Source organism: Melozone crissalis, unplaced genomic scaffold (genome assembly GCF_028551555.1).
Source record: "Melozone crissalis strain CALT ecotype California unplaced genomic scaffold, PUWL_Pcris_2 ptg000114l_1, whole genome shotgun sequence".
Classification (NCBI taxonomy): Eukaryota; Metazoa; Chordata; class Aves; order Passeriformes; family Passerellidae; genus Melozone; species Melozone crissalis.
This window is the reverse complement of record NW_026535891.1, coordinates 2,274,538-2,417,646: the sequence shown is the minus strand read 5'-3', so window position 1 is coordinate 2,417,646 and position 143,109 is coordinate 2,274,538. Positions and strand designations below refer to the sequence as shown.

The 143,109-nt window shown below is 55.5% G+C and overlaps 2 pseudogenes; one reads left to right on the top strand and one right to left on the bottom strand.

Moving 5' to 3' along the window:
- Window positions 1-3,264: 3,264 nt before the first annotated feature.
- On the top strand, window positions 3,265-22,308 carry LOC128948108 (Fc receptor-like protein 2; annotated as a pseudogene).
- A 23,697-nt stretch (window positions 22,309-46,005) lies between these two features.
- On the bottom strand, window positions 46,006-120,398 carry LOC128948168 (Fc receptor-like protein 3; annotated as a pseudogene).
- Between the last annotated feature and the right edge of the window lie 22,711 nt (window positions 120,399-143,109).

Genomic DNA, 143,109 nt, shown 5'->3' with positions numbered 1-143,109 from the left:
AATAGGGCAAGAGCCAACCTGGCAGCCCTACAGGACAGAGGGACAAATTAAAGCCACCTCTCCCAGGAAATAATTGGATTGACCAAGAGGAAATTCCCAATCCTTCCACCTCCCATAGGGATACTAGGACTGGGAGACCACAAGCAAACCCCCTTCATTAAGCATCATTAACCCCAGGGCTTAATTATTTCACACACCATCCCCCAGTCCTCACCTGGGACCAACCACTGAACCCCAAAATTCCAGCACCGAGCTCCAAACCTCTCTCTCCTGCCAAACCCAGCTTTTTAAATGTTCCCCAAAACGCTCAAAAATGAGGGGAAATTTCATCCCTGTGCCCACAAAACCCTTCCCCCCTCAGCCTGGGAACGCTGCTCCCCCAGTTGGCACATCCAGGTACATCCAGAATTCTCCCCACTCCCAGCACTTCTCCTGCATGGAAAAATCAAAGAATTTGGGTCAGCTGGGACAGAACCAAATCCCAGCTGGGATTTCTGCAGGATTCACCAGTCACAGACAGGTCCTGACAGCTCCTCACACCCCTTGGACTTCCAGAGCTGGCAGCAAAACATTCCTGCAGCTCAGAAATCCCTGGAATTAATCAGTAATTGGACTTCAATGACCCGGAGTGAAGTGCGACAGTGGGAGGATCTGGAGGGGTCCCTGAAAACCAAATCCCACGCTGGGGTTTGAGGGATTTCAACCACAAAGTTCAAGGACTTTTTAGGGGGAAAGGAAGATGAGTTTCCACACAGCAGGAATATTCCCATGGGAAGGTGTTTTCTGGGGCAAAGTTACAATTTTGGGTGTTAAAAAGCAGCAGCTGGAAAACACAAGAGCCAGGAATGGGAAGGAAGCATCTACAGGTTGGAATCCAAGGGGTTTATCCCTAAAAATGCTCCTTTGCCCTCCCCAGGATGGTTCTCACACTGAAATCTGAGGGATTTATCCCTAAAAACGCCCTCTGCCCTTCCTAGGAGTCTCTACATTGAAATCCAAGGGGTTTATCCCTAAAAATTCCCTCCCAACCTCCTCAGGAGGGTCCCCACAATGAAATCCAAGGGTTCTCCTATAAGCCCCCCACCCAAAACCCCCAGCGAGGGTTGTGGGGCTCAGTCTGGGCTCAGCGCCCCCATAAGAACACCCCAAATTCCCCTCAAAGGCTGAGGGCTCATGACACCCTCAGCAAGGCACCCTCAGCCCCCTCAAGACCCCCCTTTTGGACCCCCTAAACCTCACCAAGGGATCTTCTGCCCCCTTGGTGCCTCCTCAGGACTCCCAGATCTCCTTCAAGGGCCGGGGGTCTCAACCCCTTCTCATGACATCCTCACCAGGGAACCCTCAGCCCCCTCACGACCCCCCAGATTCCTACCAAGGGTTGAGGGCTCCCCCTCCTCCCCAGTCACACCCTCACCAGGAGACCCTCAGAGCTCCCAACACCCCCAAACCTCACCAAAGGGCACTCAGTCCCCTCAGGATTCCCCCAAACCCCCAGCAAGGGCTGGGGTCCCAGTCCCTCCTCATCACATGATCCTCAGGCCTCTCACAACCCCCCAAAACCTCCCAATGGCCAGGGGTCCCAATCCCCCTTATGACCCCCTCACCCAAGGCCCCGCAGAGCCCCTCAGCACCCCAACACCGCACCAAGGGCTCGATGTCCCCTCAGCCCGGACCCCTCAGAGCCCCTTCATGACCCACTTAGGACCCCCATTCCCGCTCCCCCGGGACTGCCCCTGTGTGTGGGGCATGTTCCCAGGCCCGGCTGCCGGGGGGCTGTGGCTGGGTGGCACCCCGTACTCACACCTCCAGGATGCTGGGTTCCTCTTGCACACCCCAGCACGATCGGCGGCCCCTCCGCCCAGCACAGCGCTGACGCGCTGCAGCGGCACGTACAGCTCACCGTTGATGCTGCGTGAAATAAACAGGGAGGGCAGGAGAATTTTTCTACTTTTAATGCCTTTATTAAAAGTGATCAGCTCAAGGTTGGGAGGCTCGACAGGTCTGCGGCTTCTCCGTCATTGCTCCCAGGGGGACTCAGAGGAGGAAAAATGTGCAACTTTGTCTCCTAGGGGGCAGAGCTGGGGGTTCTGTCTGCTTGAGAGCAGTGGGGCTATATCCTGTGTTTTTCTCAACTTTCAGGTTTTGCTGTCTCGGGGTCCTGGCTCCACCTGAGGTCTGTTCAGGGCGAGGGGCAAGCAACAAAAGTTCTCAGCATCTCTGCTGGCTCAATACTTTGTTCCTCACGTCCAGACATCACTCTGATCTCTTAATTCTGTGTTGGCTCATTGTTTTGGGGGTCTTTTTGGTAAGTTTGATGCAGTGGCTTCCCATGGCATGCTAGTTCTGAAGTTATTTTGCATGCCCTCTGATGCCCCCTACCGTGTCCCCTCCTCTCACTGTCTGGGGAGAAGGGCTATCGACTTAGCCACAGGCAGGGCCTCACCGATACAAAAGGAGGAGTTAACGAAAATGACCGATGATTACAATAACAAACAGGTAGAACTCCACCTTGGCAGCAACTGGTCCAACCTGTTCACTTTGCAACCTTTTTACAAAAAAAATGGGTAGCCTTTTTTTACTCATAACACTGCGCAACTGCCTGCCTTCGCTCACTTGCCCGCGGACATTAAAGCCGTAACCCAGCTTGGACTTGACCACGTGGATGATGCGGGGCCCGCCCGGGTGTCCTTCCCCGGCCCTGTTCCGCACCCTCGGCTGTGCTTCAACCCTCCTCGTCCGCCCTCTTGGCATCCGCGCACACCACATGTCATGAGAGCGGGCCTGCGACCACTGTAGGGACCCGCTCCTCCCGTCCGCACCGCGGGGAGCAATGGGAAATGAAGTCCGCAGAGTTGCTGAGTGCCATTAGTGCCCCGTGGGCCACGGGGGGTGATGGGAAATGTAGTCAAAGAGACGGAGAGACGGGAAGAGTGCAGGGCATGCACTGTGGGCATGGGAATGGGGGTTGTTGCCATGGGAACGGGGCTGTTGTCATGGGAAGGGGGTGTTGCCATGGGAACGGGGAGAGATGGGCGTGGGAAGGGGGTCTACAGGTGCCATGGGCCTGGGGGGCTGTTACCATGGGAATGGGGGGGTGTAGACATGGGAATGGGAGGGGCTTTTGCCATGGTAATGAGGGGGCTGTGGGCGTGGGAACCAGGAGGGGTGTGTTGCCATGGGATTGGGGGGGCTGAGGGCATGGGAACAGGGAGCCATTGACATGAGAACGGGTGATGGTTGCCATTGAGATAGGATGCTGTTGCTATGAGAACGGGTGTGCGTTGCCATGGAAACAGAGGGTGCGGTTTCCCTGGGAACTGGCAGGGGGAGCTGTGTGTGGCAGTGCTGTGCGGTGACTCCCAAAAATCCTGCAAATCCAAGAAGGATCTGCTCAACAACCTGACTAGGACCCTGCGTTTTGGGTCCAATAAGAGGGACAAAGGTCCTATGCCCTCTGGCATCAGGGGCAGGAAGGGGGAGCTCTTGGGTGTACTGGAGCACTGGGAGCACTGGAATGGGGAGCTCTGGGCAGCCCTACATGGTTCGCCCCCCATTAGTGGGCAACCCCAAAGCACAGGAGCACAGGATCCGAGGGGGGACACAGGGGATGCCCTGGGGCAGGGACCCCAGAGCCCCCAGTGCCCCCAGTGCCATAGCACGCTCTCGTCATCACAGGGGTCCCCCTGTCCCTTGTGGAGTCCTGACAGCTCCTCGTTGGTCCCTTCTGGATCCTGAGGTGGGACAGGGCCGGGGGACACCCATGGGGACCGTGAGGCTGACACCAATTCTGGAAACCTGGGTGGGAGTGACACCTGTGGGTGATGTTTCCCAGAGTAACCTACTCCACGCACCCCCTGCCCACTCAGTGCCCACAACGTGGGTGTTGAGAACAGCCCCCTCCTCCACAGGGGGCCCTGTGGGGATAGTGGGGGATCTGGGTGGTTTCTGGGGAGGGGGAAGGGGGAGTCGCAGCCTGAGCCCCCCACTCACCTGTCCTGGAGCTTCCTGGTTACTGCAAGGAAAAGGGGAGGGGGTGACTGTGGGGACCCTGGGACCCCAGAACCTTCCTGAGACCTCAGCAGCTCCAACCACCCACGGGACCCCCAAATCCCCACTGCAGCCCCAATTCCTAGAGGACTCTGGACTCCCCCAAGACTATCTGAGCACCCCTGAAGCCCCCCAAAACTTTTACACCACTGAAGGCTCCCCAACCCCCTGTGGTACCCCACACCCCCTGAGTCCCCAGAACTGCAAGCCTGGCAGGGAGGGGCACCCCCCAAACACCCCAGGACCCAAAAAGATCCCCCAACATCCTTGCACATCCTAGTGCCACCACAATTTTCCTCAAGACCTAGCTGGGATGGCCCTGAAGTCCAACCAAGACCCTCCAAATTCCCCCCAGATCCCCCAGGACGCCCAGCCGAGGCCGCTACGGGCTCAGTGTCCCCCAGCTCAGGGAACCTGGGTGCTGCCGATCTCTGACTCCACTCTGGGGGCTTCTCCTCACTCCAGGACTCCCTATCCCCCCCCATTGTCACCCACCCCGGCGGTGCCACCAGTGACAGCCCCCGATGACAGCCAGGAGCCGGAACAGGAGAGTCCTGCTGACATTCACAGCCACTGTTGGGGGCAGAGTGGGACACATCGGGGTCACCCTGAACCATGGGGGTCATGAACATCCTGGTGACCCTGTGTGACACCACCTGTGACCCAGGGTGAGCCGGGTGTCGTCTGCAGGGCCAGCTCTGGGCTGAGTGCCCGGAACACGTGTTGCCCGTCCTGTCCCAGCTGGTTGGTGGCCACACACTGGTAGGTGCCCAAATGTCCCACATCAATGTTCCTGAGCCCCAGGAGGGGACCCCGGGCCATCTCCTGCCCATTGTGCAGTCAGGTGAAGGTGACAGGGGCTGACCCCACCTGCACTGAGCAGCGCAGGCTCAAGTTGTCACCTGCGCACACCTGGTGTGACAGGGGAATGAGGGTGATGGTGGCATTGGCCACGGGCACTGTGGGGACACAGACTGGGTTGGCACCTGGTGAGCTGAGAAGGGGGTGCCGTGGGTTGGGTCACCCCCAGCTTAAGCGTCTCACTCACCCAGGACAGTGACATTCAGGGGGTCACTCTTGGCCACGCTCTGCCTGTCACTGACCCAGCACCAGTACTGACCGCTGTCATTGTCCCCAGTGTGGTGCAGCTCCAGGTGGGGGCCAGTACCCAGCAGTTCCCTGTCACAGACATTTTTTCATAAAACCCTCACTTTTAGGATTATCCCTTCTGGGAAGCTGAGGCCCCAGAAGGAGAATGTAAACAATTGTTAACGGCTGCTTGAAATGTAGCAGGTTCCCCCTGTGATTGGCTCATGTTCCATGTTTACAATTGGGGGCCAATCACAGGAGCAAGCTCGGGGACAGATGCCCTGGACACAGAACTTTGTTATTCATTCTTTCCTACTCTATTCTTAGCTTAGCAAGCCTCTGCTTCTCTCTATTCTTATTATTATAGTTATAATGTATTATATATCCATAAATCCAGCCTTCTGATCATGAACCAAGATTCTCGTCCATCTCTGTCACCCTGAGGAGACCCTCATCAGGTCCCTGTAATAGTTTCCCTGAGCCCTCCCGGTGCCAGGAGAAGTACAGGGGACCTGTCCCCATGGCCACCGCACAGCTCAGCACCAGGCAGTCCCCGAGTGCCACCAGTCCTCCAGGGGGCTGCGCTGACAGGGACACCCCCGAGGGCGGGACCCCTGCGGGAGTGGGGAACAGCAGAGGACTATGAGCGACCCAGGGCAGTCAGGGAGGGGCAGGAGGATCCCAGTGAGGGAGAGGGGGCACAGAGATGGGGGGGGATTGGAAACAGGGGGATTGGGGGTTCAGGGAGGGGACACCTGGAGAGGGAGGGAGGTGACACCAGGGAGGGTATGGGGACCCAGGGAGAGGATGGTGGGAGTTGAGGAATGTGCAGCGACTTCAGAGAGGGGTGGGGGGAAGCAAGAAGGAGTGAAGGGACCCGGAGAGGAATAGGGAGACATGGGCGAGGAATGGGGCACCTGGGGAGGGACCTGGGGCAGGAATGGCAGGCCATGGAAAAGGTGTCAGGGAAGGATGGGGGTACCCATGTAGGGCTGGGGGATCAGGGGAAAGACCCGAGAAAAGATGAGGTGAGCCAGGGATGGATCTGGGAAAGGTTGGGGCCTCAGGGCAGGTGTCACGGGGAGCTGGGAGTCCCTATGCAGTGCTGGGGCCCAAGGAGGCTGTGGGGGCTCCCCGTGCCCATCCCCACACTCACTGTGCACTGTGATGCGGAGCCGGGTGCTGCTCTTCTGCACGGCCCGCCCCCCCCTCGGACTGCACCTGGCAGCTGTAATTCCCTGAGTGAGAGACCCCCACGGCGGGCACCAGCAGCTACAGGGACCCTATGGGCCCCCCACCATTTGCCCGTCCTGTTAGAACCCGTGCAGGACAGGGGCTCGGGGCCGCAGGGGGCTGGGGGTGCTGAGGCAGCTTAGATTCAGGGAGGACCCCATGGTGGGCTCCGGGGAACCCTCCAGAACTGGCACAGAGAAGAGCTCTGGGAAGGAGAGGGGACATGAGGACTGTGAGTCTGAATCTGCTGGGAAGTGTCTTTAGGGGCGTCAGGAGATTGGAGTTCCAGCCATGCAGGTGCTCACCTTGCAGTGTCACTGTCACTTGTGCTTAATGTGCCCACATTGACATTTCGGTGTCCACCCAGCCCCTGCAGGTGTAGTGGCCACTGTGGTGCAGCTGCAGAGGGGACAGGGACAGCTCGGCCCTATAGCGGGACCTCCCCACCTCCTTGTCCCCATGGCAGAATTGCATTCCAGTGACCGGCATGTCCCGCCAGCACCGGCAGCGCAGTGTCACCATGTCCCCCTCCAGCAGCTCGCACACCAACACCTGCAGCACCAACCGGGCTGCGGGACACGGGGGTCTTGTCACACCAGGGCCCCATTTTCATAAGGGTCCCCCCATTGGGTCACACCCAGGGCACCAGAGGTCCCCAATTCCAACATGGGGTTCTCCACACGGGGATGCTCTGGGATGTCCACAGAGCAGGGGACGGACTTTGGCCACACAGGAGATGGTCCATGGAGTATAGACCACCCAGAGACCTCAGGGTCCCCGTGAATGCCGGGCTGGGGATACCCAAAACCCCTCACCATCTGAGACTGTCATGGGAGGGCTGAGCCCAGTGCCTGGTCTGTCACACATGTAGGTGCCTTCCATGGTGACAGAGAAGTGGTAACGTCCCTCCTGCCACCAGTGTTGCCCATCCTTGTACCAGGTACTGTCACCAGCTGTCCCTGAGCCCTGGCAGGTCAGTCTCACCTGGTCCCACAGCACTGCCGGCCTCCAGGGGGGCTCCACCAGGAGCTGGGTGGTCTGGACACCTGTGGGTGACAGCAGACACCAGCCTGACAAGGCCAGTGTGGGGCTGGGGACAGCAGGCTGGGGCCATGGCATCCTCCGAGGACTCACCAGCAAAGCCGAGGGTCTGGGCTGGAAGGGAGAAGGGGCAGGGCTCAGTGGGGGTGGCACTGTGGGGACAGAGGCACAGGGGGAACAGGGCATGATGCCTTCCCCAAACTGTCCCCATGGGGACAGCAGTTCCTGTGGGAAAGTGTGTGATGGTGGTCCCCAAAACATATTTGGTGAAGCAGGGAGACATGTCTCTGTCACAGCCACCCGTGCACCACATCCATGTGGCACAGACACCTTGGGACCATGTACACTGAAGCCACCCTGGGCTGAGGCAGAACATGGGGACACTGTGGACACCCCGAGCATGAAGACACCACGAACACAGCCCATGCTGGCCCAGGTCACCCCCACCAGCTCATGATCCCATCCCCATGATCCCATCCCCATGGCCACATCCTCACTGTTCTTGTCCCCTTCTGTCCCTGAATACCAGTTCCCTTGTCCCTATGCCCAGAGCTCCCTGAGCCCAAAGGTGCCAGTCCCCACATTCCTGTCCCCACATCCCCATCCCCAAATTCCTACATCAGTCCGTTCCACCAAGGTCTGCTGTGGCTTACAAGGAGTGGCACTGCCGGCATTGGGGACCTCAGGGGACCCCACAGTCCCCCTGTGCCCTGTCCCCTCCCCATCCCCAGTGTGTCAGGCCCGAGCCCGGGGCACTCACCCCACAGGAGCAGCGCCACCTTCCCAGCCATCCCGGTGTCCCCAGCCATGTGCACTGGCTGTCACTTGCTGCGGGGGGTGGCTGTCCCCTGGGTGGTGGCTCTATGGCCAAAGGGGAAGGAAGCGAGACCAGGTCTCATTCTCATGTGTAGGTGGCCCTTGGTGGGGGCAGGGTGGGGACAGGATGGGGGCAGGGTGGGGAACTTGTGGGACATGGTGGGGACATGGTGTTGCCAGAATTTGGGGTCTGAGGCCATGCAGGGAGACAGGGATGGGTGTTCAGGGGAATGGGATGCCCAGGTATTTGGGGTCCCAGGGAAATGGGGGTACCAGGGTTTGGGTGGACTCAGACTTGGGGATGAGGGTCCCAAAACAACGTGGCCTCCTGGGATTTGTAATCATGAGATAGGGGCCATGGCATGAAGGTGCCAGGGAAAAAGGGGTCCCTGTGAGATTGGGGGCCCTGGGTGAATGAAGGCCCCCAAGGGAAGGGGTGTCCCATGGTCTGGAACTACTGGGAAGGTGTTCCTTGGGGTTGGAGATACTGGGGAATTGCAGTCCAGGGATAGGGGTCTCAGGGAAGGTGGGACAGAAGGAAATGGGGTCCCAAGGTTTAAGTTCCCAGGGTAATGGGGGTGTCACGGATGGGCAGTGGCTGAGGGGACAGAGGGGTCACAGCTCCTTCCCTGAGTGCCTCAGATTTTGGGGTGACATGGGGCGCCACAAAATCACTTCCGGGGTGCTCATTTCCTGGCCAGGCATTGCATGGGGATCCTGAGTATCTCTGCCTCTGTGTCCTCCCCTGCCCTTGACATTTTCCTCTCTTTATTTCTCTTTTTTCCTTATTCTCCTTACTTTTTGCCATATCACCTCACCCCCAGTTCCTGGCTCAGCAATCCTGGGGTGCATCTGAGCAGGGAAGGGGTTGGGGGGACCCAGGGGAGGGGGAAAATGGGGAATGGTGGGTGCAGGAAAGGGTGGGGAGGCTGTGGGGGATGAAGATGTCGGGCTGTGCTCTCTTAACACTTTCACTTTCTTTGTCCTGGACAAGAAGGAAGAGGCCGTTTGTGCTGAGAGTCAGATGGGAAAATGGGGGTGGTTCTCTCCTGGGGGGCACATCCAGGGGTGGGTCCTGGGAGGATCCTGTCCCAGGGGGTGACACATCCTGGCATGGGGGGTGTCCTGTCCCAGGTGTGGCAGTTCCAGAAATGTCCCTGCACATTCCTGGCCGGGTGCCTGTCCCAGGAGTGGCTCATCCTGGGGATCCCTGTCAATGCAAGGCTGGGGCCCAGCCATGGCCCAGCCCCACTGCACAGGGATGGCCATTGCCCAGCTCTGCTCTGGCCAGCCCCAGGTGGCAGCCAGCACGTGAGGGTCCCCCCTGCCCCCTTGGCTTTGATTCTGGCAGCTTTAGAGCTGCTGCAGAGGTGAGAATTCTGTGGGTGGAAAAGGCCTGCCTGTGGTTTGCTCAGCCCTACAAGAAGCACAAAACCCAAAGGGAGCCCAAGCAGTAGCTCTGCAAGGGCCTTTGATGGTTTTCAGAGCAGGGCTGGCTGGAAACCTCCCTGCAGGAGCAGCTGTGGGGAAACCAGCCTGGAAATGTAGCAATTAGATCATTTTGTCCCTTTGCGCAAGGGACTGAGAGAACCCAAGAACTACTGCAAAGACAACAACAATTGGGCTCCCTTTGGGTTTTGTGCTTCTTGCAGGGCTCACCAAACCACAGCAAGACCTTTTTCCCCCACAGAATTCTCACCTCTGCAGCAGCTCTAAAGCTGCCAGAATCAAAGCCAAGGGGGCAGAGAGGGACCCTCAGGTGCTGGCTGCCACCTGGGGCTGGCCAGAGCAGGACTGAGCCATGGCTGGGCTCCACCCTTGCATTGACAGGGGTCCCCAGGTTGTGCCACCCCTGGGACAGGCACCAGGCCAGGAATGTGCAGGGAAGTTTCCACAACTGCCACACCCAGGACAGGACCCACATACCAGGATGTGTCACACCCTGGTGAAGGATCCCCCCAGAACAGGACCCCCCTGGATGCGCCACACCAGGACACAAGCCCCCCATTTTCCCATCTGACTCTCAGCACAAACAGCCTCTTCCTTCTTGTCTAGGAAAAAGAAAGTGTTGAGGGGGCACAGCCCAACACCTCCATCCCCCACAGCCTCCCTACCCTTCCCTGCACCCCCCACTCTCCTGGCTCCCCCAACCCATTCCCTGCTCAGGTGCTCCCCAGGATTGCTGAGCCAGGAACTGGGGGTGAGGGGACATGGTACAAAAGTGAGGACAATAAGGAAATAAGAGAAATAAAGAGAGGAAAATGTCAAGGGCAGGGAAGGACACAGAAGCAGAGGTACCCAGGACCCACATGTGATGTCTGCGCTGGAAAGGAACACCCCAGGGGTCAGTGCTGGGCCCTGTGTCATCCCAAAATCTGAGGCACCCAGGGAAGGAGCTGAGATCCCTGTGCCCATGCAGAAATTGCTCATCCCTGACAATCCCCCATTCCCCTGGAAACCAACCATGGGAGCCCCATTCCTTAAGTCCCACCTTGCCTGGGACCCCTATCCCAGTACGGACATTCCCCAGGATCTCCATGGCCCAGGACAACATTCCAAAGGAACCATCTCCACTTCTTTCCATTCCCTGAAATCCTCTTTCCCCCAGGACCTTGGGGAAGGTCCTATACCAGGCCCCCATTCCCACGGGACTCTCATTCCTCCAGTGTCCCCATCCCATGGCCCCAAATCCCTGGAGCCCACGTTCCCCCAGGACTCCCCTTCCTGAGTCCTCCCAGTTCTGGGAACCCCCATTCCCTTACCCACCCCCCATCCCCATTGATTCCCCCTCCTCAGGACCCCCATTCCCCTGGACACTCATCCCCATGTCCCCAAATCCACCAAGCCCCCCACACCTGGGAACACATATTGCACCTTGTCCCACCCAGCCTTGTCCCCAGCCTGTCCCCAGCTTGTGGCCACCCTGCCCCCACCAAGGGCCACCTACATGTGGGGACGGACGTGACCTCGCTTCCTTCCCCTTCATCCAAAGAGCCGCCAGCCAGGGGAGCGGTGGCCACAGCAGTGAGTGACAGCCAGTGCACATGGCTGGGGACACTGGGATGGCCGGGAAGGTGGCGCTGCTCCTGTGGGGTGAGTGCCCCGGGCATGGGCCTGACACCCCTGGGATGGGGAGGGGAGGGGGCACAGAGGGCCTGCAGGGTTCCCTGAGGTCCCCAATGCCAGCAGGGTATGGAGGCAGTGTGACCAGAGTTGTGGGGTGGCTTTGGGGACAGGAACACAGGAAAGGAACAGGGGAACTCGGATGTCAGGACAGGGGGATGGAATGTGGGGATAAGGATGTGGCAGTAGGAACCTTGGGGCTGGGGCAGCTGTGGGACCTGGGACAGAGGGACGCAGGGACAGGGACAACATGGCCGGCAACATGTGTTTGGGCCATGGGGACAGGTGCCATCAGAAATGGACAATGGGCACAGGGCCATAGGGATGTGGGTATGGGGCTGGCAGGAGTGACCTGTGCCAGCAAGGGGCCCCATGCCTGAGCATGAGTGGCTGCTGTGTGCCTGTCCTTGAGACATCTGTGCCACACCAGTACCCCCACAAAGACTGTTTGGCAACAGCCCCTAAACCCCATGCCTCTGTGCCTCTGTCCCTGCAGTGCCACCCCCACCCAGCCCTTTCCCTCCTCCCTTCCAGCCCAGACCCTCGGCTTCACTGGTGAGTCCTCGGGGAATGCCATGGCCCCACCCTGCTGTCCCCAGCCCCACACTGGCCCTGGCAGACTGGTGTCCCCTGTCACCCTCAGGTGCCCAGACCACCCAGCTCTACATGGAGCCACCCTGGAGGCCGGTGGTGCTGTGGGACTGGGTGACACTGACCTGCCAGGGCTTGGGGACTGCTGGTGCCACCATCTGGTACAAGGATGGGCAGCACTGGCGGCAGGAGAGACGCGACCACTTCATTTTCACTGAGACTGGTACCTACACATGTGACAGACCCGGCACTGGGCTCAGTTCCACTGTGAGAGTCTCAGACGGTAAGGGGGATTTGGGTGTCCCAAGCCTGGCACACACAGGGACCCTGAGGGCTCTGCGTGGTCTGTGCTCTATGGGTCACCTCCTGTGTGACCTGAGCCTGTCCCCTGCTCTGGGGACATCCCAGAGCATCACAGTGTAGAGGGACCCCCGTGTTGGAATTGGGCACCCCTGGTGCCCTGGGTGTGACCAAATGGGGGATCATTGGGTGTCATTGGGTGTGACAGGACCCCTCTGTCCCCCAGACCGGCTGGTGCTGCACAGGCCAGCATGGGCACTGCTGGAGGGGAACAGGGTGACACTGTGCTGCCGGGGCCGGTGGAACTGCACGGTCACCTCGGTGTCATTCTACCCCAAGGGGAAGAAACTGGGGGGACTCCGTGATAGTACCAAGCTATCCTTGGCCCCTCTGCAGCTGAGCCAAAGCGGCAAGTACAGCTGCAGGAGTTGGGTGGGATCCTGGGGGCAGCAGGAGTCACTGTGGGTGACAGTGACAGTACAAGGTGAGCATCCCAGAGCATGTCAGTGTGGGGGAACCTGTGCTGGAATTGGGGACCCCTTGTACACTGGGTGTGACCCAATGGGGAGATCCCCATGAAAACGGGACCCTAGAGTGACAGGATCCCTGTGTCCTGCAGTCCGGTTAGAGTTGCGGGTGCTGGCACAGGAGCTGCTGGATGGGGACACGGTGACAGTGCGATGCTGACGCTGGTGGGACATGCCGGTCACCAAGGTGCAATTCTACCATGGGGACAAGGAGGTGGAGGGGTCCCGTAGCGGGACCGAGCTGTTGTTGTCCCCTCTGCAGCTGCACCACAGTGGAAACTACAGCTGCAGGGGCTTGGTGGATTCTGAAGTGTCACCGTGAGCATAGTCATTGCCAGGGACAGTGACAGTGCACAGTGAGCATGCCCATGGCTGGAACTCCAAAATCCTGACCTCCCCAAAGCCGCTTCCCAGCACACTCAGAGTCACAGTCCTCACCTCCCCTCTCCTTCCCTGAGCTCTTCTCGGTGCCAGTGCTGGTGGTTCCCCGCAAGCCCATTCAGGGGTCCCCCCTGACTCTCAGCTGCCTCAGCACCCCCAGACCCCTGCGGCCCTAGCCCCCCTCCTGCACGTGTTCTACCAAGACGGACAGGTGGTGAGAGGCCCACAGGGGTCCCCGCAGCTGCTGGTGCCCACCGTGGGGGTCTCCCACTCAGGGAATTACAGTGCCAGGTGCACTCCAAAGAGGGGGGCTGTGCAGAAGTGCAGCGTCCAGCTCCGTGTCATGGTGAGCAGTAAGTGCGAATGGGCACGGGGACCCCACAGAGACGCCCCAAGTCCCCTGGTTGGGGACCTCCAGGTCCCCCTGACACCTTTCTTGTGTCCTCCCACCTCTCTTCTGTGTCCCGCACCCCTCCATGATTTTACCCCATGTCTGACATCCCCCATCACACCCATCCCCCCATCCCTATCCCCTCACACTGGCTGCCAGCTCCTCCCTGTGGCCTCAGCCTTGTCTCTGGCCCCACAGTTCCCATGGCCAATGCCACCATCACTCCCGGTCCCCTGTCATACCAGGTGCGTGCAGATGACAACGTGACCCTGCGCTGCTTGGTGCAGGTGGGCTCAGCCCCTGTCACCTTCACCTGGCTGCACAATGGGCAGCAGGTGGCGCAGGGTCCCCTCCTGGAGCTCAGGGACATCGACGTGGGGCACTCAGGCACCTACCAGTGCATGGCCACCAACCAGCTGGGACAGGACGGGCACCGCGTGTTCCAGGCACTCAGCCCTGTGCTGGCAATGGAGGTGACACCTGGCTCACCCTGGGTAATAGGTGTGGTCACAAAGGGTCACCAGGGAGTGCAGGACTCCTGGGGTGATGGGTGATCTTGATGTGTCCTTTCCTGTTTTTTCCAGTGGTGACATGGGTCAGTGGGGCCCTTTGTTCCTGCTCCTGCTCGTGGGTGTCATTGTTGCCTGGAACCGGTGGCACCGTCAGGGTGGGTGACAATATGGGGACAGGGGTCCCAGGGAGCTGTAGAGGCCCCAAGTGTTGGGGAGTGATAGGGCAGCACCCACAGCCTCAGAATTGTGACTTGACTGGTGGGCCTGAAGAATTTGGGGTGGTGCTGGAGGGTTCTGCAGGTATGTTGGGGCTTCTTTCAAAGATCCTGGGTGTGTTTGGGGGTCTCTGTAACTTCTGGGCTTTTGGTTATTGAGGCTGAGTTCATCAGAGGCACTGAGTTCTGGGGGGGGCGGCTCCAAAGATGCTTGGTGGTCCTGAGAGGAATTGAGGGTCCAATGGGAGTTCAGGAATGCTTAGAAGGGGCAGGGCCCTGGGACCCCACATTCACCTCTCCCCTCTTTCTTTTGCAGCCGCCAGGAAGCAGCAGGAAAGGTGAGTGGGGGACTCAAACCACACTCTCTCCTTTTACCCCATCCCCCAAGACCTCCCATTCCCTTTCCCGCACCCCCTTTATTCCCTCAGGGCTCCCCCGGATCCCCCAGCCCCCCCAGAGGTGGGGAGGTGCTGTACAGCCACGTCATGGTCACCAAGAGGGCAGGGGATGAGTATAGGGGGGACACACACAGAGGGACACGTCACCCACGAGGGTCACCCCACCCAGATCCCACAGCCTCTGTCTCTCGCAGAGTCCCACCGTGCCACCAGCCTCCAGGATCCCCAGGTGACCTACGCGGAGCTGCAGGGACCCCAGGGGCAACCACGGGAACTCGGTGACATCTACGGGAATGTGCTGTGACACTGTGGGGAACTGGGGGCACTGGGGGTCCCAAACCATGGGCACCCACTCGTGTGTTTGCTACCACTAAAAACTGCCCCTCCTCTCCCCAGAGAGGCACAAAGATCCCAAATGGCTGAGAGAAGAAACAATTTATTTTAACAGCAATGAGAGAGAATAAAACCAACAGCAACAGCAACAAGGTTCAGACTCCAAATTGTCACACAAGGAACGATTTCCAGGGAAAGCCACAAAAAGGAACAAACCCCAAACACTCCCCCAGGCACGTTTCCTCCACCAGAGGAACCTGGCAGGGTCCTGGACCTTCCTTGTTCTGATGGCCCAAGCAGCCTTCAGCAGGCTCTGGATTCTCTTCTCCCCTGTCCCAAACATCTCCTCTGCCGTGTTCCCCACACGAGGATGTCACAAAGGCCCTGTGGGGGTTCTGGAGCATCCCCTTTTCCAGGACAGTAGGGTTCAGGCCATGGCACAGGGTGGGGTGTCAGAGACAGGAAATTTTGATTCCTGGAGACATTTTGGAACAGCTGTGTGTGGCAGGGGTAGGTCAGGCCTTGCTTTTGGCGAGACAGGGCCCCGTCTCGCCATCAGTCTGTCAGCCATGGCACACTGCAGACAGTGTGATGCTCTGCCAAACCCAGGTCTGGTGTGGCCGAGTGGCCAGAAGTGCAATCCGGGGTGAGGGCCCTTGGTGGCCCGACTGGCTTAAAAGGCAGAGCATGAGGTGCCAAATCCCTGACCCTGTCTCCTCATGGGGTGTCTGTCGCATCCACGCCGGATCCAGGAGTTGGCTACTGATTTAAACGAGGAATATCTGCCAAGGTATGTGGGAATAGTCCTGGAATGAAAAGAAGACCCATCTCTAAACTTTTTCTAATTTCAAAGATTATGGAGATACCAGACCAAAGTGTTGGAGAATGAATAACAGCTTTTAACTGGGAAATTTACAAATAAGTATAGAACAACAACACAAACCCAGAACGTGTTTGTTGTTGTGGCAGTTATAACCATGGCCAGCAGGGGGCACTGCAGGGAGCACTCCCGGCCAGCAGGGGGCGCTGCAGGGAGTACTCCTGGCCAGCAGGGGGCGCCCCGGCCCAGCTCCATCCCCTCAGGGGCCATGGCGGCCTCGGACGGGAGGCAGGAGGGGAAATCGCTCCTTTTGCAAACTCACGGCCACCAATCAGTCTCGGCACCACCACCGGCAGCAGGCAGAAGCCGCCAAGGCAGCAGGTTGGATCCCAGTGCCCACTGGCAGCATAGCAGTGTCCCGGGGCCAGGAACACGCCCTGCACAACACCTGTGACTGCTCTCCATGAATCAGAATGGAAGGAAGGCAGCACCTGACCCCAGGCAGGTCTCGGGTCCACAGCAGCACCTGTGGTGGCTTTACACCACAATTCCTGCAAATCCTCAGCCTTTCCCTCAGATGAGGAGGGCAGGGATGGAGCAGCTTTGGGGACACCTGGAATCCACACAGAGTCACTCCCCACAGTCCCACCACGGCCACGGGTAGAGCCACTGAGCAATACTTTCACAGTTTTCTCTCTATTTTTGTGGACAAAGTTGGAATCCAAGCATTCTTTCCATGAGGTTCCTCAAGGCTGCAGATTTTGTTCAAGAAGGAGGTTCCCAGGAAGGTTGTTGCCATATTGTTGTGCGATTTGCAGTAATTTTGAGGTTCTCTCATTCCCTTACCGAGAGCAAGAAATGATCAATTGCTGCATTTCCAGGCTGGTTCTCCCACAGCTGCCCCTGCAGGAAGGGTTTCCAGCAAGCCCTGCTCTGAAAACCATCAAAGGCCCTTGCAGAGCCACTGCTTGAGCTCTCTTTGGGTTTTGTGTGCTTCTTGCAGAGCTGAGCAAACCACAGGCAGCCCTTTTCCGCCCACACAGAATTCTCACCTCTGCAGCAGCTCTAAAGCTGCCAGAATCAAAGCCAAGGGGGAAATGGGGACCCTCAGGTGCTGGCTGCCACCTGGGGCTGGCCAGAGCAGGGCTGGGCAATGGCCATCCCTGTGCAGTGGGGCTGAGCCATGGCTGGGCCCCACCCTTGGATGGCCACTGGCTTCAAGGAGCAGGAGTTTGGGAGCTCCTTCCTGCTCAGGGTTCCATTCCCCAGCTGCTCTTGCTGGCTCAGAGCCAGCACAGGACGAGCAAGAATGACGAAGTCTGGACTTCTCTGAAGCTGCCAAGCTCCAGGACAGGACCCTCTTCCCCAGCATGTGTCCCCCCTGGGTCAGGATCCCCCCTGGGACAGGAGCCTCCTGGATGTGCCCCCTAAGGACAGAACCCTTCCACCCCATGTGAGAAAGGTGTCAAATGGCCTTTTCCTTCTTCTGCGGGAGACAGAAACTGAAAGTGTTGGGGGGTAAAAGCTGCACTCCCCCATCCCCCACAGCCTCCCCAGCCCTTCCTGCAGACCCCTCACCCCTGCTTTCCCCACCCTGGGCTTCCCCCACCCCGGGCTTTCCCCAACACATTCCCTGCTCAGGAACTACACAGGATCCTCAAGGCACAAACTGGCGGGTTGTGAAATTGAGGGGTATAATGATGGAAATGGAATAAAGAGAGGGAAAAATCACTGGAGGCTGGGGGACACAGACCCAGAGCAGCTCAGAATCTGTCGGGGGTGAAACCCTGGACACCGGCACCATGTGGGGGTGGTGCTCGCTCTGGATCACCCCAAAATCTGAAGCACCCCAGGGAAGGAGCTGCAACCCATGGGCTCACCCAGCCACTGCCCATCCCTGGCACCCCCATTACCCCGGGAACGGAAACATGGGACCTCCATTCCTTATGTCCCACTCTCTCTGCAGCCCCCATCCCAACACTGACATTCCCTAGGATCTCCATGGCCCAGCACCCCATTCCCAAGAAACCCCTTCCCATTCACCCCATCCCCTGAAATCTTCCTAGGACCCACCATTCTCCCATCCAATGAACTCAAATCCTTGGAGCCCACATTCCCCTGGGACTCCCATCCCGCAGTCCCCCCAGGTATGGAGACGCCCATTCCCGTGGCACCCCCATTGCCGGATATTCCCCCTCCTCAGGACCCCATTTACCGGTGACCCCATTCCTGCCTCCCCAAAACCACCAAGTTCCCAACTCCTGGGAACCCCATGACCCATTTTGTGCCACCCACCCGTGTCCACAGCCTGTCCCCACCCTGCCCCCACCAAGGGCCACCTACGCATGAGGTCGAGACGTGACCTCGTTTCCTTCCCCTTCATCCGAAGAGCCGCCAGCCAGGGGAGCGGTGGCCACAGCAGCAAGTGACAGCCAGTGCATATGTTTGGGGACACCAGGATGGCCGGGAAGGTGGCGCTGCTCCTGTGGGGTGAGTGTCCCAGGCACGGGCCTGACACCCTGGGGATGGGGAGGGAAGGGGGCACAGGGGGACTGTGGGGTCCCCTGAGGTCCCCAATGACAGCAGAGCCAGTCCATGTTACCCACAGTGGACCTGGATGTGACTGGGGATGTAGAGTGGCTTTGGGGACAGGAAGAAGGGGCAGGAATTTGGGGATGGGGATGTGGGGACAGGAATGTGGGGACTGGCACCTTTGGGCTCAGGCAGCTCCAGGGATAGGGACAAGGGAACTGGGATGCAGGGACAGAAGGTGACAAGAACGCTGAGGATGTGGCCATGGGGATGGGATCATGGGGATGGGATCATGAGCTGGTGGGAGTGACCTGGGCCAGCATGGGCTGTGTCCGTGGTGTCTTCATGCCCACGGTGTCCACAGTGTCCCCATGTTCTGCCTAAGCCCGGGGTGGCCTCAGGGTCCCTGTTCCCAAGGTGTCTGTGCCACAGGGATTTGTTGCACGGGTGGCTGTGACACAGACATGTCCCCCTGCCTGTCCAGACTTCTGGGGACCACCCACACACTTTCCCACAAGAGCATCTGTCCCCACGGGGACAGTTCGGGGACAGCCACCACACCCTGTACCCCATGTGCCTTTGTCCCCATGGTGACACCCCCACTGAGCCCTGCCCCTTCTCCCTTCCAGCCCAGACCCTCGGCCTTGCTGGTGAGTCCTCAGGGGATGCCATGTCCCCACCTCGCTGTCCCCAGCCCCACACTGGCCCTGGCAGGCTGGTTTTCCCTGTCACCCACAGGTGCCCAGACCACCCAGCTCCTGGTGGAGCCCTCCTGGAGGCCGGTGGTGCTCTGGGACCGGGTGACACTGATCTGCCAGGGCTCGGGGACTGCCGGTGCCACCACCTGGTACAAGGACAGGCAGCGTTGGTGGCAGGAGGGACAGGACCTCCTCAGTGTCACCGAGAGTGGCACCTACCACTGTGACAGACCTGGCACTGGGCGCAGCCCCCCCTTGACAGTCTTAGATGGTGAGGGGAGACCTTTAATAATCATGGGGGCCCCAGAGCGGTAAGGGTGGGCTCCACTCCGTAGGTGGCCTCACACCCCTCATGTGACAAGAGCCTGTGCCCTGCAAACAGGGACATCCCAGTGCATCCCAGAGCACCCCAGAGCACCCACATGTCCCTGGTGCTATGGGCACCCACCTCAGAACACTCTCATCAGTGAGATGTGACCTTCCTGTCCCACAGACCCACTGGTGCTGCAGGTGTCAGCGCAGGCACTGCTGGAGGGGGACACCTTGACACTGCGCTGCCGGTGCCGGCAGGACAACCATCTCACCAGGGTGCGATTTTACCGGGAGGAGAAGGATCTCAGGGGGTCCCTCAGGGGGACCAAGCTGTCCCTTTCACCTCTGCAGCTGCACCACAGCGGCCGCTACAGATGTGAGGGCTTGGTGGGGTCCTGGCACTCACGGTCAGCAACAGTGACAGTGACAGTGCATGGTGAGCACCACACAGCTGGAACTCCAATATCTTGAAAACCCCAAAGCCACTTCCCAGTGCACTCAGACGCACAGTCCTCACCTCTCCTCTCCTTCCCAGAGCTCTTCTCGGTGCCAGTACTGAAGGGTCCCCGCGAGCTCACTGAGGGGTCCCCCCTGAATCTCAGCTGCCTCAGCACCCCCAACACCCTGCGGCCCCGAGCCCCCCTCCTGCACGTGTTCTACCGGGATGGGCAGGTGGTGGGGGGCCCGCAGGGGTCCCCGCAGCTGCTGGTGCCGGCTGTGAGGGTCTCCCACTCGGGGAATTATGGCTGTGAGGTGCACTCCCAGGGGGGGTCCGTGCAGAAGAGCAGCAACCGGCTCCTCGTCACGGTGCGCAGTGAGTGTGGGGATGGGCACGGGGAGCCCCCACAGATGCCTCCGGTCCCCCACACTGCCTGGCACCCCCCAGACCTCCCTGACACCTGCTCTGGGGCACTCAACCTTTTCCAGATGCCCCCCTGCCCCCCCATCCTTTCTCGGGTCTCTCCCCAGGACCCCCAGCCCCTACATGGGTACCCTCAACGTTCCCTGGTGCATTTTCTGTGTCCTGCCATTGCTGCTCCGGGTTGCTCCTAAGGTCCCCCCATTCCTGGCTCATGTTTCCCTCCATCCTTCATTGGGTCCCCTCCCCATCCCTGGGTCCCTCCACCCCTCTCTGAGGTCTCTGCACATTGCCCAAGTCTCACCATCCCCTCCCAGGGTCCCCATACCCTTCCTGGTGTTGCTCACCTCCATCTCCAGGTGTTCCCTCCCTGACCCCCTTATCATCTCTCGGGGTTCCTTTCTAAGCCCCCCCGCCCCAATCTCTGCACCCCCTCTCCCTCACTGGAATTCCCCTGCCCCTCCTTGACACCCCCCCGGGTCCTTCACTGTCCCCTGCTTTCCCACTCTCTCGCAGGGGTCCCGCCCTCGGGGGTGTCCCTGTCAGCGCAGCCCCCTGGGGGACAGGTGGCACTCGGGGACAGCCTGGTGCTGAGCTGTGCGGTGGCCGAAGGGACAGGTCCCCTGTCCTTCTCCTGGCACCGAGAGGGCTCAGGGGCACTGCTGGGAACCGGCCCCCGCCTGGAGGTGCAACACATTGGGGACAATGACAGCGGCCAGTACCGCTGCTGGGTCAGCGACGGGAACAGCATGGCCGAGAGTGACTCCTTGAATGTCACTGTCCTGGGTGAGCGGGACCCTCGGATTGGGGGTGACCCCACCCACGGCACCCCCCTACCATCTCACCAGGTGCCAGCCCTGTCTCTGTCTCCACAGTGCCCGTAGCCAATGCCACCATCACTCCCGGTCCCCTGTCATACCAGGTGCGTGCAGGTGACAACATGACCCTGCGCTGCTTGGTGCAGGTGGGCTCAGCCCCTGTCACCTTCAGCTGGCTGCACAATGGGCAGGAGGTAGCCTGGGGTCCCCTCCTGGAGCTCAGGGACATCGATGTGAGACATTCAGGCACCTACCAGTGCGTGGCCACCAACCAGCTGGGACAGGATGGGCGCCGCGTGTTCCGGGCTCTCAGCCCTGAGCTGGCCCTGGAGGTGACACCTGGCTCATCCTGGGTCACAGGTGGGGTGACACAGGTGGGGTCACCAGGCAGTGCAGGACACCTGGGGTGTTACTGATCCTGATGTGTCCCCCTCTGTTTCTTGCAGTGGCCTCAGGGTTCGGTGGGGCCCTTTTCTTCCTGCTCCTGCTCGTGGGTGTCATTGTGACCTGCCACTGGTGGCACCGTGTGGGTGGGTGACAATGGGGGGGATGGGGGTTCCAGGGTGCTGTAGAGGCCCACAGAATTGGAGAAACCATAGGGAAATACCCACCACAATTGTGACTTTGTCTAGGGGTCCTGTAGGGTTTTGGGAGGTGGTGGATGGTCCTGCAGGGATGTTGGTGATTCTTTCCAAGGCCCTGGGGGTTTTTGGGGGAGTCTCTGTCCCTCCTGGGATTTGGGTTCTTGAGTGTGAGTTGTCTGGAGACACTGGGAAGGCTCATGGATTCTGGGGGTCTTCAGGGAGGTCTTGAAGGGGTTTAGGAATCCTGAGAGGGGTCAGGGCCCTGGGACGCCACAGTCACCCCTCCCCTGCTTCCATTGCAGTTGCCAGGAAGAACCAGGAAAGGTAGGTGGGGGCTCAAACCACACTGTCCCCTTTTACCCTAACTCCCAAGACCTCCCATTCCCTCCCCCACAACCCCTTTATTCCCTCAGGGCCCCCCCGGATTCCCCGGCCCCCCCAGAGGAGGGGGAGGGGCTGTACACCCACATTGTGGTCACCAAGAAGGCAGGGGGTGAGTACGGGGGGGACACACACAGAGGGACACGTCACCCACAAGGGTCACCCCACCCAGATCCCACAGCCTGTGTCTCTCGCAGCGTCCCCCCGTGCCATCACCCTCCAGGATCCCCAGGTGACCTACGCGGAGCTGCGGGGACCCCAGGGGCGACGGCGGGAACCCGGTGACATCTACGGGAATGTGCTGTGACACTGGGAGAAAGTGGGGGGCACTGGGGGTCCCCACCCATGGGCACCCACTCGTGTCTGTGCTGCCACTAAAACTGCCCCTCTGCCTCCCTGTGGGGGCACAAAGATCCCAAATGGCTGAGAGAAGAACAATTTCCTGAAACAGCAACCAGAGAGAATAAAACCAACAGCAACAGCAACAAGATTCAGACTCCAAATTGTCACACAAGGAATGGTTTCGAAGGAAAGCCACCAAAAAGGAACAAACCCCAGATATTTTCCCAGCATGTTTCCTCCACCAGAGGAACCTGGCAGGGCCCTGGACCTTCCTTGCTCTGACGGCCAAAGTGGCCTTTAGGAGGCTCTGGATTCTCTTCTCCCCTGTCCCAAATCCCTCCTCTGCCCTGTTCCCCACACCAGGATGACGCAAAGTCCCTGTGGGGATCCGAGAGCCTCCCACTTTTCCAGGACAGTCAGGATCAGGCCACAGCACAGGGTGAGGTGTCAGAGACAGGAAAAGCTTCATGTCTGGAGGCATTTTCGAACACGTATGTGTGACAGGGATGGGTCAGGACTTGCTTTTGGTGAGATAGGGCTCCCTCTGTCCATCACTCTGTCAGCCGTGGCACACTGGGGACAGTGTGACACTCTGCCAAAGCCAGCTCCTGAATGGCTGGGTGACCAGAAGTGCCAACTGGGGAGAGAGCCCTTGTTGGCCCAATTGGCTTAAAAGGCAGAGCATGAGGTGGGCAAGTGCCTGACCGTGTCTCCTCTTCGGATGTCTGTCCCATCCATGCTGGAACCCGGGAAGTGGCAACTCATTTAAATGAGAAATATCTGCCAAGGAAAGTAGGAACCTTCCTGGAATAAGAAGACCCATCCCTAAAACTCTTTTTAAATTTCAAAGATTATGGGGATACCAGGTAACAGTGTAGGAAAAGGAATATCAGCTCTTTACAGGGAAATTTATAAACCAGAATCGAACAAACAACACAAACCCAGAACTTTCCCTCCTGCTCAGCGCTGTTGGTTTTTGTGGCAGTTATAACCATGGCCAGCAGGGAGCACTATAACCGGGGGGCTCTGCAGCGAGCACTCCCAGCCAGCAGGTGGTGCCTCGGTCCAGCTCCATCCCCTCAGGGGCCATGGCGGCCTCGGACGGGAGGGAGGAGGGAAAATCGCTCCTTTTGCAAACTCACGGGCACCAATCGCTCCTGGCACCACCACCAGCAGCGGGCAGAAGCCGCCAAGGCAGCAGGTTGGATCCCAGTGCCCACTGGCAGCATAGCAGTGTCCCGGGGCCAGGCACACGCCCTGCACAACACCCACGACTGCTCTCCATGATCCAGAATGGAAGGAAGGCAGCGCCTGACCCCAGGCAGGTCTCGGGTCCACAGCAGCACCTCTGGTGGCTTTACACCACAATTCCTGCAAATCCTCAGCCTTTCACTCATGTGAGGAGGGCAGGGATGGAGCAGCTTCGGGGCCACCTGGAATCCACACAGGATCCCTCCCCACAGCCCCACCACTGGCGTGGGGCAGAGCCCCTGCCCAGTATTTCCACACTTTTCCCTTTTATCGGGCGGGCACATCCCAAACCCAAACATTTTTTCCATGAGGTTCCAGAAGGCTGCAGGTATTCTTCAAGAAGGAGGGTCCAGGTCAGGATGTTGAGCACATTGTTGTGGATTGCGTAGTAGTTTTGTGGTTCTCTCTGTCCCTTACAAAGAGGAACAAATGATCAATTGCCATATTTCCGGGCTGGTTCCCTCACAGCTGCCCCTCCCGGGGGAGGGTTTCCAGCCAGCCCTGCTCTGAAAACCATCAAAGGCCCTTGCAGAGCCACTGCTTGGGCTCCCTTTGAAGTTTGTGCTTCTTGCAGGGCTGTGCAAACCATAGGCAGGCCTTTTTCCCCCACAGAATTCTCACCTCTGCTGCAGGAGCTTCACAGACCCAGAACCCCTCAGAATCTGTTTTGGGTGACCCGCAGGCTGCCGGCGCCTTGTGGGGGCTGTGCTGGGCTCTGGATCACTCAAAATCTGAGGTTCCCAGGGAAAGAGCTGAGACCCATGGGCCCATCCAGGCACTGCCCATCCCTGGCACTTCCATTCCCCTGGAAATCAAATCATGGGTACCCCATTTCTTATGTCTCCCCCTCTCTGGAACCCGTATCCCAGTACTGGTATTCCCCAGGATCTCCATGGCCAGGGACACCTCATTCCCAAGGAACCCTCTGCTGTTCATCCCATCCCTAAAATTCCTTTCCCACAGGACCTTGATTTTCACAGGACCCCCATTCCCACAGGATCCCCCATTCCCCCAGCATCCCCATCCCATGACCCGAAATCCCTAGAGCCTACATTCCTCTGGCACTCCCATCCCTGAGACCCCTCAGCTGTGGGGACCCCCATTCGCAGTGACTCCCCCTCCTCAGCACCCCCATTCCCAGGGACCCCATCCCTGGGACCCCCCATTCCGTTGGACACCCATCCCCACATCCACAAACCCCCTGAGCCCCCCCACTCCTGGGAACCCCATGTCCCACTGTGTCCCACCCAGCCTTGTCCCCATCCTGTCCCCACCCTGCCCACAGCCTGTCCCCAGCTTGTGGCCACCCTGATCCCACCAGGTGCCACCTACGCATGAGGGTGAGACCTGACCTCACTTCCTTCCCCTTTGGCCAAAGAGCCATCACCCAGGGGACAGCCACCCCTGGCAGTGAGTGACAGCCAGTCCACATGTCTGGGGACATCGGGATGGCCAGGAAGGTGGCGCTGCTCCTGTGGGGTGAATGCCAGGGGCAAGGGCCTGACATCCCGGGCATGGGGAGGGGAGGGGGCACAGGGGGGCTGTGGGGTCCCCTGAGGTCCCCAATGCCAGCAGGGCATGGAGCCCAGTGTGACCAGAGTTTTGAGGTAGCTTTAGGGACAGAAACAGGAGACAGGAATGTGGGGACAGGGACAGGGGGATGAAGATGTGGGGACAAGGATGTGGCAGAAGGAACCTTGGGGCTGAGGTAGCTGTGGGGACAGGGACAGGAACACAGGAATGCAGGGACAGGGACAAGGGGACAAACACCATGTTGATGGGCCATGGGGACAGGTGCCATCAGAAATGGACCATGGGCACAGGGCCATTGGGATGTGATTGTGGGGCTGGCAGGGGTGACCTGTGCCAGCACAGCGTCTCCATGCCTGAGCAAGGGTTGGCTGCTGTGTCCCTGTCCTCAAGACATCTGTGCCACACCAGTGCCCCCACTGAGACCTTTTGGGAACAGCCCCACACTCCATGCCCCCGTGCTGCTGTCCCTGGAGTGTCACCCTCACCCAGCCTTGTCCCTTCTCCCTTCCAGCCCAGACCCTCGGCCTCACTGGTGAGTCCTCAGGGGATGCTATGGCCCCACTCTGCTGTCCCAAGCCCCACGCTGGCCCAGGCAGGCTGGTGTCCCCTGTCACCCACAGGTGCCCAGACCACCCAGATCCTGGTGGAGCCCCCCTGGACACCACCGGTGCTGTGGGTGACACTGACCTGCCAGGGTTCGGGGACTGCCGGTGCCACCGCCTGGTACAAGGATGGGCAGCGCTTGTGGCAGGAGAGCCAGGAGCATGTCACTGTCACCGAGAGTTGCACCTACTGGTGTGACAGACCCGGCACCGGGCGTAGCCCCCTGGTGATAGTCTTACAACGTAAGGGGGTTTTGGGTGTCCCCAGCCTGGCACCCACTGGGACCCTGAGGGCTCTGGGTGGGCTCCGCTCCATGGGTCACCTCCTGTGTGACCAGAGCCTGTCCCCTGCTCTGGGGACAGCCCAGAGCATCCCAGAGTGGGGGCAACCGTGTGGTAACTGGGGACCCCTGGTGTGCTGGCTGTGACACAATGGGGGGGTCCCAGTGCCATCGGGTGTGAAAGGTCCCCTCTGTCCCCCAGCCTGGTTGGTGCTGCAGGTGCTGGGGCGGGCGCTGCTGGAGGGGGACATGGTGACCCTGCGTTGCCGGGGCTGGAGGAACAGAACGGTCCACTCAGTGTTCTTCTACCGAGAGGGGAAGGAACTGGGGAGGCTCCGCTATGGCACCGAGCTGTCCCTGCCCACTCTGCAGCTGAACCACAGTGGCAGCTACAGCTGCAAGGGCCGGGTGAAATTCGGGACATCAGAGAAGTCGTGGCAGTCAGTGCCGGTGAGAGTGACAGTCCATGGTGAGCACTCCACAGCCCCTACCCCAACACCCCCACAGCCCCTCCCCAGGGATTCAGGCTCACAAATCCCCCTCCCCTCTCCTTCCCAGAGCTCTTCTCGGTGCCGGTGCTGGAGGGTCCCCCCAAGCTCACCGTGGGGTCCTCCCTTACTCTCAGCTGCCTCAGCACCCCCAGCCCACTGCGGCCCCGAGCCCCCCTCCTGCACCTGTTCTACCGGGACGGGCAGGTGGTGGGGGGCCCGCAGGGGTCCCCGCAGCTGCTGGTGCCCGCCATGGGGGTCTTTCACTCGGGGAATTTCAGCTGCCAGGTGCAATCCGAGGGTGGGGCCGTGCGGAACAGCAGTGCCCGGCTCCACATCACAGTGCACAGTGTGTGTGGAGATGGGAACGGGAAGCCCCCAGAGCCTCCTCGTGTCCCCTGCCTGGAGACGCCCAGTCCTTCCTGACACCTGACCTGTGGCACCTAAGATTCCCATATCCCTCCCCGGCTCCCCTGCTCCTTTCTCTGGTCCCTCCCCGGATCCCACATGTGTACCCCCATCCTTCCCTGGCAAATTTTCCGTGTCCTGCCATTGCTGATCCGGGTCCCTCATCAGGTCCCTCCATTCTTGGCTTGTGTCCACCCATAGCTCACTGGGTCCCCAGATCCCTCCCTGCATCCCTCCACCCCTCTCTGAGGTCCCCACACATTCCCCAGGTCCCACCATCCGCTCCCTGTGTCCCCATACCCTCCCTGGTGTCGCCCCCCTCCCTCTTTAGGTGTCCCTTCCCTGAACCCCCATCCGCCTGTTTGCAATCCCCCCCCCATCTCTGAACAACCTTTTCTTCACTGGGATCCTCCTGCCCCTGCCCGACCACCCAGGTCCCTCACTGTCCTCTGCTGTGCCGCCCTCCTGCAGGGGTCCCACCCTCGGGGATGTCCCTGTCAGTGCAGCCCCCCGGAAGATAGGTGGCACTAAGGGACAGCCTGGTGCTGAGCTGTGTGGTGGCCGAAGGGACAGGTCCCCTGTCCTTCTGGCACCGGGAGGGCTCGGGGGCACTGCTGGGGACCACACTCCGCCTGGAGCTGCACCAGGTTGGGGACAATGACAGCGGCCAGTACCAGTGCCAGGTCAGTGACAGGAACAGCATGGTCGAGAGTGACCCCCTGAATGTCACCGTCATGGGTGAGCGGGACCCTCGGGCTGGGGTTGACCCCACCCACGGCACCCCCATACCATCTCACCAGGTGCCAGCACCATCTCTGTCCCCACAGTGCCCGTAGCCAATGCCACCGTCACTCCCGGTCCCCTGTCACACCAGGTGCGTGACCCTGCACTGCTCAGGGCAGGTGGGCTCAGCCCCTGTCACCTTCACCTGGCTGCACAATGGGCAGGAGGTGGCCCGGGGTCCCCTCCTGGAGCTCAGGGACATCGATGTGGGACATTCGGGCACCTACCAGAACGTGGCCACCAACCAGGATGGGCACTGCATGTTCCGGGCACTCAGCCCTGAGCTGGCCCTGGAGGTGACACCTGGCTCACCCTGGGTCACAGGTGGGGTCACACAGGGTTGCTGGGGGTTTCAGGGTCCCTGCAGTTCAGGGTGACCCCAATGTGTCCCCTCTGTCCCCAGCCGTGGCTGTGAATGTCGGCAGGACCGTCCTGTTCCTGCTCCTGCTCCTGGCTGTCATCGGGGGCTGTCACTGGTGCCACCACCGGGGTGGGTGACAATGGAGGTGGACGAGGTCCTACAGGAACTGGGGGGAAGCCCCACACAGTGGGGGCGCCGTTGGGGCATCACCCAAAGCCCCTGAGCTGGAGGAAGTTGAGCCCCCAGTGACCTTTGCTTGGGGTGCTCACAGCTTTGGAGGCCTTTTGGAAGGTCCTGGGCTGTCCGAGGAAGGGCCTTGAGGAATATTGGGTTGACACTGGGATCTTTTGGGGGCTTTTTGGGAGGTATTGGAGAGTTGTGGAGGGATGTTGAGAGCTCCTCAGGGATCCTGAAGCAGTTTGGGGTCTTCCCTGCATTCCATTCTTGGGGTTCCTTGAGGCTTGAGGGGTGCTCAGGGGCTGTGTGAAGAATCAGGGTCCTGAGGTGGTTCAAGGGTCCTGGAGAGGGGTTTGGAGTACCTGGGTGCCTCAGGTGTTCTGGGGCTCCTCAGGGGTACTTTGGGGTGCAGGGGCCTGGGAGTCCAGTAGAAATCAGTGTCTGGTGGGGGCTCAGGGCTCCAGTGAGCATTTAAAGGTCCCAGGTGGGGTTGGGGCCCAGGACACCTTATGATCACCTCATCCTCTTTTTCTTGCAGCTCTCAGGAAATCCCAGGACAGGTCAGTGGGGAGTTCCAGCCATGACTCTGCCTGACCCCCTCCCCAGACACACCTCAGACCCCCCCTTATCCCCACAGGGCTCCCCAGAACACCCTTATCCCCTGCAGGTGGGGGAGGGGCTGGACATGAGGGGGCAGGAGGTTAGTATGGGGGATGGGTGGGGACATGGACATGTCACCCATGAGTGTCACCCCAAGCCAGGTGTCTCTTACTGCCCCCCCCAAGGACCCCCAGGGGACCCACGCAGATCTGCCAGGACCACATGGGCGACTGCAGGACACCAGTGACATCCATGGGAACGTGCTGTGACACAGAGGGACACTGGGAGTCCTCATCCCATGGCTCCAATGGTGGCCCATCCTGCCTGGGGTGATGACCACGAGTCAGGGGGGGCTGCACAGGGCACCCAGTGCTCCCCTTTCCCCCTCCCAGTGCTCCCTGTACACCCATGGCTCCCCAGGCTCCTCCCAGTGCCAGAGGACACAGGACCCATTTCCTTCTTATTTAGTCCAAAATGCAGCTGCTTGGTTAAACTGGCAGAGATGGTGTTTGTTCAGCTTTCTTGGGCTTTAGGAATGGGATTCTCCAGTTCTGGGTTCCCACTAAAAAACAGGCGCTACTGCCCCTTTCCCTACCGCTCCCCATGGAGGCACAAAGATTCCAAAAGTCTGAGAGAAGAAAAATTTCCTGAATGAAAGAACAAAACCAACAGCAACAGCATCAAGGTTCAGAGTCCAAATTGTCACACAAGGAATAATTTCCAGGGAAAGCCACCAACAAACAATCCCTGAACACTTCCCCCTGTTGCCTTCTGATATAAGGCAAGGCGACCTGGTTTCGAGGAACAGCACGGCGACCCAAACTCTCCAGGGTCGCTCGGGCCAAAGAGCACGCAGACACCAATGTGGTAGATGGTCAAAGGCCTTTATTATCTCATCTCGTGGGGTTTTATAGTCTAAGGGGTCTCTCTACGTCAGAGGGGCTCTGTAGTAACATCTATGGTTAGTAAGGAGTGGAAAGTTACCAGGAGTGGAAAGTTACTAGCATTACTATCGTTAGGGGGGCTACATTCCTAGTTACATTCCTAGGGTGATCTCTTATCTCAGGGGATTAGGGGGAAAGGAGTCCTACACTTTCCGTCACATTGCATGATCTTCCGATCGCCTGTCCCTATCTACCACATCTCTCCCCCCCCTTTCCCACAAATGAATGAGGTAGTTATATACATAGGCACTGAAATGAGGTATAAGGTTGTAATTCGACAAGGGAAAGGGGTTTGGTAAACCTGAGTAAGTTTTTGCCAAGCAAGTTTAGAAAATCTTGTGACTGGCAGTGTTCCCTGGTTGAATTCACAGCATTTGTTGCCAGCCTATGAACAGGATGTTGGCCCGTTCTAGGCGGGTCTGAACGACCGAGACTAGCTTGTTCAGCAGGCATGGTTCGAAGGTAACAGCTAAAAGCAGCATTGCAAATGGACCTATTAGGGTAGAAATTAGGGTGGTTAGCCATGGTGATTGATTGAACCAGGACTCGAACCAACCCTGTTGGGCTTCCCTGTCTTTCTGTCTCTGAGCCAGTCTGTTTCGGAGTTCCGTCATGGAGTCTCTAACGACTCCCGTGTGGTCCGTGTAGAAGCAGCACTCCTCTTTCAAGGCGGCACACAGGCCTCCTTGCTGCATGAACAGGAGGTCCAGTCCTTGCCTGTTCTGCAAGACCACTTCTGAGACTGAGGAGACTGACTTCTCTAGAAAGGAAATGGATTTCTCGATCCTTTGCAGGTCCTCATCGATGGTCGCTTGCAGCTGTGACAGTCCTTGGTGCTGGGTCGCTAAGGCTGAGACACCCGTTGCCATTCCTGCTGCTCCTAGACCGAGCAGCATTGCGATAGTTACACCTGTTATTATTTCTCTTTTGTGGAGCCGGCTGGGTTCCTCGAAAAGGTGATACACTTCTTCATCTGAGTGGTACAGGACCCTAGGAACAATCAGAACTCGTACACAGAAGTCGTCAGAGTCATCGAATTTGGCAAGGAACACACACGGACTCACTCCAGATCCCTGGCAAACCTACATCCCAGGTGCGGATGGGACTACCCACTTATTGTTTTTCCTGTTGGGCTTGACTACTTTGGTGCAGAGGTTGCCTTTCCACCTAGCTAGGGTTGCATTGCCAAAGCATCTGCCCCGGCCTGTGACTTGACTCAGGGTGATTCCTTTGCGGGGGATATCCCATCTGCACTGGTGAGGGGCATCGGCTGTGGAGTAGCTGAAGGGAGTGTTTAAAGCAACTCCTTCGTAAAAGGGGGGTTTAACATCGTAAGAAAGCCAGGAGGATTCGGTTAGGTTAGGGTTGGATTCGTTCAGGGATAGAAAGGTAGCTTCTAACATACAAAGGATTGGGTCTGAGTCCGACCCGGCTGAGCGGCCTATCTGAAAGGCTTCCGCATGGCCAGTCGGGATATTGGGGACCTTTGTGGGCAAGGCTTTGGGGTAGGTCGTGTGCGCTTTCTGTGCGCTTTTAATCACTTTGTTGGGTCCGACCGCTCGGGGTGCCGACAGTTGGAGCCTGATAATTTGCACACTCACCCTCTCTTTCTACCCTTGAAGGACTACTGTCCACGTTCTGCCTACGGCCCAACTAGGGTGATCTGGCTGTAAAACCGTCATGCTGTAGTCAGTGCATTTCCGAATTTTAGGGATTTTATGGCAGTTTCTATGGAAACTTCCCTGGAGGAAGACGGGTGTTTTGCAGCTGGTGGGTGCCCAGGTGAACTGTAAGAATTTGTCGGGCTCTTGTGGCTCCCACCCAGGCCCTGACGGTCTGGCATCTGTAACTATGGTTTCACAGCCCCAGTGCCCACAATATCCCCACCCTGGGTGATTGCAGTAGCGTTTCCCAGGGTTTGAAGCCGGGCACCAGTAGGATAGGTACATGTGTGTGGCGTGCGGGGAACAGGGGTCTACCTTTGGTCGTCCTGGAAACAGGTCGGTAATGTGGAGCACGAAGGATGGGGTGTTTGGTGTGGTGATTTCTTTGAGCACCTTGTCGCTACTAAGGTGTCGCATGACCCACCTGAATGGCTGATGGGGGTAGTGGTCTGGGCTGGCTTGCCCTCTGGCGACAAGCCCCAACAGCAAAATCGCACAGAAACACCCTTGATGCTTGGGTGTCACCCGTATGGGTTTCTCGGGCACTGCCTGGCAGCTTGGTGGTCTGTCACTTCCTCTGGAACGGGGATGTACGCTTCACGAGGACACCCCACGAGCATGTCCTGTAAACAGAAACTCACAACTCTCGTCAGTCTCAATCTGCTCGTTGTGAAGGTCAGGCTTGATTGACTTAAGTGGACACCACCTGATTTTGCCGTCCTTTTTGACAGCTGCGTACCCTCGCCCCGTGAGCATCAGCCTCCAGCCCCATTCCCATTCGCCTAGCTCATTTCTAATTACAACCTGCGGGCCCTCCTGTAGCGCTCAGGTGGCCCAGTGTTTTTGAACGGGACTGTTTGTTTCATATCCCCTAGGGAATTGATTCAATGCCAGCAAAGCAGTTGCCAGTATACGCGCCTGATCTCCTGGGGGAATGGAATTGGCAAAGCCCTCTGCTTTCGCCAACACTTCTAGCCTGGTTTTCAGGATTTGATTTCCTCGCTCAACTATGGCCTGCCCGGTACTGCTATACGGGATACCTTGCACTAATGTGATGCCCCATTTTGCGGCGAATTCTTGCACTGGTTTGGAGGTGAAATTGGAACCGTTATCAGTTTTGATCTGCTTGGGGATACCAAGCCAAGCCATGGCTGTCAGCCAGTGCTGAATTGTGGCCTTGGAGTTAGTTTTGGGGTGCTGTGTGGCTATGATCGTTCAGCTATAAGTGTCCACTGTCACTGCAAGCCATGGTCGGGGCTTCAGCAGTTGACACAAGGTGAAGTCCGACTGCCAGATCTCTGAAGGCTTGAGACCTCTCGGGTTGACCCCACAGGTCCATAGGGGTGACTTCTGGCAATGAGGGCAGGTGGCTACCACATGTTTTGCATCCACTGTCGAATTTCGCATCTCTTCGCCAGTGCTTTGGCTCCAATGTGGAGCGACTTGTGCAGTTGACGAGCATCCTGCAACGTCCATACGCCTTTTGCTGCGGCGTCCGCTTTGTCATTGCTGATCTGGAAGTAACCTTTGGCTGGGTTGTGGCTGTTGATGTGAATGACTGACACAGTGCCCTGTAGCGAGGAGAGTGCTTCTTCCAGCATTAGGGCCTCTGCAGATGCTGACACACCTGGTCCTGCCATGGCTAGGCAGAGCCTTGCAACGAATATAGAGTCCGTTACTATGTTGAGATGTTCTTCTTAGAAGAGTCCGCACGCCAAGACCACTGTTGCTGCCTCCAGTTGTTGCACTGACAGTGTAGGGTCACATGCTTTGACGCAATGCCATTGTTCTCTTGCCTGCCACACTGCTGTTGCAGTTGAAGTCGTGGAGGAAGCATCTGTGAAGACCGTTGGTCCTGGCTGTGGTCGGTCCTTGACCTTTGGCGGCATGTCCATGTTGACAATGGTCAGCAGCTGAGTCCAGGGTGGTCTGGAGGCGTAGGAGATTTCTCCTCCGAAGCCGGTGAGAGCAAGGGCTAGGTGCTCCAATATTGTGGCTGACTCCGTGGTTGGCTGCTTGCGGAAAGGAAGGTGGATGCTTGTCGGCTCGGTTCCTAGGTGTTTCAAGGCCAGTTTCCTGCCTTTCATGATGAGGTTAGTGATGCATTCGATTCCCGGGGAAAATGCATGAGCGGGTCTTCCGAGGACCACCCATTGGATTGGTCAGGACTTTTCGGAAGGTCCTTGGGCCAGTGCTCCCACTCCCCCCTTCGGTGTAAAGTGGACATATAGGTCCAGCAGCATGGCTGGGTTCCACCTGGCAAGTGTGCCAGTGGACATCTGGCTTTCGATGAAGTCGAGGGAGCTCGTTGCTTGCGGCGTCAGCTCCTTGGGTTCCCAGGGGTGCTTTCCTTTCAGGAGGTCATATAAAGGGTCCATGACCTCGGGAGGAATTAGGACGATGTTGCGAAGCCACGCAGCGATCCCACCAGGTGTTGCACGTCTGGTCCCTTTTTTGTGTGAAGTGTTATAGCCACCAGCTGGGTGCTTTTCCATGCCCGGGACTGCCCTCCCACCCCGTTCACTGGAGGGACTTCTTTGAATTGCCAATGTATGGGCCAATATGCCTGGGGAAAAATCGTGCAGTCTGATCCCGTGTCCGCCCAAAACTGAAACCCTATGACGTGGGGATCCTGACTGCCATAAAGGCGGCATGTCCCCCACACCATCAGGGGCTCCTTCCCTATTTTCATGGCCAGGGCCACCCAGGGGTCCCGCTCTGGGGCGTCCCCTGCTGGCCCTGTGGCACCGGCGCGGCTTGTGGCGGTGGGGGGTGCTAAAGTACTGCTGGCGGTGCTGCGCAACTCTGCCATTGTGCTGCTGGCGGGGGTGTGAAACTGACTGCTCCCTGTGGGGGCATGGGGTATGAGGGTCCCCTGCCCCACTGGGGGTTGCTGTAGCTGGGCCGCTGGGTGTTCCAGGTGGGAGAAGGCTGGATACGGCCCGGCTGCCCCCTCCCTCTCCTGTTTCCCTGAGGCCTGGATCTGCATTCCTTAGCTAAATGCCCCTTTCTTCCACATGCCCAGCATGGTCCCCTAAGTCCCCCCTGGTGTGGTGGAGCAGCTGCTGGTGGGCGTCTTGGCTGGGGGCAGTTTACTGCCAAGTGGCCTGCCTGGCCACCCTTAAGGCATGCCATTACACTGGTTATTGCAGTGTGAACTGCTGCTTGGATGGGAGCTAGATGTTCTTCCTTTGCAACGTGTCTGATCATGGCAGCTATATTAGACCCCTGCGGCAGTGATCTTAAAATGTCCTTGGTGGCTGAGTTGCATTGCTGGCGTAGGCATTCTGCCAGCACAGGACCCTTCACCTCTGAGGGTAATGCAGAGGAATCTAATGCTGCCTGAAGACGGTCCACGAACTGAGTGAAGCTCTCACTCTCACTCTGTTTTATAGATGACCATAGGGAGGGTTTGGCTATTACTTTGGAAGCAACACGGATGGCTTCTCGGGCAGCACGGGTTGTTGTCATGACCTCATGGGCCCGCAAGCCCTCAGCCTGCGCCTTGGGGGGTGATCATAGTGGGGTCTGTTCCCATTAACCTCTGTATGCTGGAGCCGTGCAGTGGATGGTCAGCTCCCGTTATCTGGGCTAGCTGCTTTATGCAGTTGTCCTCCCACTCTTGTTTAAAAACGATCATCCCTGCCCCATCGAAAATCATCCTGCACGTCAGCTTAATATCAAAGGGAAGCATGTCGTCCCCTCCAAAAACGCCGTCAATGAGTGTGGAAACCATGGCAGAATTCATTCCCTTGTCCGCAATCGCTTTGATAATTGCCTGCACGTCTTTCGGATTTACTGGGGAATAGGTCCTTTGGTTTCCACCTGCCCCTGCCACACGGACCGGGAACACCAGTGTGGCAGACGGAGCCCACTCCGCGCACGCTATTTTTATTTTCCGCCCGTCTGTAAGTGGGGTTCAATCTTTCTCTGATAACCCCTTCACCCACGCGGGAGCGCTGTGACTAGTGACCTTACATGCCGCTGCTCTCTTTCTGTTAAAACTAGAATCCGAGTCGGAATCCTCCAATCCCCTCTCGAGCTCAGAGCTCGAGTCCAAGTCCCAGCCAGAAATGGACTGGCCGGAGGTTTCCAGGCTGCTCTGCCGTTTTCTCGGGCTCCGACCCCGCCTCTTCCTGCGGGGGTCGGGCCGTTCCCTCCCCCTGGGGTCCCCCCGCCTCCTGCTGGGGGAGGTCCTTTCCCTATAAGGACCTAATTTGAATAGAGTGCTCTGATTGATCTTACGCCCCTCCGCGGGGGCCGCCCCTTCTCCCCACTCGCCTGCGCATGCGTTGTTAAGCAGGCTGACTGCATTTCGGCCCTCTGCGTCTTCCTTTCTACCCTGAACACGCGGTTCGGTGCCATTTTCAAATGCATGGGGGGGGGGGGGGGGGGCGTTTTTATCGATCGCTATAGGGTCCAACAATCCGGCCGCGTTCCGCGCCTCCTCCGCGAGCCCCTGCCCAAACGCCCACGCGTGTTCCCCCCCCTCCGATGGTGAGTCTGCTCGCTGAGGGGGTTCTACGTTCATGCCTCCGCGCGCTCGCCCGGGTCAAAATTCTCCGCGGTTTGCGTTGCCGCGCCCACCCCGAGCTGCGGCGCGGCTAATAAACAGGTTCACGCAGCTTTCCAGGTTTCTTGCTCTTGTCGAGCTTTTTGCAGAGCCTGGATATTTCTGCCCCATGATTTAAGGGCTTTCCCTGAGCCTGAGGACATAGCTTCCTCGGCCAGAGCTTTTGTACAATTATCCCAAACCCCCGAATGGAGGATATCTATCGGGCTTTCTATAGCCCCAAGCTTAATCAGTCTCAGCAATGCAAGACTTAAATCTTTAAGCTTACACTCAGTACCCCATTGCGCATGCATCTGACTTACACCTTCGCTATGGCCTCCATCGTCCACGCTGGTTCGGGGCCGTCGCCCCCACTGCAGATGGACCCACTGCTGCAGCCGCCGTCCTCTGTCCAGGCGAATTCCCGTTTCATGACCTTCTTCCTGGGTGTCGGCACCAGTTGTTGCCTTCTGATATAAGGCAAGGCAACCTGGTTTCGAGGAACAGCACGGCGACCCAAAATCTCCAGGGTCGCTCGGGCCAAAGAGCACGCAGACACCAATGTGGTAGATGGTCAAAGGCCTTTATTATCTCATCTCGTGGGGTTTTATAGTCTAAGGGGTCTCTCTACGTCAGAGGGGCTCTGTAGTAACATCTATGGTTAGTAAGGAGTGGAAAGTTACCAGGAGTGGAAAGTTACTAGCATTACTATCGTTAGGGGGGCTACATTCCTAGTTACATTCCTAGGGTGATCTCTTATCTCAGGGGATTAGGGAAAAAGGAGTCCTGCGCTTTCCGTCACATTGCATGATCTTCCGATCGCCTGTCCCTATCTATCACACCCCCCCATCACGTTTCCTCCACCAGAGGAATCTGGCAGAGCCCTGGACCTTCCTTGCTCTGATAGCGAAAGTGGCCTTCAGGAGGCTCTGGATTCTCTTGTTCCCTGTCCCAAACCCCTCCTCTGCCATGTTCCCCACAGGAGGATCTCACAAAGGCCCTGAGGATGTTCCTGAGCCTCCCCATTTGCCCAGGGCAGTTGGAATCAGGCCATGGCACAGGGTGGGGTGTCAGAGACAGGAAAAGTTTGAAGTCTGGAGACATTTTGGAACACCTCTGTGTGGCAGGGGTGGGTCAGGACTTGCTTTTGGTGAGACAGGGCCCTGTCTGTCCATCATCTGTCAGCCATGGCACAATGGGGAAAGTGTGACACTTTGACAAAGCCAGCTCCTGAGTAGCCAGGTGCCCAGAAGTGCCAGCTGGGGAGAGGGCCCTGGGTGGCTCAACTGGCTTAAAAGGCAGAGCATGAGGTGGCCATGTCCCTGACCCTATCTGCTCATGGGGTGTCTGTCCCCTCCACGCTGGAACCCAGAAGTTGGCAACTCATACAAATGAGAAATATCTGTCAAGGAAACTGGGAAAAGTTCCTGGAATGGAAAGAAACCCATCTCAGAAACTTTCTTTAATTTCAAAGATGATCTGGCTTCCAGGCCAAAGTGTAGGAAAAGGAATACCTGCTCTTCTCGGGGAAATTTATAAACCAGAACAGAACAAACAACACAAACCCAGAACTTTCCCTCCCACTCAGCGCTGTTGCTTTTTGTGGCAGTTATAACCGCGGCCAGAAGGGGGTGCTGCAGGGAGCACTCCCGGCTAGCAGGGGGCACCCCGGTCCAGCTCCATCCCCTCAGGGGCCATGGTGGCCTCGGACGGGAAGCAGGAGGGGAAATAGCTACTTTTGCAAACTCATGGGCACCAATCGCTCCTGGCACAACCACCGGCAGCGGGCAGAAGCCGCCAAGGCAGCAAGTTGGATCCCAGTGCCCACTGGCAGCGTAGCAGTGTCCCGGGGCAAGACACACACCCTGCACAACACCCATGGCCGCTCTCCATGATCCCGAATGGAAGGAAGGCCGCACCTGACCCCAGGCAGGTCTCGGGTCCACAGCAGCACCTCTGGTGGCTTTACACCCCAATTCCTGCAAACCCTCAGCCTTTCACTAAGGTGAGGACGGCAGGGATTGAGCAGCTTTGGGGAAACCTGGAATCCACGCAGGATCACTCCCCACAGCCCCACCACAGCTGCAGTCAGAGCCACAGCTCAATATTTCCACACTTCTCCCTCTTGTCTGGCAACCACAGCCAAAAGCCAAATGCTCTTCCCAGGCCATTCTAAAGGGCTGCAGGTTTGAGGCAGGAAGGAGGAGGGAACCGGTCAGGTTGTTGAGCAGAGTGTTGCGGGATACTCAAGGTTTTTGGGGCTATCTCAGACACTTGCTGCAAGGGACAAAATGATCAATTGCGGCATTTCTGGACTAGTTCTCACACAGCTGCCATTACAGGGGGCGATTTCCAGCCAGTCCTGCTCTGAAAACCATCAAAGGCCCTCACAGAGACACTGCTTTGGCTCCCTTTGGGTTTTGTGCTTCTTGAAGTGCCGAGTAAACCACAGGCAGGCCTTTTTCCACCCACAGAATTCTCACCTCTGCAGCAGCTCTAAAGCTGCCAGAATGAAAGCAAAGGAGGCAGGGGGGACCCTCAGGTGCTGGCTGCCACCTGGGGCTGGCCAGAGCAGGGCTGGGCAATGGCCATCCCTGTGCAGTGGGGCTGGGCCATGGCTGGGCCCCACCCTTGGATTCCCACTCCAACAACATCAGCCACTCCAAAATACTTTTCACTATCTGAGCAACATCGCAATATTTATTCAACAGTATAACCAATAATGTAACATAAATTCATACAATATCCAGTAAAAGTCAACTTCCATTAACTTGTTTCTGTCAATATATGCCAGTAAAGAACTCTTACTCCTGTTTCCGCATCTTTACCTAAAAGCCCTGTTTTTCAAAATTATAGTAGTTCAGAGAGAAGGGGATTGTATTTTCCATTCCAAGGGAGGTTCCCACCTTGTTCAGCTTCCTTGTCAGAGCTGAACAAAGAAACACCATTTCTGCCAGTTTAACCAAAGAGCTGCATTTTTGTCCCAGGAGCTGGGAACCAGGTCCTATGCCTCCTTGGAACTGGGATGGGCACCAGTAAGCCACCTCATTAGGAGCACTGGGATGGGGACTGCAGAGCCACTAAGCACGCTGGTGTTAAGAGGATCAAATCTGATTTTGATTTATGTCTCAACATATGCTACACATGAGGGGAATAATGACTCTGGGTTGTACATGTGCTGGGAACCCTGTCCCTTGCAAGGCTTCACACAACAGACGATCAGGGGAGAGAAAGCTTCAGTGATCGAGCTATGAGTGATCCCCACTGGCTGGTGGGAGAGATGCCCGAGGAAAAATATCTATGAAAAAATGCCCAGGAAATCAGGCTGTGGGAGGAGACTTTGCAAATAAAAGCAGCAAACTGTGACACAACAGGAGTGTTTTGCTTTGGGTTTCTTGCAGGGATCAGGGGCTCGCTCAGAGGGTCAGTTTGGCCCTCCTCCCCTGTGGGATTCACATTCTCTGAACCTGAGAGAAGCAGTGAGAGAAGCAAAGAATGATCCAAACAATTCTCATCTCATTTACTGCTCCTGTGTTGTTCACATGTGGAATGCATTGTGGAAGATTGTTTACTTGAAGGGAATTGGTAATTAGATTCTGGTGTGAGAGTTTTGATTCACTGACCAGTTGAATCCAGGTGTGTGAGTGTGTCGGGACTGTTGGCTGACAGTCATGAGATTGTGTGCAGTGGAGTGCAGCTGAGTGCTTGGCAGATTCAGTTTAGATGTAATGTAATATAATATAGAATAATACAGTATAATAAAGTACTTAATTAGCCTTCTGATAAGATGGAGTCAGATGCATCATTCCTCCCAGATGTTGGGAAAAATATCACCGATACTACCCCCACTCGCCTTTTCCTCCTGGTGGTCCTTCTCCCCTGCCTGCATCCATTCTTCCCTGCTTCGCTGCTTCCACGAGGCAGCTCATTCCTTCTCATCCGGGACGTTCCTTCATTGCCTCCTCGATGGAGCAGATGCTGCCTGTACCCACCCGTCGCCTCTGCCGTATTTCCCGTGCTGCCCACAGTCCCGAGCCTGCTGCACCTGCCTACCACAGCCCCAGCCCGCGGCAGCCAGCCCAGAGCCTCCAGTGCCGCAGCACCAGCCCGCAGCCAGCCCGCAGCAGCCAGCCTGCAGCCATTGCTCGCCCATGCCAGAGACACGCAGGTGCCGTCCATAGAAATCACGCCCAGCCACTCACAAAAGCCATGTGGGCTCGCCCTGGCTTGCAGCACACACACTCCATCTGCCCAGCTGATGTCCACAGAGTGCCCGGGCTTCTTGCGGTAACGCTGTCCCTGTATTCTGTTTGTCTCTCCATCCTTTCCCCTTTCTACTCCTTTCTCTCCCCGTTTAGTAAGATCACTTACCCTCCTTTCTCAATTAACAGTTCTCTGATGTAATATTGCCACGGTGGTGCTTCATTTTCATCTGAGAAACCTTTCAGCAAGAATCCTCCCCAACTCCCCCTCTTACAGCGGGATGGGACAGGGGTAGTGGGAGGGGGAATGGTGAAGCACTGGGTGTACTGCAAGCACTGTGGGGAGAGAATGGGGCGGTCCCTGAGGGTACTTGGGCACTTGGATGGGGCTGGCGAGCCCCTCCAGGTACGAGCAAAGGGATGGGGGAGCCCTTGGGGGTAGTGGAAGAGGAAATGGCAAGCAGAGGGTGCCCTGTGTAGCCTTCCCCAACCAATGAGCACCTCCCTTGGAAGGATGGGCAACCACAGGAGCCATGGAGGGAGCACCCCCAGTGTCACCCAGTGCCTCCCGCTTCCCAGAGCATCACTACTTTTGGTGTAGATTGTCATAGATGTCACTGGGTTCCCACGGTTGCCTTTGCAGCTCCATGTACGTCGCCTGAGGATCCTCCACTGGGGGTGCCAGTGGGTCTGGGGGGGCCCTGTGGGAATAGGGGGCTGTGTGGAAGCGGATGGGAGGTGCTGGGGGTTTGGGTAAAAGGTGTATCATGGCTGGAGGCTGCACTCACCTTTCCTGGTGCTTCCTGGCATCTGCAAAGGAAAACTGGGGGGGTGACTTTGGAGACCCAGGGGCCCCAATCCACCCTTGGGAATGCTGAACCACCACCAGACACACAATTCTTCCCTGGCCCCCCCCGTATCCCTGATGCCCCCCCAGTATCCCTGACCCACCCCACTTGCACCAACACCCTGAGTCCCCAGAACCCCGAGCCTGGCAGAGAGGGGACCCCTGGTAGAATCCTCAACATCCCTGCAGGACCCTCCAACAGCTCCTCAGGTCTCTGAGGCATGGTCATTGGGGGTTCAGCCTCTCCCAAGTCAGGGGCTGTGGGTGCTGCCCTAGGGCCCCCCTTCTCTGGGGGCCTTCCCACATCTCTCCATGTCCCCCGTCCACCAATTATCACCCACCCACACGGTGCCACCGATGCCAGGCCACAATGACACCCACAAGCAGGAGCAGGAAGAAAAGGGCCCCACCGACCCCTGTGGCCACTGCAAAAAACAGAGGGGGACACATCAGGATAACCCATCACCCCAGCGGACCCGCACTCCCTGGTGACCCTGTGGGACCCCACCTCTGCCCGTGTGTCCCCATGTTTTCACCGTCAGTGCCAGCTCTGGGCTGAGTGCTCGGAACACGCGGTGCCCATCCTGTCTCAGCTGGTTGGTGACCATGCATTTGTAGGTTCCTGAATGTCCCACATCGATGTTCCCGAGCTGTAGGTGGGAATCCCCGGCCACCTCCTGCCCGTTGTGCAGCCAGGTAAAAGTGACAGGAGCTGAGCCCACCTGCACCGAGCAGTGCAGGGTCACGTTGTCACCTGCACGCACCTGATGTGCCAGGGGACCAGGGGTGATGGTGGCATTGGCCACGGGCACTGTGGGGACACAGACAGGGCTGGCACCTGGCAAGGTGGGATGGGGGTGCTGTGGGTGGGGTCATCCCCAGCCCGAGTGTCCCACTCACCCAGGATGGTGACATTCAGGGGGTCACTCTCGGCCACGCTGTCCCCGTCTCTGACCCGGCACCGGTAATGGCCGCTGTCATTGTCCCCATCATGCCCGAGCTCCAGGTGGGGGCCGGTGCCCAGCGGTGCCCCTGAGCCCTCCCAGTGCCAGGAGAAGGACAGGGGACCTGTCCCCACAGCCACTGTGCAGCTCAGCACCAGGAGGTCCCCAAGTGTCACCTGTCCCCCGGGGGGCTGCTCTGACAGGGACACCCCTGAGCGTGGGATCCTTGTGAGAGGGGGGGACACCAGGGGACAGTGAGGGACCTGAGGAGGTTTGAGGAGGGGCAGGGAGACCCCATTGAATTAGAAGGAGTGCAGAGATTGGGAGGAGCTTGGAAAGGAAGCCCACAGGGGATGGGGAGTTCAGGGAGGAGACACCTGGAGAGGAAGGGGGTCTGACAATAGAAAGGAGACCCAGGGAACCACGGAGGAAATGGTGGGATCTGGGGAACTTGCAGGGACCTCAGAGAGGGGTGGGGGGACCCAGGGAGGGGTGAGAGGACCCAGTGAGGGATGGGGGGACACAAGCCAGCAATGGGGGACCTAGGAACATACCTGGGGCAGGGACTGCAGGACACAGAAAAGATGTCTGGGCTGGAAGGGAGAAGGGACAGGGCTCAGTGGGGGTGGCATCATGGGGACAGAGACACATGGGGCGCAGGGTGTGGGGGCTGTCACCAAACTGTCCCTGTGGGGACAGCAGATCCTGTGGGATAGTGTGTGGGGCTAGTTCCCAAAAGATTTGGAGAAGCAAGGGACATGTCTGTGTCATAGCCACCTGTGCACCACATCCTTGTGGCATAGACACGTTGGGAACAGGGACACTGAGGCCACCCCGGGCTGAGGCAGAACATGGGGACACGGTGGACACCGTGGGCATGAGGACACCATGGACACAGCCCATGCTGGCCCAGGTCACCCCCACCAGCTCATGATCCCATCCCCATGATCCCATCCCCATGGCCACATCCTCACCGTTCTAATCCCCTTCTTTCCCTGCATCCCAGATCCCTTGTCCCTATGCCCAGAGCTCCCTGAGCCCAAAGGTGCCAGTCCCCACATTCCTGTCCCCTCATCCCCATTCCCAAATTCCTGCATCAGTCAGAGTCCCACCAAGGTCTGCTGTGTTTTACATGGAGGGCACTGCCAACATTGGGAACCTCAAGAGACCCCACAGCCCCCCTGTGCCCCCTCCCCTCCCCATTCGCAGGGTGTCAGGACCATGCCCGGGGCACTCACCCCACAGGAGCATCGCCACCTTCCCGGCCATCCCGGTGTCCCCAGCCATGTGCACTGGCTGTCACTCACTGCTGGGGGTTGCTGTCCCCTGGGTGGTGGCTCTTTGGCCAAAGGAGAAGGAAGTGAGGTCAGGTCTTGCCCTCATGTGTAGGTGGCACCTGGTGGGGGCAGGGTGGCCACAAGCTGGGGACAGGCTGTGGGCAGGGTGGGGACAGGATGGGGACAAGCCTGGGTGGGACACAGTGGGACATGGGGTTCCCAGGGGTGGTGAGCTCAGAGGGTTTGGGGAGCCATGTCTGCGTGTCCAGGGCAATGGGGAGGTCCCAGGGATTTGGGGCCCTTGGAATGGGGGTGCTGAAGAGGAAGAGCCACTAGGAATGGTGGTGCCATAGGAATGGGGGACCTCAGGGATTGGGGACCCAGGGGTACATGGGCTCCAGGAATTTAGGGTCATGGGATGGGGATGCTGGGGGAATGGGGGGTGTCATAAGAATTGGGGTCCTGAGAGAATCAAGGTTCTGGGAGAAGGAGGTTTTCAGGGGATGAAATGAACATGAGAGGCTTCCTTGGGAATGGGGTGCTGGGCCATGGAGATCCTGGGGAATGTAAATATTGGGATAGCGGTCCCAGACAAGGTGGGACATAAGGAATGGGACTCCCATGATTTGATTTCCAAGGGAATGGATGTGCCAGGGAAGGGAAGTGGCTGGGTGGACCCATGGGTCTCAGCTCCTTCCCTGGGTGCCTCAAATTTTTTCATTGACTCAGGGCCCAGCACAGCATCCACAAGGTGCCGTCAGTCTGGGTGTCACCCCAGACAGATTCTGAGGGGCTCTGGGTCTGTGAAGCTGCAGCAGAGGTGAAAATTCTGTGGGTGGAAAAACGCCTGCCTGTGGTTTGCTCAGCCCCGCAAGCAGCACAAACCCCCAAAAAGAGCCCAAGCAGTGGCTCTGCGAAGGCCTATGATGGTTTTCAGAAAAGGGCTGGCTGGAAACTCCTCCTGGAGGGGCGGCTGGGAGGCAACCAGTCTGGAAATGCAGCAATTGATCATTTTGTCCCTTGCAGCAAGGGTCTGTGAGAGCCCCAAAAACCCTGTAAAAACAACAAGAATCTGCTGAACAATCTGACTGTGTCCATCCTCCTTCCTGTGTCAAGCCTGCAGCCCTTTGGAACAGCTCAGGAAGAATATTTGGGTTCTGGTTCGGCTGCCAGATAAGACGGAAATGTGTGGAAATGCTGAGTAGGGGCTCTGCCAGAGGCCAGGGTGGGGCTGTGGGGAGTGACCCTCTCTGGATTCCAGGTGTCTCCAAAGCTGCTCCATCCCTGCCCTCCTCACCTGAGGGAAAAGCTGAGGGCTTGCAGGAATTGTGGTGTAAAGACACCAGAGGTGCTGTTGTGGACCCCAGACCTGCCTGGGGTCAGGCGCTGCCTTCCTTCCATTCGGGATCATGAGAGCCATTGTGGGTGTTGTGCAGGGCATGTGCCTGGCCCAGGACACTGCTATGCTGCCAGTGGGCACTGGGATCCAACCTACTGCCTTGGCGGCTTCTGCCCACTGCTGGTGGTGGTGCCAGGAGCGATTGGTGCCCGTGAGTTTGTAAAAGGAGCGATTTCCCCTCCTGCCTCCCGTCCGAGGCCGCCATGGCCCCTGAGGGGATGGAGCTGGACCGGGGCGCCCCCTGCTGGCTGGGAGTGCTCGCTGCAGCGCCCCCTGCTGGCCGGGAGTGCTCCCTTCAGCACCCCCTGCTGGCCGCGGTTAAAACTGCCACAAAAACCCAACAGCGCTGAGCGGGAGGGAAAGTTCTGGGTTTGTGTTGCTTGTTCTGTTCTGGTTTATAAATTTCCCTGTAAAGAGCTGTTATTCCTTTTCCTACACTTCTGCGTGGAAGCCCCATCATTTCTGCAACTAAAAAATGTTTTAGACATACATATCCTTTCAGTGCCAGGAATATTCCCACTTTTCCTGGCAGATATTTCTCATTTAAATGAGTTGCCAACTCCTGGGTTCCTGCCTGGATGGGACAGACACTGCAACAGGGGAGAGGGTCAGGGACTTTGTCACATCATGCTCTGCTGTTTAAGCCACTTCAGCCACCAAGGGCCCTCTCCCCAGCTGGCACTTCTTGTCACCTGACCACTCAGGAGTTGACTTTGGCAGAGTGTCACACTTTCCCCACTGTGCCATAACTGACAGACTGATGGACAGGTGGGGCCCTGTCTCAGCAAATGCAAAGCCTGACCAACCCAAGCCACACACAGCTGTTCCAAAATGTCTCCAGACATCAAACATTTCCTGTCTCTGACACCCCACCCTGTGCCATGCCCTGATCCTGACTGCCCTGGAAAAGGGGGAGGCTTTGGAACATCCTCAGGGCACTTGTGACATCCTCGTGTGGGGAACAGGGCAGAGAAGGGGTTTGGGACAGGGGAGAAGAGAATCCAGAGCCTCCTGAAGGCCGCTTTGGCCATCAGAGCAAGGAAGGTCCAGGGCCCTGCCAGATTCCTCTGCTGGAGGAAACATGCTGGGGGAAATGTCTGGGGTTTATTCTTTGTTGGCGGCTTTCCCTGGAAATTGTTACTTTTATGACAATTTGGACTCTGAATCTTGTTGCTGTTGCTGTTGATTTTATTCTCTTTCATTGCTGTTTCATGAAAATTGTCCTTCTCTCAGCCCTTTGGGATCTTTGTGCCCCCACAGGGAGGCAGAGGGGCAGTTTTAGTGGCAGCCCACACACAAGTGAGTGCCCATGGATGGGGACCCCCAGTGCCCCCCAGTTCCCCCCAGTGTCACAGCACATTCCTGTAGATGTCACCGGGTTCCCGTGGTCACCCCTGGGGTCTCCACAGCTCTGCGTAGGTCACCTGGGGATCCTGGAGGGTGGTGGCACAGGGGGACGCTGTGAGAGACACGGGCTGTGGGATCTGGGTGGGGTGACCCTTGTGGGTGACATGTCCCTCTGCGTGTGTCCCCCCCGTACTCACCCCCTGCCCTCTTGGTGACCGCGATGTGGGTGTACAGCACCTCCCCCTCCTTTGGAGGGGCCGGGGAATCCGGGGGGGCCCTGAGGGAATAAAGGGGATGTGGGGGAGGGGATGGGAGGGCTTGGGGGTTGGGGTAAAATGGGAGAGTGTGGTTTGAGCCCCCCACTCACCTTTCCTGTGAGACAGAGTAAAGATCCATTCTGATTTAGGTGAAGTGTCTAAGAAAGGTGAAAAGTCTTTGAGGCCAAAGCTGAAGGAAAAACTCGCATGCCGAGACAGCAAAGAGACAGCAAGGAGACAGAGAAAGAAAAACAGAGAGACCACAAGGTCGATTTGTCCCCTGCCCCCGACTTAGAAATTCCTTTGATAAAGAAGAACTGGTGCTAAATGTCACGCAGAATGAATATGTATGAACTCATTGCGAAACTGTATGCATATGCATTTGGAAGGATGATAAAAGAAGACCCGAGGTCTTCAGAAGCACGCATGCCTTTTTGGGGGCTTGCGTCCGGTGCGCATCGTAATAAAAGCATACCGGGCTTTACAACTTTTACAATGTTGTGAGGTTTCTTCTTTTCTCCGCAAAACATTATGGTGACCACGAAGGGACTTCTCTGTCCCCGCAGGGGCAGGGGGGATAGACGGACCTCCATGCCACGTGCGAGGACAGACAATGACCTGCTGGCGTCGGAGGAAGATACGGTATGTACTGAGGGGCCCCCGGGGGAGGGAAAGGAGAGCAAGGGAGTAAACCACCCAGAGAAGTCTGGGTTCAGCTGATAGAGCAGCTGTATTAGAGACGGGGTTCATCGTTCTGATAGAGCAGACCGCAAGAGGTTCTGGGGGTGATCCGGGTGAACCCATGTATGTGTGTGTTGGGGGTTCATTGTTCTGATGGAGCAGAACCACTGAGCCCATGTGTGTTTTATTTGTGTGCATGTGTGATGTCCGGACACTGTGTTGCTGTATGGTTAATGTGTGCATTGTGTGGTCAGTGCACTGTGTTTGCAATCGTGCAAGTGTATAAGTGTATGGTGTATAAAAGAGAGTAGAGCTACAGTGCTATACAGTGCGGGGGCGGTCAGTACTACCCGTGTTTGAAGCAGCCGAGTGAGGCCTGAGGCACCAGCTGCAGCAGGCTGTGGGGGCAGGGAGAGAAGTGCCCTGCGGAGAAGCAAGTGGAGGAATATCAGTAATGGTATTTATCATGTTTAAATGTAGTGATTTGTGTAGATTTGGTACATTTTAACCGTGAGTATGAGCTCAGAGAGTTCCTTTGCCTTGGATGTTTGGATTTGATCTCTAGACTGTGTGCTGTTATTTTGATTGTGTCCAAGAAAAATTGATGTGAGTAAATGCCGAATTATGGTATGCTGTGTTGTGTTGAGAAAAGCAAGCACTTTGAGAGATATGCCCTTTCCCAGTGATTTTGTGTGGTGATTTTCTTCTGCTGCATTGTGGTAATTTGATTCTCAGATTGTATAGTAGTGTTTGTGGAGATTTTAAGATTTTGTTGCAACAAGAGTGGCATTTTACATAGGAGAACTATAGTACGGTGATTTATGCTTAACTACGATAAAGCGAGTTAAAGGAATTCCAAGAATTCTCCCCCTCACAGCAATTCAAGCCTTGGCTCTAGTGAATTTGAGATAAAGGGGGCGTGCGAGTGCTAGTGTTTGTGTCTGTAGGCATATCAGAGTTTCGGCTGTGACTAGCACAGCCTTTTTGCAAAGCAGTAAAACAAGTGTAAGTAGGCACAGTTCTTAATTAGATTGTGCAAGAAGAGAACTAGAAAAGACTGATATTTTGTTTGATCAGAACATAGTGTCTATGTCACGTTTTTGATTAGCATGCTGTGTGAGGTGACAGTGGCTGTCCCCTGGGCACAGGGACAGCTCTGGCTGCCCCGTCTTCCCAGGGAACACGGGAATGGCCTGTGGGCAAAAGCTGGATGTGCAGGTATTATTGCAGTGCGGTGTTTATGAGAAACACTGGTATTGCTGTTTTGCTGTCAGGGCACATGCCCCGAGTGTAAATTAGAGGTTTCTGGTCAAGCGGATTCAGAACCTAAGGTCTTAGAGCTTGTGTGTGGGAATCACATCTGATACCTGCCACCTGGAGCTGTGTGTGTAGGAGGAAAACTGAGAAACTACTGTGAAGGTCTGTAAAAAGGTTTGAGTGGAAGCGAGATAGGGCAAGGAGAAATAAATAATGAGAACTGACCAGAGCAAACAGGTTCCTAAATTAGCCCCTTTTGGGAGGGGCTCACCGGGAGGAGGTTGCCAGTAAGAGCAGCTCAGAAAATAAAAAGATTTATAATACTTCATTGCAATTAGTACTGTTTTATAATAGGAAGATAAATGGGATAGAGTTTTGGTATGCTGAAATGTCTTTTTGTTTTAAGAAATCACCCAGAATGGCAAAGAGATTGTAAAATCAGACTGCCCTCTGGTCTTGGCCCTTGAAAAAGGAAAACAAGGCAAAGGAAAGCAAATCAAACATGTTGTTCAGCATGCAGCATAAGATAGCAACGTATGAAATGAGGCAAGGATTATCATGCTGAAATGTAAAGCAATCACAGTTCGCAAAATGAGTACATATGATTTGCTAAAGGCTCCTCCCAAGGTAAGGGAGGGAGGATAAAGATGACCTCCCCAAAAGGGAAGAATTTTTGTTGACACAAGGGTCATATATTCAGTTTTAATAAACCTTTAGTACCTGTGGAGAATGTTTATGTTGTAGTGTGGGGAATGAACAACTGGCCAGTCTGAGAAGGCATACTTGTGCAAACCTTTAGAGTAACATGTGTACTATGTGTACCTAAAATCTTTTGTACAATTTGCTCAATTTGCTAAACATTCTCAAATGAGAAAGGTTACTCTGGAGGCAAATGATATAAAGAGGTTAGGCTTAACATTAACAGACACTGAAATTAAAGACATTAGTAAGGAGATATTGGAGTAAGTAAAAGAGTGTTTTCAAGGGTATGGGCCTCTGCTGTACCAGGGAGAGTGAAAGATGCTCCCCCATGAGCATCAAGCTTAAGGAAAGAACACAACTACTGAGAACTGAGTAGTACCCTCAAAAGGAAGATAAGGAAGGAATCAGCCCAATAACTGATAGTACCGGATTAAGGGCTGTCAATAAGATAACACAGAATTTATACCCTGTGGTAGCAAATCCATAGACTTTACGAACTTGTTTAACACCTGAGCTAACCTGGTTCACTGTTTTAGGCCTAAGAGATGCCTTCTTTTGCCTCCCTATCCACGAAGCCAGACAGAAAATTTTTCCATTCAAACACAAGCTCACATAGTCCATGTGCCTGAAGGCTTCAAGATTCCCCACTCCAATTGGAGAACAGCTTGCAAAGACCCAGAGTCCCGGGAAGCTCCACAAGAGGAAAGGAGGCTGTTGCAGTACGTGGATGATCTTCTAGTAGCTACTCGGACGAGGGAAGCGAGAAAAGCCTGGACGGTAAGCCTTTTGAATTTCCTAGGACTCCAAGGATGCAGAGTCTCAAAGAAAAAGGCACAGGTAGTGAAACAGAAGGTAATCTACCTGAGGTAAGAAGTGAGTGCTGAGCAGCAGACTTTAAGGCAGGGAAGCCGTATGCCAAACCCTGAAACCCCAGACAACGAAAGAACTCCGAACCTTCTAAGGAATGGCAGGGTAGTGCCAGCTGTGGGTTTATAATTATGGACTGTTCGCCAGACCCCTCTATGCTCTTATTGCCAATGGAAACAGAGATCTCCAGTGGACAAAAGACACCACACAGGCCTTTCACCAGCTAAAGAGTGCCCTCATGTTGGCTCCAGCTTTGAAACTTCCAGATGTAAGTAAAGCACTCTTTCTATTTTTCCACGCAAGAAATTGCCCTGGGAATATTGGCTCAGGACTTGGGTCCATGCCGGAGGGCAGTTGCTTACTTCTCTAAGCTACTAGATGCAACAGCCCAGGGCTGGCCAGGTTGCCTCAGAGCTGTAGCAGCAGTTGTGCTGAATATTCAAGAGGCACGCAAGTTTACCCTGGGACAAAAATGACTGTGCTAGTGTCCCACACAGTGTCCGCAGTACTGGAAGTAAAGGGTGGTTACTGGCTTTCACCACAGAGGTTTCTGAAATACCAGGCCATCATGGTAGAGCAAGATGATGTAGAGATTGTGGTGACTAATATTGTCAACCCAGCTTCTTTTCTCAGCACACCATGATTGCCTAGAGACCATCGAAGCTACCTACTCCAGCCGCCCAGACTTAAAGGACACTCCTTTGGACGATGCGGAGACCTGGTTCACTGACGGGGGCAACTACATTGCCAATGGGAAGCGACATGCTGGGTATGCAGTGACCACCTACAGAGAGGTAATCGAGTCTGGACCCTTACCAACAGGTACCTCTATGCAGAAGGCTGAGATAATTGCCTTGACCCGTGCCCTGGAAAGGGCAAAAAGGGAGGAGAATAAACATCTACACAGACTCAAGGTATGCATTTGGAGTCATACACGCACATGGAGCCATCTGGAAGGAGAGGGGACTGCTGACCTCACAGGGAAAGAAGAGACAATCCAGCTGCTGGAAGCAGTTCAGCTACCTGAAAAAGCATATTAAGGAACACCAGAGAGTGAGCTTAAAATTGGAGGAAAGAAATGAGCTGGCGGATGGAGAGGCAAAGAAAGCAGCAAAGGGTGAGGTACAGATTTTCCCCGAAGGTAAGCCATAATACAATAATACTAATCAAAGGAGACGTACACCTGCAAGGGGTGGGTTACCATTGAAAGAGAGCTAGTAATCCCTTCCCATTTTCATGGTTACTAGTAAAGGAAGGGCACTAGAAAACACACTAGGGCCTAACTACTTAAAAGCCTTTTATAGAGTGTGGCTCCTTTCTCAAAATGACCAAGGCTACGAGTGATACAGAGTGCATTGAAATGAAGTGTTAACTTTGAAGTAGTAATTTCCACAGGCTTTCTAGAACACACATCTGATTGAAAGAATCGTTGTATCGTTGTCAGGAATTTATATGCCACTATCACTCAGGTAAGCCGACAATGTGATCCTTGCCTCCAGACTAACCCCAAAATACCCCCCTCCGGGCCAAAACTCCTTCCGACTGGGAGAGGCCATGGGCCTGTACAGCAGTGGCAAATTAACTTTTCAGAACTCCCAAGGAAAGGGGGGTATCACTATTTACTGGTATTGATAGATACATTTCCAGGGTGGCCAGAAACATTCCCCACTAGAACTGTCAAAGCTCAAGAGGTGACCAGATTATTTTTACAAGAAATAATACCACGCTTCAGAGTTCCAGCCACGATATCCTCATTTCATTTCCAAAATAGTGCAACAGATTAGTAGCCAGCTGGGCATAGATTAGGAACTTCACACCCCATACCACCCCCAATCAAGCGGCCAGGTGGAGAGAATGAATCATTTGATTAAGCAGCAGATTGTAAGACTGGGGCAAGAAGTTCATCTACCCTAGCCCAAGCTCTTCCACTAGCACTATTGCAAATTCAAACTAAACCTTGAGCTAAAGGAATGCTGAGTCCTTTTGGAATGCCTTATAGAAGACCATATAGAATACAAAGGGAATGTCCAGAATGTCCACCTACATGGTGGCATTAAGCAAGCAACTCAGAGTAATTGAGAAACATGTGGCTGGAACTTGGAGCAGGGAGTTAGATAGCCTGGGGATGATGTATATGTTAAGTCTCTTACAGAGAAGACTTCGGAACCACAGTGGGAGAGACCACTGCGAATACTTCTCACCACCTTCACTGCAATCAAAATCAAGGAGGAGGATGTCTGGATTCATCACTCTTGGGTGAAGAAGGCCCAGAAACCCCTTAAGGAGTGATGCCAGGAGACAATGAACTGAGACTAAAACTTACTCGGGCAAAATGAGTACATTGCAGATGGTGGGGAGTAGCTCATATTTTAGTTTGTAGAATTGTTTTGTGTGGAATCATAACTGAAGTTTTAGAACTTGAGAGTACCTCTATTCAAAGCAATGCTGAATGGCCTTGGTCCCTGGCATTTAACCAGTATGCTGGATCCATGGGAAAACCTCCTGAGATAAAAGAATTAAACATATCTACTGTAGTAATCCATGAGAATCAGGTATGTGAGGAGCAAGAGTAGCAGGAACAGGAACTGTGAACACTTCAAGGAATCTGAGGAGAAGAAATCAAAGTAAAGTGCTGGGTCATCAATAGGACAGCTTATGAGAGACCAGATGTAATTAGTGTCTGAACCTCCCCTGGTGTATATGAACACCAGGAAGTTTGTGATAGCCTAAGTGAATCAGACTGTTGGTGTAATTTCACCTTGATACAGCCTGTAGAAGTGACCTGCCTTTGAGCTCGAGTTGCTATCAGACTTTCATTTGAATTCAAAGTGGACACTACACTTTTTACCACAGCAGGGCCTTATACAACCCATACTAGTTCAGACTCTACCCAAACTTGAACCCAAAGTGTATGAAACAGGCCCCTACGTAGTAAAGAATGCGAGTGAACAACAGCTATTATTCAATCCAGAATGGTCTCTCAAATGTGTGGAGTTGATAATGCAAATTAACATCTCAAAAATCGAACCAGCCTGCTCCTCCTTCCTAAAAACTTCCTTTGAGGGTTGGAAAACATGGTTACAAAAACAGGCATATCTCAGGAGCAGAACAAGAAAGGAAGGAGCCAGCTCTCCTGGTGCTTAAAACCAGGAACACCAAGAAATCAGTTTCCTTAAGTCATTTTCTAAGCTGGTTGGCTGAACACCCAGGCAATAGCTGGTAAAGGGTGCTGAACTGCAGCATTATTAACCCAAGCAAGGAAGGTGATTTTCTTTATTTATAGCTATCCCTTTTCCTACTGAGATTTGGATCAGTGATCGTCCCAGTCTGAGGCGGTTGGATTCTGCTTAAAAGAGGTAGAGAGAGAGAGAGACCCCCCCTCAGAGCTCAGCAGCAGTTGTAGGATTTTGAGCATCACTTTTGTGCTGAGTGTTTCAAGCAGCAGAAACCTGATCCCAGTTTCTTCTGAGGCACTGCAACTCTGCAATGAATTTAGGCTCTTCTCTCAGATTTCCCCTTCACTATTTACTTGAGGCTTGGACCTGAAGCTAGGGGCAAGGTGGGTGAGGTTTTGTAGACCAGGAGAGACATTCCTGCTTGCCACACATCTGGGAAATCAGGTGCTTTGGAGGGGGAAGGTGATTCCCTGAGGTCTCTACATTTCAGAACAAACATCTGCCTCAAATATGACCTAAACCTCTGTCAGATACACTTGTGAAGTGTGTCTGAATTTGCAGTGTGAGCCCCTCTGGCAGGGAGGGATGGTCATGGACAAAAAGCAGCTCCTGTTCCCCATAACAAACATCTAACTGGCATATTAGGGACAAGATTAGGAGTTTTAAATGGAATTGATTCAGAAATACTGGTGAATAAACTGGCCACTGCAGCAGGTAGCCTAACAAAATTGAAGCAGCCTTTATAGTAATCTCTCTTGGCATTAGGAACTAGCCAGTGACAGATTTCAAAAGTACTGCCAAAGTAAAGAAGTATGAAAAGGCCGGGGACCAAGACCACAAGTTGATAGTAGAAGCACTTAGTATAGTTCAAGATAATGTGTCTGTAGCTTTCAGTTGTATACAAGCACAGTTATGGATACAAGCAACAGCAGCTCCGATCATATGGGAAAGGGGTGAAGGTAATTTTCCAGCTGAAATTCAAGAAATTGCGTGGGATAATGCAATTGATATTGAAAGGAAGTTTCAATCCTGGCGGACTATGGTGAATTTCACCTATGATCCTGTTTCTAATGTGGCAACTGCCTTTGTGCTTACCATACATAATGCCACTGTTTATGTTATCCATCCCATTGTTGCCCTAGGAATAAACCATGAAAAAACAATACTCTATCCTTCAGAACATAGAGTGTGGGCACGAAAGATGAATGGAAAGTGGCAGACAGTAAACTTAGAATCCTGCATTACTAGAGAACAGATGGGATTCATTTGTGAAAGCAATACTATTAATGTGCAGGATGTGTGTTTAGACACTGAACAGAGTATTTGTCACTCTGAAATTCATCCAGTCACTGACCAGAAAACTGTGCTCGTATATACTGGAAAAGGGTGTATGCTTGAGAACTGCTTGTGCTGCTGTACAAATTGATAGCAATCATGTTATTCTGTCTAGTAGAAACCATTCTAATCTCTGTATTTGTAATTTTGTTAGGATTATTTATTACATTGTTAATTTGGAACTGGAGAATGCTACAACGAATAGCTGTACTAACCTCTTTGTCAAACGTACATGATGAAGCACTAAAAGACACTTACTGTCGTGAAGGTTTTCATTAAGTAAAAGAATTTACTTATTTCCTAGGAAAGGGGGGAATGAGACAGAGTAAAGATCCATTCTGAATTAGGTGAAGTGTCTAAGAAAGGTGAAAAGTCTGTGAGGCCAAAGCTGAAGGAAAAACTCGCATGCCGAGACAGCAAAGAGACAGCAAGGAGACAGAGAAAGAAAAACAGAAAGACCACAAGGTCGATTTGCCCCCAACTTAGAAATTCCTTTGATAAAGAAGAACTGGTGCTAAATGTCACACGGAATGAATATGTATGAACTCATTGTGAAACTGTATGCATATGCATTTAGAAGGGGGATAAAAGAAGACCCAAGGTCTTCAGAAGCACGCATGCCTTTTTGGGGGCTTGCGTCCTTTGGGGGCTTGCGTCCGGTGCGTGTCGTAATAGAAGCATACCGGGCTTTACAATTTTTACAAAGTTGTGAGGTTTCTTCTTTTCTCTGCAAAACACCTGCTGCTTCCTGGCAGCTGCAGAGGAAAGTGGGGAGGGGTGAATGTGGGGTCCCAGGGCCGTGACCCCTCTCAAGTTTTCTGAACCCCCACAGGACCCTCAATTTTTCACAGGGCCCCCAAGCATCCCTGAAGCCTCCCAGAATTCATGTAGTTCCCCAGTGCCCCCAACAAACTTGGCCTCAAGTACCCAAATCCTAGCAGGGGCAGAGACCCCCCAGACCCTGAAATGATCCCCACCATCCATGCAGGACCCTCCAGCACCCCCCCAAACCCCACAGGACCCCCAGACAAGGTCACAATTCTAGGGCTGTGGGTGCTGCCCTATGGCTCCTCAACTCTGGGGACCTCTACCTGTCCCTGGGACCCTGTCCCCACATGGTCACCCACCCACATGGTGCCACCAGTGCCAGGCCACAATGACACCCATGAGCAGGAGCAGGAACAAAAGGCCCCCACCAATCCCTGTGGCCACTGCAAGAAACAGAGGGGGACACATCAGGGTCATCCATCAACCCGGCGGTCCCAGACTCCCTGGTGACCGCATGTGACTCCATCTGTGTCCCTGTGTCCTGTGGTGTCACCTCCAGGGCCAGCTCAGGGCTGAGTGCCCGGAACACGCAATGCCCATCCTGTCACAGCTGGTTTGTGGCCACGCACTGATGGGTGCCTGAATGTCCCACATCGATGGCCCTGAGCTCCAGGAGGGGACCCCGGGCCACCTCCTGCCCATTGTGCAGCCAGGTGAAGGTGACAGGGGCTGAGCCCACCTGCACTGAGCAGCGCAGGGTCACGTTGTCATCTGCACACGCCTGGTGTGACAGGGGACCAGGGGTGATGGTGGCATTGGCCACAGGCACTGTGGGGATCAGACAGGGCTGAGACCACAGGGAGGGGCTGGCAGCCAGTGTGGGGGGATAGGATGGGGGATGTCAGGGGTGGGTTCACACCATGGAGGGGTGAGGCGACACAGGACAGAGGTGGGGGACAAAAGAAAGGTGTCTGGAGTTCATGGAGATCCCTAACCAGAGGATCTGAGCAGGTTGTGGGGTCTCCCTGTGCCCATCCCCGCACTCACTGCGCACCGTGACGCAGAGCTGGGTGCTGCTCTTCTGCACAGCCTCCCCCTTGGAGTGCACCTGGCAGCTGTAATTCCCTGAGTGGGAGACGCTCACAGCCGGCACCAGCAGCTGCGTGGACCCCTGCGGGCCCCCTACCACCTGCCCATCCCGGTAGAACACGTGCAGGAGGGGGGGTCGGGGCCACAGGGGGCTGGGGGTGCTGAGGCAGCTGAGAGTCAGGAGGAACCCCATGGTGGGCTTGGGGGGACCCTCCAGCACCGGCACCCAGAAGAGCTCAGGGAAGGAGAGGGGAGGTGAGGACTGTGACTCTGAGACCACTAGGAAGTGTCTTTTGGTGTCTCACGGGATTGGAGTTCTAGCCGTGGGGGTGCTCACCATGCATTGTCACTGTCACCAGTGCCGGCTGTGCCCATGGTGACATTTCAGAGTCCACCAAGCACCTGCAGCTGTAGTGGCCACTGTGGTGCAGCTGCTGGGGGGACAGCAACACTGCAGTCCCATTGAGGGACCTCTCCACCTCCTTGTTCCCACGGTAGAATCGCACTCCAGTCACCGACATGTCCCGCCAGCACTGGCAGCGCAGTGTCACCGTGTCCCCCTCCAGCAACTCCTGCGCTGGCACCTGCAGCACCAACTGGGCTGCGGGACACAGGGGTCCTGTCACACCTGGTGTCCCGTTTTCATGGAGATCCCCCCCATTGGGTTATAGGCAGCACACCAGGGGTCCCCAGTTCCAACACAGGTCCTTCCACACTGAGATGCTCTGCGATGCTCGGCCTGCGCTGTCACTGTCACCAGCACTGACTCCTCCCAGAACCAGGACCTCAGCCAGCCCCTGCAGTGGTAGCGGCTGCCATGGTTCAGCTGCAGAGGGGAAAGGGACAGCTTGGTGCCATCGTGGAGCCCATCCAGTTTCTTCTCCTTGCGGTAGAAGGACATCAATTTGACCGTGTGGTTTCCCCAGCACTGGCAGCGCAGCGTCACCGTGTCCCCTTCCAGCAGCATCCGTGCTGGTACCTGCAGCACCAGGGTGCTCACAAAGAGCACGAAGAGCTGGTGGCTCTTCGGATGAAGGGGAAAGAAGCGAGGTCACGTCCGTCCCCACGTGTAGGTGGCCCTTAGTGGGGGCAGGGTGGCCACAAGCTGGGGACAGGCTTGGGGCAGGGTGGGGACAGTCTGGGAACAAAACTGGGTGACAAAAGGTGGGAGATGGAGTTCTCAGGAGTGGAGGGTTGAGGGGATCTCAGGGATGGGTGTCCAGGGGCATGGGGGTCCTGAGGAGGGGAAGTCACCAGAGATTGGGGTGCAAGGGGAATGGGGGTCCCCAGGGCTGGGGGGACTCAGGGATGGGAGTTCCAGAAGAACCTGGTCTCCAGGCTCATGGGAGGAGCATGCTGGGGGAATGGGGGGTCCTGGAAATTTCAAGGTAATGTGGGAAGGGGGATTTTTGGGTATGGAATGAATGGGAGAGCCAATATTGCCAGATGGAATGTGCCTGGGCTCATTTGGCCTTGCTGCTGGACCAAAGGCGGCAGCTGTGGTGGTCTCACCCCAGAGACACCCCTGGCTAGCTGGGTATTGCAGCTGGCGCTTGGGACAAGTCCAGGCAAGGAGGAACTCAGTTTTACCTCTGGTGGAAAGGCTTTAGGCGATGATGAAGGAAAAAGGAGATGGGTCCTGCTGAAGGGTTTTCATGCAGAGCTTTATTCCTAGGTCACAGACCTCTGAATGTTGCAACAGCTCCAACAGAACCCAGAACAGCGTGGTCTCCGTGTGTTTTAGGCCCAGGAAGAGGGGGAGGGAAGGGGTAGGAATGTACCAACCAGGTAGGAGGGGAGAAGTCTTAGGGGACAGGTGACACCTGGATAGCCCAATGTCCCCAGGGCTGAGGGGCATCTTTTGAACTTTGCCAATCAGACGATGCCCTTGCTGGAATGTTAAGATTGACAGACAGCACTTAGCAAGGGGGCAAGGGGGAGAGGAAGGGAGAGGTTGTTGGCACAGCTGGAGAGGAACTGGGATAGCTGAAACAGGATATTACATTACGCTGCAACAGGAGAAGGTTCCTTGGGAACAGGGGTCCTGGACCAAGGAGATCCTGAGGAATGTGAGTACTGGGATGGGGGTTCCAGGGACAGGGGGCTGAAGGAATGGGGGTGCTATGGTTGGCTTCCCTGTGTAATGGGGGTGCCAGAGATAAGCAGTGGCTGGGTGGGCCCATGGTTCACAGCTCCTTCTGTGGGTGCCTCGGATTTTGGGGTAAGCCAGGGCCCAGCACAGCCCCCACAAGGTGCCAGCGGCCTGAGCATCACCCCAGACAGATTTCAAGGTGCTCTGGGTCTGTGCCCTCCCCAGCCCCCAAGGACTTTTCCCTCTCTTTTTTTCCATTTCCATCATTTTACCCCTCAATTTCACAACTCCCCAGTTTGTGTCTTGATGATCCTGAGGGGCATCTGAGCAGGGAAGGGGTTGGGGGAAGCCCAGGGTGGGGGAAGCAGGGGTGAGGGGTCTGCAGGGAGGGCTGGGGAGGCTGTGGGGGATGGAGGTGTCTGGCTGTGCCTGCCCAATGTTTTCAGTTCCTCTCTCTGGCAGCAGAAGGAAGAGGCCGTTTGTACTGAGTGTCACACGGGGCAGGGCAGGTTCTGTCCTGGGGGGGCACATCCAGGGGGCTCCTGTCCTGGGGGGATCCTGTCCCAGGGGGGACACATGCTGGACAAGGGGGCCCTGTCCTGGGGGATGGCAGCTCCTGGGGGGTCCAGACTTCTCCATTCTTGCTCATCCCCTGCAGGATCTGAGCCAGCAAGAGCAGCTGGGGAATGGAGCCCTGAGCAGGAAGGAGCTCCCAAACTCCTGCTCCTTGAAGGTAGTGGCATCCAAAGGTCAGGCCCAGCCATGGTCCAGCCCCACTGCACAGGGATGGCCATTGCCCAGCCCTGCTCTGGCCAGCCCTAGGGGGCAGCCAGGACCTGAGGGTCCCCCCTGCCCCCTTGGCTTTGATTCTGGCAGCTTTAGAGCTGCTGCAGAGGTGAGAATTCTGTGGGTGGAATAGGCCTGCCTGTGGTTTCCTCAGCCCTGCAAGAAGCACAAACTACAAAGGGAGCCCAAGCAGTGGCTCTGTGAGGGCCTTTGATGGTTTTCAGAGCCGGGCTGGCTGGAAACCCCCCCTGCAGAGGCAGCTGTGAGGGAATCAGTTTGGAAATGTAGCAATTGATCATTTTGTCCCTTTGCCCAAGGGACTGAGAGAGCCCCAGCACTACTGCAAATCCCAAAACAATCAGCTCAACAACCTTACCTGGACCCTCCTCCTCCTCCCTGCCTTGCCGTGGATGGACAGTGGCCGCGTGCCCTGCACCCACCACAGCCACTCTCTCACTGGCCTCCACACCTGGATGGGGAGAGAAAATTGAGCAAAGGGTTCCTGGGTTGAGACAAAGACCAGGAGGGATCACTCATCAAATCCTGTCTCAGGCAAAACTGCCTCGGAATTAGAGATATGAATTGAATTTATTGCTGTCAAAATCAGAGCAGGATAAGAAGTCTAATAAACCCTTCCATACACCTTCTCCCCATTATGAATAACTTCGTAGTCATTGGCTTTCAGTATATTGGTTTCCCCCAATTATTTTGATATAATATATTTTGTAATCTATTTTTAATTACTTTTGATACACTACTATTTGTCACCTTTTTACCCTAATCACTGTGTAGAATATATATTTCAGTGTGATTATTATATTATAGTTTAGGCTCTCAAAAAATATCAAGATAGAGACAATGTGCTGTGTGTTATAACATTAACTGTTGCAGAAGTAGCTAATGCCTTTATTTGTGTAACTAAGTGACAATGGTGAGAATAACTCAGATAATTTTGTGAAATAGCTAAGGTTGATTTAATATACTGGTGGGGCATCTGATCTGTATGAGAAGAACACATGGAGAAGTAGCAAGTAAATAAACATCAAAAGGAACCTCCATTCCCATGGCACCACAGTCTCCAGTGATTTCCCCCCATTCTTAAGGACCCCATCCCTGGGATCCCCCATTCCCCTGGACACCCATCTTTAGGTCCCTAAACCCCCTGAGCTTCCCACACGTGAGAACAACATTTCCCACCATGTGCCAGCCAGTCTTGTCCCCAGCCTGTCCTCAGCTTGTGGCCACCCTGCCCCCACTAAGGGCCACCTACGCGTGGGGACAGACGTGACCTCGCTTCCTTCCCCTTCATCCGAAGAGTCGCCAGCCAGGGGAGCGGTGGCCACAGCAGCGAGTGACAGCCGGTGCACATGGCTGGGAACACCGGGATGGCCGGGAAGGTGGCACTGCTCCTGTGGGGTGAGTGCCCCGGGCACAGGCCTGACACCCCTGGGATAGGGAGAGGAGGGGGCACACCGGGGGTGTGGGGTCCCCTGAGGTCCCCAATGCCAGCAGTGCCACTCTGTGTTACCCACAGTGGACCTTGGTGGGACTGGGGATGTAGGGTGGCTTTGGGGACAGGAAGAAGGGGCAGGAATTTGGGGATGGGAATGTGGGGACAGGAATGTGGGGACTGCCACCTTTGGGCTCAGGGAGCTCTGGGGATAGGGACAAGGGAACTGGGATGTGGGGAAAGAAGGGGACAAGAACAGTGAGGATGCAGCCATGGGGATGGGATCATGAGCTGGTGGGGGTGACCTGGGTCAGCATGGGCTGTGTCTGTGTTGTCCTCTTGCCCGAGATGCCCACAGTGTCCCCATGTTCTGCCTCAGCCCAGCGTGGCCTCAGTGTCCCTGTTCCCAAGGTGTCTATGCCACAGGGATGTGGTGCATGGGTGGCTGTGACACAGACATGTCCCCCTGCCACTCCAAATATTTTGGGGGCCACCCAGACACACTTTCTCACAAGAACTGCTGTCCCCAGAGGCACAGTTTGGGGACAGCCTCCACACCCCTTGCCCCTGTGCTGTTTTCTCTGCAGTGCCACCCCCATCCAGCCCTGTCCCTTCTCCCTTCCAGTCCAGACCCTTGGCCTTGCTGGTGAGTCCTCAGAGAATGCCATGGCCCCACCTCGCTGTCCCCAGCCCCACACTGGCCCTGGCAGGCTGGTGTCCCCTGTCACCCACAGGTGCCCAGACCACCCAGCTTCTCGTGGAGCCCCCGTGGAAGCCGGCAGTGCTGTGGGACCGGGTGACACTGACCTGTCAGGGCTTGGGGACTGCTGGTGCCACCACCTGGTACAAGGACCGATGGCGCTGGGGGCAACAGAGACAGGACCGCCTCACTGTCACCAAGAGTGGCACCTACACGTGTGACAGACCCGGCACCGGGCGTAGCCCAGCTCTGAGAGTCTTAGATGGTGAGGGGGTTTCAGGTGTCCCCAGCCTGGCAGGGACCCCAAGGGCTCTGGGTTGGGCTCCGCTCTATGGGTCACCTCCTGTGTGGCCAGAGCCTGTACCCTGCTCTGGGGACATCTCAGACCATCCCAGTGTGGGGGAACCCTGTTGGAATTGGGGACCCCTGGTGCACCCAATTGGGGGGTCTCACTGCCATCAGGTACGACAGGACCCCTCTGTCCCCTAGAGGGGCTGGTGCTGCAGGTGCCAGCACGGACGCTGCTGGAGGGGGACACAGTGACACTGCACTGCCGGAGCTGGCGGAACAACACGGTCACCTCGGTGTCATTTTACCATGAGAGGAAGAAACTGGAGGGGCTCCGTGATGGCACCGAGCTGTCCCTGTCCCCTCTGCAGCAGCACCACAGCGGCAACTACCACTGTGAGGGCCGTGTGAGCAAAGTGGTGTCAAAGTGGAGGGTGTCGAAGAGGGTTAGAGTGACAGTACACAGTGAGTGCAACGATGGGGACAGGGAAACCCGATATCCTCCAAGGATTTACTACCACTGCCTGAATCCTTCATCCCTCTCTTTACTTCTCCCTGGGTCATACAAAATTTCCCAAGTCCCTCTTGGTTTCCCCATGACTGCCCAGTTCCCCCTCCTGATCCTTCATCCCTCTCTTTGTCCTCCCCAGCCCTCCCTGGATTCCCCACCCTTTCCAAGGTCCCTGCTCCACCCTCTGCTCTCCCTTCCTTCCATGGGTCCTCCGGCCTATCTATAAACCCCAAATCATTCCCTGAGTCTCCTCAGTCTCTCTTGTGGTTCTCCATCCCTGCCTGGGCCTCTGCACCTTTCCATGGGGTCTCACCAATGTCCCTAGGTCCCAACCTGCCTCCCAGGGTCCCCTTCTGCTCACTGGGATCCTGTCTGTGCCCTTCCAATCCCCTCTTTCCCATCCCGTGTCTCCCACCCTTCCTGGGTCACCAATCCCTTCTGTGTCCATCCACAGGGGTCCCACTCCCAGGGGTGTCCCTGTCAGTGCAGCCCTCCGGGAGACAGGTGACACTGGGAGACAGCTTGGTGCTGAGCTGTGAGGTGGCCGTGAGGACAGGTCCCCTGTCGTTCTCCTGGCACCGGAAGGGCTCCGGGGCACTGTTGGGCACTGGCCCCCAACTGGAGCTGCACTACATTGGGGACAATGACAGCGGTCAGTACTGGTGCCGGGTCAGCGACGGGGACAGCGTGGCCGAGAGTGATCCCCTGAATGTCACCGTCCTGGGTGAGCGGGACCCTCAGGCTGGGGGTGACCTCATCCACAGGACCCCCTTCTCACCTAGCCAGGTGCCAGCCCTGTCTCTGTCTCCACAGTGCCCGTGGCCAATGCCACCATCACCCTCAGTGCCCTGTCACACCAGGTGCATGCAGGTGACAATGTGACCCTGCGCTGCTCAGTAAAGGTGGGCTCAGCCCCTGTCACCTTTACCTGGCTGCACAATGGGCAGGAGGTGGCCTGGGGTCCCCTCCTGGAGCTTGCAGCAGTCGATGTGGGACATTCGGGCACCTACCAGTGCATGGCCACCAACCAGCTGGGACAGGATGGGCACCGCGTGTTCCAGGACCACAGCCCTGAGCTGGCCCTGGAGGTGAGACCTGGCTCATCCTGGGTCACAGGTAGGATCACACAGGGTTGATGGGGTGTTCAGGGCCCCTGTAGTTCAGGGTGACCCCAATGTGTCCCCTCTGTCCCAGGCAGTGGCTGTGAATGTTGGCAGGACCCGCCTGTTCCTGCTCCTGCTCCTGGCTGTCATCAGGGGCTGTTACTGGTGCCACCACCGGGGTGGGTGACATAGGAGGTAGACAAGGTCCTACAGGAACTGGGGGGAAGCCCCACACACTGGGGGGCAGTTGGGGCATCACCCAAAGCCCCTGAGCTGGAGGAAGTTGAGCCCCCAGTGACCTTTGCTTGGGGTGCTCACACCTTTGGGGGTCTTTTGGAGGGTCCTGGGCTGTCCCAGGAAGGGCCTTGAGGAATATTGGGGTGTCACTGGGATCTCCTGGGGGCTTTTAGGGAGGTGTTGGAAAGTTGTGCAGGGATGTTGAGAGCTCCTCAGGGATCCTGAAGCAGTTTGGGGTCTTCCCTGCATTCCATTCTTGGGGTTCCTTGAGGCTTGAGGGGTGCTCAGGGGCTGTGTGAAGAATCAGGGTCCTGAGGTGGTTCAGGGTTCCTGGGGAGGGGTTTGGAGTACCTGGGTGCCTCAGGTGTTCTCGGGCTCCTCAGGGGTGGTTTGGGGTGCAGGGGCCTGGGAGTCCAGTAGAAATCAGTGTCTGGTGGGGGCTCAGGGCTCCAGTGAGCATTTAAAGGTCCCAGGTGGGGTTGGGGCCCAGGACACCCCATGATCACCCCATCCTCTTTTTCTTGCAGCTCTCAGGAAATCCCAGGACAGGTCAGTGGGGAGTTCCAGCCATGACTCTGCCTGATCCCCTCCCCACACACCCCTCAGACCCCCCCTTATCCCCAAAGGCGTCCCCAGAACACCCTTATCCCCTGGAGGTGGGGGAGGGGCTGGACATGAGGGGGCAGGGGGTGAGTATGGGGGATGGGTGGGTACATGGACATGTCAGCCATGGGTGTCACCCCAAGCCAGGTGTCTCTTACTGTCCCCCTCAAGGACCCCCAGGTGACCCACACAGAGCTGCCAGGACCACATGGGTGACTGCAGGACACCAGTGACATCCATGGGAACGTGTTGTGACAATATGGGACACTGGGAGTCCCCATCCCATGGCTCCCGTGGTGGCCCATCCTGCCTGGGGTGATGACCACAAGTCAGGGGCGGCTGCACAGGGCACCCAGTGCTCCCCTTTCCCCGTCCCAGTGCTCCCAGTACACCCCTGGCTTCCCTGGCTCCTCCCAGTGCCAGAGGACACAGGACCCATTTCCTTCCTATTTGGTCCAAAATGCAGCTTTCTGGTTAAACTGGCAGTGATGGTGTTTGTTCAGCTTTCTTGGGCTTTAGGAATGGGATTCTCCAGTTCTGGGTTCCCACTAAAAACCAGGGGCTGCTGCCCCTTTCTCCACCGCTCCCCATGGAGGCACAAAGATTCCAAAAGTCTTACAGTTCCTGAATCAGCAATGAAAGAAATAAACCAACAGCAACAAGGTTCAGAGTCCAAATTGTCACACAAGGAATGATTTCCAGGGAAAGCCACCAACAAAGAACAATCCCCGAACACTTCCCCCGCATCATGTTTCCTCCACCAGAGGAATCTGGCAGAGCCTTGGACCTTCCTTGCTCTGATGACCAAAGTGGCCTTCAAGAGGCTCTGGATTCTCTTGTCCCCTGTCCCAAACCCCTCCTCTACCATGTTCCCCACACCAGGATGTCACAAAGGCACTGAGGGTGTTCCTGAGTCTCCCCCTTTCCCAGGTCAGTTGGAATCAGGCCATGGCACAGGGTGAGGTTTCAAAGATAGGAAAAATTTGAAGTCTGCAGACATTTTGGAACACCTGTGTGTGGCAGGGGTGGGTCAGGACTTGCTTTTGGTGAGACAGGGCCCTGTCTGTCCATCATCTGTCAGCCATGGCACACTGGGGACAGCATGACACTTTGACAAAGTCAGCTCCTGAGTAGCCAGGTTGACCAGAAGAGCCACTTTGGAAGAGGGCCCTTGGTGACCCACCTGGCTTAAAAGGCAGAGCATGAGGTGGGCAAGTCCCTGACCCTATCTGCTCATGGGGTGTCTGTCACATCCACGCTGGAACCCAGAAGTTGGCAACTCATTTAAATGAGAAATATCTGCCAAGGAAAGTAGGAACCTTCCTGGAATAAGAAGACCCATCTCTAAACCTCTTTTTTAATTTCCAAGATTGTGGGGATATCAGGCAAAAGTGTAGGAAAAGGAATACCAGCTCTGTAGTGGGAAATTTACAAAGCAGATCAGAACAAACAACACAAACCCAGAACTTTCCCTCCTGCTCAGCGCTGTTGGTTTTTGTGGCAGTTATAACCGCGGCCAGCAGAGGGCGCTGCATGGAGCACTCCTGGCCAGCAGGGGGCGCCCCGCTTCAGCTCCATCCCCTCAGGGGCCATGGCGGCCTCGGACGGGAGGCAGGAGGGAGAATGGGAAATCGCCCCTTTTGCAAGCTCACGGGCACCAATCGCTCCTGGCAACATCATCGGCAGCGATCAGAAGCCGCCAAGGCAACAGGTTGCATCCCAGTGCCCACTGGCAGCGTAGCCGTGTCCCAGGGTCAGGCACACACCCTGCACAACACCCGTGAGCACTCTCCATGATCCGGAATGGAAGGAAGGCAGCGCCTGGTCTCAGGCTCATCTCGAGTCCACAGCAGCCCCTGCGGTGTCTTGACACCACAATTCCTGCCAACCCTCAGCCTTTCACTCAGGTGAGGAGGGCAGGGATGGGGCAGCTTTGGGGAAACCTGGAATCCACGCAGGATCACTCCCAAAACCTGTACCACAGCTCTGGGGCAGAGCCACAGCTCAATATTTCCACACTTTTCCCTCCTGTCTGGCAGCCACAGTAAAAAGCCAAACACTCTTCCCAGGCCATTCTAAAGGGCTTCATGTTTGAAGCAGGAAGGAGGAGGGAATCGGTCATGTTGTTGAGCAGAGTGTTGCGGGATATGCAAGGCTTTTGGGGCTATCACAGACCCTTGCTGCAAGGGACAAAATGATCAATTGCTGCATTTCTGGACTGGTTCTCACACAGCTGCCCCTGCAGGGGGCGATTTCCAGCCAGTCCTGCTCTGAAAACCATCAAAGGCCCTCACAGAGCCACTGCTTGGGCTCCCTTTGGGTTTTGTGCTTCTTGCAGGGCTGAGCAAACCACAGGCAGGCTTTTTTCTCCCACAGAATTCTTACCTCTGCAGCAGCTCTAAAGCTGCAAGAATCAAAGCCAAGGGGGCAGGGGGGACCCTCAGGTCCTGGCTGCCACCAGGGCTGTCCAGAGCAGAGCTGGGCAATGGCCATCCCTGTTCAGTGGGGCTGGGCCATGGCTGGGCCCCACCCTTGGATGGCCACAACAACAACATCAGCCACTCCAAAATACTTTTCACTATCTGAGCAACATCGCAATATTTATTCAACAGTATAACCAATAATGTAACATCAATTCATACAATATCCAGAAAAAGTCAATTTCCATTAACTTGTTTCTGTCAATATATGCCAGTAAAGAACTCTTATTCCTGTTCCCGCATCTTTACCTAAAAGCCCTGTTTTTCAAAATTATAATAGTTCAGAGAGAAGGGGATTGTATTTTCCATTCCAAGGGAGGTTCCCACCTTGTTCAGCTTCCTTGTCCGAGCTGAACAAAGAAACACCATTTCTGCCAGTTTAACCAAGGAGCTGCATTTTTGTCCCAGGAGCAGGGAACCAGGTCCTGTGCCCCCTTGGAACTGGGATGGGCACCAGTAAGCCACCTCATTAGGAGCACTGGGATGGGGACTGCAGAGCCACTAAGCACGCTGGTGTTAAGAGGATCATATCTGATTTTGATTTATGTCTCAACATATGCTGCACATGAGGTGAATAATGACTCTGGGTTGTACATGTGTTGGGAACCCTGTCCCTGGCGAGGCTTCACACAACAGACGATCAGGGGAGAGAAAGCTTCAGTGATCGGGCTATGAGTGACCCCCACTGGCTGGTGGGACAGATGCCCGAGGAAAAAAAACTATGAAAAAATGCCCCAGAAATCAGGCTGTGGGAGGAGCCTTTGCAAATAAAAGCAGCTAACTGCGACACAACAGGAGTGTTTTGCTTTGGGTTTCTTGCAGGGATCAGGGGCTAGCTCAGAGGGTCAGTTTGGCCCTCCTCCCCTGTGGGATTCACATTCTCTGAACCTGGGAGAAAGCAGTAAGAGAAGCAAAGAATGATCCAAACAATTCTCATCTCATTTTCTGCTCCTGTGTTTTTCACACGTGGAATGCATTGTGGAAAATTGATTACCTGAAGGGAATTGCTAATTGGATTCTGGTGTGTTTTGATTCACTGACCAGTTGAATCCAGATGTGTGTGTGTGTGTGTGGGGACTGTTGGCTGACAGTCATGAGATTGTGCGCAGTGGAGTGCAGCTGAGTGCTTGGCTGATTCTGTTTAGATGTAATTGAATATAATATAGACTAATATGGTATAATAAAGTACTTAATTAGCCTTCTGAAAAGGTGGAGTCAGATACATCATTCCTCCCAGTCGTCCGGCAAAAATATCGCAGACACTCCCCCCCCCCCGCCTTTTCCTCCTGGTGGTCCTTGTTCCCTGTCCGCATCTATTCTTCCCTGCTTCGCTGCTTACCCGAGGCAGCTCATTCCTGCTCGTCCTGGACGTTCCTTCATTGCTTTCCCCGATGGAGCAGATGCTGCCTGTACCCACCCGCCGCCTCTGCCGCGTTTCCCATGCTGCCCACAGCACCGAGCCTGCTGCACCTGCCCACTGCAGCCCCGGCCGTGGCAGCCAGCCCAGAGCCTCCAGTGCCGCAGCACCAGCCCGCAGCCAGCCCGCAGCAGCCAGCCTGCAGCCATCGCTCGCCCATGCCAGAGACACGCAGGTGCCGTCCTTGGAAATCACGCCCAGCCACTCACAAAGCCATGTGGGCTCGCCCTGGCTTGCAGCACACACACTCCATCTGCCCAGCTGATGTCCACAGAGCGCCCGGGCTTCTTGCAGTAACGCTATCCCTGTCTTCTGTTTCTCTCTCTATCCTTTTCCCTTTCTACTCCTTTCTCTCCCACTTTGGTAGGAACACTTACCCTCCTTTTTCAATAAACAGTTCTCTGATGTAATATTGCCACGGTGGTGCTTCATTTTCATCTGAGAAACCTTTCAGCAAGAATCCTCCCCGACTCCCCCTTTTACAGCGGGATGGGACAGGGGTAGTGGGAGGGGGAATGGGGAACCCCTGGGTGTACTGCAAGCACTGTGGGGAGAGAATGGGGCAGTGCCTGAGGGTACTTGGGCACTTGGATGGGGCTGGGGAGCCCCTGCAGGTACGAGCAAAGGGATGGGGGAGCCCTTGGGGATACTGGGAGAGGAAGTGAGGAGCACAGGGTGCCCTGTGTAGCCTCCCCCTGACCCATGAGCACCTCCCTTGGAAGGATGGGCAACCACAGGAGCCATGGAGGGAGCACCCCCAGTGTCACCCAGTGCCTCCCACTTCCCAGAGCATCACAACCCTTGGTGTTGATTGTCATAGTTGTCGCTGGGTTCCCACGGTTGCCTGTGCAGCTCCATGTACATCGCCTGAGGATCCTCCACCAAGGGTGCCAGGGGGTCTGGGGGGCCCTGTGGGAATAAGGGGGTGTGTGGAAGGGGATGGGATGTGCTGGGGGTTTGGGTAAAAGGTGTATCATGGCTGGAGACTGCACTCACCTTTCCTGGTGCTTCCTGGCATCTGCAAAGGAAAACTGGAGGGGTGACTTTGAAGACCCAGGCGCGCCCATCCACCCTTGGCAATGCTGAACCACCACCAGATACACAATTCTCCCCAGGCCCCCCCAGTATCCCTGATGCCCCCCCCGTATCCCTGACCCACCAGACGTGCACCAACACCCTGAGCCCCCCCAGAACCCCGAGCCTGGCAGGGAGGGGGACCCCTGATAGAACTCCCAACATCCCTGCAGGAGCCTCCAACAGCTCCCCAGGGCTCTGAGCCATGGTCACTGGGGGCTCAGCCCCTCCCAAGCCAGGGGCTGTGGGTGCTGCCCTATGGCCCCTCTTCTCTGGGGCCCTTGACACCCCTCTCCATTACCCTTTTGCCCTCATTGTCACCCACCCACACGATGCCTCCAGTGCCAGGCCACAATGACAGCCACGAGCAGGAGCAGGAACCAAAGGGCCCCACCGACCCCTGCGGCCACTGCAAGAAACAGAGGGGGACACATCAGGGTCACCCATCACCCCAGGGATCCTGCACTCCCTGGTGACCCTCTATGATCCCACCTGTGACCCAGGGTGAGCGAGGTTTCACCTCCAAGGCCAGCTGAGGGCTGAGTGCCCGGAACACACGGTGCCCGTCCTGTCCAAGCTGGTTGGTGGCCATGCACTGGTAGGTGCTCGAATGTCCCACATCGATGGCCTTGAGCTCCAGATGGGGACCCTGGGCGACCTCCTGCCCATTGTGCAGCCAGGTGAAGGTGACAGGGGCTGAGCCCACCTGCACTGAGCAGCGCAGCGTCACGTTGGCACCTGCATATACCTGGTGTGACAGGGGCCCTGGGGTGATGGTGGCATTGGCCACGGGCACTGCGGGGACAGAGACAGGGCTGGCACTGGGCGAGGTGGGATGGGGGTGCCATGGGTTGGGTCACCCCCAGCCCAAGGGTCCCGCTCACCCAGGACGGTGACATTCAGGGGATCGCTCCCGGCCATGCTGTCCCCGTCGCTGACCCGGCACCGGTACTGGCCGCTGTCATTGTCCTCCACATGCCAGAGCTCCAGGTGCGGGCCAGTGCCCAGCAGTGCCCCTGAGCCCTCCCGGTGCCAGGAGAAGGACAGGGGACCTGTCCCCATGGCCACTGTGCATGTCAGCACCAGGCGATCCCCAAGTGTCACCTGTCCCCTGGGGGGCTGGGCCCACAGTGTCACCCCTGAGGGCGGGACTCCTGCAGAGGGACACAGGAGGGAATGAGGACCCAGAAGGGGTGGGGGACATGGGAGGGGAAAGAGGAGTTTTGGAGGGGAGCAGAGAGGATCCCAGTAAGCAGAAGGGGACCCTGGGAGGCATGTTGGGACCTAGAGATAATGATGAGACTCCATGGAAAGGAGGAGAGACCCAGGCAGGGATGGGGAACCAAAAAAGAGACTGAGTAGACTCAGGGAATGATTTGGTGTTTAGAGATGGGTGGGAGGACCCTGGGAAAGAAGGGAGACCAAAGGCTTGAGCAGGGAGCTTGGAAGGGGTGGGGAATCCAGGGAGGGCTGGGGAGGACAAAGAGAGGGATGAGGCATCTGCAGGGGGAACTGGGCAGTCATGGGGGAAACCAAGTGGGACTTGGGAAATTTGGGGCAACCCAGGGAGGAGTGGTGGGAGGAATGGATTTCGGCAGTGGTGGGGAAAACCTTGGAGGATATCAGGCACCCCTGTCCCCATCCCTGCACTCACTGTGCACTGTCACTGTCACTGTCACCAGCTCCGACTCCTTCCACAATGGAAGCACAGCATTCACCCTGCCCTTGCAGCTGTAGTGGCCACTGTGGCTCAGCTGCAGAGGGGACAGGGACAGCTTGGTCCCATCGTGGAGACCCTCCAGTGTCTTCCCGTCATGGTAGAAGGACACCCTTGTGAGCTGTTTGTTCTGCCTTCTCCGGCAGCGCAGTGTCACCGTGTCCCCCTCCAGCAGCACCCGTGCCGGCACCTGCAGCACCAGCGATTCTGGGGGACAGAGGGGTCCTGTCACTCCAGGACCATCAGGAGAGTCATGATGGCACCAGGAGGGACCAGGAGCCACCCATTGTGAGGGAGAAGTCTCCTTGCACTGGGATGCTCTGGGATGTCCCCAGAGCAGGGCACAGGCTCTGGTCACACCAGCAGGTTTCACATGGAGCAGAGCCAACCCAGAGACCTCCGGTTACCTGCAGGTTCCAGGCTGGGGACACACAAAGCCCACTTACCATCTAAGACTGTCACGGTGGGACTGCGCCCAGTGCCGGGTCTGTCACACATGTAGGTGCCACTCTTGGTGACAGTGAAGTAGTGGTGTCTCTCCTGCCACCGGCGCTGTCCATCCTTGTACCAGTTGGTGGCACCGGTGCTCCCCGAGCCCTGGCAGGTCAGTGTCACCCGGTCCCACAGCACTGCTGGCCTCCAGGGGGGCTCCACCAGCAGCTGGGTGGTCTGGGCACCTGTGGGTGACAGGGGACACCAGCCTGCCAGGGCCAGCGTGGGGCTGGGGACAGCGAGGTGGGGCCATGGCATCCCCCAAGGACTCACCAGCAAGGCCAAGGGTCTGGGCTGGAAGGGAGAAGGGACAGGGCTTAGTGGGGGTGGCACTGTGTGGACAGAGGCACATGGGGTAAAGGGTGTGGGGGATGTGCCCAAGTGTCCTTGTGTGACATGGACACCTTGGGCACAGGGACACAGCAGCCACCCCATGCCCAGGCAGGACACTGAGACACTGTGTACACCCCTGAACCGGGGACACCATGGCCACCCTGTGCTGGCACAGGTCACCCCCACCATGATGCCTCCCCAAATCCTTGTCTGCCTATTATTGTCCCCATATTCCTGTCCCACTTCCCCTCTCCCCACTGCCACCCCATGGCTTCGGTCACCTCATGCTCTGGCTCTGCTGGCATTGGGGACCTCAGGGGACCCCGCAGACCCCCTGTGGCCCCACCCGTCCCTATCCCTCAGGTGTCAGGCCCATGCCTGGGGCTCTCACCCCACAGGAGCAGCGCCACCTTCCCGGCCATCCTGGTGTCCCCAGCCATGTGGACTGGCTGTCACTCACTGCCGGGAGTGGTTGTCCCCTGGCTGGTGGCTATTTGGATAAAGGGGAAGGAAGTGAGGTCAGGTCTTGCCCTCATGTGTTGGTGGCCCTTAGTGGGGGCAGGGTGGCCACAAGCACAGGGTCACAGGGATGTGGCCATGGGGACAGGCTGTGGGCAGCATGGGAACAGTCTGGGGACATGGCTGGTTGCGACACAGTGGGACGTGGGGTTCCCAGGATTGGGGGGCTCAGGGGTGTTTGGGGACAGAGAGAGGGGTGTCCAGGGGAATTGGGGTCCCTGGGAAAGGGGATGCTGAGGATGGGGGAGTCACCAGGGATGGCGTCTATGGGAATGGGGGTGCCCAGGGCAGGGAGGACTCAGGCATGGGGGTTCCAGGGGAACATGAGCTCCAGGAATTTGTGCTTATGGGATGGGGATGCTGGGGGAATGGGGGTTCCTGTGGGAATGAGGCCCTGGGAGAATCAAGGTCCTGGGGGAAGGGAGATTTCAGGAGATGGAATGAATGGGAGAGGGTTCCTTGGGAAGGTTGTGTTGGGATATGGAGATCCTGGGGAATGTCAGTACTGGGATGGGGATGGCAGAGAGGAGGGACGCAAGAAACGGGGGTCCCACGATTTGATTTCCAGGGAAATGAAGGTCCCAGGGATGGGCAAGGGTTTGGTGAGCCCGTGGTTCACAGCTCCTTCCCTGGGTGCCTCAGATTTTGGGGTGACCTAGGGCCCAGCACCGCCCCCACAAGGTGCCAGCAGCCAGGAGGTCACCTCAGACAGATTGCGAGGTGCTCTGTGTCTGAGCCCAGCATGTGATCACTTTGTCCCTGTCCCCAAGGGTCTGGGAGAGCCCTAAGAACTACTGCAAATCCCACAACAATCTGCTCAACAACCTGACCTGGACCCTCCTCCTCCTCCCTGCCTTGCCATGGATGGACAGTGGCTGGATGCCCCGCACCCACCACAGCTGCTCTCTCTCTGCCCTCTACACCTGGATGGGGAGAGAAAATTGAGCAAAGGGTTCCTGGGTTGAGACAAGGACCAGGAGAGATCACTCATCAAATCCTGTCACGGGTAAAACTACCTCTGAATTAGAGATATGAATTGAATTTATTGCTGATAAAATCAGAGCAGGATAAGGAGAAGTCAAATAAATTCTTCGATACACCCTCCTCCTGTTATAAATAACTTTGTAGTCACTGCCTTTTACTGATATATTGCTTTTTGCAAATTATTTTGATACAATACAGTTTGTAATCACTTTTTAACTGCTTTTGATACACTACAAATTTTCAGCCTTTTTATCCTAATCGCTGTTATGAATATGTATTTTAGTGTGGTAAATATATTATAGTTTAGGCTCTGACAAAGTATCAAGGTAGAGACAATGTGCTGTGTATTACAACATTAACTGTTGCAGATGTAGCTAATGCCTTTATTTGTGCAAGCAGGTGACAATGGCGAGAATAACTCAGATGATTGTGTAAAATAGCTAATGTTGATTTAATGTACTGGTGGAGTTTCTCATCTGTATGAGAAGAAGACATTGAAAAGTAGCAAGTGAAAAAACAGCAAAAGAAAGACTACAAAGAGGAATTTATCACTTACCATTCAGCTATCAAGAACTGTCAAACTATAAATCAGGGGAGCCTTGTGAAGAAATAAAATATATAAATTTAATCTGCAGTATGGTGTGTACTTTATGAAAATGGATCAAGGGTCAAACCAAGCAAAAGGATTTCTGGAACATGTGAAGTGGAAAGAATGTTTGAATATGTATAACCCTTCTGAGTATGTATTTCACCAATACAATGAAAAGGTATGTAAGAAGAATTGTTGTAGTTAACAATGTGCCTCTGGCAGTTGCCAAGCACCCAGCATGCTGCTTATTGTCCCTTTTATTCCTTACTAAACATTTAAAAATCCAATCATCAATTCCCTTCAGGTAAACAATCTTCCACAATGCATTCCACTTGTGAACAACACAAGAGCAGTAAATGAGATAGGAATTGTTTGCATCATTCTTTACTTCTCTCATTGCTTCTCCCAGCCCACACTTACAGCCCGATCACTGAGGTTTCTCTCCCCTGATTCTCTGTTGCGTGAAGCCTCACCAGGGACAGGGCTCCAAGCACATGGACAACCCACAGAGTCATTTTTCACTTCATGTGTAGCATATGTTGTGATATAAATCAAAATCAGATTTGTCCCTCTTAACCCCCATGTGCTTAGTGGCCCTGCAATCCTCCTCCCAGTGCACCCACTAAGGTGGCTTACTGGTGCCCATCCCAGTTCCAAGGGGGCACAGGACCTGGTTCCCTGCTCCTGGGACAAAAATGCAGCTCTTTGGTTAAACTGGCAGAAATGGTGTTTCTTTGTTCAACTGTGTCAAGGAAGCTGAACAAGATGGGAACCTCCCTTGCAATGGAAAATACGACCCCTTTCTCCCTGAACTATAATAACTTTGAAATTACAGGGCTTTTAGGCAAAGATGTGGGAACAGGAATAACAGTTCTTCACTGGTATCTATGGTGAGAAATAAGTTAATGGAAGTTGACTTTCGCTGGATATTATACGAATTGATATTACATTATTATTATATTGTTGATTAAATATTGTGATGTTGTTGGGACAGTGATGTGTATTGTGGAGTGGCTGATGTTGTTGGGGTGGCCATCCAAGGGTGGGGCCCAGCCATGGCCCAGCTCCACTGCACAGGGATGGCCATTGCCCAGCCCTGCTCTGGCCAGCCCCAGGTGGCAGCCAGCACCTGAGGGTCCCCCCTGAACCCTTGGCTTTCATTCTGGCAGCTTTAGAGCTGGATGGGAAATTGAGGAGAGCCATTCCCAGCAGCATTCCAGGAGCAACTCCCTCTGATAAATCCCTTTTTTTGGGAATGTGGAAGGGGTTTCACCCAGAGAAGGAGGTTGTTGCATTTCCCACTACAGGATGGAAGAGCCTCTTTTTCCTTCATTCCATGGGAAGGTTACCATGTGAAAAGCTTTGGATTCAATGGGTGGAAGCTGGAGGTTGGATTTCTCATGGAATTCCTCTCCCACCCCTTTTCCAGGGAGCTGGGAAGAAACTCCCCAGCCCAGTGTGACATTCCCTGGATATAATGGAGGCAGTGTGGAAAACATCTCATCCACCAGCTGGGCCGGGATCTGAAATTCTTCTATTGGGAAAAATGGAGCTGTTGGCAAAGGCTGGGAGATCCTGGAATCTGGCAATCTTCCATTGAGAAGAGCAGAGCTGCTGCCAAAGCGTGAGGATGAAGCAGAATTCCCATCAGGCCAACATGGATAAGCAAGGGCCCCATGACACGAAAAACATTCCGGGGTTCCTGTTCTGACAGGGATTGAGTAATTTTCCACCAGGATTTGGGAAAATTCCCTGACTTGGGGTCTGTCAGGGGAATTCACTGTGAGGAACTGGGCAAGAAGCATCCTGGAAATGGAGACCCCTGGGAACAGATGGGGTGCATGAAGGATCTGAGAAATTCCAGAGGGAAGGAGAGGGGAGCGAAAAGAGGGGGAAAAGGGGTGGAAAAAGGGAAAAGGGGAAAGATAAGAATGGGAAATCAGCTGGTGATCAAAGGGATTTTAGCTTCCATTTCCAATTCACTTCTTAAATTTTCTAAGGTTAAAGACTCCTCAGAGCTTCTGGACAAGGAAATTCCCACTGCCTGTTCCTGGGGTGAATTCCCAGCAGCGCCTTTGGTGAGCAGAACACTGGCAATGTGCTGAGCCAGCAGCTCCCACTGCAGTGCAGAGACCATTCCAGACCTTCCCAAGGCAGAGCCGGCTTCTCCCATCCCACAAAATGGAAATTGAGCCCACGGAGAGAGGGACAGTCCAACCTCCTGAGGGAAAAGGCTTTGGCCTCACGCATGAATGTTGGAAAGACGCTGATTCTGGAGTTTATTCCTTCAAAACCTGACACCTTCCCAGTGCTGCGCCTGTTCCAGAGGTTTCCCTGCAGCAGGAATGAGTCTGGTGGGATCCAGGATGCCCCAGCCCTGCCCACCCCACCTAAATCCAGCCATTTTCCCACTCAGTGTTAAGGATAAATCCCTTTTTCCTCCATTCTGTCCTTCCTCAAACAGCTCCAGAGCTTCTCTTCCTGGTGGATTGGTGATGATCCACATTCCGGGCATTACTCAAGAGCTCAATTAGCTCCCATTGTCTGTCCCTGCAGATTCCAGACCATTCCAGAGCCTGGGAAGGCACAGGGAGGAGCTGGATGCTGGATCTGGGAGGGAAGGATGGAAAAAGGACCTGGAGCATCTGTTGGTGTTGGATAAGGATGGGGAAGAGTGGGCTTTTCATGGAAAACACACTTGGATGGGTGATCTCCAGGGTTTTCCAGGATAGGGATGAGCTGTGGAGTGCCAGAGCCACAGGTGAGTGTCCACATCCCAAATATCCCCCATAAATCCCAAAAGGAATCCCTCAGGAGCAGAACAACCTCCTTGCTCAGGCTCTTCCTCCCCAAAAATTCCCTTCCTTGGGGCCTGTCTGCTAGGAATTCCACAAGGTGGGAAGGAAATCCTGCATGGAATCAACACCCTGAACATCCCAAATCCATCCAGGCAGCTCCTCCCAGAGCTCCAGGGCCTGGATTTTGGGGAGTTCCCTCTGGAGGAACCGGGGTGGCCGGGAGAGCGGGTTTCCCACCCCAATCCTGCTGCTCCTGTGAAAGGAAGGGAAATCAGAGCTATTTTGGGACTCCTGGGTTATTGTTTCCTCCTCCAGGAATTCCAGGAGTTGGGATTTTCACAGAGCTGAGGAAAATGAGGGGACTTTCATGCTGCCAGAACAGGGATGGGACTCAGGAATTTTGGGGTGGTTTCTGCAGAAAGAGATGGGAATGCTGGGCTATTGGAATTGGGTGATCTTGGAATATTGAAAAATAGGGATATTGGAATATGGGGACATTGAGTTATAGGAATATTGGTATATTGGAATACAGGGAAATAGGAATACAGCAGTGTTGGAATACTGGGATATTGAAATAGTGAAATATTGGAATATCAAAAACTGTAATATTGAAATAGTGAAATATTGAAATATTGGAACACAGGATTGCTAAAAAAACTGAAATACAGGAATATTAAAATATTGGAACATTGAAATATTGGAACACAGGAATACTGAAATATTGAAATATTGGAATCTTGAATTATTGGTACACAGGAATACTGAAATATAGGAATCTTGAAATACTGGGATGCAAGGCTATTGGGAAATTGGAATACTGGAATATTGAAATATTGGAAAACAGGGTAGTTGGGAAATTGAATGGAATGCAGGAACACTGGATTATGGAAATATTGGGATACGGGAATACTGGAGTATTGAAATGTTGGGATACATAAATATTGGAATATTGAATATTGGGATACATAAATACTGGAATAGGGCAAGAGCCAACCTGACAGCCCTACAGGACACAGGGACAAATTAAAGCCACTGCTCCCAGGAAATAATTGGATAAACCAAGAGGAAATTCCCAATCCTTCCACCTCCCATAGGGATACCAGAATTGGGAGACCACAAGCAAACCCTCATTAACCATCATTAACCCCAGGGCTTAATTATTTCACACACCATCCCCCAGTCCTCACCTGGGAGCGCCCACTGAACCCCAAAATTCCAGCACCGAGCTCCATACCTGTCTCTCATGCCAAACTCAGCTTTTTAAAAGTTCCCCAAAACGCTCAAAAATGAGGGAAAATTTCATCCCAGTGCCCACAAAACCCTCCCCCCTCAGCCTGGGAATGCTGCTCCCCCAATTGGCACATCCAGGTACATCCAGAATTCTCCCCACTCCCAGCACTTCTCCTGAACAGAAAAATCAAAGAATCGGGAATTTGGGTCAGCTGGGACAGAACCAAATCCCAGCTGGGATATCTGCAGGATTCCCCCGGCCACAGGCAGGTCCTGACAGCTCCTCACACCCCTTGGACTTCCAGAGCTGGCAGCAAAACATTCTTGCAGCTCAGAAATCCCTGGAATTAATCAGTAATTGGACATCAACAACGCGGAGTGAAGTGTGACAGTGGGAGGATCTGGAGGGATCCCTAAAAACCAAACCCCACGCTGGGGTTTGAGGGATTTCAGCCACAAAGTTTAAGGACTTTTTTGGAGGAAAGGAAGATGAGTTTCCACACAGCAGGAATATTCCCATGGGAAGGTGTTTTCTGGGGCAAAGTTACAATTTTGGGTGTGAAAAAGCAGCAGCTGGAAAGCACAAGAGCCAGGAATGGGAAGGAAGCATCTACAGGTTGGAATCCAAGGGGTTTATCCCTAAAAATGCTCCTTTGCCCTCCCCAGGATGGTCCTCACACTGAAATCTGAGGGATTTATCCCTAAAAACGCCCTCTGCCCTTTCTAGGAGTCTCTACATTGAAATCCAAGGGGTTTATCCCTAAAAATTCCCTCCCAACCTCCTCAGGAGGGTCCCCACAATTAAATCCAAGGGTTCTCCTGTAAGACCCCCACCCAAAACCCCCAGCGAGGGTTGTGGGGCTCAGTCTGGGCTCAGCGCCCCCATAAGAACACCCCAAATTCCCCTCAAAGGCTGACATGACACCCTCATGACACCCTCATGACACCCTCAGCAAGGCACCCTCAGCCCCCTCAAGACCCCCCTTTTGGACCCCCTAAACCTCACCAAGGGATCTTCTGCCCCCTTGGTGCCTCCTCAGGACTCCCAGATCTCCTTCAAGGGCCGGGGGTCTCAACCCCTTCTCATGACATCCTCACCAGGGAACCCTCAGCCCCCTCACGACCTCCCAGATTCCTACCAAGGGTTGAAGGCTCCCCCTCCTCACCAGGAGACCCTCAGAGCTCCCAACACCCCCAAACCTCACCAAAGGGCGCTCAGCCCCCTCAGGATTCCCCCAAACCCCCAGCAAGGGCTGGGGGTCTCAGTCCCTCCTCATCACACGATCTTCAACCCCCTCACGACCCCCCAAAACCTCCCAATTGCCGGGGGTCCCAATCCCCCTCATGACCCTCTCACCCAAGGCCCTGCAGAGCCCCTCAGCACCCCAACACCGCACCAAGGGCTCGGTGTCCTCTCAGCCCGGGCCCCTCAGAGCCCCCTCAGGACCCCCAGAGCCCCTTCATGGCCCCAGAGCCCCCCCATGGCCCCCAGAGCCCCCTCATGGCCCCCAGAGCCCCCTCATGGCCCCAGAGCCCCCCCATGGCCCCCAGAGCCCCCTCATGGCCCCCTCAGGACCCCCATTCCCGCTCCCCCGGGATTGCCCCTGTGTGTGGGGCGCGTTCCCGGGCCCGGCTGCCGGGGGCCTGTGGCTGGGCGGCCCCCTCGTACTCACACCTCCAGGATGCCGGGTCCCCCTTGCGCACCCTGGCGCGGTCGGCGGCTCCTCCGCCCAGCACGGCGCTGACGCGCTGCAGCGGCACGTACAGCTCACCGTTGATGCTGAGCAGCTGCCCGCCTTCGCTCACTTGCCCGCGAACGTTAAAGCCGTAACCTGACTAGGACTTGACAATGCGGACGACGCGGGGCCCGCCCGGGGATCCCTCCCCAGCCCCGTTCCGCGCCTCCGGCAACGCTTAGCCCTCCTCGTCCGCCACCTTGGCGTCCACGCACGGCAAGCGTCACGATACTTCGCCCACGACGGCCGCCGTAGGGACCCACCCCTCCCGCTTGCACTGCAGAGTACGATGGGAAATGGAGTCCGCGGAGCTGCCCAGCGCCGTTAGCGTGCCGCGGGCCGCAGAGGATGATGGAAAATGTAGTCAGAGAGACAGAAAGGCGGGGACAGTGCGGCGCATGCGCTGTGGGCTTAGGAACAAGAGGTTGCCATGGGAACAGGGCTGTTGTCATGGGAAGGGGGTGTTGCCATGGAAACCGAGAGACTGTTACCATGGGGACGGGGAGAGGTGGGCATGGGAATGGGGGCTACAGGTGCCATTGGCCTGGAGGGCTGTTTACGTGGGAATGGGGGGTGTAGGCATGGGAATGGGAGGGGGCTGTTGCCATGGTAATGAGGGGGCTGTGGGTGTGGGAATTGGGAAAGGGCTGTTGCCATGGGAACAGAAGGGTGTTGTTCCCATGGGATTGAGGGGCTTAGGGCGTAGGGAAAGGGGGCTGCTGACATGAGAACGGGGGACGGTTGCCATGGAGATGGGATGCTGTTGCTATGAGAACGGGGTGTGCGTTGCCATGAAAACACGGGGCGTGCTTTCCCTGGAAACCGGCAGGGGGCGCTGTTTGCGGCGGTGCTGTGGGGTGACTCCCAAGGGACTGAGGGAGCCCCAAAAATCCTGCAAATCCCACAAGGATCTGCTCAACAACCTGAGCGGGACCCTCCTTGTTCGTTGCCAAGCTGACTAAGCAGAGATGAACAAACAGAAACCCCCCGGTTTCATCAAAAGCTGTGTTTTGGGTCCAATAAAAGGGACAAGGCTCCTGTGCCCCCTGGCACTGGTGGGGGGGGGGGGGTAAAGGGGAGTCCCTGGGGGTACAGGGAGCACTGGGAGCACTGGAATGGGGAGCTCTGCGCAGCCCCACATCCGACCCTCCCACTCATTGCCACCACCCCAGTCACAGGAACACAAGATCTGTGGGATGGGGGTGCACACGGGGAGTGCCCTGGGGCAGGGACCCCCAGTGCCCCCAGTGTTACAGCACGCTCTCGTAGTCACGGGGGTCCCAATATCCCTTGTCGGGTCCTGACAGCTCCGCGTTGGTCACTTGTGGATCCCGAGGTGGGGCAGGACCGAAGGACACCCGTGGGGGCCGTGAGAGTGACACCAGTTGTGAGGCCCTGGGTGGAAGTGATACCCATGGGTGACGTGTCCCTGTCCCCCCCTGTACTCACCCTCTGCCCACTCAGTGCCCACAATGTGGGGGTCCAGCACAGCTCCCACCGCCAGGGGGGTCCTGGGGGGATAAGGAGGGGGATCTGGCTGGGTTCTGGGAAGAGGGAAAGGAGAGTCCCAGACAGAGGCCCCCACTCACATGTGCTGGGGCTTCCTGGTGGCTGCAAGGGAAGGGAGAGGGGGTGACAGTGGAGACACCGGGACCCCTGAACCTTCCTGGGACCTCAGCAGCTCCAACCACCCATAGGACCTCCAAATCCCCACAGCAGCCCTGATTCCCAGCGGATTCCTGATCTCTGCCCCCACTCTGGGGGCTTCCCCTCACTCCAGGATCCCCACCCCCCATTGTCACCCACCCCAGCAGTGCCACCAGTGACAGCCCCCGATGACAGCCAGGAGCAGGAGCAGGAACAGGAGGGTCCTGCCGACATTCACAGCCACTGCTGGGGACAGAGGGGACACACTGGGGTTACCCTGAACCCTGGGGGTACTGAGCACCCTGGTGACCCCGTGTGAACCCACCTGTGACCCAGGGTGAGCCAGGTGTCACCTCCAGGGCCAGCTCAGGACTGAGTGCCCGGAACACGCGGTGCCCGTCATGTCCCAGCTGGTTGTTGGCCAAGCACTGATAGGTGCCCAAATGTCGCACATCGATGTCCCTGAGCTCCAGGAGGGGACCCCGGGCAACCTCCTGCCCATTGTGCAGCCAGGTGAATGTGACAGGGGCTGAGCCCACCTGCACCGAGCAGCGCAGTGTCACGGCATCACCTGTGTGCACCGGGTGTGACAGGGGGCCGGGGGTGATGGTGGCATTGGCCACGGGCACTGTGGGGACACAGACAAGGCTGGCACTGGCGAGGTGGGATGGGGGTGCCGTGGGTGGGGTCACCCCCATCCCGAGGGTCCCGCTCACCCAGGACGGTGACATTCAGGGGTCACTCTTGGCCACGCTGTCCCCGTCGCTGACCCGGCACCGGTACTGGCCGCTGTCATTGTCCCCAACGTGGCACAGCTCAAGGTGGGGGCCGCTGCCCTGCAGTGCCGCTGAGCCCTCCCGGTGCCAGGAGAAGGACAGGGGACCTGTTCCTATGGCCACGGCACAGCTCAGCACCAGGCGGTCCCCGAGTGCCACCTGTCCCCGAGGGGGCTGTGCTGACACAGACACCCCCGAGGGCGGGACCCCTGCAGGAGAGGGAGACACCAGGGGACAGTGAGGGACCAAGAGGATGTCAAGGAGGGGCAGGGGAATTCCAGTGAGGGAGAGGGGGTGCAGAGATTGGGGGAGGGGGACTTAGAAAGGAATCCCGAGAGATGATAAGGGGGTCAGGGAGGGAACACCTGGAGAGGGAGGTGGGAAACACCAGGAAGGGTACGGGGACCATTGGAGGGGATGGTGAAACTTAGGGAATGTGTGGAGACCTCAGAGAGGGGTGAAGGAACCCAGGGAGGGGTACAGGGACACGACGAAGGATGGAGGGAAACACAAGCCAGGAATGGGGGGACCTCTAGGAGCGACCTGGGGCATCGATGGCAGGACACAGAAAATGCACCAGGGAAGGATGAGGGTACCCATGTACGGGGCTGGGGGTCCCGGGGAGAGACCCGAGAAAAAATGGGGAGAGCCAGGAAGGAATCTGGAAAAAGTTGGGTACCCCAGAGCAGGCGTCAGGGAGGTCTGGGGGATACCAGGCAGTTTGGGGGACCCGAGGCATCTGTGGGGGCTCCCCGTGCCCATCCCTGCACTCACTGCACACAGCTTGTGGCACAGACAGCTTGGGAACAGGGACACCGAGGCCACCCTGGGCTGAGGCAGCACAGGGGGACACTGTGGACATCTGGGCAAGTGGTCACCATGGACACAGCCCATGCTGGCCCAGGTCACCCCCACCAGCTCATGATCCCATCCCCATGATCCCATCCCCATGGCCACATCCTCACCGTTCTTGTTCCTGCATCCCAGTTCCCTTGTCCCTATCCCCAGAGCTACCTGAGCCCAAAGGTGCCAGTCCCCACATTCCTGTCCACACATCCCCATCCCCGAATACCTGCCCCCTGTTCCTGTCCCCAAAGCCACCCTACATCTCCAGTCCCACCAAGGTCCACTGTGGGTAACATGGAGTGGCACTGCTGGCATTGGGGACCTCAGGGGACCCAACAGCCCCACTGTGCCCCCTCCCCTCCCAATCCCCGGGGTGTCAGGCCCGTGCCCGGGGCACTCACCCCACAGGAGCAGCACCACCTTCCTGGCCATCCCGGTGTCCCCAGCCATGTGCACTGGCTGTCACTCGCTGCTGTGGCCACTACTCCCCCAGCTAGCGGCTCTTCGGATGAAGGGGAAGGAAGCGAGGTCACATCTTGACCTCATGCGTAGGTGGCCCTTGGTGGGGGCAGGGTGGCCACAGGCAGAGGACACAGGTGGGTGGGACAAAATGGGTCCTTGGGTTCCCAGGACTGGGGGGCTCAGTGGTTTTGGGGCGGCAGGAATGGGGTCACTGGGAAATGGGGTCTTGAGGAAGGGGAATTTTCGGCGATGGGGGAGCCATGGGAATGGGCGTCCCCATAGCTGGTGGGACTCAGGGATGGGAGTCCTAGGGGAATGTGGGCTCCAAGGATTTGAGTTCATTGGATGGGGGAATGGTGGGTCCTAGGAGGATTTCAGGGGATGGAATGAACGGGAAGGTGTTCCCTGTGTCCCCCCCCAGATCCTGTGCTCCCGTGCCCGGGGGGATGGCAGGGAGTGCGGTGGTCCCATGTGGGGCTGCCAAGAGCTCCCCGTTCCTCTGCTCCCAGTTCTCCCAGTGCTCCCAGTACCCCCAGGGGCTCCCACTTCCCTCCCCCTGTTCCAGGGGGCACAGCATCCCATCCCTCTTATTGAGCCCCACATACACCTTTGTGATTAAACTGAGAGAAATGGATTTTGTTTGTTCAGCTCTGACTGGCCAGCTCGGGATTGAGGAGGTTCCCGGTCAGGTTGTTGAACAGATCCTTGTGGGATTTGCAGGATTTTTGGGGCTCCCTCAGTCCCTTGGGGACAGGAACAAAATGATCAATTGCTGCATTTCCAAACTGGTTTCCTCTCAGCTGCCCCCTAACGGGGAAGGAGTTGCCGCTCCCTGTTTGTTCCCTCTCGGTGACACCGGCCAAGGGCTCGGGCACCTGTGGCGGTGCCGCCCCGTTACCTCGGGCACCGATCCGGCAGCTGCCGAGCCCCTCGGGCCCACCCCAACTCAGCCCATCCCCGCCCGGTGCCCAAACCCCGCACCCGGCGCTCCCCGAGCGGCGTCTGAGCCCCGGAGATGCTGCGGAGCCCCGGCCGGGGGCACCGGGAGGGCGGAGGCGACCGGGGACCCTGGGGAGGAGCCCCCGGTGCTGCGGGAGCGGAGTCCCGGCCTCGGGTCACTGTCGCCGGTCGCGGCTGCCATCGTACTGCGAGAGCCGAGCCTGTCCCGGGCTGCGGGGACCGACGGTGTCGGTGTGTCCCGAGCAGGGATTTTGGGGTCTTACCCCGTCCTTTCCAGGAACCCCCGATCCCCCATCCCCCCGCGGCTCCGGGGCTGTTGGGGACGTTGGGAACAGCGCCGCTCGCGTCGGGGGCCGTTGGGGACATCTCGCGACAGCCGCTGCTGTCGGGTCTGGCGACAATCGCGACATCCGTATCGGCCAATGGCGACACGCGACAGCCGCCCCTGCCCGGGATTCGCCTCCCTCCATCCCGGGGACACTCCGGGGTCTCGGGTCCCCAACCCCAGCGGGTCCCGTGTCCCCCAAAACGCTCCTGGGGACACCTCGGTCCCCCCTGACCCCCTTGGTCCCTCCCGTCCCCCCGGGCTCGGCGGAGGCTCCGCAGGAGCTCCGGGGCTCGGAGCCCGCCCGGGGAGCCCCGGGTGCGGGGTCGGGCACCGAGGGGGCACCGGGAGGGGAACCAAGCAGAGCTGGGGAGGGGGGATCTGGGCACCGGAGGGATTTTGGGAAGATTTGGGGAGATTTTAGGGTGATTTGGGGGATTTGGAGGGCATTTTGAGGTGATTTGGGATTATTTTGGGGGCCATTTGGGAGATTTTTGGAGGGTGGGGAAATTAGGAGGGGTTTTGGGGTCATTTTAAGGGCTTTTGAGGGTGATTCAGAGGTGATTTTAGAGAAGTCTGGTGAGCTTTGGGGTGATTTTGCGCAGATTTTTGAGAGTTTGGGGTGATTTGTGGGATTTAGAGGATATTTGGATATTTTGTGCAGAATCTGGAGGATATTGGGGTGATTTAAAAGATTTTGGAGGCTTTAGGGATGATTTGGGGGAATTTTGGGGCAATTTGGGTTTAAGGATTTTGAGGAGTTTGGGGACATTTGGGGTTGATTTTGGTGGATTTTCTGGGTATTTTTGTGGTATTTTGGGGGCCATTTTTATGGGAGTTTTTCGTGAGATTTTGGGAGAATCTGGGGGGGATTTGGGAGCCTCACCCCATCCTTTCCTGCAGCCCAAGGGCTGCTCCAGCCCCATCGTACTGCTCCATGATGTCACCAATGTCACCGTCACCCCTGGAGCGCTGCCCTTGCTCCGGGACAAACCCCAAAACCATCCAAGTCATCATCAGGGACCTGACCCAGGAGCTCATGTGAGGCTCCCAAAATCCAACATTTTTCCCCCAACATCTGCAATTTTCTCCCCCAAAATCTGCTATTCCCCACCCCCCCCCCCCCCAAATCCACGATATTTTGCCCCAAAATTCGTGATTCTTTGACTGAAAATTCAGGATTTTTCCCCCGAAAATTCAGGATTTTTTCATTAAAAAGTCAGGGGTTTTTCCCCAAAATTTAGGATTTAAAAAAAAAAAAAACCAAACAGGATTTTTTTGCTCAAAATCTGCTGGGTTTTCCCTCCAAAATCTGGGATATTTTTCCGCTGATCCTGTTCCGTGTGCCTAAGAATTCCCAAGGATTGACCCCCAGCCTTGCTCATCATCGGCACCGAGGAATTCCAGCGGATCCAGGAGGAGTCTCAGCCTCCCCGGCAGCTCACGGATAGGCTGCGGATCCTCAAATCCCACCAGGACATGGCTTTGTGGGCATCTCCTGATTACCTGAGCCCCAATTTCCCAAACCCGAATTTCCTGATCCCAAATTTCCTGATCCCAAATTTCCCAATCCCACTTTTCCTGAGCCTGATTTTCCCGATCCCGCTATTCCTGGTCCCAAATTTCCTGAGCCCAATTTTCCCAATCCCAAATTTCCCAATCTTGATCTTCCCAATCCCAAATTTTCTGATCCCGCTTTTCCCAATCCTGCTTTTCCTGACCCTGCATTCCCTTTCCCCACTTTCCCTGATCCCACTTTTCTAATCCTGATTTTCTCGATCCCACTTTTCTTGATCCTGATTTTCTGGATCCTGTTGTTCCTGATCCTGATTTTACTGATCCAGGGAATGCCCCAGGATGTCCCTGGGAATGTCACCAGGAATGGCTCTGGGAATGTCCCGGGGAATGCCTTGGGATGTCCCAGGGATGTCTACAAAATGTCTGCGGGCTGTCCCGAGGATATCCCTGGGAATGACCCCCAGGAAGATGCTGGGAATGCCATGGGCTGTCCCTCAATGTCCCCAGGCTGTATTAACATTGTTTGTGATTCTCCTTATGTTACAGGAATCATTGAGAGAATTCAGCACTCATTCCTGAAGGAAGGCTCTAACAAAGTTATTTTTCTGTTATTAATCTCTCTGTACAGCTTTTCACTTCACAGGTCTCAGCAATACAACCTTCTGCACTTTAGATCACACACACCTCTGCCTGGGCCTGCACTGGAAGGTGATGTGAAGGCGGATGCCCTCGCCATGACAGTCACTATACCACTAAAGTCAGGGCAGGCCAAACTTTCTCATGATGTCTACCATCAAAATGCCTGAGCACTGGGAAAACAATTCCATCTGACTTTGCCCCAGGCACGGGATGTAGTGAATCCTTGCTCCCAGTGTCAGCAGACTCTTTCTATGCCACCAATGTTAGGTACAAACTCACAAGGGTTGAAACCTAATGACATCTGGCAAACAGATGTAACACACTTTTCGAGCTTTGGGACTTTTAAATATGTCCATGTTTCTCCTGACACCTTTTCTGGATTCACAGTAGCAACAGTACACTAGGGTGAGAAATCCACGGGAATTTGAGGGGAATTTTGGAGGGGAACTGAAAGATTCTAAATGCCTGGAATGCTTTCATTCCTTGGGAATATTGGAGGGGAACTGCAGGATTCCAAATTCCCAACATCCGGAATGCTAGTATTCCATGGGAGTTCCATGGGGAATTTGGGAAGGGAGCTGAAGCATTCGAAATTCCTGATGCCCAGAATGCAGTTATTCCATAGTTTTGGTGGGAATCTGGGAGGAGAACTGGAGCATTCTAAATTCCCAACACCCAGAATGCTCTTATTCGTTGGGAATTTGGGAGGGGAACTGAAGGATTCCAAATTCCCTATGCCCCAAATGCCATTATTTCATGGGAATTTTGGATGGGGCCTGCAGGATTCAAAATTCCCAATGTCCAGAAGGCAATTATTCCATAGTTTGGGGGGAATATTGGATGGGAACTGGAGGATTTGAAATTTCCAATGCCTGGAATGCAATTATTTCATGAGAATTTGCGAAGGGAACTGAAGGATTGAAACTTCCTGATGCCCAGAATGCCATTTTTCCATGTGAATTTGGGAGGGGAGCTGGAGGATTTGGAATTCCTGGTGCCCAGAATGCAGTCATTCCATTCTCCAGTTTTGGTAGGAATATGACATTGGAGCTGGAGGATTCAAACTTCCTGACGCCCAGAATACTGTTAATCCATGGGAATTTGGGAGGGGAATGGGAGGAGTTGAAATTCTTGACACCCAGAATGCTGTTATTCCATGGGAATTTGGTGGGAATTTGGGAGAGGAGTTGGAGGATTTGAAATTCCCAACAGTTTGAATGCCATTATTCCGTGGGTATTTCGGAGGGGAGCTGGAGCATTCAAAAATTCCAATGCCTGGAATGCCATTGTTCCATAGTTTTGGGGGGAATTTTTGAGGAGAACTGCAGGGTTTGATGCCGGGAAAGCCATTATTCCATGGGAACTGGGGAGAGCAGCTGGAGCATTCAAAATTCCCAATGCCTGGAATGCCGTTATTCCATGAGAATTTGGAAGGTAAATGGCAAGATTGAAAATTCCTGACGTCTGTGCCTCTCATGTGCCTTTGCAGCTGCCAGAAGGTGCAGTTTTGATCTGTGCTGATCATGCTTATGCCAAATATGGGCACCAGTGCTTGTGCATTTTGATGGAAAAAAGCATGACTCAGTTTTGCTTGTTCAAAATGTTTGGCAAAGTGTTTGAAAAAACCATTGTCAGTTTGTCGGCTCTCACATTTCCTTCTGCCATGAATCCTGTTAGCGAGGAATGAGCCCTGATATGAGAGACAAAATATTGGCTAGTTCTCAGTGTCAAAATTGTAGAAAGACATGAAAGCCAACAATATCATTTGTAACATCCTTTAAAACTGATCCTTCTATTCTTTTAACAATACTAGCAACACAAGATAAATCGGTAATTAAATTCAGAAGTTCTGAAAAGAGCTGAAATGCTCTAAACTACTGCAGCCAGTTCAACAATCTGAGGACAGCCCTCTATTGTTGGAACATCTGACTCCCATGTTTTGGTTGTTTGATTTTGCCATACTATTACTGATTTCTGTGTTTTCCCTGCTCCATCAGTGAGGAGAGTTATAACACTTAAAGGCTCTTCACTAAGCATGGGTTTTTCTCTAAAACTTAATTTAGCTTGTAACAATTTGTGGCCTGCGTAATGAATAGAACAAACACCTGAATAATTTAGCAATGCAATTTGCAAGTCTAAATTTTGCAAAGCCAAATCAACCCTTTTCACAGGTAAATAAATAATTACAAAATCTTGGCCTGACATAGTTAGCAATCTCATTCTGGCTCTATGATTTCAGCTGTCATCTCCATGGTTGTAAAAATTGATTTTTGGAGACCTATAAGGAAGAAAAACCCACTTTGTGATTAACAAAGGATCTTTTTCAGAAGTGTCCCATTTAAAAATGAGACTATAAAGTTGCATTATTTCTCCTAACTGCAAGAAATGCAGTGTCTCTTCTACAAGATTCCTTCACTTTTATTTCTAGCTTTACAAGAGCTAGATGTGGGAGTCAACCCAACTAAGACATAGGGTCAGCTGACTTCACACCAAACACACCAAGCCTGATCTTCAAGGTCTGGGAACCATTCATCTAAATCAGGGCAAGCCTCAGATCGCCTCCTAAGAGCCTTTGGAGTAGTTATGTTAATTAGTCCAAGTCCCACTCCCCTACTGGTTACATGTGTTCCATATATAGTATGGTTTCTAGAATGTTCATCTCCAAGACTATATACTGTTACCTCTTCCTTGTTTCTGGCCCTTGGAGCTTCTCCCTATGTTGTGTTCTGTTCCTGAGCATAGTTCCCATTTTTATTTCCCATTAAAAGTCATTTCCTTGTTGGACACTCCATGGCTCCCCCTCCTTCTCTCCTATTTCGCACCACATTCACCCTGAAGTCAGGGGACCCAAAGGTTTGTCACAGCCACCCTCACTGCGACAGCCAGTGCCCAGAGCGCTGTCAGGCAGTGCCGGGATCCCGGCTGTGCTTCTGCTCCCCACAAGTCAGGAGTGGCAGCCCCAGGCTCAGACCCAGGCAGAAAGCCAACCAAGGGAGAGCAGAGGGAGGGCACCCTTCCAGTGGCACTGGGGCATGGCCGCAAAACAGCCCCTGCTGCTTCTTCATCCGCCTGTGTTTGGGCTGTGCTGGTGGCAGAGCCAGCCAAGTTATGCTCTGTGTTCCAAAGCCTGTTGGGAGCGGGCATGAAAAGCACTGTGTGCACAGCACAGAGTCCTGGAAGGTGCTGGCAAGAGCGTCCTGCAGGAACAGGGCTCTGGTCCCTCACCAGGAAAAGCCTGGTTTTGGTGCTGTGAGCACAGGCAGGAGCTGAGGCAGGTGAAGAGGCAAGCAGGCAGCTTGTGTTTGTAGAGGGCCTGGGGCTGCACGTCTGAACCTGCCCCTGGAAACTCACTTGAGGGAATAGGAGCTAGAGCTGGAGTGCCTGTCCTGAAAGGACCTGAAGTCATTCAGCCTTGCCAGCGTTTCTTAAGTGTGTGTTGGTGTTCCCCAGGAAAGCTGCGCATTTGGGGAAACAACTTTGGAGGAAAGGGGCTTGCTTCTCAAGGAAAGTGCTTCCCACGGAGCTCCCAGTGAGGCAGGTGCAAGTGTCCCCCTTTGGCTCTCTGTGCTCCTTTCAGTCCTTGAGGCCCATTGCACTTGGCAGAGGGGCAGGGAGAAGGCAATGAAGAGCAGGTTTGGCATCTGCCTGGACCTGTGGAAATCAACCCAAGCACCTGCAGCAGGTAGTGTTACCCTCTTTGGACAGAGGTGTGAGCAGGAGCATCTCTGTCCAGCTATGAGCCCCAAAGCTCTCTGTGAGAGCTGTGAATTAAAAGGCCTTTACACACACACCTTTCACATCTTTCCTGTCTGCTGTGTTTCAACTCCTGGCAATAAGCATTTGCCTCCTGCTTGGTGGGAGCTGCTGTGGCCCAGGGCCATCACAGAGCTGGGATGTGTGGGATAGGCAGCGTGGAGAGTCTTGGCTGATCTTGGTGTGTCCCTGCCCTCAGAAAAGGCCTCCCAAAATGTCCTGCTCATAGGGTCTCCCTGTGCATCTTGGAGAGAACAAGGCAGGCATTTCTAGATGCTGGGCATCAGCCAGCCTTAAAATGGGGACGTCGGCGGGAGTGAGCCCAGCTGAGACACCCTGAGAGCAGCCCAGTGCTCCTTCCTCCTCTCTGCTGACCCGTGAGCATTTGTCGGCTTTCGGGATGGCCCTGGCTGTGTCAGGGCTGCTCCGTGGACACGAGACAGCCAGTCCTGTCCTGCTGGGTCCCAGCAGTGCCTGGCAGCAGCCCTGCATCCACGTCAGGGTGCTGGCCAAGAGAGGCCCCGGAAGCTGAGGCAGCTGATTCGAAGCTTTTACAGATACACAGGGGATGGCCAGCAGTGTTCCCTCAGGATACAGCAGTCCTGAGGGGCATCTCATCAGTCCTGAGCTGCGTGATGCCACCCACTCCTTGTGGCACCAGTTGCTTTCCTGTGGGATGTTCTACCTCCCCCAAGAGTGAAGAGGGAGCTGGAAAAAGAGCTTGCCAGGCTGCTCTGGATCCTTTCCCGGCAGCCCTGGTTTGGAGTGGAGAAGTCCAAGCTGAGTGCAGATGTGCCAATGGAGCAGCTGTGCACAGGAAGGCTCGCTGGCAAGGATGATCCAGGAACCACAGGCCTGGCAGCCTGGCTTTGCTCCAAGCCAGAGAAGGCCTTGGAGCAGATCCTCCTGAGTGCCATCCCACGGCACGTGCAGGGAACCAGGGGCTCTGCTGGAGGCTGGGAAAGCTCTGCAGAGGTACAGGCACAGCTGGGGCTCCTGGCGGGGTGTTGAGGGCTTCTGTGGGGGTGTTTAGGGGTGGTTGTTGGGGGGCGTGTTGGGGAAGGAGTTGTCTGGAAGGTGAGAGGCCTGGCCTGGAACTTGAGCCAGTTTGAAGGCAGCATCTGTGCTTTAGCACAGCTTTGGTTATGGAGGGCAGAAAGAATATCTGTGACCATTTTTTTTACTGGTGCTGTTTCTCCTGCAGGGAACAAGAAGGGAGAGTTGTACTTTATTGGCCACTTAGATATCTGTACTGGGGGAGGATTAGCCCTTTTGCCATCTACTCTTTTGTTCTGGCCATGATCCCTTATTCTGAGCAACTGTTTGTGGCACTGCTCTTCCATATTGTCATCACTACACAGCAGATGCCACCAGAGGAAGTTGATACCTTCTGGAGAGCATGCCAGGAGGAACACCGCCTTCCCATCAAGCTTAACAGATCCCAGTCCTCCTGTCCTTCCCATTTTGTTCTGGTGACTCTTGTAACACTGAGTGGTCTTTCATTCCTTGACAGCTTTTACTCCTTAAAAGAATTAGGAGATTATAATCCCTTCTTCAAAATCCATTTGCAAATCAAAGAATGGCCCTCTTTTTGGCTCTGTGTAGTGTTATGTTTTGTAAAGTGACTTCCAGTGGATGATGTTAAGGCAAATGAGTTGCTGCTTTGAGATGGGAACAAACTTCCAAACCATTCCCATTCTCTGGCCATGGCTATTAATTGGAGAAGTTTGCAAATTTTGGAACTACTTGAGTTGAGCAATGGGAAGTAAAGCTTTCCTGAAGTGAGGATTCTTAAATGCCCTGAGCCCACAGAGCAGGGCAGCATTTGCTGATGTTTCGAGCAGTTCCAAGAGATCCTGTGGGGCTGCCTTAGACACCTGGGCCCAGGGATTCCTTCCAGCCTGGGCCACTTTGGCTGGGCTGGGGGCGGCCCCAGGGCAGGTGGCAGTTGTGCAACGGCCCTGGGTGGCAAGCTGCAGCACAGTCACCGTTGCATGGAATGGAACCCGGTGTCCAAGGGACCTTTGTGACACGTGGGAAATAGAAGCTTGCCCAGGTGCTCAGAACAGGCAACGGGACAGAACAGGACAGAGCAGTGCTGTGAGGAGCCCCCACACAGCACACTCGTTTCTGTCTCTCCCAGTGCTTTTCCGCAGCGTTATTCCTGCAGCTGAGCTCGAGGCCAGACTGCGGGACTCTGTGACTCGGAGCTTTTCCGAGGCATCTGCCATTCCTGCGGCCAGTGCCATCGACCGTGGGATTTGGTCACCTGAATCACTTAGGAGGAGCCTCCTGACGTTGTGGCAGGTGCCCTCAAGACCAGAGTGCAGGGCTTCCTGTCCTGCAGCCTTCCTGAGGCTTCCCTGTTGCAGGTGCCTTGAGGGCACAACTGCAATTGTTCACTTGACGATATCCTGAGGCATCTCTTTTTAAGACACCCTCAAGAACAGACTCTGGCATGGCAGCCAGATTCCCCGGCATGTTGAAAGTGTTTAGGGGGAAAAAAAGGACAAGCCCTGGAGCTGCCCCAGCACAACAGCCTGAAGATCCAGAGCAGATCCAGACACTGCAGGATGGTGAGTAGCAGAGCTGGGCCACAGGGCTGATGGGTACAGCCAGCTTGGCCCCATCCCATCCCAACCAATCCCATCCCCTGGGGAAATGCCCATGGACAGGATGAAACAGGGGCAGGACAGACACCCCACAATGGCCGTGCTCCATCCCCTGGGTCATGCTGGGGCTCTCCCTGCCTGGGAGCGCAGGGCTGGGCTGTCTTCTCCAGGCTCTCCCGCAGCCCCTCAGCTCTGGCTGCGCTCACTCTTTGCCAGATGCAGCCCTGGACATGACACAAGAGCAGAAGTCCAGCCGTGGCTGCTTGCGCCAAACCCTGAAGGTACCTGCAGCCACCCCCATCTGGGCTGGGCCTGCTGTCCCTGCTCAGCCCAGCACCACGCTTGGAGCATGCCACAGAGCATCCCTGGCTTCCCTGCCCTTTATTCTCCTGCAGGTGTTCCAGAAATTCCTGCGCATCCGACGACATAGAAAGAGTGGCACCACAGCAGCTGAGGGCACAGCCCAGCCTGACTCGGGGCTGACTGAGCTCCAGGCAGAGCCTGATGTCAGCCCAGATTCGGCTGACCGCTCACAAAACTCTGTGGCTACAATGAATGAGGACAGGGCAAAGGCAGACAAGGCAGTGACTGAGGATGTGGCTGTCATAAACACCAACACTGCAGAGACTGAGGACATCTCAAATACTGGCACCAGGCCCACTCTCACTGGGATTCATGCTCCCACTAAGGATTTTTTCGAGGAGAGTGCTGTTCCTTCTCAGCAGCAGGTAAGCAGCCTGGGGTCAGGCCTGGAGGATTGCCAGGATTGTGTGTCCCCTCAAGGCATGGTCACTGGGCCCCCTCAGCCTATGAAGCCAGCACAGTGTGGCCGGAAGGGAAGCACTTCTTGGGGGAAGCTGGGGAAGTTGCTCCCAAGGACAGCACTCAAAATCTACCCCACGCCTCCTCCAGGTGCCAGCCATCGTAAGAAACATCCACCAGACTCTACTGTCCCAGGGCACTGTGGATGCCAGGCTGCAAAGGGACATTGTGAGGCTGGCTGAAGAACAGCCTGCTGACGTGGTGCTGACCCTCCTGCGCTGTGCCCCAACATGTGACAGGTACTGGGCCCACGTGCCTGGAGAGCTCAGGGCTCACCAGCCTTTAGGGCCCATGGCCCTGCACAGCCTGTGCTATGGGCTCTGCCAGACAGGCACAGAGGTCCAGGACCCTCGGGCCCTTCTGTTTCCCAAGCCTGCTGCCAATGCTCCCCCCTTCCCCCTCAGGGCACTGGGGCTCTTTCATCTGCACTCCCACAGCTGCACAGGGCAAGGTACTGTGACTGAGATGCCCCTGACACAGATATCTGATCCCACAGAGCTGCTGCAATCATATGGAGAACCATTGGCTCGTCACAAGTAACAATGGAGAGAGTGCTGCCAACACTGGTCCGTGTAATGGAGGATTGGCCACTGCACAGCGCATGCACCTCTGATGGGGACAACAGCAACGTTTTTGCCCTGGCTGTGAGTTTCTGGGCCCATGCTCAGCCCCAGGTCGCCTCTCCAGTAGCTCTCAGTCCTTTTGGTGCCGGAGTCACTGGGCTGAAACCTGGTCTAGGGGCACGCTCAGGGGGCACCAAGCCTGCTGCTCCTCCTGCATCTGCCCTTGGGCCCTGCCCCATGGACGCCTTGGCACTGAGCGCTGTCTTGGGCTGCTTCTTTTGCAGGCAGCTCTGGTGCTCTAGGTGACTGTCCAGGTGCCTGAGTGCAAAAAGGCCATGATCCCTTATTCTGAGCAACTGTTTGTGGCACTGCTCTTCCATATTGTCATCACTACACAGCAGATGCCACCAGAGGAAGTTGATACCTTCTGGAGAGCATGCCAGGAGGAACACCGCCTTCCCATCAAGCTTAACAGGTCCCAGTCCTCCTGTCCTTCCCATGCCCTTGTGGCCAGTGCCAGTGCTCCCAGTGTGACCTGGCCTTTGCTCTGCACACAGGTTTGCAGTGCAGGCCATGAAGGTTCTGCTCTACATGCTGCAGTGTGACCACGTGGTGATGTCTATGGAGCGCAAGTGTGGCTGGGACACGCTGCTGTGTGCTGACACCCAGCACTATGCCATGGGTCTGCTGGCCAGGTGAGACCCCCTTCTCCCCACTGCCCCCGGCATTTGTGCCCTGTGCTCCACACAGTCCCTGTGGTCATGGGCCACGGAGCCTCGTCACTGAGGGACGGCCAAGGAGCCTGAAAAAGGCTGGGAGAGGAGAGTGCCCAGAAGGGGCCACTTCCCAGAGCACCCACATCCCCTCCAGGGATGCTGGGGAAAGACCAGACCTCTCTGAGTCAGTCCTGGGAGAGGTTTGCCCCCCACCTCAGGGTCTCCTTTTTTCCCCCTGCCAGGGAGATGCGTTATGACTTGACCCCCCTGTGTTCCCATGTCGCATATTGCCTTCTCCTGCTGCTCAGCAGTGAAAAGCCAAGATGGGATCTGCCCTTGCTGGCATTCCTTGTGGAGGTGAGCCTGGTGGCCAGCGCTGCCTTGCTGAGCTGCCTCCCAGCTCTGTGCCCTCCCACAGCCCCAGCTGCCTGGGATGGTGCCCACGCCCTGTGCTGCTGCCTGGGCCCGGCCCTGTGCGCTTCTGGGCTCCTGCTGGATGGCTCCCCTGTCACTGCCCTGTGCCTTTCAGGTCCTCGAGTGCCTGGACTTGAGGAAATGTGCTCGCACTCTTGTGAAGATCACGTCAAGTTGCCTGCAGATGGAGTGCAGGGAGCAGCGTCGCCTGGCGCTCAGAGGCCTCGTTCCTCTGGGTCTGTGGGAGAGAATGGCAGCAGGGGCCAGTGTATCCCAGGGCTGCAGGTCCCTGTGCTGAAGGTGCAGCTCCACAGCACTGTGCAGTTCCACAATCTTCTTGAGCACACTAAAGGCCAGCAGAGGGACAAGGAGCCTGTGTGTCAGGACCAAAGTCATGTCTAAGGCCCTGCCATATTTGGTCCACTGTTGTCCACGTCAACAAGATCATGAAGAGCAGACAATGAAGGAAACTTTATGGTTTAACTGGTGGGAAGTTCAATGTAACTGGAAAAACTCCACTCCAAAAGAGGAGATGTCAGGCCTGGTTATGGGCTGGAGGGATGAAAAGGACAAAATGCCCATCCTTTTGATGGAGAGGATGCCCTGAATGAGGGTGGCCAGCCTGCTCCGCCCACTGGAGCACCATGCTGAGATACCCTGAGAGCAGCCCAGTGCTCCTTGCTCCTCTCTGCTGACCCATGAGCGTTTGTCTGCTTTCAGGAGGGCCCTGGCTGTGTCAGGGCTGCTCCGTGGACACGAGACAGCTGGTCCTGACCCACTGGGTCTCAGAAGTGCCTGGCAGCAGCCCTGCATCCACGTCAGGGTGCTGGCCAAGAGAGGCCCCGGAAGCTGAGGCAGTGGATTTGAAGCTTTTGCAGATACACACAGGCGATGGCCAGCAGTGTTCCCTCAGGATACAGCAGTCCGGAGGGGTCTCCCTAATTCAAAGAAATCAGCAGACAAATGCATTGCCTTGTAAAAGCCCTTTTATTGAGCTAGCAGGAGGGCAGGGGGTCTGCACTCCACTAAAATGCTTCTCTGCCACGTGCAAATTTCAGTAGGTTGATGTAGGAATTCTCAACAATATAACCCATCTTTTCTCTTCTGAGGTGATTTTAATGGGCAGCAGGTTAGAAACACATTCTGTCAGATTCCTGTACTTGAATCCAGGTCCAGGTGCTGGTCAGGAGCAGTCTCCATGCCCTAGAGGAGTCAGTAGTCAGTGTCCAATGACAGGCAAGGACATTGTGCCCTTGGTGCAACAGCAGGATAGGGGAGAACATCTTTGGCAGAAATATGAAGAAAAGTTTCAATAAAATATCCACAAGAATGCAGAAGTAGGTGTACTTGGCTGATAAGTAACTAACCAATAGTGAGCTCGCCTTTGCAATATGTATGAGCATCATTAACACCAACATAAAGATGTGTACCTATCAATAAAGTTTGAGATTTGCTGATCACTCATATTGCGTGCTGCATTTCTCCCACTGATCCCAACAACATGGTGACCCCAACGACATGATATCGGTAATGGCGACCACGGGGGATCATGAAGGAGTTCGGGTCCTGTCGCAGCAAGGATGGTGAAAAAGCACCGCTGAAAACAGGGGAGGTGCCGCTCCCCGGGTGACTTCAAAGGAAAGCCCGGCCGATACGTGCTGCCTCGACCTTGTGGGGCTGCAACAGCGCTGATGTTTAAAATGGAAAGGTGAGCAGCATATGATTTATTTACTTGCTTTTTAAAAAAGCGACAGGTTAAAGGCATAGATTTGCAGAAAGAGCTTCATGGGTTATTAGCTTACGGGTATGCACAGGGATTTTTTCAAAATCCTCATACAGTCCATAAATTAAGTGAGTGGCGAAATTTTGGAGATAAGCTGTGGGAGGCGGTTTTAAATGATGATAAAACTGCAAAGAAGTTAGGAAAGTTATGGCGAGTGGTGCATAATGAGTTAGTACAATATCAGGTAGAAAAGAAGGCTGCACAGCAAGCTACTGCGGCTCATGGTAAGAATAAAAGTTATGGAGACTGGTCAGATTGCCCATTACCCCCTGCCACATCCACAGTTATCTTGCCACCAACATCAGCTCCTGCTTCAAGCAGCAACTCACCTCCCATAACAGCACCATCCACACCACCTGTGCCCTGGCCAGACCCTCCACTCCCTCTCCTAGCAATGAGCCGATCCCTGGGGCAGAGAGTGACCTAGCGGGGGCCATTGCACAAGAGTGGAGGAAGGCATGGGCAGCGGTAGCAAAAGAGATCATGGATTCGGGGAATAGTGAGGCTATGGCAGCAGCTATGGAAGTGGCTTGCCCCGTGGTGTATACTCCTCTGGACGGGGGTGGATTACAGGCAGCAATTACTGCCCTAGATTGGAAACTGTTGTCGCAGTTACGGTCCACAGTTAGTCAGTTTGGGGTGACCAGTGAGCCCACAAAGCAAATGCTTGACTATATTTGGGGGACCCAGGTGTTATTGCCAGCCAATTGTAGAGGAATAGCGAAGCTTATTTTTACTCAACATCAGCAGCTTCTGTTTAATGCACATTGGCAAGCACTCTGCCAGGAGTGCATAGCAGTGGTATGGCAGCCAGGTGACCCTTTACAGGGGATAACCTTAGATGAATTATTGGGCATAGGGGCTTTTGCTCAAACAGAAGCACAAGCGTTAATCGGTCCTGATAAATGCCGAGAGGCTATGCGACTGGTGAGGCTAGCTATAGACAGGATAAAACAACCAAGCAGGGTTCCTTCATACATGGGTATAAAGCAAGGAAGGGGTGAATCGTTTGGATCTTCTGTAGATAAGTTGGCCGCTGCTATCAAGCGATCTGGAGTGGCAGATTTCATGAAAGGGGCCCTATTGAAGCAGTGTCCGCTTCAAAATAGCAACCAGGCTATGAAAAGTGTGTTAAATAACCTAGGAGCTAATTGGACTATAGAAGAAGCTTTAGATCGCATGGCAAATGTGCCCGTAGGGACTCAGGCGATGTTAGTAGAAGCTATTAAAGAGCTAGGGACAGGACTGAAGGAGCAGGCAGCAGCATCGCAGAGTCAAGTCCTTTCCACCCTTGCGCCCCTACAAGTAGCAGCAACAAGTAGTCCATGATCTCCATCTACTGGCCAATTTAAATGTTACCGGTGCGGAGGCATGGGACATACCCGGCGAGCCTGCCAAGCAGCTAGCATCTGGTGTCACAGTTGTCGCTCGGATACCACAATAACGGAGCCTGCGGACACCGCTCGGGAATCGGGAGGCCCAGTGCGACCAACAGCCACCGCACCCAGACAGAAGTAACAGCTGTTAACACCTCAGCCCAGCCCCCCTTCAACCAGCCACCGCCAGGAGCCTCGGGCTGGACGTGGCAGCCTCAGTAGCGGTAACATTGATGACCACACAACTGGAAAAGGTCCCGACTGGAATAAAGGGAGAAATCATCATTGATGGACAGCCTATGGGAGCTTTGCTTCTGGGGCGATCATTAGCCATCATGATGGGATTATTTGTTTTAACTGGGGTAATAGACGCTGATTTTACTGGGGAAATTTGTGTTATGGTACATACTCCTTTTCCACCGATACGAATCAAAAAAGGACAGAGGATAACTCAATTAGTTCCATTGGAACAAATGACTAAAACATTACCCCCTCATCAATCACAATCCAGGGGGGAACAGGGCTTTGGCTCCACTGGAGGACTTACTCCGTTAACAATGAATTTAAACTATCAGCCAAAACGTGCTGTATTGATGGAGTATCAGGGTGACAGGCAAACCTTGGAAGGTTTATTAGATACTGGCGCAGACTCCAACATTATCAGCCCAGATTGCTGGTCCCACAACTGGCCATTGCAGCCAACCACAGTAGCAGTTACCGGGGTTGGAGGCTTAACGCTTGGAAGAAAATCACCCATGTTATATGAAACTATCGACGGAAAAATTTTACGGAGTGTTTTCTCAGTTGTGCCTTTGCCCCCTACTGTGCAGTGCCTCATTGGTTGGGACATTTTGGCTCAAATGGGGGTAGTGCTGACATATGAGTACCCTTTGGGCTAATGGCCATTGCGTGGACTTTCCCAATCCCACTCATTTGGAACACGGACACACCAGTGTGGGTTAAGCAATGGCCATTAAAAAGGGAAAGTCTGGAACAAGCACATGTACTAGTACAAGAACAATATGATCAGGGTCATTTACAGTTGTCAGTAAGCCCATGGAATATCCCTATTTTTGTTATTAAAAAGAAGTCGGGAAAGTATCATTTACTACAAGATTTACAGGCTGTAAATGAACAAATGGAGCCTATGGGAGCCTTACAATTAGGTTTGCCTAACCCAGCCATGTTGCCAAAGGACTGGCCACTCTTAAGTGTGGATCTTAAGGACTGTTTTTTTACTATTGCTCTTAACCCTCAAGACACTCGGAGGTTTGCGTTTACCTTATCGGTTTTAAATAGGGAAGAAGAACCAGACAAGGGATTCGAATGGCTTACTCTTCCACAGGGAATGCGCAACAGCGCCCCCTTGTGTCAGCTGTATGTTGACAATGCTTTACAACCTTTGTGACAGGCCTGGGCCAAAACAACCATTTATCACTACATGGATGATATTTTCTTTGCACAGCTGCAACCTTTTACAGGTCAACAAATTCAAGAAATACATAAGGCCCTGGAACTACATGGCTTGGCTGTAGCTCCTGAAAAAATTCTATTATCTGCACCCTGGAAATATTTGGGATGGACACTTACTGATCAGATTGTTACCCCCCAGAAATTGCAATTGAATATTAAAATATATACATTGCATGATGCTCAAAAGTTACTTGGTGATCTGCAATGGCTGCGCCCTATTGTGGGCTTTCCAAATGAGTTGTTAGATGAACTTCGACCTTTACTAAAAGGGACTGACCCAGCACAACCTGTCCATATAACCGCTGAGCAGGTTAAGACACTTCAGCAGATATTGGACTGTGTGACACAGGGCAGTGTCCAGAGACGAGATCTTAACTTCCCCATACAGCTGACAGTTTGGTGTGGAACTAAATTTTTACTGGGTTCACTTATTCAGCAAAACAGAAAAACGGGGGAGGTGTTGTCGGATTTTGGGGCTGTTTAGATGGTCTGGAAAAAGCCCAAAGATGGCCTTGGGCCGCCCAGGTTCGAAAGGACGAGAAGAAACTTCAGATCTGTTCTCGGTCTCGGTGTTTATTAATTGCTTATCTAAAAGATTTTCTCTTGGCCTGACAGAGTTCTGCTCAGCAGTCAGCCATGGGCACACACTGAGAGCCCCTGGGGCGGTCACCTATCTTTATACTTGGAGTTACGTATACAATATTTATCATTTTTCTCCAATACCCTCTACCCTTATTAACCAGTGTTCCCCTAGTAAGGTCCAATCCCGGAGTGCCAACATCACCACAGAAGATGGAGGCCTAGAGGCAGAAGAAGAAGGAGAAGGGCATGCCCCAATTCCTCCATCTTACTTCTCTAGACCCCCCTGTACAGAAATCTTAAACCCTTTGTCTCACACTCCAATTAACTTATCCCTTCACCGTTCACCCCGGTGAAATCCTCCTATCCTCATACTGATGTCATCTCCCCTGTGGGATCAAAGTCCAGCCACCAGACATTTCTGGCAACATTCCAGGACTCCCGAGCCCCCCAGGGGTGGTCTTGTTCACTCTGCCCCTCAGTTCTGAGAGGCTGAGATCCCACAAGGTGTGGGCCTTAGAATGGATATGTCCTCCACTTCAACCGCATAAACCTTTTCTTCAAAAAATCGAAATTTTGGCTGACCTGCTAAAGAAGGGTTGTGAACGGGCATTACAGATTATGGGAAAGGAGCCTGATCAGATATGGATACCAATGAAGAAAGATACGTTGACATGGTACCTGATAAACAGTATGGAATTACAAGAGGCCCTGCTGGGAGCTGGAAGCGTGATTGCCACTGATGATATTCCCAATATACCATTGAACTGGGTAGGGCAGTGGGGTTGGATTCAATGCCCAAAAAGATCACAGAAGCCCCTGTCGGATGCTATAAGAGCCAACACGGATGCAGGAAGAAAATCAAGAACTGCTGCAGTGACCTGGCAGGAAAAGGGACAATGGCACCATCAGATTCTCCAGGCTTCCGAGTTGGATACTTTACAAACAATGGAGCTATTGACTGTTGTATGGGCCATGATGCATTTTTCGGGGCCCCTCAACATAGTGACAGATTCTTTGTATGTTGCAGAGCAAATAGAGGATGCCTCTATAAAAGAGGTTCAAAACAGGAGGTTACATGAGCTGTTTATTCAATTACAGAGGGCGATTAAGCTGAGAAAACATCCCTTTTCTGTTATCCATATCAGAAGTCACAAATGGGATATTGGTCTAGGAGAGGGTAATGCACGAGCAGATAAGCTAGTCTCAATCACACAAATGACTCCAACTTCCAGGCAGACTATGGCCAGAGAGTCACATTCCATGTTTCACCAAAATGCAAAAGGTCTCCTTGGAGAATTTCAGATATCTATGGATGAGGCACGGGCAATAGTCAAAGCCTGTCCCATATGTAGTCATCATAATGGGGGCTGCAGGTTAGCTCTGGGAGTTAACCCAAGAGGGTTGAATACAAATGAGACCTGGCAAATGGATGTCACACATGTTGCTGAGTTTGATAGGATGAAGTATGTGCATGTTACTATAGACACCTATAGTCATTTTATGTGGGCCACAGCACAGACTGGTGAGAAAGCTGGACAAGAGGAGAGGCGTCTCAGCAGCTGCTTTGGTGTAATGGGAGTGCCACGGTGTATTAAGACAGATAATGGGCCTGCCTACTGCAGCAAAAGAATAAAGCAGTTTATGCAAATGTGGGGAATAGAACATGTGACAGGCATCCCTAATTCCTTGACAGGGCAAGCAATCGTAGAAAGAGCTAATGGTACCTTGAAAAGATCTAGGTAAATACAAGGATATTAGAGAGCTGCAAGAAAGCCCATTACGGTGTTTATTTGTTTTAAATCACTTGTGTGTTTTTGGGGAAAGCAAGGTTCCTGCTGTAATTCACCACTATGTACAGGAGAAAGAAAGTGTAAAGCAAGATGTAAGGGTAAAATACAGAGATCCCAAAACAGGACAATGGCAAGGTCCTGCTAAGGTGTTATATTGGGGCCAAGGATATCTTTGTGTCTCTACCCCTACAGGATCCTTATGGGTACCTGCTAAATGGACCCGAGCAGCTGTGTGAGATGGAACCACCAGAACTCCATCAGCTGAGCACAGAAGACCGTCAGCGAGTAGAGACGAAGCTGTTGATCGTCCTTCGACCAATCATGCATGGGCCCCACCTCAGCCTAAGACTAACATTTGGATCACCCTGGCAAACTTAACTAACCAGGAGGCTATTAGCCTGTCATTATCTTCTCCCGGTAATCCATTTACAACTTGCTTGGTAGGGCTACCAGCAGGTCCCTGGCCATGTCCCTCAGGTGTACCCACCTGCAAAACTGACAATCCTAAGACAAGTGTAGATAATTGGGACCAATGGGTTTCTCACTTCCCCATAGCACCACAAGAACCCCAAGAATTGGAGCTGTTAGGTTCAGTGATGGCAGATGCATGTATTAATTTTAACCATAGAAGCCAGCTTTCAGCAAAAAACCATTCCACTATTGTAACTTCCAGCATGGCTGTGTATTGTAATGCAACAGCTTGGTGCAATTATACCACAGGGAAAGTGTCAATCTCATCAAATGACCCTATTCAACTGCCAGCAGGTTACTTCTTAATCTGTGGGGACCGTGCTTGGCCTGGTGTCCCATCGATGCTGCACGTACATTGGGCCATGTACAATTGGATGGCTGTCTCTGCTTACTCCCAATACGTCCATGATATTAAACATGAGCCACCACCGTCATCAACATAAGAGAATGATCCATGCATTTACTGCTGACTGTAGGGACGATGTAAAATTTTGGTCCCCAGGGGCCATAATTGCAGCATCCTTTCTGACTCCAGGGGTGGCAGCCGCAGGTGCCCATGGTACCCTAAATAAGTTGGGATGCTGGCTTGCAAAGCAAGCCAATGCCACCTCTTTGGCACTTTCTAGCCTTTTGCTTGATGTTGATTCTATTTGTCACACAACGCTTTAAAATAGAGCTGCGATTGACTTTCTTTTACTTGCACAAGGCCATGGTTGTGAAGAATTTGAGGGCATGTGTTGCATGAATCTTTCTGACCATTCGCAGTCCATCCATGCCCAGCTTGCTGAATTGCAAAGGTTAACTGGAAACTTACAGGTAGAATCAGGTTTCGGTATTGATGGATGGCTCTCATCGTTAGGCCTGGGATCGTGGTTACGTTCTGTTGTTAAAGTTGGCATTATAGTGGGCATTATAGCTCTGTTAGTAGTGTAATTTTGCCGTGTTTTTGCATGTGCTTACAGAACATGGTGCAAAGGATGATATCTGCTGCATTTAATCAGACTATGCTTGTCCAACTGAAAAATGGGGGAAGTGTGGAGAGCTTTGTGGACAGTTGGTTAGCTGAGAAAGGTCACGTCGACGTAGTGTCGCTGGTTAAGCGTGAAAGGGACAAGCATAGAAGCCAGTAGTAAGTGTCCAATAACAGGCAAGGACATTGTGCCCTTGGTGCAACAGCAGGATAGGGGAGAGCATCTTTGGCAGAAATACAAAGAAAAGTTTCAATAAAATATCCACAAGAAGGCAGAAGTAGGCAGAGTTGCCTGATAAGTAACTAACCAATACTGAGCTCGCTTTTGCAATATGTATGAGATTCATTAACACTGATATAAAGATGTGTACCTATCAATAAAGTTTGAGATTTGCTGATCACTCATATTGCGTGCTGCATTTCTCCCGCTGGTCCCAACAGCTTACAATAGGACACAGCTGGTCCACTGTACCTTGTAAGGCTCCACTAGCAATTTGTCCCTGCACACGTGCTCTGGCTACCTTGTCACCAACTCTTTGCTGGTTTGGTTAGCTCTGTCAACATGAAATCAGTATCACCTTATTCTGGCTCTTGACTCTTGACTATGAACTCCAATCTTTTTGCTACTTTGCTAGGGTTTTCTCTATCCATTTTAACTTTTTCTCACCTACTGGTGACGTCACTAGTAGAAAAGCAGATGTTCACCCACATGGCTTCTCCTGGGGGACTCAAGACTTGCCTTAAGGGGGTGACTAAAGGCAAAGCTTTCTTGGTTTTATTCCTTTGGTTGCTTGTCACTGGGGGTCTCCGAAATTGTCCCCTCACCTGGATTATTCATCTCATCCTCACTGCCATTTGGCTTTCATTCAGGGTGCAGAGTGGTTGCCTGAGGGGGACTATACCCGTGCTGGCCTGGACTAACTCAGCTCTAAGTCTTGGACACCTAGAACACAATCTTCCTGGTGCATTTGAGCCAATTTCAAACATCTCTGCCTTATGCTGAATGCTGAACGACATCTTTCTTTTCTGCCTCTTATCTCTTTCCAAAGTTAGGACTAAAGGTCCTGTGGGGCCAAATCAAAGCCACATTCTTTCTGACACTCAGGTTTATTCTTCAGGGTAAAAAAGATGTCTGCATATATCACTGGATCTCATTTTTCTTCTTGTCTTAAAAATAACATCAACTGTAACAATGGATCATAAAGTTCCATTTGGGGTCACTTTTCACCACTTTCTAATTGATACCAAGCCTACTATTGGGTAAGAGTATTTAATCAGATTAACTTTCCTTGAAAAATTACCCTCCAGGATTCCTCCCAAATCTTTCTCATCTGCTAAATTACATTCTCGTGGACTCATTTTAATACCATCTTTACTTCTTGTGTTATTCATTCTTCATGCTATCTAAATTTCCAAACTTAGCAGGATGTATTAATACTTCTCTTTTCCTTCTCTTTATCCCCTGTAGACTACACTTAACACACATGGGCTGACTCTGAATCACCCAGCAACAATATTTTTTTTATAGTCTTAACAAGCAATGAAAACCAAAGGATTCCATGTGTGGAAAATTGATATGATTCGTGCTGTAAAATTGAAACCACAATCAATATTGATACAGCAATTAATAATTGCAAATCATAAAACATTTAAAAGTTGTAATGCCAAAAAAGAAAGAGATAGGAGTGGTTCCACCCCCCCTCCCTGCAGATGTTGAAGGACAGGAGGAAAAAGCAAGAGATAACAGTTACTAAAAATTAACAAAAAGAAGGGACAATCTGGTTGGGTCCCAGGAAAATGCCAGCTGTAAGAGATTTATAACTTTGATGCTTAAATGGAGTAATATGTTAGTTTTGGCTTTCATTGTACTGGCTTGATGTGCATGTGTAACCCAAAGGTGAATTAAAGGACATAGATGAAGAATAGAGGCTTTCATCAGTGACGACCCCCAAAGACTTATGTGACCACCAAAACAAGTGGTGGCGCATGCACAGTAAAGGTGGTGATGAGGGCGGAGGTAGAAGTGTGATGAATCGAAAATGGGAGGAGATGACATTGACACATGGCATATAAGGGAGGAATCTTCACTTGGCAAGCTCGTACGTGAGGTGGCAAGGGTCTAGGGGCCCTGCATTCCGTACCTCGTGGTTATCTTTTGCTTATGCACTATTATTGGAACCAAATTATCCCTTAGTTTTAACCCAATTATATTGTTAATATTTCAAGTGTATCCAATTTTATATATTTTCTAAACTTTTCAATTAAAATTGCTGCTACCTCTAATATTGTTTGATTTTTTGATGATGGGATAATTGGGCAAACATAACAATATGGAAAAACAGGCCTGGGAGCCTCCCTCATGGATGCTTACCACACAACTCATCTTTGAGACGGGCGCTTCACCTTTTATACCTCTGGGGGTTGCATCAGCCAACCCTGGCCCCTCCCAGAGTCTGTCAGTCAACTCTTCTTTGCCGTTTATTGGTGGAGATTGCTTTCCTGCAACTTGATTGGCACGTCAGGTGTTGTCATGCTGTGCCCTCCAGTAGCAACGAGCTTTTTCATTCTCAGCTGCCTTGTAGGAGGGGCACACGTACACGCCTTCCTTTTACCTGTGCTAAATAACTCAGGCTGCCCGGTGTCGACAATACAGAGGTTGGGGAAAGGGGACTGTGAGGAGAACAGAGGGCATCTAAACAATAAACTACAATAACATACCTATACATCAAGAAATCTTCTCCTAATATTCACACAGTATTCATTCCTTAATTGTTAGGGCCAATCATCTCATTATTCATCTATAACAATTTTTATTTTTATTTTTACATTTTCCTACTGTTATTCCTACTCCCATATCTTTACCTGAGAGCCCCTTAATTCCAAAATTTTAATAATTCAGGGGGAAGGGGTTTATAGTTTCCATTTCCAGAGAAGTTCCTTCCTTCTTTAACAGACACCTGTCTTTCAAACCAAGACAGAGCCCCAAAAATCCCACAAAGATCTGCACAACAACATGACCGGGTCCCTCCTTCCTGAGTCAAACAGGGCAGAGCTGAACAAACAAAAACCATTTCTCCTGGTTTAACGAAAAAGCTGTGTTTTGGGTCCCATAAGAGGGACAGTGATGTTGTGCCCCCTGGTACTGGGGGAGGGAATGGGGAGCTCCTGCGGGTACTGGGGGTACTGGGAGCACTGGGAGCCCTGGAATGGAGCACTCTGGGCAGCCCCACATGGGACCTCACACTCATGGCCCCCCCTCCATGGCACAGTGGGCATCCATGGGAGCTAGGGGGAGGACACACAGTGGGAGGTGCCCTCAGGCAGGGATCTCCAGTGCCCCCTGTGCCCCCAGTGTCACAGCATGTTCTCGTAGATGTCACTGGAGTCCTGCTGTTGCCCATGGGGTCCTGGCAGCTCTGCATTGGTCACCTGGGGGGTTGTGGCACAGGTGGGCACTGCAAGAGACACCGGTTGGGGGAAGCTGGATGGGAGGTGACACCTCTAGGGTGACATGTCCCTGTCCCCCCACCTGTACTCACCCCCTGTCTTCTTGTTTCACCTGACCTGGCTGTACAGCACCTCCCCTGCCTCTGGAGGGGCCGAGGGCCCTGGGGGGCCCCTGCAAGGATAAGGGGGTGTCTGTGGGGGTGTGGGGGGTTGTAATGAACATAAAATGGGGGTTCAGGCCTGGACCCCCCACTCACCTTTCCTGCTGTTTCCTGAGGGCTGCAAAGGAAAGGGGGGAGGGGTGACTATGGAGTCCTCAGGGCCCCTGAACACCCTTGAGACCTCTGACTGCCCCCAGGAGCCTCATGCATCCCTGAAGCCCCTAATGAGCCTTGAATCACCCACTGAATCCACTGAGCCCCCAAACTCCACCAAACCCCTGACAGAACCCCCAATGTCCCTGCACTACCCTGCAGGACCTCCCCAAATCCCCCAGGACCTCCAGGTGAGATCTCTGGGGATTCAGCTTCACCCAAGTCAGGAGCTGTTGGTGCCGCCATCTGGACCCTGAACTCTGTGGGGACTTCACCCCAATCCCTGGGACCCCCATTCCCCTTCATTGTCACGCACCTGGGTGGTGCCACCAATGCCAGCCTCCAATGACAGCCAGGAGCAGAACCAGGAACAGGAGGGACCCACAGACCCCTGCGGCCACTGCTGGGGACAGAGAGGGACACATTGGGGTCACCCAAAACCCCGGGGGTCCTGAAGTCCCCATGTGACCCTGTGTGACCCTACCTGTGCCCTGTTCCTGTGTTGTCACCTCCAGGGCCAGCTCTGAACTGAGTGCCTGGTTCCCGTCCTGTTGGTTGGTGACCATGCACTGGTAGGTGCCCGAATGTCCCACATCAACAGCCCTGAGCTCCAGGAGGGGACCCCGGGCCACCGCCTGTCCATTGTGCAGCCAGGTGAAGGTGACAGGGGCTGAGCCCACCTGCACAGAGCAGCGCAGGGTCACGTTGTCTCCTGAGCGCACCAGGTGTGACAGGGGACTGAGGGTGATGGTGGCATTGGCCACGGGCACTGTGGGGACACAGACAAGGCTGGCACCTGGTGAGGTGGATGGGGGTGCCATGGGTGGGGTCACCCCAAGTCTGAGGGTCCCGCTCACAAAGGACAGTGACATTCAGGGGGACATTCTCAGCCATGCTGTCCCTGCACTGGCAGTGGCCGCTGCCATTGTCCCCAGTGTGGTGCAGCTCCAGGTGGGGCCAGTGCCAAGGGGTGCCCCTGAGCCCTCCCGGGTACCAGGAAATGGACAGGTGACCTGTCCCTGTGGCCACCGTGCAGCTCAGCACAAGGCTGTGCTGACAGAGACACCCCCGAGGGCAGAACCCCTGCGGGAGAGGGTAACACCAGGGAGCATTGAGGGACTTGGGGGGAGGTCAGGGAGGGGCAGGGAGATCCCAGTGAGGGAGAGGAGAGGCGGTGCAGAGCTGCGGGGTGGGAGGGGCTTGGATAGGTACCCCAAGGAAGGATGGAGTGTTTAATGAGGGGACACATGGAGCGGGAGATGGGACGACCCCAGTGCGGGTATGGAGACCCAGAGAGGGTATGGTGAGACTTGGGGACTGCGGGGAAACAGCAGAGAGGGGTGGGGTTGACTCAGAGATGGGTGGAGGGGTCCAGTGAGGGATGGGGGGAATGGGGCAGTAATGGAGGTACCCAGGCAGGGCACCCGAGGAGGCAGTGAAGGCTCCCCGTGCCCATCCCGGCACTCACTGCGCACCTTGACGCAGAGCTGGGCGCTGCTCTTCTGCACGGTCCCCCCCTCAGAGTGCACCTGGCAGCTGTAATTACCCGAGTGGGAGACCCCCATGGCGGGCACCAGCAGCTGCAGGGACCCCTGTGGGCCCCCCAGCACCTGCCCGTCCCGGTAGAACACGTGCAGGAGGGGGGCTCGGGGCCGCAGGGGGCTGGGGGTGCTGAGGCAGCTGAGAGTCAGGGGGGCCCCATTAGTGGGCTCAGAGTGAACTTCCAGCACCGGCACCGTGAAAAGCTCTGGAAAGGAGAGGGGAGGGAGATTTGTGAGCCCGAGTCACTAGGGAGAGGCTGTGGGGTGGGTTAGAGTGACAGTTGTGGAGTGCTCACCATGCAATGTCAATGTCACTGATTCTGACTTCTCCCATCCCCGTGATACCGTGGATTTCACCCAGCCCCTGCAGCTGTAGCGGCCATGGTGTTGCAGCTGCAGAGGGGACAGGGACAGCTCGGTCCCATCGCGGAGCTCCTGCAGTTTCTTCTCCTTGTGGTAGAAGGACACTGAGCTGACCGGGTTGTCCCGCCAGCGCCGGCAGCACAGTGTCACCATGTCCCCCTCCAGCAGTGCCTGTGCCGGCACCTGCATCACCAATGGGGCTGCGGGACACGGGGGTCCTGTTACACCTGGCAGGTCCCAATGCCATCGCAGCCCCCATATTGGCTCACACACAGCACACCAGGGATCCCCAAATCCACAAACAGGGTCTGCCAGCACTGGGATGCTCTGGGATGCTCTGGGATGCCCCCAGAGTAGGGGACAGGCTCTGGTCACACAGGAGGTGACCAATGGAGCAGAGCCCACCCAGAGCCCAGGGGTCAATGCTGGTGCCAGGATGGGGACACCCAAACCCCCCTCATCATCTAAGACTGTCACAGGAGGGCTGAGCCCAGTGCCGGGTCTCTCACACGTGTAGTTGCCTTTCTCAGTGACAGTGAGGTGGTTGTGTCTCTCCTGCCCCCAGCGCTGCCCATCCTTGTACCAGGTGGTGACACCAGTGTTCCCCGAGCCCTGACAGGTCAGTGTCACCCGGTCCCACAGCACTGCCAGCATCCAGGGGGGCTCCACCAGGACCTGGGTGGTCTGGGCACCTGCAGGTGACCGGGGACACCAGCCTGCCATGGCCAGTGTGGGGCTGGGGACAGCAAGGTGGGGCCATGGCATCCCCCGAGGACTCACCAGCGAGGCCGAGGGTCTGGGTGGGAAGGGAGAAGGGACAGGGCTCAGTGAGTGTGACACCATGGGGACAGTTGTGCACAGGGGAATGGTTCATAGGGGCTGCCCTTGAACTGTCCCCCTGAGGGAATTGGTGTGGCACAGATGTCTCGATGGAGACACTGTGCTAGCACAGGTCTCCCCCGACAGCCCCATGGCCTCTGTCTCCATGGCCCATCCACATTGTGCTTGTCCTCTTCTCCCTGTCCCTGCATCCCTGCATCCCTGTGTCCCTGTCCCCACAGCTGCCCCAGCCCCAGGATGCCTCTGCCCACATTCCTATCCCTCCAGCCCTGTTCACCCTCTCCTGTCCCCACAGCCACCCCATGACCCCAGTCACTTCATGCTCTGGCTCTGCTGGCATTGGGAACCTCAGGGAACCCTGCAGCTCCCCTGTGCCCCCTCCCCACCACTCTCTGCCTCACCAGTGCCCATCCCCGGGGTACTACCAGTGCGGCCTGTGCCTGGGGCACTCACCCCACGGGATCAGTGCCACCTTCCCGGCCATCCCGGTGTCCCCAGCCATGTGCACTGGCTGTCACTCACTGCTGTGGCCACCGCTCCCCTGGCTGGCGGCTCTTTGGATGAAGGGGAAGGAAGCGAGGTCACATCTCGTCCCCATGTGTAGGTGGCACCTAGTGGGGGCAGGGTGGCCACAAGCTGGGGACAGGCTGTGGGCAGGGTGGGGACATGCTGGGGACAAGGCTGTCTCTAGGTCGGTGGGACCTGAGCTTCCCAGGAGCAGGGGGGCTCAGGGGGTTTGGGGAGCCAGGGATGGGTGTCCAGGGGAATGGGGAGTCCAGGGAATGGGGGTCCAGGGAATGGGTCCATGGGGAATTGGGGTCATGAGGAGGGGGAGTCACGGGGGTTGGGGTGCCATGGGAATGGGGGTCCCCAGGGCTGGGGGGACTCAAGGATGGGAGTCCCAGGGGATGGTGAGCTCCAGGGATTTGGTGTCATGTTTTTGGTTTGCTAATTTGAGATATTTTGGTTAATGTAATATTTAGTGTGGTGGGTTTAGTGTTGGTTAATTATTAGTGCATTTATCAGAATGTATTTATTTCTTTTTTGTTTTGAGATGAGACTAGGAGAAAGGTAAAGTACATTTAAAATTTTAAAAGGGTATATAAGAAAATATTTTAATTGTAATAAATCCCTCATCAAGGCATTTTTGTGCCAGAGATGGGTGCAGGGGGAATGGGGGGGACCTGGGAGAATGAAAGTCCCGGGGCAATGGGGATTTCAGGGCATGGAATGAATGGGAGAGGGTTTCTTGGGAATGGGGTCCTGGGCCATGGAGTTCCTGGGCAATGGCAGCCCTGGGATGGGGGTCTCAGGAAAGGGGCGACAGAAGGAATGGGGGTCCCATGGTCAGCTTCCCAGGGGAATGAGTTTGCCAGGGATTTACAGTGACAGGATGTGCATGTGGGTCACAGCTCCTTCCCTGGGTGCCTCAGATTTTGGGAAGACTCAGGGGCTAGAGCTGCCTGCTGGGTTGCCCGTGATTTGGGGGGGGCAACAAGAGGGGATTCAGAGCTGCTCTGAGTCTGTGTCCCCCCCCCAACGCCCAGGGGCATTTTCTGTTCTTCATTTCCATTTCCTTCCTTTTATCCCTCAATTTCACAACCTCCCAGTTCATGCCTTGATGATCCTGGGGAGCTTCTGAGTAGGGAACGAGTTGGGGGAAGCCCAGGGTGGGGGAAGCAGGGGTGAGGTGTCTGCAGGGAGGGCTGGGGAGGTTGTGGGGGATGGAGGAGTCAGCTTTCACTCTGCCTACACTTTCACTTTCTCTGTCCTGCAGCAGATGGAACAGGCCGTTTGTGCTGAGTGTCACATGGGAGGAGGGTTCTGCCCTGGGGGGGGCACATCCAGGGGGCTCCTGTCCTGGGGGGATCGTGTCCCAGGGGGGACACATGCTGGACAAGGGGCTCCTGTCCTGGGGGATGGCAGCTCTTGGTGTTACCAGACTTCTCCATTCTTGCTCGTCCCCTGCAGGATCTGAGCCAGCAAGAACAGCTGGGGAATGGAGCCCCAGGCAGGAAGGAGCTCCCAAACTCCTGCTCCTTGAAGCCAGTGGCCATCCAAGGGTGGGGCCCAGCCATGGCCCAGCCCCACTGCACAGGGATGGCCATTGCCCAGCCCTGCTCTGGCCAGCCCCAGGTGGCAGCCAGCAACTGAGGGTCCCCCCTGCCCCCTTGGCTTTGATTCTGACAGCCTTAGAGCTGCTGCAGAGGTGAGAATTGTGTGGGGGAAAAGGCCTCTCTGTGGTTTGCTGAGCCCTGCAAGAAGCACAAACCACAAAGGGAGCCCAAGCAGTGGCTCTGTGAGGGCCTTTGATGGTTTTCAGAGCAGGGCTGACTGGAAACGCCCCTGCAGAGGCATTGAGGGGGAGCCAGTCCAGAAATGCAGCAATTGATCACTTTGTCCCTTTCACCAAGTATTGTAAATACATATTATATTACTGGAATTTAACAAATGTTAAAATGGAATTTTTATATGTAATGTTAAAGTAACTTTGTTACAAAGATATAGTTTTTATGTCTGTTGTTAATTAAGCTTTGTGAAATAGCTGATATAAGGATGCTTGTGAAAAAATGCCTGCTTGGATGGGACAACATCTGATGAAGACAGGATGAGGACACCTGCTACAGATATGCCAACCATCAGCACTCACCACCTGAAGACAGTGTAGACCAAGGCCCAGAAATGAAGATGATTATAAGAAATGTCTAAAAGCAGAATCAAGGAATAATGCTCTAAAAAGGCAGATCCAAGGAGGAGCCATGCTAAACAATTCTTGGAATGTAAATTAGCTTGGGGAAAAAGTTTTCTATGCATAAGTGTCTATGAATATGCAACAGGCTGATCTAAGGGAAAAGGTATCTAAGAGGTATCCCCGAAGAGAACAGTGTGCTCTTGGCTGCGTGCCAAGATGCACCCACCCATAGCAACCTTTGCTCTATGGTCCTTGTCTCCTATTGTCCTTTATTAAACTTCTAAAATTCTCACAGGAGAGAGAACATGGTTTTCACATGCTGCAAAGATGAGAATTCAGTGGGGGAAAAAGGCATGCCTGTGGTTTGCTCAGCCCTGCAAGAGGCACAAAACCCAAAAGGAGCGCAAGCAGTGTCACTGAGAGGGCCTTTGATGCTTTCCAGAGCAGGGCTGGCTGGAAACTGCCCCTACAAGGGCAGCTCTGGGAGAACCAGTCCAGAAATGCAGCAATTGATCACTTTATCCTTCTAGGCAAGGGACGGGGAGAAACCCGAAAATCCAGCAAAGACAACAACCATCTGCTCAACAATCTGACCAGGACCCTCCTCCTCCTTCCTGTCTCAAACCTGCAGCCCTTTAGAACATCCTGGAAAGTATTTTTGGGTTCTGGCTCAGTTGCAAGACAAGAGAGAAAAGGATGGAAATGTTGAGCAGGGGATTTACCCTGCAGCCGTGGTGGGCAGGGACCCTGTCTCGATTGCAGGTGTTCCCAAAGCTGCTCCATCCCTGCCCTCCTCACCTGCACAGGGCACAGGGAATAGACAGGGCTCTGCCCCGCCCCTGCCCCACCCCTTTCAGGGTACCCCTCCACTTCCCAGAGCTGTGAGGGCCTTACCCTGGCAATGCTCGGTCCCGACACATCGCGACAGTGGCTTCGGACACGCTGCCACAATCGGTTCGGACACCCCGTGACCGTCCCAGCACTCGCAGCGCGATACCAGCTGGGCCCCTTCCCGGTGCTCCGGGACCACCATTGCTGTCCCTCCTTTCTGCAGACCCCACCACAGGGTCTCTGCTCCCCCCTGTCCCGGGGTCTCCCCTCCGCCGTTTCGCTCCCTCCATGCTCGGGACTCCCCAGTGGGGTCCCGGTCCCTCCATCCCGACCCTCCCCACCCGCTGCCCCCCGGCCCCTCCGGCCGCGCCCCCTGACAGCCCCGGGGCCGGCACCAGCAGAGGCTGCCGAGCTCCTGCAGGATGAGACGTTCATGGGGCAGCGCCGGCTGAGCGGGACCCGGCTCCCTCACGCTGTCCTTGCCCACAACACTCGGGCTCCAGCAGCCCCGGGCTGCTCCTTCGGGATGTGCCGACTGCTCCTGGAGCGCTGCCCTTTGTCGGGAACGAGCCCGGGAGTATCCGAATCATCCCCAAGGCCTGGGCCGGGACCTCCTGTGAGGCTGCGCCTAGACCCTGAGGGGTTTGGGAGCCTGATGGGTGTCACTGCTTTGTCTCAAAATCTGGGGAGAGCAAGAATGGCAAGTGGTGTCCCACCATGGCCCGGCCCCCCTGGGCCTCACCTGAGCACCCTGCAGAATTCCCGGCACTCCTGCTCCACCTGCATGGCCAGGTGCTTTTCCCGTGGGCCACCTGCTCCAGCCGCTCCCGCCTCAGCCGCAGAATCCCAAAATCCCCAGGAGAAGCAGCAGAGCCCTGTGTTTGTGCACAGGGATGCTTTAGGAACACAGCAGACCTTCAGAAATCCCAACAATAATTACAGTAACTCCTGAAGGGTCTGCAGCGTCTGGAGCAGAACAGGGGCATTGGCCCAAACAGCTCCAATTTAGCCCCATTTTGCCCTCTCAAGGCACAGCTCCCAGCCCTGGCTATCTCTGTGCTGCAGCTGCAGAGCCCTCAGGGCTGTGCCTCTGCTCTCCTCCTCCTTCCCTGCAGCGGCTGTGTCAGAACCAGCAGTGGCCCAGGAAGAGCAGGAAATCCAAATGTGCTCTGCAGCCACCTGAGGAGCCCTGGCAGAGTCAGCACTGAGCACGAGCTTTCCTCAGCATCCCAGGGAAACTCAACATTCCCAGAGCTGCTGTGCCCAGGCTGAAGGAGGAAAAGGGAATGGAAGGCTGTAAAGCAAGCAAAAGTGATGTTGTGAACCCGAGACATGTCAGGCGCTGCCTTTCTTCCCTCTGGGATTATAGACAGTGGTTGCGGTTGTTGTGCAGGGCGTGAGCCTGGCCCCAGGACACTGCTACACTGCCAGTGGGCACTGGGATCCAACCTGCTGCCTTGGTGGCTTCTGACCGCTTCCAGTGATGGTGCCGGGACCGATTGGGGCCCGTGAGTTTGCAAAAGGAGTGATTTCCCTTCCTCCCTCCCATCCGAGGCCGCCATGCCCCCTGAGGGGATGGAGCTGGACCGGGGCGCCCCCTGCTGGGCGAGAGTGCTCCCTGCAGAGTCCCCTGTTGGCCGGGGTTAAAACTGCCACAAAAACCAACAGCGCTGAGCAGGAGGGAAAGTTCTGGGTTTGTGTTGTTTCTTCTGTTCTGGTTTATAAATTTCCCAGGAAAGAGCTGTTATTCATTCTCCAACACTTTGGCCTGGAAGCCCCATCATTTTTGAAATTAACAAAAGTTTTAGGCATGGGTCTTCTTTCCATTCCGGGAACATTCACACCTTCCTTGGCAAATATTTCTCATTTAAACGAGTGGTCAAATCCTGGGTTCCAGTGTGGATGGGACAGAGACCTCAACTGAAGACAGGGTCAGGCATGTGCCACCTCATGCTCTGCCCTTTAAGCCAGTTGGGCCACCAAGCGCCCTCTCCCCAGCTGGCACTTCTAGTCTCCTGGCCACTCAGGAGCTGGCTTTGGCAGAGCGTCACAATGTCCCCAGTGTGCCATGGCTGACAGACTGATGGACAGACGGGGCCCTGTCTCAGCAAAAGCACGGTCTGGCCCACCCCTGCCAGACACAGGTGTTCCAAAATGTCTCCAGACATCAAACTTTTCCTGTCTCTGACACCCTGTGCCATGGCCTGATCCTGACTGCCCTGGCAAAGGAGGAGGCTCTGGAACCCCCACAGGGCCCTTGTGACATCCTGGTGTTGGGAACACGGAAGAGGAGGGGTTTGGGACAGGGGACAAGAGAATCCAGAGACTCCTAAATGCCACTTTGGCCATCAGAGCAGTGAAGTTCCGAGACCTGCCAGGTTCCTCCTGGTGGAGGAATCGTGCCAGGGGAAACCTCTGGGGTTTGTTCCTTTTTGAGTGCTTTCCCTGGAAATGGTTCCTTTTGTGACCCTTTGAATTCTGAATCTTGAGAACTGAGAAGTATTGATTCAACAACCAGGCGGGACCCTCCTCCTTCCTGAGCCAAACAGGGCAGAGCTAAACAAACAAAAACCATTTCTTCTGGTTTAATCAAAAAGCTGATATTTGGGTCCAGTAAAAGGGACAAGGGTCCTGTGCCTCCTGGTAGTAGAGGAGGAAATGGGGAGCTGCTGGGGGTACTGGGAGCACTGGGAGCACTTGAACGGGGAGCCCTGGGCAGCTCCACATGGGAGCCCCCACTCGTGGCAACTCCCTGGGCACGGTGGGCACCCATGGGAGCTGGGGGTGCCCTTGGGCAGGGACCCCAGTGCTCCCTGTGCCCTCAGTGTCACAGCACGTTCTCGCAGATGTCCCTGGGGTCCTGCTGCCTCCGGTGGGGTCCTGGCAGCTCTGCATAGATCACCTGGGGGGATGTGGCACGGGGGGGCCCTGTGAGAGACACCGGTTGTGGGGACCTGGATTGAGGGTGACACCCCCTGGGTGATGTCCCCCATGTCCCCCCTGTACTCCCCACCTGCCTTCTTGATGCTCACGACATCACTGTAAAGCACCTCCCCTGCCTCTGGGAGGGCCGAGGGCTCTGGCGAGGCCCTGCAGGGATAAGGGGGTATCTGTGGGCATGGGGGGGGTTTTGTTGTGGAGGTAAAATGGAGGTTCAAACCTGGAGTCCTTCACTCACCTTTCTTGCTCTTTCCTGAGGGCTGCAAAAGAAAAGCATGAGGGGTGACGCTGGGGTTCTCAGGGCTTCTGAACACCATGGCGACCCCTGACTGTCCCTGGGACCCTCAAGCATCTTTGAAAGTCCCAGAATACATTAAACCAACTTTTCAATCCACTGAGACACCAGAGTCCCAAAAACTCCCCCAAAACCCCTGACAGAACCCCCAACTTCCCTGCACAATCCCGCACAACCTCTCCAAATCCCCCAGGACCCCAAGCTGAGGTCTCTGCAGGATCAGTTTCTCCCAAGTCAGGAGCTGTTGATGCCACCCTATGGCTCCCATACCCTGGGGGACTTCACCCCAATCCCTGGGAACCCCATCCCCCCATATTGTCACCCACCACAGCAGTGCCACTGGTAACAGCCCCCGATGCAAGCCAGGAGCAGGAGCAGGAACAGCAGGGACCCACTGAGCCCTAGAGCCACAGCTGGGGACAGAGAGGGACACATTGGGGTCACCCAGAAGCCCAGGAGTCCTGCACCCCCCATGTGACCCAGTGTGACCCCACCTGTGTCCCTGTGTCCCTGCACTGTCACAGCCAGGACCAGCTCTGGGCTGAGTGCCCGGAACACGCGGTGCCCGTCCTGTCCCAGCTGGTTGGTGGCCACGCACTGGTAGGTGCCCGAATGTCCCACATCAACAGCTCCAAGCTCCAGGAGGGGACCCCGGGCCACCTCCTGCCCGTTGTGCAGCCAGGTGAAAGTGACAGGGGCTGAGCCCACCTGCACTGAGCAGTGCAGGGTCACGGGGTCACCGGCATGCACCTGGTGTGACAGGGGACCGGGGGTGATGGTGGCATTGGCCACAGGCACTGTGGGGACAGAGACAGGGCTGGCACTGGGCGAGGTGGGATGGGGGTGCCATGGGAGGTGTCACGACGGTGACATTCAGGAGGTCACTCTCAGCCACGCTGTCCCCATCGCTGACCCGGCACCGGTACTGGCCGCTGTCATTGTCCCCAGCATGGCACAGCTGCAGGCAGGGACCGGTTCCCAGCAATGCCCCTGAGCCCTCCCGGTGCCAGGAGGACAGGGAACCCGCAGCCACCGCCTAGCTCAGCACCAGTCAGTCCCTGCATGCCACCTGTCCCCCAGGGGGCTGCACTGACAGGGACACCCCTCAAGGGCAGGACCCCTTGGATGGTGGGACACCAGGGAACAGTGAGAGACCCGTGATGGGGAGGGATGGGAGAGGGGAAGTGGGACCACAGTGAGGAAAAGGAGGCACAGAGATAGGAGGAGGGCTTGGAACGGGACCCCAAGGAATGATGAAGGGCTCAAGGATGAGTAACCTGGAGAGGAAGATGGAGAGACCCCAGGAAGATTATGTAAAACCAGGGAGGGAATGGTGAGACTTGAGGACCATGGAGGGAGATCAGACAGGGCTGAGCTTAAATCAGGGACAGAAGAAGGGATGCCAGTGAGGAATGGGGGGGCACAGAGGGTGACCCAAGCAGGAATGAGGGGATGTGGAAAAAGATTACCAGAAAGATGGGGGTACCCACATAGGGCTGGGGGATCTGGTGAGGTACCCAGGAAAGGATGGGGGACCCGGGTAGTTATGGGGATCCCCAGACAGGGCAGGGGCCCCCGAGGAGGCTGTGGGGGCTCCCTGTGCCCATCCCCGCACTCACTGCACACCGTGATGCGGAGTCGGGCGCTGCTCTTCTGCACGATCCCCTCCTCGGATTGCACCTGGCAGCTGTAATTCCCCGAATGGGAGACCCCCACGGCGGGCACCAGCAGCTGCGGGGACCCCTGCGGGCCTCTCACCATGTGCCCATCCTGGTAGAACAGGTGCAGGAGGGGGGCTCGGGGCCGCAGGGGGCTGGGGGTGCTGAGGCAGCTGAGAGTCAGGGGGGATCCCACAGTAAGAGAAGGGGGACCCTCCAGCACTGGCACCGAGAAGAGCTCTGGGAAGGAGAGGGGAGGGAGATTTGTGAGCCCAAGTCCCTGGGGAGGGGCTGTGAGGGTGTCAGGGTGGCGGCTGTGGGGTGCTCACCGTGCACTGTCACTGTCACTGAAGCCGAGTGCGCCCACGGTGCCACCTTGGAGTCCACCTGGCCCCTGCAGCTGTAGCGGCCTCTGTGGTTCAGCTGCAGAGGGGACAGGGACAGCTCGGTCCCACTGAGGGACCTCTCGACCTCCTTGTCCCCATGGTAGAATCGCACCCCAGTGACCGACATGTTCGCCCAGCGCCGGCAGCGCAGTGTCACCGTGTCCCCCTCCAGCAGCTCCTGCGCCGGCACCTGCAGCACCAGTCGGGCTGTGGAACATGGGAGTCTTAGGACACCTGTGGCATTCCATTTTCTCAAGGACCCTCGAATTGGAACACATCCAGTGCAGCAGGGTTCCCTGAATCCAGAACTGGGGTCCCTCCACTCTGAGATGCTCTGGGATCTCCCCATGTACAGGGGATGGGCTCTGGTCACACCAGGATGTGACCCATGGAGCAGAGCACACCCAGAGACCTTGGGGTCCCTGCAGGTGCCAGGCTGGAGACAACCAAACCCCTCTCACCATTTGAGACTGTCACAGAGGGGCTGTGCCCGTTGCCGGGTCTGTCACACGTGTAGGTGCCACTCTCGGTGACAGTGAAGTGGTCATGTCCCTCCTGCCCCCAGCGCTGCCCATCCTTGTACCAGATGGTGGCACCGACAGTCCCTGAGCCCTTGCAGGTCAGTGTCACCCGGTCCCACAGCACTGCCGGCCTCCAGGGGGGCTCCACCAGGAGCTGGGTGGTCTGGGCACCTGTGGGTGACAGGGGACACCAGCCTGCCAGGGCTAGCGTGGGGCTGGGTACAGGAGGGTTGGGGCCATGGCATCCCCCGAGGACTCACCAACGAGGCCGAGGGTCTGGGCTGGAAGGGAGAAGGGACAGGGCTGGGTGAGGGTGGCATCACAGGGACATTGGAAGGGAGGGACTGGGTGTGGGGGCTGTCCATAAACTGTCATAGTGTGGCAAGTACCCCTTGGGGGCAGAGACACACCGACTAGCCCTTGCTCAGTTAAGACATGGGGACACGTTGGACATACGGAAAAGGAGACTCAACAGTGGTTGCAGTGGTCACCCCCACCAGCCCCATGAGAGTTCCCCAAATCCCTGTCCCCCGTTATTGTCCCCCCTCTCCTGTCCCCACAGCCCTGGTCACCTCATGCTCTGGCTCTGCGGCCTTTCGGGACCTCAGGGGACCCTGCAGCTCCCCTCTGTTCCCCTCCCCACTAGTCTCTGCCTCATCAGGGCCCATCCCCAGGGTGTCAGGCCCATGCCCAGGGGACTCACCCCACAGGAGCAGTGCCACCTTCCCAGCCATCCTGGTGTCTCCAGCCATGTGCACTGGCTGTCACTCGCTGCTGTGGCCACCGCTCCCCTGGCTGGTGGCTCTTCGGATGAAGGGGAAGGAAGCGAGGTCACGTCCGTCCCCACATGTAGGTGGCCCTTGGTGGGGGCAGGCTGGGGACAGGATGGGGGCAGGGTGGGGAACTTGTGGGATGTGGGGGTGATGGTGGGACATGGTGGGGACAGAATTTGGAGTCTGAGGTTGTGTAGGGAGCCAGAAATAGGTTTCCAGAGCAATGGGGTGCCCAGGGATCGGGTCCCATTGGAATGGGGGTCCCAGTGGATGGATGGACTCAAACTTGGGGATGAGGGTGCCAGAACAATGTGGCCTCCAGGGATTTGTGATCATGGGATGGGGGCCAAGGGATGGGGGTGCCAGGGGAAAGGGGAACCCTGTAACAATAGGGGCCCTGGTGGAATCAATGTCCCCAAGGGAATGGGGCTCCCAGGGACTGGAATTACCAGGATGGGGTTCTTTGGGGTAGGAGATCGTGAGGAACTGCAGTCCAGGGAAGGGGTCTTAGGGAAGGAGGTACAAAAGGAAATTAGATTCCCATGATTGGGTTCCCAAATGAATAGGGGTGCTGGGATGGGCAATTGCTGTGGGGGCATGGGGGTCACAGCTCCTTCCCTGGGTGCCTCAGATTTTGGGGTGACCCATGGCCAGGTGCTGCCCCCTTGGGATGCTTGTTTCCTGTGCAGGTATCACATGGGGGTCCTGGGTAGCTCTGCTTCTGTGCCTTCCCCTGCCCTTGATTTTTTCTCTCTTTATTTCTGTTTTCTTCCTTTTTTTCCTCACTTTTATGCCATGTCCCCTCAACCCCAGTTCCTGGCTCCACAATCCCAGGAATCACCTGAGCAGGGAACGCATTGGGGGAAGCCATGGGAGGGGGATAATTGGGAGTAAGGAGAGCAGGGAAGGATGGGGAGGCTGTGGGGGATGGAGGTGTTGGGCTGCGCCCCCTCAACACTTTCACTTTCTTTTTCCTGGACAAAAAGGAAGAGGCCATTTTTCCTGAGAGTCAGATGGCAAAGGGAGGCAGTGTCTGTCCTGGGAGGGCACATCCAGGAGGATCCTGCCCTGTGAGGTCACTGTTGTGGAGTTGACCTGGGAGAAACCAGTCCAGGGGGTGACACATCCTGGCATGGGGTGTCCTGTCCCCATGGGTGGCAGTTTCAGAAATGTCCCTGCACATTCCTTGCCGGGTGCCTGTCAATGCAAGGATGGGGCCTAGTCATGGCCCAGCCCCACTGCACAGGGACGGCCATTGCCTAGCCCTGCTCTGGCCAGCCCCAGGTGGCAGCCAGCAACTGAGGGTTCCCCCTGCCCCCTTGGCTTTGATTCTGGCAGCTTTAGAGCTGCTGTAGAAGTGAGAATTCTGTGGTGGAAAAAGGCCTGCCTGTGGTTTGCTCAGCTCTGCAAGAAGCACAAAACCAAAAGGGAGCCCAAGCAGCGGCTCTACAAGGGCCTTTGATGGTTTTCAGAGCAGGGCTGGCTGGAAACTCCCCATGCAAGGGCAGCTGTGTGGGAACCAGTCCAGAAAGGCAGCAATTGATCATTTTGTCCCTCTCAGCAAGGGACTGAGAGAGCCCCAGCACTACTGCAAAGACAACAACAATCTGCTCAACAACCTGACCTTGACCCTCCTTCTTCAACAAAACCTGCAGCCCTTTGGAACCTCCAAGAAAGAATGTTTGGGTTCTGGATGTGCACACCAGAAGAGAGGGAAAAGTCTGGAAATATTGAGCAGGGGCTGCAGACAAGGCGTTGGGGAACAGGAGTGCCAGAGCAGGAGCACGGAGTGCCCAGGCAGGGGAATTCAGGGCAGGCTGGAGTGGATTTACCAGGGAATCAAACCCTGAGACACACATGGGCATTTCCACAGATTCCTGTGCACTGTCCCAAGAATGGGCAGAGCTTCTCCCATTTGGGGAGCTGAGTCCATGGGAAGTCATTCAAGTTTCAGGGTGGGACTGAGAAAAATGGGGAGAATTCCTAAATATGGCTCAACAAAAGGCTTCCTTAGGGGCTGGGTTACTGCCAAGCAGGCAGGGAACAGTTGCATGGAGCTGTTGGATACTCAGGGAGATTCCATGCACTCTGTGGTATCCACAAGCAAATGCTGCCCTTGGATGCAGCACGGGGCTCCTAAAGGGAGAAAAAAGCCATCTTTTTTTGTGATTTGTTTGTGTTTTCATTGTGAGTGACTTGTTGGGAAAGCAATGATTCAAAGTATTCTATAAACCAGCTAATTTTATACCTTGTCAGTTTGATTTATTTTTTATTGGGAAAATAATGGTGTGGGAAAAGATTCTTGCCTTTATTCTATGGATGTGTAATTTTGTCCCAGCCAATTGGTCATCACATGTTTGCTGAGGTCACTGAGCTGGGAAATGGGAGTGGTAGGAAAAAGCCCAGGAGTGTGTGGGGCAGAGATCGAGAACCTCCCAGGACAACCTTGAGTTGCCCCCCTGGCCATGAGCACTGTGGGGAATGTGCTGGGTTATGAGTCACCCAAAAATCTGAGGCAATCCCAGAAACAGCTTTGACCTCTGTGCCCACACAGACATTGCCCATCCCTGGCACCCCCATTCCCCTTGGAACCCAACCCCATTGCCTTGCTCTCTCCTCCCAGAAGACTCCCATCCCAGGACTGCCATTGCCCAGGACCACCATTGCCTTGATCAAATCTCATGGGCAGCTTCCTCCCCCAGAACATCTGTTCTCCAGGGTCTCCTTTCCCTTTGCACCCCCAACCCTGGCACCCACGTGCCATGACCCCCAAATCCCCAGGAAACATGTTTCCACAGCACCCCCAGTCCTGGAACCCCCCCGGCATGGAGGCCCCAATTCCCCTAGCGGCCTATTCTACTGGACACCCATCCTTGGTTCCCCACATCCCCTGAGCCCCCCACTCCTGGCAACAGCATCCCCAAACATGTCCATAGACTATGCAGCCTTGTCCCCAGCTTGTCCTCAGCTTGTGGCCACCCGGCCCCCACCAAAGGCCACCTACGCATAAGGTTGAGATGTGACCTCGCTTCCTTCCCCTTTATCCGAAGAGCTGCCAGCCAGGGGAGCGGTGGCCACAGCAGTGAGTGACAGCCAGTGCACATGGCTGGGGACACTGGGATGGCCGGGAAGGTGGCACTGCTCCTGTGGGGTGAGTGCCCCGGGCATGGGCCTGACACCCCGGGGATGGGGAGGGGAGGGGGCACAGGAGAGCTGTGGGGTCCCTTGAGGTCCCCAATGCCAGCAGAACCAGTCCATGTTACCCACAGTGGACCTGGGTGTGACTGGGGATGTAGGGTGGCTTTGGGGACAGGAAGAGGGGCAGGAATTTTGGGTTGGAGATGTGGGGACAGGAATTTGGGAACTGGCACCTTTGGGCTCAGGGAGCTCTGGGGATAGGGACAAGGGAACTGGGATACACGGACAGAAGGGGACAAGAATGGTGAGGATGTGGCCATGAGGATGGGATCATGGAATGGGATCATGAGCTGGTGGGAGTGACCTGGGCCAGGATGGGGTGTGTCTGTGATGTCCTTGTGCCTGGGGTGTCCACAGTGTCCCCATGTTCTGCCTCAGCCCAGGGTGGCCTCGGTGTCCCTGTTCCCAAAGTGTTCATGCCACAGGGATGTGGTGCATGGGTGGCTGTGACACAGACATGTCCCCCAGCCTCTCCAAATATTTTGGGGACCACCCCCATGCACTTTCCCACAAGAAGTGCTGCCCCTATGTGTGGAGAGCCTGGTTCAAGCATGGCTTAAAGAAAGAGGCCATGAAGGTATACAGCTGATGGGAAAGTAAAAGGTAGCTGTAAAGCAGCATTTCCCAGGCTTGATTCTGTAAATAATTAGGTTCTCAAGCACCATTGCATAAACAATAAGATTCTCAGACAGTCTTCTCATAACAGGCAAAACATTCTGTCCTTGGCTGCTACTGGGAACAGATAGCTGCTCTGGGAACAGATATGAAGGTTTTGAGAACTTTTCATATCACGATGAGAACACTGATCCTGTTTTCAATAAACAAACCACAGGTATTGTAAACAAAAGGAGGGGTTAGAGTTTTCTCTGTAACTTATCGTGAGCTCGAATTTTGCGATATGCATGAAGTTAATTAACACTGTTACAAAAGGTGGCTGATTTGATCAATAAATGGGAGTTGATGCTGATCAACAAAGATGGGTTGGCTCCCTTTGCTTTCAACACCTATGGGGACAGTTTCGGGACCCCCACCACACCCTGTGTCCCAGGTGCCGTTCAGTGCCACTCCCACTGAGCCCTGTCCCTTCACCCTTCCAGCCCAGACCCTTGACCTTGCTGGTGAGTCCTCCGGGGATGCCATGGGCCCACCCCGCTGTCCCCAGCCCCACGCTGGCCCTGGCAGGCTGGTGTCCCCTGTCACCCACAGGTGCCCAGACCACCCAGCTCCTGGTGGAGCTCCCCTGGAGGGCAGCGGTGCTGTGGGACTGGGTGACACTGACCTGCAAGGGCTCGAGGACCACTGGTGCCACCACCTGGTACAAAGACGGGCAGCGCTGGGGGCAGCAGGGACGCGACCACTGTCACCAAGAGTGGCACCTACAGGTGTGCCAGACCCAGAAGTGGAAACAACCCCCCATGACAGTCTCAGATGGTGAGAGGGTTTGAGTGTCCCGAGCCTGGCACCTGCGGGGGCCCCAAGGGCTCTGGGTTGGCGCTGCTCCATGGGTCACCTCCTGTGTGACCAGAGCCTGTGCCCTGCTCTGGGGACATCCCAAAGCATCCCAGTGTGGAGGGGCCCCTGTATTGGAATTGGGGACCCCTAGTGTGCTGGGGTGCTGAGGCAGCTGAGAGTTAGGGGGGACCCCTGGAAGGGCTCGAGGGGACACTCCAGCACCGGCACCATGAAGAGCTCAGGGAAGGAGAGGGGAGGTGAGGACTGTGACTCTGAGTTTGCTGGGAAGTGGCTTTGGGGGTGCCAGGAGATTGGAGTTCCAGCCGTGGGGATACTCACTGTGCACTGTCACTTTCACTGGCACCAACTGTGCCCACAATGACACTTCAGAATCCACCCAGCCCCTGCAGCTCTAGTGGCCGCTGTGGTTCAGCTGCAGGGGGGACAGGGACAGCTCAGTCCCATTGAGGGACCTCCCCACCTCCTTGTCTGCATGGAAGAATCACACTCCAGTGACCGACATGTCTCGCCAGTGCCGGTAGCGCAGTGTAACTGTGTCCCCCTCCAGCAGCTCCTGTGCTGACACTTGCAATTCTAACCGAGCTGTAGGACATGGGGGTCCTGTCACACAGTGGGTCCCGTTTTCATGGGGATCCCCCCCTGGAGTCACACCCAGATCAACAGGGATCCCCAATTCCAACAGGGCCTCCCCCACACTGGGATGCTATGGGGTGCTCACCTGGCACTGGCACTGTCACTGGCACTGGCTCCTTACACCCCCAGTAGTCTACCTGGCCCTTGCAGCAGTAGCAGCCACTTGGGCTCAGCTGCAGAGGGGACATGGACAGCTTGATGCCATCAGGGAGTCCCTCTGGTTTCTTCTCCTTGCAGTAGAAGGACACAGATTTGATTGTGTGGTTCTGTCAGCTCCGGCCGCACAGTGTCACCGTGTCCCCCTCCAGCAGTGCCTGCGCTGGCACCTGCAGCACCAGCCGGTCTGGGGAGCAGAGGGGTCCTGTCACACCTGATGGCACCAGCAACCCCCATTGGGTCACACCCAGTGCACCAGGGGTCCTCCACACTGGGATGCTCTGGGATATCCCCAGAGCAGGGGACAGGCTCTGGTCACACAGGAGGTGACCCATGGAGCAGAGCCCACCCAGAGCCCTCGGGGTTCCAGCGGGTGCCAGGTTGGGGATACCCAAAGCCCCCTCACCATTTGAGACAGCCAGAGGGGCTGAGCCCACTGCCGGGTATCTCACACATGTAGGTGCCAATTACAGTGACAGTGAGGCGTTCAGGTCTCTCTTCCCCCAGCGCTCCCCATCCTCGTACCAGATGGTGGCTCCAGCAGACTCCGAGCCCTGGCAGGTCAGTGTCAGCACATCCCACAGCACTGTTGGCCTCCAGGGGGGCTCCACCAGGAGTTGGGTGGTCTGGGCACCTGCAGGTGACAGGGGACACCAGGCTACCAAGGCCAGTGCAGGGCTGGGGAGAGTGGGATGGGGAAATGGCATCCCCTGAGGACTCACCAGCAAGGCCAAGGGTCTGGGCTGGAAGGGAGAAGGGACAGGGCTGGGTGGGGGTGGCACCGAAGGGACAGAGACACAGGGGTCCAGGGTGTGGGTGCTGTCCCAAAACTGTCCCCATGGGGACAGCAGTTCTTGTGGGAAAGTGTGTCTGGGTGGTCCCCAAAAGATTTGGAGAGACAGAAGACATGTCTGTGGCACAGCCACTCATGTACCACATCCCTGTGGCACAGACGCCTTGGGAACAGGGACACTGAGGCCACCCTGGGCTGAGGCAGAACATGGGGACACTGTGGACACACCGGGCATGAGAAGACCAGGGACACAGCCCATGCTGGCCCATGTCACCCCCACCAGCTCATGATCCCATCCCCATGATCCCATCCCCATGGCCACATCCTCACCATTCTTGTCCCCTTCTGTCCCTGCATCCCAGTTCCTTTGTCCGTATGCCCAGAGCTCCCTGAGCCCAAAGGTGCCAGTCCCCACATTCCTGTCCCCACATCCCCATCCCCAAATTCTTGCCCCCTCTTCCTGTCCCCAATGCCACCCTTCATCAGTCAGAGTCACAACAAGGTCCACTATGGGTAACATGGACTGGCAATGCTGGCATTGGGGACCTCAGATGACCCCACAGCCTCCCTGTGCCCCTTCCCCTCCCCATCCTCAGGGTGTCAGGCCCGTGCCCGGGACACTCATCTGTCAGGATCCATCCTAGTGAACAGATGACCTGATGTTCGTGGGAGTGATCTCAGAGTGCAAAACCAACACAGTACAAAGGGATTTACAGTGATAATCAAAACAAATGCAGTTTTATTGAAATAACCACAGCAAAAATGCAATAGAGGGATTAAGGGATAGAAAAAGAGAGAGAAAGTGAGAGAGAGAGAGAGAGAGAGAGAGAGAGGGAGGGGGGGAGGGAGATACAGCTACCAAAGCAGAGACAAAGTCCTTTAGTCCGGTCCAGTCAAGGATCCACCTGTAATGCTGGGGAGATCTCAAAATCTCTAGCTAACTCAGAGGTTTTTATTATTGAAAATTGTGAGGGGGAGAAACAGATACAATAGGGAATAGATGTAACAGGCAGTCTATGTTCTCAGCAGTAAACAAGAGCCATTGTTTTCGTGGTCCAATGGTCACAACCTGCAGGCAAACATCTCGCTTTGGCCAGCTTGCCTCCCCCACACACCTCTCCTGGGTTGGGAGTTTCAGTCACAGTCCCTGGAAGGAGGAGAGGGGCCTTGTCACATAGGGGTTTCATGTCTCAGTCTTTGATGGAGAGGCTTCTTACATCTCAGTCTCTCTGTCACGGTGGTTGTAAACCAGGTGAGGGTCTTCTGTGGGAGACCACCTGAAACTCAGGAGAAGTCCAGCCAGGCCGAGAGGTGGGACAGCTTCCAGAGCTGCTATTGTTGCAAACAGGGCACGGTGACCCCTTCTTAGCATACAGCAAACACACCTGTGAAAACAAATAACACTGCATTTTCATGTCTCAGGGGCCATGGCATGTGACTTTCTACTTCAGAGCCAGAGATTCTAGACAGGGGGGTCTTTTCTTCAGTGGTCTCCCAATGACGATCATGAGGCAGATGAGGGAAAATTCGGACAGACTCTCACATCACCCCACAGGAGCAGCACCACCTTCCCGGCCATCCCGGTGTCCCCAGCCATGTGCACTGGCTGTCACTCGCTGCTGTGGCCACTGCTCCCCTGGCTGGCAGCTCTTCGGATGAAGGGGAAGGAAGCGAGGTCACGTTTGTCCCCACATGTAGGTGGCCCTTGGTGGGAGCAGGGTTGCCACAAGATGGGCACAGGCTGGGGACAAGGCTGCATAGTCTGGGGACATGGTGGGGGATGCTGTTGCCAGGACTGGGGGCTCAGGGGATGTGGGGAACCAAGCATGGGTGTCCAGGAGAATGGGGTCCAGGGGATTTGAGGTCTCCATGCCTGGGGGGATTCAGGGATGGGAGTGCTGTGGAAACAGGGTCCCCAGGGATTTGGGGTCATGGCATGTGGGTGCTAGGGTTGGGGGTGCAGGGGGAAAAAAGGGGGCCCCCAGGAATAGAGGTTCTGGAGGAAGAAGCAGCCCATGGGATGGGATCACGGCAATTGTGGTGCTGGGCAATGGCAGTCCTGGGATGGGGGCCCCCAGGGAGAAGAGAGCAAGGCAATGGGGGTCCCATGGTTGGGTTCCCAAGAGAATGGGGGTGCCAGGGATGTGCAGTGGCTGGGTGGGCACAGGGGTCACAGATCCTTCACAGGGTGCCTCAAATTTTGGGATGACCCAGAGCCCGGCACAACCCCCACCCTGGGGAACTCCAGGGCTGTCCTGGGAGTCTCTGTGTCCCTGCCCCACTCACCCCTGGGTCAGGTTCCCAAATTTCCTGGCTCAGCCATCCCAGGCAACACTTGATGCCCAATTGGTTCAGACAAAATTACACATCCATAGAATAAAAGCAAAAATCTTTACCACACCATTATTTTTCCAATAAAGAACAAACTCATCAAAAATCAAACTGACAAGATATAATATACTCTCGTTTAGAGAAACCATTGCTTTCCCAACAAGTCACACACAATAAAAACACAAACAAATCACAAAGAAATGAGAACTTTTTCGGCTCCCTTTAGCAGCCCCTTGCTGCATCCCACAGAAGTGTTTGTGGATAACACAGAGTGTGGAACCTCCCTGAGTGTCCAACAGCTCCATGGGATTGTTCCCTGCCTGCTGGGCAGCAACCCAGCCCCAAGGAAGCCTGTTCTTGGGCTACATTTAGGAACTCTCCCCATTTTGCTCATTCCCACCCTGAAACCTGATTGACTTCCCATAGAAGAAGGGGAGAAGCTCTGTCCATGATTGGGACCGTGCATAGGAACCTGTGGAAATGCCTGTGTGTGCCTCAGGGTCTGATTCATTGGCAAATTAACTCCAGCCTGCCCTGAATTCCCCTGCCTGGGCACTCCCTGCTCCTGCTGTGACAGCCCTGTTCCCCAGCCCCTCATGAGCAGCCCCTGCTCAATATTTCCACACTTTTCCCTCTCTTCTGGTGTGCACATCCAGAACATTATTTCCATGGGGTTCCAAAGGGCTGCAGGTTTTCAGGAAGGAAAGGCTAGGTCAGGTTGTTGAGCAGATTGGTGTTGTCTTTGCAGTAGTTCTGGAGCTCTCTCAGTCCCTTGAGGACAGGGTCAAAATGATCAATTGCTGCATTGCCAGAGTGGTTCCCTCGCAGCTGCTCCTGCAGGGTGGGTTTCCAGCCAGTCCTTCTCTGAGAACCATCAAAGGCCCTTGTAGAGCCACTGCTTGGGCTCCCTTTTGGTTTTGTGCTTCTTGCAGGGCTGAACAAACCACAGCCAGGCCTTTTTCCAGCACAGAATTCTCACCTCTGCAGCAGCTCCACACACCCAGGGCCCCTCTGAATGTTTCTGGGGTGACACCAAGACTGACGGCACCTTGTGGGGGCTGTGTTGGGCCCTGGGCCACCCCAAAATCTGAGGAACCCAGGGAAGGAGCTGAGACCCATGGGTCCTCCCAGCCACTGTCCATCCCTGGGAACTTCACTCCCTTGGAAATTAAATCATGGGAGTCCCCTTCCTTATGTCCCACCTTGTCTGGGACTGCTATCCCAATACTGATATTCCCCAGGATCTCCATGGCCCAGGACTCCATTCCCAAGGAACCTTCTCCTGTTCATTTCATCCCCTGAAATCCTCCTTCTCCTAGGACCTTGTTTCTCACTGGACCTCCATTCCTACTGGACCCCCCATTCCCCCACCATCCCCATCCCATGACTCCAAATCCCTGGAGCCCACGTTCCCCTGGAACTCCCATTCCTGAGTCCCCACAGCTATGGAGACACCCATTCCCATATCATCCCCATCCCCGGTGATTGCCCCTCTTCAGCCCCTGCATTCCCCAAGGACCCCCATTCCTCGGGACACCCCTCCCTCTGTCCCCAAACCCCCTGAGAACCCCCCTCACTCCTGGGAATCCCATGTCCTACTGTGTCACACCCAGCCTTGTCCCCATCCTGTCCCCACCCTGCCCACAGCCTGTGCCCAGCTTGTGGCCATCCTGCCCCCACCAGGTGCCACCTACGCATGAGGGCAAGATGTGACCTCGCTTCCTTCCTCTTTGACCAAAGAGCCACCACCCAGGGAACAGCCACTCCTGGCAGTGAGTGACAGCCAGTCCACATGGCTGCGGACACCGAGATGGCCGGGAAGGTGGCGCTGCTCCTGTGGGGTGAGTGCCCCTGGCACGGGCCTGACACCCCAGGGATGAGGAGGGGAGGGTGCTACGGGGTCCCCTGAGGTCCCCAATGCCAGCAGTGCCAGTCCATGTTACCCACAGTGGACCTGAGTGGGACTGGAGATGTAGGGTGGCTTTGGACACTGGAACAGGGGCAGAAATTTGGGAATGGGGAAGTGGGAGACAGGAATGTGAGGACTGACACCTTTGGGCTCAGGTAGCTCTGGGCATAGGGACAAGGGAACTGGGATGCAGGGACAAAAGGGGTCAAGAACAGTGAGGATGAGGCCATGGGGATGGGATCATGGGGATGGGATCATGAGCTGGTGGGGGTGACGTGGGCCAGCATGGGCTGTGTCCATGGTGTCCTTGTACACAGGGTGTCCACAGTGTCCCCATTTTCTGCCTCAGCCCAGGGTGGCCTCGGTGTCCCTGTTCCCAAGGTGTCTGTGCCACATGGATGTGGTGCATGGGTGGCTGTGACACAGACTTGTCCCCCTGCCTCTCCAAATCTTTTGCGGACCACTCAGACACATTTTCCCATATGAACTGCTGTCCCCACCAGGACAGTTTTGGGACAGCCCCCACAACCTGTAGTCCAGGTGCTACTGTTCCCACTGTGCCACCCTCACTGAGCCCTGTCCCTTCTCCCTTCCAGCCCAGACCCTGGCCCTTGCTGGTGAGTCGTTAGGGGATGCCATAGCCCCACCCCACCTTCCCCAGCCCCATGCTGACCCTGGCAGGCTGGTGTCCCCTTTCACCCACAGGTGCCCAGTCCACTCATCTCCTCGTGGAGCCCCCTGGAGGCGGGCAGTGCTGTGGGACCGGGTGACACTGACCTGCCAGGGCTTGAGGACCACCAGTGGCACCACCTGGTACAAGGATGGGTAGCACTGATGGCAGGGATGTAACAATGTCACAGATACCGAGAGTAGCACCTACTGGTGTTACAGACCCGGCACTGGGCTCAGCCCCCCCGTGAGCATCTTAGATGGTTAGGGGGATTTGGGTATCCACAACTTGGCACTCGCAGAGACTCCAAGGGCTCTGGGTTGGCTCCACTCCATGGGTCACCTCCTGTGTGACCAGAGCCTGTCCCCTGCTCTGGGGACATCCCAGAGCATCCTAGCATCAGGAAATCCTGTGTTGGTATCGGGGGCCCCTTGTGCGCTGGGTGTGACCCAACGAGGAGGTACTGGTGCCATCAGGTGTGTCAGGACCCCTCTGCACCCCAAACTGGCTGGTGCTGCAGCTGCCGGTGGGGGTGCTGCTGGAGGGGAGACACGGTGACACTGGGCTCCGGGGCTGGCAGAACCTCATGGTAAAATTGATGTCCTTCTACCACGAGGGGAAGAAACTGGGGCGACTCTGTGATGGGACCAAGCTGTCCCTGTCTCCTCTGCAGCTGAACCACAGCAGCCGCTACCATTGCAGGGGCTGGGTGAGGTCCTGATTCCGGGGGGAGTCAGTGACAGTGACAGTACAGGGTGAGCATCCCAGAGCATCTCAGTGTGTGAGGACCTGTGCTGGAATTGGGGATCCCTGGTGTGCTGCGTGTGACCCAATGACGGCATCCCCATGAAAACAGGACACCCGGTGTGACAGGACCCCCGTGTCCTGCTGCCCGGTTAGAGTTGCAGGTGTCGGGAGGGAGCTGCTGGAGGGGGAAACGGTGACACTGCGCTGCCAGTGCTGGTGGGACATTCCAGTCACTGGAGTGCGATTCTACCATGGGGACAAGGAGGTGAGGAGGTCCCTCAATGGGTCCGAGCTGTCCCTGTCCCCTCTGCAGCTGAACCGCAGCAGCAGCTACAGCTGCAGGGGTTGGGTGGACTCCCAAGTATCACCATGGGTACAGTCAGCACCGGTGACAGTGACAGTGCATGGTGAGCACCCCCACAGCTGGAACTCCAATCTCCTGACACCCCAAAAGCCACTTCTCAGAGGACTCAGAGTCACAGTACTCATCTCCCCTCTCCTGCCCTGAGCTCTTCTCGGTGCCGGTGCTGGAGGGTCCCCCCAAGCCCACTGAGGGGTCCCCCCTGAATCTCAGAGCCCTCAGCACCCCAGCCCCCTGCGGGCCCGAGCCCCACTCCTGCAAGTGTTCTACCAGGACAGGCAGGTGGTGGGGGGCCCGCAAGGGTCCCCGCAGCTGCCAGTGCACACTGTGGGGGTCTCCCACTCGGGGAATTACAGCTGCCAGGTGCGCTCCAAGGGGAGGCCGTGCGGAAGGGCAGCAACTGCCTCCATATCAGGGTGTGAAGTGAGCACAGGGAACGGCACGGCGAGCCCCAACAGCCTTCTCAGGTGCCCTGTGTGGGCACCTCCATGTGCCCCAGAGACCTTTCTTGTGTCCTCCCACCACTCCCCTTGTTCCCTCACCCCTCCCTGATATGACTCCATCCCCAAAAACCCCCATCACACCAATCCCCTGTCCCTATCCCCCCACAACGGCTGCCAGCCCCTCCCTGTGACCTCAGCCCTGTCTGTTTCCTCGCAGTGCCCGTGGCCAATGCCACCATCACCCCTGGTCCCCTGTCGCACCAGGTGTGCACAGGTGACAACGTGACCTTGCACTGCTCAGTGCAGGTGGGCTTAGCCTCTGTCACCTTCACCTGGCTGCACAATGGGCAGGAGGTAGCCCAGGGTCCCCTCCTGGAGCTTGGAGCTGTTGATGTGGGACATTCGGGCACCTACCAGTGCGTGGCCACCAACCAGCTGGGACAGGACGGGCACTGTGTGTTCCGGACACTGAGCCCTGAGCTATCACTGACAATTACATCTGGCTCACTCTGGGACACAGGTGGGATTACTCGTCGTCACCAGGGAATGCAGGACACCCAGGGTGATGGGTCCCCCATTTTGTCCCCCTCTGTTTCTAGCAGTGGCCACAGGGGTCGGTGAGGTCGTTTTGTTTCTGCTCCTGCTTGTGGCTGTCATTATGGCCTGGCATTGGTGTCACCATGTGGGTGCGTGACAATGGGGGGACGGAGTTCCCAGGGAGCTGTAGAGGCCCCCAGAGTTGGGGAGTGATAGGGCAGCACCCACAGACCTGGAATTATGAACTTTGCTAGGGGTTCTGTAGGGTTTGAGGAGACACTGGAGGGTCCTTCTGGGATGCTGGGGGATATTTCACGGGCCCTGGGGATGTTTGGGGGCTCTCTGTCCCTGCAGATTTTGCGTTCTTAAGGCTGAGGTGGCTGGGGGCAGTGAGGAGATTCATGAATTCTGAGGGGCTTCAGGGATGCCTGGGGGTCTTGAGGCAAATTGAGGGTCCTGTGGAGGTTCAGGAATCTTGAGAGGGTTCAGGGCCCTGGCACCCCACAGTCATCCCTCCCCTCTTTCCTCTGCAGCTGCCAGGAAGCAGCAGGGAAGGTGAGTGGGGGATCCAACCACATTCTCCCCTTTTAACCCAAGCCCCCAAGACCTCCCATTCCTTCCCCACATCCCCTTTATTCCCTCAGGGCCCCCCCGGATCCCCCAGCCTCCTCAGAGCAGGGGGAGGTGCTGTACACCCACATCATGGTAACCAGCAGGGGAGGGAGTGAGTACAGTGGGAGCACACACAGAGGGACACATCACCAACGAGTGTCACCCCACCCAGATCCCACAGCCCGTGTTTCTCGCAGTGTTGCCCCATGCCACCACCCTCCAGGATCCCCAGGTGACCTACACGAAGCTGTGGGGACCCCAGGGGCGACCACGGAAACCTGGTGACATCTACGGGAATGTGCTGTGACACTGGAGGCAACTGGGGGGCACTGGGGTCCCCACCCATAGGCACCCACTCATGTGTTTGCTGCCACTAAAAACTGCCCCTCTGCCTCTCCGTGAAGGCACAATGATCCCAAAGGGCTGAGAGAAGAACAATTTCATAAACAACGAGAGAGAATGAAACCAGAAGCAACAGCAACAAGTTTCAGAGTCTAAATGGTCAAAAAATGAACGATTTCCAGGGAAAGCCACAACACAGAGCAAACCCCAGACAATTCCCCCAGTACATTTCCTCCACCAGAGGAACCTGGCAGGGCCTCGACCTTCCTTGCTCTGATGGCCAAAGTGGCCTTCAGGAGGCTCTGGATTCTCTTGTCCCCTGTCCCAAACCCCTCCTCTGTCATGTTCCCCATACGAGGATGTCACAAAGGCCATGTGGGTGTTCTGGAGCCTCCTCCTTTTCCAGGGGAGTCAGGATCAGGCCATGGCACATGGTAGGGTGTCAGACCCAGGAAAAGTTTCATGTCTGGAGACATTTTGGAACACCTGTGTGTGTCACAGGGGTGGGTCAGACCTGGCTTTTGGTGAGACCCGGTCCCATCTTTCCATCAGTTTGTAAGCCATGGCACACTGGGGACATTCTGATGCTCTGCAAAAGCCAGCTCCTGAGTGGCTGGGTGACCAGAAGTGCCACCTGGGGAGAGGGCTCTTGGTGGCCCAACTGGCTTAAAAGGCACACCATGAGGTGGCCAAGTCCCTGACTCTCTTTTCTTGGGGTGCCTGTCGCATCCACGCTAAAACCCAGGAGTTGGCAACTCATTTAAATGAGGAATATCTGTCAAAGGTGGAACGTTCCTGGCATGGAAAGAAGACACATGTCTAAAATTTTTTCAATTTGATAAATGATGTGGCTTCCAGGCAAAAGTGCAGGAAAAGGACTAACAGCTCTTTTCCTGGAAATTTATAAACCAGAACAGAACAATCAACACAAACCCAGAACTTTCCCTCCCGCTCAGTGCTGTTGGTTTTTGTGGCAGTTACAACCGCGGCCAGCAAGGGGCACTGCAAATAGTTCTAACCGCGGCCAGCAGGGGGCGGTACAGGGAGCACTCCCGCCCAGCAGGGGGCGCCCTGGTCCAGCTCCATCCCCTCAGGGGGCGTGGCAGCCTCGGATGGGAGGGAGGAGGGGAAATCGCTCCTTTCGCAAACTCACGGGCACCAATGAGTCCCGGCACCACCACCGGCAGTGGGCAGAATCCGCCAAGGCAGCAGGTTGGATCCCAGTGCCCACTGGCAGCCTAGCAGTGTCCCAGGGGTCAGGCACACGCCCTGCACAACACCCACAATGGCACTCATGATCCCGAATGGAAGGAAGGCAGCGCCTGATCTCAGGCAGGTCTCGGGTCCACAGAAGCACCTCTGGTGGCTTTATGCCACAATTCCTGCAAACCCTCAGCCTTTTACTGAGGTGAGGAGGGCAGGGATGGAGCAGCTTTGGGGACACCTGGAATCCTCACTGGATCACTCCCCACAGCTGCGGGCAGAGCCACAGCTGGATATTTCCCTCTTGTCTGCCAGCCATGGCCCGAAGCCAAACATTCTTCCCAGGCTATTTAAAGGGCTGCAGGTTTGATACATGAAGGAGGATGGACCTGGTCTGTTTATTGAGCTGAGTGTTGCCGTATATGCAAGGTTTTTGGGGTACCTCAGACCCTTGTTGCTAGGGACAAAATTATAAATTGCTGCCTTTCTGGACTGGTCCCGCACAGCTGGCTCCTGCAGCCAGGGCCTTCTCCTTCACAGAATTCTCACCTTTGCAGCAGCTCTAAAGCTGCCAGAATCCAAGCCAAAGCAGCAGGGGGACCCTCAGGTCCTGGCTGGTCACCGGAGCTGACCAGAGCAGGGCTGGGCAATGGTCATCCCTGTGCAGTGGGGCTGGGCCATGGCTGGGCCCCACCCATGGATGGCCACAACAACAACATCAGCCACTCCACAATACTTTTTACTATCCGAACAACATCGCAATATTTAATCAAGAGTATCATCAATAATGTAATATCTATTCATATAACACACAGCAAAAGTCAACTTCCATCGACCTGTTTCTCACAATACATACTAGTAAAGAACTGCTATTCTTGTTCCCAGATTTTTGTCTAAAAGCCCTGTAATTTCAAAGTTATAAAAGTTCAGAGAGAAGGAGGTCATATTTTCCATTCCAACGGAGGTTCCCACCTTGTTCAGCTTCCTTGACACAGCTGAAGAAAGAAACACCCTTTCTGCCAGTTTAACCAAAGATCTGCATTTTTGTCCCAGGAACAAGGAACCAGGTCCTGTGCCCCCTAGGCACTGGGATGGGCACCAGTAAGCCACCTTAGTGGGAGCACTGGGATGGGGATTGCAGAGCTACTAAGCACACGGGGGTTAAGAGGAAAAAATCTGATTTGGATTTATGTCTCAACATATGCTACACATGAGGTGAAAATGACTCTGTGGGTCGAACATGTGCTGGGAACCCTGTCCCTGGTGAGGCTGGGAACACAACAAAGAATGAGGGGAGAGAAAGCTTCAGTGATCAGGCTGTGAGTGACCCCCACTGGCTGGTGGGACAGATGCCTGGGAAAAACGTCTGGGAAAAAATGCCCGGGAAATCGGGCTGTGAGAGGAGCCTTTGCAAATAAAAGCAGCAAACTGTGACACAACAGGAGTGTTTTGCTTTGCGTTTCTTGGAGGGATCCGGAGCTTGCTCATGGAGTCAGATTGGCCCTCCTCCCCTGTGGGATTGACATTCTCTGAACCTGGGAGAAAGCAGTGAGAGAAGCAAAGAATGATCCAAACAGTTATCTCATTTACTGCACCTATGTTGTTCACAATTGGAATGCATTGTGGAAGATTGTTTACCTGAAGGGAATTTGTGATTGGATTCTGGTGTGAGTGTTTTGATTCACTGACCAGTTGAATCCAGGTGTGTGTATGTCGGGACTGTGGGCTGACAGTCATGAGATTGTGTGCAGTGGAGTGCAGCTGAGTGCTTGGCAGATTCAGTTTAGATGTAATAAGGTTTAATAAAGTACTTAATAGGCTTTCTGAAAAGATGGAGTCAGATGCATCATTCCTCCCAGTCGTTGGGCAAAAATATCACTGATATTTTCCCACCCCCACCTTTTCTTCCCAGTGGTCCTTCCCTGTCTGCACCCGTTCTTCCCTGCTTCGCTGCTTCCATGAGGCAGCTCATTCCTGCTCGTCCTGGATATTCCTTCATTGCCTCCCCAATGGAGCAGATGCTGACTGCACCCCCCCACCACCTCTGCCGCGTTTCCCATGCTGCCCACAGCACCGAGCCTGCTGTACCTGCCCACCGCAGCCCCAGCCCACAGCAGCCAGCCCAGAGTCACCAGTGCCGCAGCACCAGCCCGCAGCCAGCCCGCAGCAGCCAGCCTGCAGCCATCGCTCGCCCATGCCAGAGATACGCAGGTGCCGTCCTTGGAAATCATGCCCAGCCACTCACAAAAGCCATGTGGGCTCGCCCTGGCTTGCAGCACACACACTCCATCTGCCCAGCTGATGCCCATAGAGCGCTCGGGCTCCTTGCAGCAACGCTGTCCCTGTCTTCTGTTTTTCTCTCTATCCTTTTCCCTTTCTACTCCCTTCTTTCCTCCTTGAGTAAGATCACTTAATTCTCCTTTATCAAGAAACAGTTATCAGATATAATATTGCCATGTTTGTGCTTCATTTTCCTCTGAGAAACATTTCAGCAAGAATCCTCCCCAACTCCCCCTTTTACAGCGGGATGGGACAGGGGTAGAGGGAGGCGGAATGGGAACATACTGGGTGTACTGCAAGCACTGTGGGGAGAGAATGGGGCAGTCCCTGAGGGTACTTGGGCACTTGGATGGGGCTGGGGAGCCCCTGCAGGTACGAGCAAAGGGATAGGGGATCCCATGGGGGTACAGGGAGAGGAAATGGGAAGCACAGGATGCCCTGTGTAGCCTCCCCCTGACTCATGACCACGTCCCTTGGAAGGATGGGCAACCACAGGAGCCATGGAGGGAGCACCCCCAGAGTCACCCAGCGCATCCCACTTCCCAAGCATCACAACTTTTGGTGCAGATTTTCATAGATGTCTCTGGGTTCCCACGGTTGCCTGTGCAGCTCCATTTACGCGGCATGAGGATTCTCCACTGGGGTTGCCAGGAGGTCTGTGGGGTCCCTGTGGGAATAAGGAGGTGTGTGGAAGGGGATGGGAGGTGCTGGGAGTTTGGGTAAAAGGTGTATCATGGCTGGAGGCTGCACTCACCTTTCCTGGTGCTTCCTGGCATCTGCAAAGGAAAACTGGAGGTGTGACTTTGGAGACCCAGGGGCGCCCATGCACACTTGGCAATGCTGAACCACCACCAGACACACAATTCTCCCCAGGCCCCCCCAGTATCCCTGACCCACCCCACTTGAACCACCACCCTGAGCCACCAGAGCCCCGACCCTGGCAGGGATGGGGACCCCTGATAGAAGCCCCATCTCTGCAGGACCCTCCAACAGCTCCCCAGGGCTCTGAGCCATGGTCACTGGGGGCTCAACTCCTCCCAAGTAAGGGGCTGTGGGCTGCCCTAGGGCCCCTCTTCTCTGGGGGCCTTCCCACCTCTCTTCATGATCCCTGTGCCCCTACTGTCACCCACCCAGACAGTGCCACCGGTGCCAGGCCATAATGACAGCCGCAAGCAGGTGCAGGAACAAAAGGGCCCCACTGACCCCTGTGGCCACTGCAAGAAACAGAGGGGGACACATCAGGATCACCCATCACCCCAGGGATCCTGCACTCCCTGGTGACCCTCTGTGATCCCACCTGTGACCCAGGATGACCCACGTGTCACCTCCAGGGCCTGCTCAGGGCTGAGTGCCTGGAACACGCGGTGCCCGTCCTGTCCCAGCTGGTTGGTGGCCACACAGTGGTACATGCCCGAATGTCCCACATCGACCGCCCCGAGCTCCAGGAGGGGACCCGGGGCCACCTCCTGCCCATTGTGCAGCCAGGTGAAGGTGACAGGGGCTGAGCCCATCTGCACTGAGCAGCGCAAGGTCACGTTGTCACCTGCATGCACCTGGTGTGCCAGGTGACCAGGGGTGATGGTGGCATTGGCCACAGGCACTGCAGGGACAGAGACTGGGCTGAGGCCACAGGAAACTGGTGTGGGGGGTTAAGGATGAGGGGGATGGTTGTGATGAGGGATGTTGGAGATGGGGTCACACCGGGAAGGGTTGAGGGGACACAGGGCAGAGGTGGAGGGACCAAAGAAAGGTGTCAGGAGGACATGGAGCTGCCCAGACAGGGCACCCAAGCAGGCCGTGGGGGCTCTCCGTGCCCATCCCCGCACTCACTGCGCACCGTGAGGCGGAGCTGGGCGCTGCTCTTCCACACGGCCCCCCACTCGGAGCGCACCTGGCAGCTGTAATTCCCCGAGTGGGAGACCCCCAAAGCGTGCACCGGCAGCTGCGGGGACCCCTGCAGGCCCCCCACCACCTGCCTGTCCCGGTAGAACACGTGCAGGAGGGGGGCTCGGGGCCTCAGGGGGCTGGGGTGCTGAGGGAGCTGAGATTAAGGGGGGACCCCTCAGTGGGCTTTGGGAGACCCTCCAGCACTGGCACTGAGAAGAGCTCTGGGCAGGAGAGGGGAGGTGAGGACTGTGACTCTGAGTTTGCTGGGAACTGGCCTTGAATGTGTCAGGAGATTGGAGTTCCAGCTGTGGGGGTGCTCACCATGCACTGTCACTTTCACTGCTGCTGATCGTGACACAAAAGACCTCACCAAGCCCAAGCATCTGTAGCTCCCACTGTGGTTCAGCTGCAAAGGGGACAGGGACAGCTTGGTCCTATTGAGGCACCCCGTCAGATCCTTCTCATCCTGGTAAAATTGCACCCAGGTGACTATGTTGTTCCACCAGCCCCAGCAGTGCAGTGTCACTGTGTCCCCTTCCAGCAATGCCTATGCTGGCACCTGCAGTACCACATCATCTGGGGGAGAGGAGGGTCCCATCTCAGGGGCTTGAGATAGGTCCAAGGTGGGGACACAAAGTGGTTTTCAGCCCTTGGCACCAGCGACACCTGAGTGCACAGAAATGTCCAGGTGTCCTGGGGACAGGCTCCCACCACACAAGGGATGTGATGCCAGCAACAGAGTGGAGACCTATAATTAGCCACTCTGATCATTAAAGATCCCCCCTCACCATCTGAGACCATCATGGGGGGCTGCGCCCAATGCCGGGTCTCTCACATGTGTAGGTGCCACTCTTGGTGACAATGGCATGGCTGGGTCCCTGCTGCCACAAGCGCTGCCCATCCTTGTACCACATGGTGGCACCACCGGCAGTCCCCGAGCCCTGGCAGGTCAGTGTCACCCGGTCCCGCAGCACCGCCGGCTTCCAGGGGGGCTCCACGAGGAGATGAATGGACTGGGCACCTGTGGGTGACAGGGGACACCAGCCTGCCAGGGCCAGCATGGGGCTGGGGAAGGTGGGGTGGGGCCACGGCATCCTCTGAGGACTCACCAGAGAGGCCAAGGGTCTGGGCTGGAAGGGAGAAGGGACAGGACTGGGTGGGGGTGGCACTGCAGGGACAGCTCCACACGGGGTACAGAGTGTGGTGGCTGCCCCCAAACTGTTTCCGTGGGAAGAGAAGGTTTTGTGGGAAAGTGCATGGGGGTGGTCAGCAAAAGACTTGGCAAGGCAGGGGAACATGTCTGTGTCACAGCCACCTGTGCACCACATCCATGTGGCACGGACACTTTGGGAACAGAGACACTGATGGCACCCTGGGCTGAGGCAGAACATGGGGACACTGTGGACGCCCCGTGCATGAGGACACCACAGACACAGCCCATGCTGGCCCAGGTCACTCCCACCAGCTCATGATCCCATCCCCATCATCACCATGGCCACATCCTCACCATTCTTGTCCCATTCTGTCCTTGCATCTCAGTTCCCTTGTCCCTATCCCCAGAGCTCCCTGAGCCCAAAGGTGCCAGTCCCGACATTCCTGTCCCCACATCCCCATCCCCAAATTCCTGCCCCTTCTTCCTGTCCCCAAAGCTACCCTACATCTCCAGTCCCACTCAGGTCCACTGTGGGTAACATGGACTGGTTCTGCTGGCATTGGGGATCTCAGGGGACCCCACAGCCCCCCTGTGCCCCCTCCCCTCCCCATCCCCAGGGTGTCAGGCCCGTGCCCAGGGCACTCACCCCACAGGAGCAGCGCCACCTTCCCGGCCATCCCAGTGTCCCCAGCCATGTGCACTGGCTGTCACTCGCTGCTGAGGGTGGCTCTCCCCTGGGTGGTGGCTTTTCAGCCAAAGTGGACGGAAACGAGGTCAGGTCTAACCCTCATGCATAGGTGGCACCTGGTGGGGGAGGGTGGCCACAAGCTGAGGACAGGCTGTGGGCAGGGTGGGGACAGGATGTAGACATGACTGGGTGGGACAATTTGGGACAAGGCGTTCCAAGGAATGGGTGTCTTAGGGGGTTTGGTGACCCAGGACTAGTTTTCCAGGGGATTTAGGGGTCCCAGGGATGGGATCTGTGGGAATGGTGGGGCTGAGGAGAGAGAGCCACAAGGGATGGGACTGCCATGGAAATGGGGGTGCCCTGAAGGAAGCATTTTTTTGGGCCATCCTTAGGAACTCTCCCCATTTTTCTCATTCCCACCCTGAATCTTGATTGACTTCCCATGGAGGAACGGGGAGAAGCTCTGTCCATCCTTGGGAGAGTGCACAGGAATCTGTGGAAATGCCCGTGTGTGTCTCAGGGTCTGATTCCCTGGTAAATCTACTCCCATCTGCCCTGAATTCCCCTGCCTGGGCACTCCCTGCTCCTGCTGTGACAGCCCTGTTCCCCAGCCCCTTGTGTGCAGCCCCTGCTCAATATTTCCACACTTTTCCCTCTCTTCTGGTGTGCACATCCAGAAACCAAACATTCTTTCTTGGAGGTTCCAAAGGGCTGCAGGTTTTGTTGAAGAAGGAGGGTCAAGGTCAGGTTGTTGAGCAGATTGGTGTTGTCTTTGCAGTAGTTTTGTGGTTTTCTCAGTCCCTTGGGCAAGGGGACAAAATGATCAATTGCTACATTTCCAGACTGGTTCCCACACAGCTGCCCCTGCCGGGGGGGTTTCCAACCAGCCCTGATCTGAAAACCATCAAAGGCCCTTGCAGAGCCACTGCTTGGGCTCCCTTTGGAGTTTGTGCTTCTTGCAGGGCTGAACAAACCACAGCCAGGCCTTTTTCCCCCACAGAATTCTCATCTTTGCAGCAGCTCCACAGACCCAGAGCCCCTTGGAATCTGTCTAGGGTGACCCAAAGGCCTCTGGCACCTTGTGGGGGCTGTGCTGGGCCCTGGGTCACCCCAAAATCTGAGGCACCCAGGGAAGGAGCTGAGACCGACAGTCCATCGAGCCACTGCCCATCCCTGGCACTTCCATTCCCCTGGAAATCAAATCATGGGTATCCCATTTCTTATGCCCCCTACTCTCTGGAACCTCCATCCCAGTACTCAGATTCCCGAGGATCTCCATAGTCCAGACCCCCATTCCCAAGGAACCCTCTCCTGTTCATT